General features: G+C 36.0%; 2 protein-coding genes and 2 long non-coding RNA genes across 9 annotated transcripts in view; 2 read left to right on the top strand and 2 right to left on the bottom strand.

Annotated features, from left to right (window-relative positions):
• The first annotated feature begins 5,359 nt into the window (after positions 1-5,359).
• On the top strand, positions 5,360-16,920 carry TDO2 (tryptophan 2,3-dioxygenase). Its single transcript, XM_023924868.2, has 12 exons — positions 5,360-5,460; positions 5,826-5,931; positions 7,064-7,154; positions 8,088-8,158; positions 9,842-9,969; positions 11,640-11,826; positions 12,571-12,678; positions 13,634-13,745; positions 13,872-13,929; positions 14,426-14,505; positions 15,064-15,154; positions 15,985-16,920. The coding sequence occupies exons 1-12, from the start codon at positions 5,426-5,428 to the stop codon at positions 16,136-16,138; spliced, it is 1,221 nt and encodes a 406-aa protein (XP_023780636.1). The 5' UTR covers positions 5,360-5,425; the 3' UTR covers positions 16,139-16,920.
• On the bottom strand, positions 16,826-26,013 carry CTSO (cathepsin O). 3 transcript variants are annotated; one of them, XR_015287472.1, is made up of 9 exons: positions 25,647-26,012; positions 24,981-25,086; positions 23,852-23,985; positions 22,880-23,047; positions 21,361-21,482; positions 20,017-20,180; positions 19,483-19,575; positions 18,242-18,342; positions 16,826-18,092 (listed from the first exon to the last, which is right to left on the bottom strand). XR_015287472.1 is itself a non-coding variant. In XM_023924869.2 (8 exons), exons 1-8 carry the CDS (start codon positions 25,947-25,949, stop codon positions 18,058-18,060), a joined length of 1,125 nt encoding a protein of 374 aa, XP_023780637.2. In that variant the 5' UTR covers positions 25,950-26,013; the 3' UTR covers positions 16,826-18,057. The 3 variants fall into 3 exon arrangements, 1 of the variants encoding a protein (XP_023780637.2); XR_015287471.1 differs by having other exon boundaries at positions 18,242-18,363; positions 25,647-25,992; XM_023924869.2 differs by lacking the exon at positions 18,242-18,342 and having other exon boundaries at positions 25,647-26,013.
• LOC111927854 (uncharacterized) lies at positions 25,975-85,212 on the top strand. Of its 2 annotated transcripts, none has more exons than XR_015287476.1 (4): positions 25,975-26,456; positions 71,722-71,831; positions 83,180-83,390; positions 83,885-85,212. It is a non-coding gene; the product is annotated as an uncharacterized LOC111927854 (long non-coding RNA). The 2 variants fall into 2 exon arrangements; XR_015287477.1 differs by having other exon boundaries at positions 83,490-85,212.
• A 28,250-nt stretch (positions 85,213-113,462) lies between these two features.
• The window catches only part of LOC147653062 (uncharacterized), a 13,629-nt gene continuing 1,926 nt past the window's right edge, over positions 113,463-125,165 (bottom strand). Inside the window, exons 2-6 of one of the 3 annotated variants that reach the window (XR_015287474.1) lie at positions 123,785-123,867; positions 121,862-121,984; positions 119,963-120,031; positions 116,335-116,441; positions 113,463-113,632 (exon numbers count right to left, since the gene is read on the bottom strand). This is a non-coding gene — a long non-coding RNA (uncharacterized LOC147653062). Of the gene's footprint in view, positions 113,633-116,334; positions 116,442-119,962; positions 120,032-121,861; positions 121,985-123,784; positions 123,870-125,165 lie in introns of those variants that run through there. The other 2 variants (XR_015287473.1, XR_015287475.1) reach the window with 2 other exon arrangements.

Genomic DNA, 125,165 nt, shown 5'->3' with positions numbered 1-125,165 from the left:
CACAGAAGCTACACATTATTAATTTTAAAGTATTAATTAATTTGCATTAAGGCAATTTTGAATTCTAGCTCCTACCTGCTGGCATGCTATTAGACTTTCCAGGCTGCTCTCATTTGTCAGTTTAAGTGCACAACCTATTCCATCACCCCAGCTGTTAATGATAATGTTGAATAGGATGAGATGAGCTAATTTTTATCAATGTTTGTCCTAAACCAGCCCTTTGCACTTGCCAGACAGCTGTACTGTGGAGTAAACAGCAGCACGGACTGAGCCACGTGGAGGTGTGCGAGTAGCTTTTGGTTCCAGGTTTGTGCTTCACTGGACCTGACAGGTAACCAGGATTGTCATGTTCAGGAGGGGAAAAACAGCCTTTACTAAAGAATTGCACCCTGAAATGTGTGGCTGCAAGGCATTAATGGAGGATATGTTTGTCATGGGACAACACTGTGGAATGTGTTCAAGATATGTTGTTTCTCCTAAGTTTACAGTTCTGCCTGGCATTGATCCTTTTACATTGATGAAAGCAAGGGTTTTGGGCAACAGAAGTGAAAAACATTTTCTCCATACTTGGGGAATAATTATCAGTCAAAAATTGTCAGCACGTGAAAGAAATACTGCTGCATTCTGCTGAGCCACAAGTGAGAGACAGTGGGGGGAAGGTTGTGCTGGGATGTATGAAACATAAATGGAAATGAAAAGTATGCTGGGAAGTGATGACACAGTTCTTTGTGTTTAAGAATTTGAAGAAATGCAGTATTTAAAAAGAAAAAAAGTAATCTTTCCAGCACTATCTCATCTCTTTGTTTGTAGTTTGCAAGACCTTGAGCTCTGTTCCTCCCCCAGGTACAAATGTCTGATTGGATTATTAATATTGCATCAACTTTAAGCTTGTTTGTTTTAGCCTGCAGTCACCAAATTTTAGTTTTCTTAAAACCAACTGTTAATTTCAAGTTAGATAGCAAGTCCAGTTTGGAAAATCACAAAACACTCACTTCAGCAGAGGACACATTTTGGTTCCAAGTTTATCTTCTGCACTTCACCATCCTTTTATGTGTCTTTATTCAGTTATCTCTTGTTATGTTATTAAACTGGAAGTAATTTTTGTTCAGTGCTGGCAGAATAGCCAGCACAGTGAGGTTCTGGCTTAGGACACTGGGGACTTCACCTCTACAATTTGAGTTGCACTTTGTCAGCTAAAACAGTAGCTGCTGTACAGTATTTCCCTGTTATAGTTGTGTGTTTGTTATCAAAATCATTTCATCACTATAATTTTATGAGATTAAAAATGCAACATCTATAGGTAGAAAAGATATTTTCCTTTTTGGTACTTCCTCTCACAAAGGTCACAGCAGAATCTGGACAAATGCAGAACAGGGTGACTGGGACTACAAAGGTATAGTGCACCTCTTTCTCATTAGCCATGAATTAGTACCAAACAGAAGTGAAAATTACTTGATTATTTGGCAGGCAGTTTGAAACTTGCACAAGGAAATGCTCCTTCACATGATATGTATTTCAGTTATGGAACTCATTGCTTTGGGCTGTGGAATCGCAGAATCCACAAAAAGGTCATTAAATGCAAGGACACTTAGGAAGTCCTGGGCTATCAAAATGGGAAACTTACATGAATATTCTGGGGAAATTATTGCACTGTCAGCTTGCTTGTAAGCTTGCTTTTTAAAGTTTGTTGGTGTTTATTTGTTTGTTTGTTTTGGAGGGTTTTTTTCTGCTGATGGGGCTTTGTTTTGTTTTTTAATGTTTGCTTCTTTTGTTCTAATAGCTCTTCCCAAGAAATCTTTTACTTTCTCTTTGAAAGTTTTCAGCATGGCATGACCTAGTTGGATCTTTGACTCACTGCAGGCATTGTCACATAGGTAGCCATGTGTGCTGTGTAGCTCCTAGTCTGCAATTGTTGGACGAGTGTTGGGAAGCTTCAAGCGTCATTTGTTTGCAGTCAGAAGTTCTCTGAGCTCTTTCTTCAAGTTAGCAAACGTTAGACAAACAAATTGATTTGTGATGATTTTGTAATCAGAATGACAGTTTGAGCAGTAGAATGGGTGACACTGTCCAAACCACCTGTGTGTGTACTTTTTCCTCTCCATAAGTGATTTCATGTAGGAAATCTTGAGATTTGGCTTGGGTGAACTGGCCGCTTACAATTCATACATTGTTTTGATTCATGACAGTACATAGAAGGTCTTTCTTACTTACTTGTCCTCACCAGACTATAATGTTTCAGACAGAGAGCCCCACAGTGAGAACATGCAAACTCTTGTTTCTGTATCCATAGATCATGCTGCAGGCCACCTCTGCCTTACACTGAACCTCCCTTGGCCAGGCTGGAGAGAGGCTCCCTTTTTGCCCTTATCAATCACTTTTCTCAGTCCAGGTAAGTTCAGTCTGCTCTGTAACCCCATTGCTGCCAGTCCAGCCACCCTACATCCACCTGGGGAAGGGGAGGTAAATGTGGAGGAGGCAAGGGTGAATTAAGAAGGGTGCTTAACAATTCCCATGCTTGGTCATGAAGGTCATGACAGTTCATTTGAAGGCCACAAAGGGCAGTTCTAGGAAGCTGTGGGTTTTGGTTGGCTATTTTTTTTCCCCTGCTGTATGTAACTGTTTGTCTTGTATTCAGCCCAGTCACAAAACAGAACATTCTCACTGTCTGCTGAAGGTTAGGGTCCTTTGTGATGAAAAGAAGGCTTTTTATTTGACTTTCATGCATTAAAAGTAAATAAATAACTAAATAAAAGCTCAAAGGCACTCTTGGTTTTCACAGCCTTGCTCAGTCACCTGCAGCACGAACAGCAAGTTATGTGTGTGGTTAGATCTTTGTGGTTCTAAGTGTTCAACATGAAAAAGGGAAATGAAGGTACATTTTGTGAAAAAAACAATACCATCATTTAAAATTAAGGTCATGTTTTGCTTTCAGATACATTCACATTGGAGAGCTTTTTTCATCAAGATTTGTTTATGATTATGCTAGTAGGGAGAGATGACAAAGTGGCTGTAAATCTCTGTCAGGATATAAAGGACACTCAAATAAAAATCAGCCCCAAATTTGAGCAGCATGGCAGAAGTACATTTATGTCAAAGGGTGTCTGCAGCCATGCCAGAGTTCAAGGCTCTGGGCTGATCCAAACCAGAGGGCTCTTGTGAGTTGTGCTGTCTCCTACACTGCCAACAGACAGTTTCAGAATCAGGTCATACAAGGCACTCAAATTATTTTACTACCAAGTTCATTACACACTTTGAAGCCTTACTGAGATCAGATGAAGGTAGCCAGTAAGAGGAAAGAATGGTCTGTTTTATTTCAGGGGTTTTCAGGTCCTTGAGACATCTTTTTCCATTGATCTTGGAGGCTTTGAGGTCCATTGTAGTTGCAATGGTTAGAGAGCTGAATTCAGCTAGTGTGAAATTAAATTTTCATAAATGAATGCAAATATTCATCTGAAATGAATGCAAATATTACCCATAATATTACCCAGTTTTTCAGGAATTGGTCAGTTTATAGCTTTGGGACCAATCAGCTCTGAGGTCCTTAAATGAGAAGTTTGAAATGCTGAAAACACTGGAAAAAACTTTCTAAATTGCCCTTGTCTGGCTGATTTATTTGTTTGACTGAGGCCTGTCTGTTGCTGAATCAGAAGGGGAGTTTGTATAGTTGTTGCTTAGACAGTATCCCCAGCTAGATTTCAAGTGAGTTTGCTAACCCTGAGTGAATTAATGGTACTATTACTTCCCAAATAGGGAGTTAATGTTTTGTTAGGTACACAGTGTAAAAGGGCTCTGATACTTCAAAGTCCTTTGCCCACTGGGTAGGCAATGTAAAGGTTGCCAGTCTGAGATCATTGCACTGGAAGTTTATTGTTCTCTGTATTCTACAGAAGAAAATAAAACTGCACAAGAAAACACACATTAACATATTTTGTGAGGTTAAACGTTCAATATCTTTCAACTGTCCTTATTTTTACTACTTTCACATTCTTTCCTTGTGTCATGAGACAAGATAACAGCTTGATTTCATTATGCAGGCTCAGTCTGGATGTTTCAGGTGAAGATATACAGGAATGACAAGATAAACCTTCCTTTTCTTTTGAGATCTGTGGATGTGCAAGATTTCCACATTTGTAAATCAAACTGTTTGAGTGCAAATATGTGAAAAGGGGCTTTCAACATTTAATTTCAGATGTCTTCACTTTCATCTCTAGTTGCCTGCATCGCTGAGCACATGTGTAGGTGTGTGTGAGAGGAGAGGATTATTTTCTTCAGTCAGGTTTTACATCATGAAGGAAGATCTTCCTTGACCTTGCTTGGTGGTTTCCTTCAGTGAAGTCCTGCATTTCTTGTGGCTCAACTGAATTTTAAGGTGATTTGTGTAAAGCCTGACAAATGACATCTGGCTGAACAGGCTATCCATCCTATCACCCACATCCTACATCTGCATTTTTTTATGTGCAAACTACTCTTAAGTGACTGGAACAGCTGAAACCAGCACACAGACACCACTAAGCAGAAAAAGTCTTGCAGAGAGCAAATGATCCAGGGTCACAAAGGTCCTGTAGTTTTGTTTGCAGTGAAACTGAGCATTAACTTTTTTTTCAGAAAGGGCTGGCAGGCAGAAAAGAAGTGTATGCTAGTTACATGTTACTTCATTGTGTGTTAAGCTGATGACCAGATAGAATTGAGTAACATTTGTCAATAAATGAGAGTGAAACTTTTGTGCAAAGAGATAAAATTAAGAAATTATTCTGAATTAAATACTCGGAAAACCAGCATGAGAGGTTCATGATGCTTTTAGTTCTTTACTTAATCTGTGTACATTTTTTGAAATTATATATATTACTTGAAATCTCTTTGAATAAGCACTATTTAGTCTGCCATAAAAACGTGTTTTTCCACTTCCCCCCCTGCCCCCCTTCTCTCTTTCCATGTGTCTGATTTTTTAGACTTAATAGTATCCTGATAAAAAAGGCTTCAGGTTAAAAACCTACTGTAACAATTCCTGCATTTATTAATATTGCCTTTTTATCACACATGGACCTCTCATTGACTTACACCTTACACACTACACCTTACACCTCCATCCAAAGAAACAAGTGGTGGAAACCTTTTAGTGAAAACCACAAAAAGTTTGTGCCATAAGACAAAAAAAAAAAAAAAGCTTGTCATCCGTTCATTTTTTAACTGGCAGAGAAAAACACAGTCCTGGAGAGCCAGCAACACATGAACTTCCTGACCTTTGTGCTGTGATAGTTTCTGAAATTATTGAATAGTGGGGATGGGCTGAGGGCTAAGGAGGGGAATTTGGGGGCTGGCCTTGGCAGTGAGATAAGGCTACATATAAGGGAGCTGCAGCAGGTTTGGGAACACTAACAGGGTATTTTCCCCAGTGTGCAGCTCAGCGAGTTTGGATCTGGAAATCATGAGCCAGTGCCCCTTTGCGGGGAAGAATTACCTGTGAGTCTTTCTTCTCTGTGTTTTGCTTTATAAATTCAATTAAATGATAAAGTGTTAGTGCAAAATATGAAATCTCAGAGAGGATTTACTTGCTATCAACAAATAGACAGCTGTAGCTATTGCTAAATAAAAGAGATCATACAAGGGCTCATCTGAGTACTTGTTATTGGATGAACTAAATGTGATGCTACCAGCTGCTACTGTGACAAGAGGAATTTCAGTTTTTATCAAAAGCCTGCTTTACTGGTTCTGTTTATCAACATAAAACACTGTTTGAATTGTAGATGCATCTATTAGTAAAAAGGCAGGTATATTAATAATTCTTTAATTAAATACTTTATATATTTACTTTATTTTCTTCTTAGATTTAATTTTAACAAGCTGTCTTTGGAAGATGACAATGATGACAAATCTCAAGAAGGAATAAATAAAGCCAGCAAAGGTGGGCTTATCTATGGAGAATACCTACAAGTAAGTTTAAGGATTCCATGTTTGCTGTCCTGGTTGATCTTTCAGCTTGAGTGACCTGGGAGTGACACTTCTCCCTGCAGACCTACTAAGACAGGTCTCCAGGTGATACAGGCACAGGTGCCCGTCTCACCTGGCACCTCAGGGTGGACTGTGGAAAGGCTTCTCAAACTGCAAGGAAGACAGATATTTTAGGGGGGTTGGTAGGGAATTATCCATGTTGGTAAGCCTAAACTGTAAAGTGACTCACCACAAAAAGCTTTCTTTGGCCAATTATTTGATAATAATCACTCAGCAATTTCTGCATGCCAGAAGGCTCTGTACAATGTCCTTGAAAGTCCAGAATACTTGGCTGGAAAAATATATTTCAGAAATTTAGGGGGTAGGATGATGACTGGGGGGAACATATAAAACAACTAAAACTGCAAAAAACTAGAAGTAATTAAGAAATAAGTAAAAAAAATGCCATATGTAATAAAAGAATTAGATTTTTTTTTTTTGACAGCATGAACCAAAGTGAGGTGAATTACTCTATGCTTGTGAACTGATTTGTTGATCTACTGTTAGGAATCTTGCAAGGATTTATTTGAAAACAGCTATTATTAGATTGTAAATTTGAATAGGAAAATAATTTATTCATTTCAGAACTGAAATTATTATTACTGCCTCAAATCAGAGCTCTTATGCTGATGTTGTTTGATTACTCAGAAGATTACTCGGAATTTTACTATAGGAACTCTGTTTTCATGTGACACAATGGTATAAAGAGATAGTAAAATATAAAACAAATAGAAATAGTTCCTAAAATCTGGACAACAGGCTGGATATTGTGTTTTCTCTATTTTTTTTTTTTTACTATATATAGGCATATATATAATTGAAATTACCCTTAAACTTATTTTCAAAACTTTATTACTTGAGGTAAGTAAATGTTCTATTTGAGGCAAGATTTTTTCTAATTAAAAAGTAAAAGTCATACCTGAGACAAATGAGTCAAACTTCTCATATAACCTGGGGTGTGAGGTTTGTATGTGCATTTTAAAAAAATATTCTTCTTAAAAATTAGCTGTACACAGTAAGACTGCCATTACTAATAGAATTGAGTTACAGAAGAGTTCTTACCTTTATTTTTAAGCTGAACAAAATATTGAATGCTCAAGAACTTGAGAGTGAGAAGAAAGGGAAAAAAATCCACGATGAGCATCTTTTCATTGTGACACATCAAGGTAAGTGGAGGAGTGCAGTGGTGGTTGACCAACATTTTTGCCACAGGGAGTTATTTGGTGCTGACACATGCAGTACACTATTTGTTTTCATTTTAGACACTAGCACAGCAATAGCTCTGTCTTTTATCTGTTTTTTATATGTGCATATATTCTTAAATATATATATATATTTATATATATATATAAAATATATATAGTTAAGAATTATTAATATTATATAAATATTTATATATTTATATAAATATGTATATAAATACAATTCTTATAAATTGTAAGCCAATAATCAACACTATGCTTGTGAAACCATAAGTATAATCTTTGGATTTGGTAAAGCAAGATAGGGATGGTTCTATTCCTAGAGAAATTAAGGTGGTGAAAATGTTGGTGTTGTCCAAGCAACAGGCTGCCATGCAGGTTATTTTGGCAAATTTTGTGTGTTGCCTTGTGCCTCCTCTGAAACTTCAGTTTAAACCATTTAGAATCCTTTTACCAATCAGCTCACCAGTTAGGCACTCCCCAATGTCCATATCTGCCTGTTTTTCAGGCCCTGGCCTGATGATATTTTATATTATTGACAGAAAACACGTAGAGTGTAAGCAGGTGTGGAGTTACATGTTATTGAAGTATCAGGTCTGGATTTTCTCTTTCCTCTTTTTGTAATGAACAATCTGTAGATCAAATATCTGATGTGCAAAACCTATTTTAAAATACTCTGTCAGTGTTCTCGATTCTAGAATATTTTGGCTAACACTTTAGGTAAAGGACAGAATACTGTAACAGGTAATAAGTGTACATGTCAGCACCTTCTTGTGCACTGGCAGCGTCAGTGTAGGCCATGCATTTCAAACAAACATGTAAGAATTTTTCTTTCTTGGTGCTAAGAAGAACAAAGTAACCTTGAAGTTGATGCTAACAGTTTCTTTCTTTTTGTAGCATATGAACTTTGGTTTAAGCAGATTTTGTGGGAAATGGACTCTGTGCGAGTGATCTTTCAAAATGGTCACGTAAGTTAAGGACAACTACTAATTTTGGGAAAATTCAGCCCTGATTTTATCTTGCTTCCTGCCTCTTAGTCTGATATACTTGGGTTTACTAAAGCAACATGTGCTCTTTTTAGAAACAGCATCAAAAACCAAATAAAATTTGGCTGAGTGGCTCTTATGTCCTGATAGTACAGATTTTTGATCAGCCAAATCTTATTTCCTCCTGAAGTATGCTTTTTGTGTAGATCACCTTCCAAGGCCAATTCTGTTGGCCAAAAGGTGCTAATACTCTCCTGCTAGTGCTGGGTAACTACAGAAACTTAGGCTGGAAATATTCTACTGCAGAAAAGCAGGCTCAGAGACAAAACTGAAAAGCAGAGGTATTTTTATGTTGAAAAGTAATTTCTGCCTTTGTTCAGCTTCTGAAGTTGATATACTATCTTCTTCCATCCAATTTCTGCTGTGAGAACTCACTTTTGTGATTGTGTAATAGTAAATCCAACAGAGAAGCAAGAATCCAAAGCAGTGAAATACTGTGTGAGAATTTCTGAAAATTACAAATATAAGCAACTCTTCACATTCATTATGTTATAACAGTAGGTAAGAATGGAAAACTCTTGAATTGTTACTAAAATCTGACTGCATGCAGTTTGAGAAATACCTTGAGTACATCATTAGCATATGTCTATTAAGAAAATTTGAAATGAGACCAAATTGAAAGAAGAAACCTTCTTCTCATAAGGTCCAGTGAAAATGTTCTGTGTTGTCCACTATATTCCTAATTTCATTGGCTTTTTAGTTTAATATTTTATCAAATTATAACTGACCACAATAAGTTCTTAAGAAGAATATTTTAATTTTTTTTACATTTTTTTGGTAAAAAATTAAGTCTTACCTGTAATCAGAATTTGAAATGTCAATATTAAGGTCAAGTACAGAGCCAAGAATTTAGGGAAATGATTATCATCTGCCATTTTTTGTAGTTTGATATTTCCTGGTTGCTTGCCCAGATTTTAGAGAGAAGTTTAATCCCATTGAGACTGAAAGGAATTTTAGCAGACTCTTCTGCAGGCAAAGAGTTTAATTTAGCAAAAAAAACCCAACCAACTTTTCTATTCTCCATTTAATATTTTCTATTTCCCACCAGATGTACTCTTTTCTTCTCTGCTTGCTAATGCACATTTCTGATGAACATGTTTTAGATTTGCTCTCCTGATGTAGCTGTTAGATTATTTACCTTCTCAGCTTTTAAGTAATTTCCATAACTTTGGCTTGTAGAATAGCACAATAATAGAAATTATTCTAGAAATAATCAGTATGGAAAATATATAATTTTCATATTATATAATATTAAGTTATAATTATATTGTAATTATTGGAAATTATAAATTATTTTGCTGTAGAATTTAATTTATTTGACTTCTATTTTAGTCAAAAAAATAGAAAAGAAAAAAACCCTGTATGATAGACCTACCTGTAATGTAACATTGGTCAGAAAAAAACAGATTTCTATCTTTGAAAATTAGAGTTTCAGGTTTAAGTTAAAATCAGAGTGCTCTATTGCATATGAGATTCTACCTCTATGGATTTCACATGGGAAGGACTTGGGAACTAAAGTGATATACAGCAGTGAAAAGGCATGATATAACTAGGTAAGATCTAGAGAAAACACCATTCTGGTTATGATCTTTACTTTTTCTACAGGTAAGAGATGAGAGGAACATGCTGAAGGTTATTACTCGAATGAACAGAATTTCACTGATTCTGAAATTACTTGTGGAACAGTTCTCAGTTTTGGAAACTATGACTGCATTGGACTTCTTTGATTTCAGGTAAAGACTTTGTATTCCTCTTCAGCAATCCATGAGCTGGTAATTCCCATCCTTAGAACTGACTGAATTTTGCATGTGTGCTGGTGTCTGTCAGCAAGCTGAGAGCTCACCTTGGAGAGGCAAACATGACATTAAAGTGCAAGGGTCAGTTATGAAATTGACCCTGACTGTGAGTCCAGCATGTTCTGTGAAGAAGGACAAGTGAATTGTTGACACTTTTGTGTAGGGTGCTGCTGACTGGTCTCAGGGTCAAAAGTTAAAACAGCTGAAACAGCAGAAATAGCTCATGGTTCTCTTAGCAATTTAGCTGAAACCTGGCCCTGCAGATTGAAGCCCTGTTCTATGGCAAATCATAGAAGTGGTTAGGGGAGAGACAATGCACTCTCTCTAGATTATCAAATGGGTATTTCAGCTGTCCTGGTTTGCAGGGTGTTGCCTTGGGTGTGCAGTGCTGGAGGCTTTAAGGGGCTGAAGTAAGCATTGCTGTCCCTTGCCCTTTTCCCCCAATAACTTCTGCTGTCCAGTAGCAGCTCAATGTATTGCTGGGCTGGATGGTGAGTACCTCTTCTGCTTTCTGCACAGGTTTTCTCTGGGGTCCTTTGGTTTGTCTCACCTCTCCCATGGCATTTCTTTCTCTTCCTTCACTACATCTATGTCCTTCCACCACACCACCATGTGTTACACTTTCATCCACTGGCTGCCTTCCCTGCTCTTCTCCTGCTTGTGTCACTTGTGCATATCTGTCTGCTTTGTGACCTCAGTGCCATCCAGAATCCCATCCACCTCTGTATTTTGGTACCCTTTCCCTTCTATCTTTTAATGTTCCCTATTAAAAAGAGTGGGAAACCACAATTTTTCTTCACTTGTTTGAATCTAGCATTACACTACGGCAGGGGAAATCCATGGGCTAATTTTGATCCATACTTGCTTCATCTTTTCTGTCATTTGATAAGGAAACATAAGATTAAATCAGTGATGTGTCTCTGTCAAATCTGGTACTTGAAATTCAAAACACATTACAATTATCTAGCAATGCGGGATTTCAGGTTACTTTTATTGCTAATAGTTTTTTGGCATGGTCAGATGAATTAACTCTTAAGATTCCTATTAATGATTCCCCCAAAAAAACCCACTGGAATTTTTTCTGAGCATTATTCTACTCTATAAAATAAGGCAATATGCAATATTGCACATGTATATATTGCATGTATGGACTATTATATGTAATAATATATAGGAATTATGCTGTATATCAAGACTATTTAAAATGCATTCATTGGCACGTTATTGCTGTGAACAGCTTTTTGGGGTGCAGCTCCTTAGTCTGTTTGGAAAGGAAATGATATTTACTAGCATTGCCTCCTGTACATCAAATGCACAAAGCTGCTGTTTTAAAGCACAAATTCATACACTTAGGTTTGTACTACCTGTGTATGCACAAACAATATAGAAGGAGAAAATGAGATTATGTTATAGGTACAATACAGTTGCATTAAAATTGCTTGGTATTTTTCCTTTTCTGAAATGCAGTCATATAAAAAGGTCCTCAGATAGCTATTTGATATTCTTCAGATGTGAAATATGGGGGATTTTTTTGAGAACAAGAGAAATCCACCATTGTAAAATAACATCCTGCATTTTTTGTATCTTCTTTTCTTCTGTTCCCAAAGATACCACCTAAGCCCAGCCTCAGGTTTTCAGAGCCTGCAGTTTCGCTTGCTAGAGAACAAGATTGGTGTTCCCCAAAGTCTGAGAGTCCCTTATAACAGAAGGCATTACCGTGATAACTTCAAGGGACAGGATCATGAACTACTGCTTCAATCAGAGCAAGAACCAACACTACTGCAACTTGTGGAGGTAACAATGTCTGTCTTGGATCTTGCTTCATTTCCCCCATCTCCCAGGAATGTCCTTCATTAGTGTCAGTGGCAAATTCTCCTACCTTAAGAGAAACAAGCATGTTGGCAAATTCTCTCTCAATTGTGTTTTGGAGTCTTGACAAGTTTGGCATGAAAGGGAGTTAGTTGTTGGTAAACCAAGGGATTTTTCACAGCATCTCCCTTTTGTCTGAAAATGCTAAATTGCATTGTGGAAGTGTGAGCTAATAATGTAAATGCACTGTCTCATGTGCATTGTTTCTCATGACTATAAGCCCTTTTGGGAGGAAAACTTTAAAAATAGTCCCACTTTAGTGATGGCTATCAGAGGTTAAAAACTATGGATGGCTCTATGTCTTCCTTCTGAGATTGATCATTACTATTATCCTGTTTATATATATGTGTAATAAGATTTCTTTTTCTGTAGTTTGTTTTAAAGATATCCTTAGAATGAGACAGCTTCTGTCTTCCAACACTGGCCATGCAATCTGGAACCTGAGAGGGCTGGTGTGGCACCATTATGGAGGTGTAAATCATCCACATGGTCATGCTGAATTTAGCAATGAGCACTTCTACAGGATACTAAACCAGAAATGTAACTTGCAATTCTAGGATAACGCAGTTGCATTGTTATTGTTTGAAATTATTATTATTATTATTATTATTATTATTATTATTATTACTGCTACTACTACTACTACTACTACTATTACTATTATTAAAGGCATGGCTGGAAAGAACTCCAGGACTTGATGCAGAAGAATTTGATTTCTGGGGACAATTTGAAGAGAATGTTTTAAAAGGCCTAGAAGAGGAATTTGCCTTGATACAGGTATATAGTGTACTTTTGAACTACCTATAAGCAAAGACATCTGGCAAAATTATATTCTGACATAAATTTAAGTTTTGGCTTACTCAAAGTTTCTCACTCCCTTCACTTAATCTTTATCAGTCTTTGTCTGCACGAAACAGAAAAAATTGCAAATCCTTCAGGAAATAGGAATATTTTTTTAAAATTTGACATCTAAGACAATTTGAAGCATGAGATACATGGGTTATTTGGATTGCAAAAAGGATGGATTAGTATCAATGGAAGAGCTGAAGTTGATTTTACTGAAACTACAACTTCAGCTTTAGTTAGTACTTGCATCTACAGTCTAGAGTAAATATGAGGTTTGGGCCCCTGAGCTGTGGATATGGAACATTACTATTAACAGCCCATTTCTGTTTAACAGTATATGGCAATTTGCTGCTATGTGATCATTTGAATTGCACTGGCAGATAAACACCAGAAAATCCCTGACTACTGTAAGACCTGCAGCTTTAAATAATATTTCATTTTTTATTTTTAAAGAAAAAAATAAGAATTTATCAACTTCCTGAGAATATCTGTTTATGACTTATCTAAACTCTTTTATTTATAGTTTTCTTGCCCACAGTTCAGCAAGGATGTAATCTTTTTTGTCTTGAAAACAAATAAATCAGACTTCAAAAAAATTACTATTAAATTGTTTAAGACCTCTAGACAAAAAAAATATGATAAATTGCCAGTTTGTTTAAATATTCATTTATCTGAGTTGTGTTGGAATCTATTTAATTGTACCTATTCTTGGTAATTGTACTTTTCAAAGGACAGTGACTCATATATTGTATTTGAAAATACAGTTCTTACATCTAAGATGCAAATTTCAGAGTGTTTATTTAAATAAAAGTTGCATGATGAATCATACAAGTGCTTAATTTTCCCTGTTGAATTCTAAAATTTGTCTTTGTTTTAAATACCAAAGGCCAAAGCAGAATCAGAGGAGAAAGATGATTTATTGTCTGAATTTCAAAAACAGAGAGATGTACTACTTTCATTATTTGATGAAAAACGCCATGAACATCTGCTCAGTAAAGGTAGATTATATTACTGTATGTCAATATGCACTTTGTATGTTTTATACATGTTACTTATTAATGTTTGTTATAGCATTAAAGTTGCAGGAGAATGAGCAACAAACTAAGGACACCTCTGTTTTGCAGGAGAGAGACGGCTGTCCTACAAAGCACTGAAGGGGGCCTTGATGATCTACTTCTACAGGTAATGTTGTAAGATGTGTCTTTGGGGCAGGAGGAGAGGTGAAGGTTGAGAAGAGCAGCAGGTTCAGGCTGGAATGGGCTGTGGGAAGCAATTTATTTCAGCCCTCCACAGGAACCCTGATTACTCAGATACAGCTCGAAGGTCAGACCAGGCTCCTCAGCGTCACGTCCAGCTGAGTTCTGGGTATCTTCAAGGATCGAGGTTCCGCATCCCCTCTGGGTAGCTGATCCTTGCTTGACCAGATGCTGCTTCTCAGATTGTAACTAGTAAATGCCTTGTTCTGCCTGTCCTAGAAAGATCTGGAGTCCTTTTCCAAGTTCAGAAATAAAGCGGCAGATCGAGACTTACACAACAGAAGCATTTGTTAAAATAACTACTGATATTTCAGTACCAGTTTAGGAAAAGTATACTTTAAGTCACTAAGCACTGGTGAAATGCAATATTTGAAAAATACAGTTTATGAGAGGTCTCACTGTCACCTCTTTCATTTTCCAAGGGAGGAGCCTCGTTTCCAGGTTCCCTTTCAGCTTCTTACCTCCCTTATGGATCTTGATGTGCTCATGACTAAGTGGAGATGTAAGTTTGACGTTTTGGACTGTAACACTCCCTCTTACAGATGCAAATAAATTGTTCTGAGTTCCACCCAGTCTTAGAACTGAGCTTTGGAGTTCCTGCTTTAGGAATGACATTTTTGTTTGTACTTCAGCCAAGAGGAAAGATAAAGAGCTGCTTCTATGATCATTAGAGACATAGACATAGCTACCACTTCTATGACCTGCTTTAAGTGCACTATCTTATTTAAGGGACAGGTATCTATTATTCATTTTATCCCCAAAAGTCCTAATGTCATGTCTTTATATGCACAAACTTTCTGCCTTCTTCCCTATCTAGACATACATGAGTGAATGTATAATTCTGTATTTACAGAGCATAGTAATGTGTGATCATTAATGTGTTCATTCTGAATTAACAATAAGTTTGTATTAATTGACTGAAGAATGGCAGAATTAACTCCTGCATTGCTGGAGACCTAGTAGCTCTGTATCCCTAAAGATAAAGACCTTTAGTAAGTGTGACTCGTTAGTTATATCTAAATACTGAATATGTGCCATTTTCTCCCGTTGTATCATTTAGATAACCATGTCTGTTTGGTGCACAGAATGATTGGCAGCAAGGCTGGCACTGGAGGCTCATCAGGCTACCACTACTTGCGCTCAACAGTGAGGTAGAAATGATGTGTTTCCCCTGTTACCTTCTATAATGCAGTTCATAAATACTCTAATGCTGGGAGATGTATTTCAGATGGCTCAAAGGGATGCTGACTTCTGGGACTCTAGCATCTCCCCTTGGTTGTTGCACATTTATTTATGACATATAAATTCCAAGCCTTCTAGGGCAAAAAGAACTCCTTTTGATCACTCACAGAAAGTGCCATCTGTAATTCTCACTCGAGGGGTCCAGGCGTTAATAGCAATAATATTAACCCTGCATTGTTCAGTTTGCCTGCCAGCTAACCCAAGCACAGGCTGGAAGTGAGCCCCAGCTACTGTGTTTGTAACTGAGCTTCTTTATTCCCTGGCATGACCTCTAATTGCACAACCTCCTTAAAAGAGGATCTTCTGGGAGGTCAGTTCTCAAAGAGCTGTGAACCACCCTGTAGTGCTGTGATCAACTGCTATCACAACCAATGAACAGAGGGTAGAGTAGAAAGCAGATGCTTAGGCTGATGTTGAGGATTTGAGATGTTCATGTCTTTTTTTAGAAAGCTCTCCCACTCTTCCTTAGTGTTGGGTTAGCATTATTGTTCCTAGACAAATTGTATTAGAAATCACACCCTATGGACTCAGCATTTTCAGAAGAAAGATGTTACTACAGATCCCTATCAAGCCTGATCTGCTGTACCCTAGAAAGTTAGGACAGGATTCTTGCTCTGCAAAATGCAGGAGGGTTTGTGCAAGGAGTCTTATTATTTGCACAAGACAGAATGATTACTGAGGATTTAGGAATTATGGCCTTCTATGCTGATGGAATTATTGTTCCAATTGTCTTTTTCAGTGACAGGTACAAAGTGTTTGTGGATTTGTTCAATCTTTCAACATTTCTAGTGCCAAGACACTGGATACCAAAGATGAACCCAAGCATTCATAAATTCCTTTACACAGCAGAATACTGTGACAGCTCCTACTTCAGCAGTGATGACTCTGACTAGCCTGCCTTTCTAGGCTGGTTGCTGTAAAGAACTTCCTGACTCTTTCACCTTGAGTGGTGCTCCCAGACATTCCCACAAGGAGTGTGGGTGTGTAAATATGTATTTATGTATGTCAGCTTTGTGAATAGTACAAATACCTTGTGGAAGAAATTAATTGCTTGTAGAAAAAATAAATCTGTATTGAGTTAGCCAATGTTAAGAGTAAAATGATACCCCCAATTCAACCCATGACCAATTTAACTCTTAGTTGGTTTCTTAAAGCCTACACCTAGAGGAGAAAACTACAGTTATTATGATCATGACTTATTTGTACATATTTTTGTATTTTCTTGTTTGCCTAATGGCTGTTACTAATTTATGTCTAGTTGAGGATATAATCAGTCTCATCACCTTCAGAAGATTATTTGTTTCTGAGCTCTAGTGCAATTTCAAAAGGAATTTTGGGTTAAAAATTTCAAAAAATAGATTCAAAAAGTAAGTTCTGAATCTATAGCAACCAAACCATCCTGAATTTGTAATGCATCAAGAATCGTGTTGCTTTCTCTTTATATGTGAATGTAAATCCCTGATGTAGAAATACTGTTAAAAATAGCAGATATAAGTACTTACTCATTTAAAATAAAGCAGTATTAAAGCTCATCTTTTGTTAAGTCTTCCAAAACAAACTATAAATTCCAAACAAGAGTATGACAGGCATTTAAAGTGATTTTTATTCAGATTGGTATACAATATAAGGCAACTTTGGCTATAGAATATCAATAAAAGAGTGTCATCTCATTAAATTGACTTTTGTTTTTTTAAGTGCTTCCTTTGGAAAGACACAAGCACTGTAGGCTGGAATTTCTGGTAAGTTCTCTACCACAGGCAGTAGCACCTCAAAAATACTTGAGGCACATCTGTGTTTCATATTTCTATGACTACATTACTCTTATCCATGCCCACTAGGGACTTTGTTTTCCAGTTATGGAAGTGTGCTGTTTGATTTGTAAGCCACTCAGGGAAGGCCAGACTACACAACACTCAGAGTACAGAAGACTTGACATTTTTTAGAACTGAAGTTTTCAGCCAAATAAATTAAGTAGCAAAAACCTGAAGTAAAGAAACATCATACTTGATCTTCCTTTAATTTAAAATGCTAACAATTAAAAGGACTAAAATAGCAACACTTAACAATAAACAATTATAAATACTCATTGCATTGGTCATAGAAAGGTTATAAAAAGCTAATCTAAAAACATGGTACAGTAATTAAATGCAAAAATTACAGAATTGGTTCAGTACTTTTCTTAGTAGGCCTTCTTAGAAGATACAGGTAAAGCATTCCAGGTGAAAAATTCAGAACATTTTAGAATTTCATGTTTTATTGTGAGTTATAATAACATTGGGCCACAGCTGCAGTTTCACAGCTCAGCAAAGCTGGAACCCCTTTTTATTACCAGCAAGTCCCACCTCTGAACTCAATTAAGGAGGAAAATTTAACACTCACTCTATTGGATATATTCTGTAATTCTTTCTAAACTGTTACTCATGATTCTTATATTCAAATAATTTCAAATATACTCTTATACTATTGATTTTTTGATCCAAATTTCTTCTAATTTGTCATAATTTCTTTCCTTTTAAGATTTTTCTGTGGAGTAGTATTCAATACCTGGATAAAGCTTACATAGTTTCAGTCCATCTTTGTAACTTCTATTTGTGGACTCTGCAGTTGAGTCTTCTTGCTCCATGAGAAATCTGGCATTCAACACAAATTCCAAATAAAACCATTTTAAAAAACTTCAGCCAGGAGTTGCAGGAATTGCCCTTACAGCCATTTCTTATATTTGAAATTGGTGTCTTGAATTTCATCTTCATGTACAGTGTCTGTCCTCAAGATACTTGTGGTCTTTGACCAGTTGTAGAGGCCCAGAGAAATGTCAAACAAATACTGCTGAAACTGTATCTGCTATACCTAGAAAGGAAAAATTTGTCAAGTAAAATTTGCTTTTAATAAATACTGGAGACTTCCCAGACTTCATATTCATGTAATGCCCTCTCCCCTCCATGCCATGACTGTAGGAAATCAGGGAATCATCTGCAACCCTTTTATTTCTTCCTCACCTGGCACTGTGTATAGTTGAAACCTAATCTCCTCCTTCCTCTCTCCTCCTTCCTCTGCTTTTATGTTCAAAATTTTATTTCCTGGTGGTCTCAGAGCACCTCTAAATCAGAAGACAACATCTCTGTGGGAAAATGAACAACTACTGTCCTTTGCTGGATTGTTCTTGCGTGGTACACTACTGAAAATGTGAAAGATCCTGCTTTTTGAAAGAATAGGTTTTGAAAATAATACTTCTGTTCTCCCTGCCATCTCTATAATTGACTTGCTTTATCACTACTTCTAAATTTCTCTTTCCAAACTGTTTATATAACAACAACAACAGTAAGAACAAAGATTCAGTAACATGAGAAACCTATGATTGGACACATTGCTTGGATCTTTACTAAGTGCAGGCAAACTGAATATTGTCTGTTCTTAATGTGAAGAAGACTTAGGTAATCTAACACCTCGTGCAATGACTGAGAGCTGCTGTGAAACACATGGAAGGGAAACCCAGGGGGTTACTCTAACACACAAAATTACAGCAGATATGCAACTCTTCCTATCTAGTGGAAATACCCCACCAATTTGGTTCAGCAATCTGATGATAAATGGGTGTCTGACTTGCCTTATCTCCATATCCAGCAGAAACTGGGTATTTAATTCTACAGAAATCCCTCAAACACAAAGAAAAAAAATACTGCAAACAACAATGGGGCAGGAGGTTGAACTAGCACTAAAAGGATGTATCTCTGTCCTTCAAGAAAAGCCACAAGAGCAGGGAACACAATTCCCAGGTAGATTTGCTTTCTGTATTTGTTTGCTAAACTGAGCCCAGAGATAATGGCACCCCATCTGATAAGGACAGCAGCTGTTTTGCCTACAGGGAGTACAGCGATGGCACCCACCTAGAACCATCACACATGGCTGGGTATTCTACAATGCCATTACTTCTGCATGGTAAGGGACAACAATACTTAGATTATTTGTTTTGTGTTATACAGATTTGCCTTTACATGGTGCTTTTCAATCATTCAACGACATGGCTCAGTTGAACTAGCAACCACTTTATTCATTTTCCATCTGGACTCATTTAACCTCCTTTAACACATAGCATTGATTTCACTGCCTCTTTGAGGATCTCATTATATCTTTATAATGTTATTATATATATTATATTATCATTATATTAATTTGTTATAGCCATTGAGAAACATATCCCAGCCCATGGCCTTTACCACATACTTTCTGCCAGACTTACCACAGACATTGCTGCCTATCTTTACACGAACGTAGCCATCTATTCCCCACGTCGGTCCCCAAGAGTTCTGTACAATCCAGTAAGGGATGCTACCTGGAAGAGACATTTCATGAACAAGAGACAACATGAGACTTGGGAAGCTTTAGCCTCCTAACATTCCACAGATTTAATTAGCATTTCAGTACCCACAGTTTCTGATGGATTGATGATAAAGGCCAGTGAAACCTACTGTTGTTCACATAAATAACAGAGCTAATATTCTGGTATGGGAAGACTGGATTTGGGCTCTTCTAGAATAAAGACAAACAGAGCCATGGTCTTGACTTCACAAGGATGAAGTCCCACAGAACTGAAGAAGCAATGACAAAAAGAGTTTTTCTTCTGGCTGATGTGAAGATGACGTGATCTTCACAGAACTTCCAGAACTGATGTGACGCCAAACCTGAGTTCTGGGTTTTAATCACTTGTCCCCCAAAAGTCAAGTTTCAAGTAAAAGAAACCTACTGTGCTGAAGTTCAGCTGGTGGAAACGCACCTGTTCTGTCAAAACCAGTGATAAGAACAGCATGGTTTGCTCTTCCACTGGAGCAGTGATATTGTATGATTCCACCGAGATAATCCTGCCAGCTCACGGCATCAACTGTCACTGCCAAAGGGCCCCAACTGACAAGCATCCTCATCATTTCCTCTTCTTGACCACTGCAAAAGAAGTGAGTAAAAATACCAAGTTAAGTTAGCACACTGAAGTGATTAGAGTGATTATCATCTACTTGTTAGGAACAGTTTAAAAATCAAATAATTAAACTCTGTCCTCCAAGTTCTACATATCCCGTAACACACATCAGCAATTATGTACTTAATATACAACACAGTGATACAAATATAGGACACACAAACTATGGTACAAGTGTAGATCCAAACACATAATGCTATTAAAAAGCAGCAGGTTTCTAGATCAAGCCAGCAGGCAATGGAGAGCTCCACATACTTTTTGTACATCACTCTTCTCAATCAAATCCAGCTTTGAACAAACCATTAGTCTATATTAGAACTTCCTACTGTTTTTTAAACCTACAGAAGTACCTCTTAACATAATAACACACTGAAGTATGTGTCTCAAACATATCAAAACACAGGACATTTCCATTATCAGACATTTATCATTAGCACCCTCATACAGCTTTATTTATCTAATATACTGGAGCAAGAAATTTTCATCACTGCATATGTTCATTAACTAAATTTGGCAAATAAGGACTGGCAAAGATATGATTTATTTTAGTTACTTATATCTAGAAGTAACACAGTTCCTAGTCAGAATAATACTTGTATTTATTCAGTAGCTGTACTGTACTGATAAAAATTAGAAATGAAGTTTCTTCATGGACAAACCTAAAAAGCTGAAGTTTTTAGAGTTCAGTTGACAATGCTGTTTCTAAAGTAATGGAGGGGAGAGGATGTGGATAGGTATGTAATGCGTGAATAGTGAAGTAACTGAATGCTTCCTAATTTTTTCAATAAATTCCAGTTACTTTTGGTAGGATTTACTGTTTCTGACAAATGCAGTGTAATGTTCATATATTAAAAACTGTAACTGACTCTATGTTCCAGTTTACAGGCAATTTAGAAGACCTAGTTTCAAGACACAAGCTTTTTCATTTGAACAGGCTTAGTGATGGCAGTTGAGTGGATTCATTGTGGCAACCCTTAACTCCCAAAGATTTTTCTGCATTAATCCTTCTCCAGCACACAGCTACAGAATTATGCTATCAGCTTCACAACCTTTGCCTGGTCAATGCACAATTCACTCCACCTTACTCCATGACTGCTGAACACAGAAGGAAAAGTACAGCAAAAGGAAAGAATGAATAATAGCTACCTGAAGTCATATGCAGCAAATCCTGTTATTGAAACTCCAAAATCTGAGCGCTCAAAATAATGGCACAGTCCTGTCTGAGCTTTAAAAGTGTATTCTGAATCTCTCACGAGTTTTACTTTTGTCTGTAAGAAGGTAATTGAATAAGAATTTAATGCATTTGACTTTACTACTATTCAGCTCAAAACATACAGGGAATGACCATATAACCCAATCAAAATTCAATGTGCACTGGGCAAGATTAGAAGTAATAATGTCACATTGTGAAGTATTTACTATCTCTAGTTTCCTTGTTCACTGAGCTTAAGAAGGGAATCAGAAATCTTTAAATAAGAAACATTTAAAAGGCAACTCGGGTTTAAAGGATCCTCATAAGGAATCCTGTCAATTTCAAGACACAGATATTTGGTTCACTGATGAACTAGTAATTCTCTTTGAATGACTTCCACACACAATATTATACTCTCCTTGGGACAGTTCAAGAAGCACAAGTATCCCAAAAAGTTATATAAAATACAGTAAAGTCCAATTCTGTTTTTAGCATGTAATTCTCATGCTAGTACTTCATGTATGCATCAGCCTTTTATATTTTAATGTCTTCTGCAGTACAGTATGTTTACGACAGTGACAGCTTCAGCCTAATTCATTTGTGGTTCCTCTGTTGCCAAGCAAGAGAGAATTTTACTTCAGAGGAATAAAGGTGAGTATCCTCTGTTGTTCTTGATATTCAAACTTAAACAAGTTATTTAGACTGTTATTAGCCATGGGTAATAATACCTCTTCAGGGGTAGAATTACACTTTTTAAAATTCTGTTTGGTTTTTTTTTTAATTCAAAAAACTAAAGAATTCTTTAATATTTTTGTAATGCAATTTGAGAGAGTACTTTTTATTTCAAAGATATTAAAATGCTTCTGTTTATCTAAGTTATTAACACACATTTTGAATTGAATTGAATGAAATGTGTTAGGAACAACTAGAAGTAGAAACTTTGAATGCATTTTCAATGTTTTGGGCTGCAAGGGAAACAAAGGTAAATGCAGTTCATTTTATTCTGAGGTTTTCCACACACACTTGTACATAGGTGCTTGCAACAGAAACTACTGAAACTTGAAAAAAGAGAATGTCAAGATCCTTCCTTTTCCCTGGATGTGGGATGTGGGCTTTAAATCCACAAAATGCCATATGCATAGGTGACTGTCTACCCTGGTACTGTATGCCTGCAAATGAATCCAGGAACATTATTTTCAGCCCCCAGTGGACTGATTTGTTACACTCACAAGAAAATCTATGGACCATAAAGTTCCAATCAAATTTCAATTCTGCTTTAACTAATTCACTCTTGGTTCCAAACTAAATGAATAAGCATACATACATATACACAGACACATATGTGCATGCATAGATGCACACACACATCATTAAAAAAACATTTCAGCTTCCCCATCACTTTTTTCCAATAAATAAGAATGCTAATAGAGAAGCTGATGGAGTCTTTTTGGAGTTTTAGAAAGAGTTTCAAACCTGGTTCAGCCAGCTCAAAGCGCTAACGATGGATCCCCCATTGCAGCCGTAGTTGTTGTATGAGCAGTCAATAACTTGCTGCACACTGAGCTCTTCCAGGATGTTTCTTTTAATTGCATAGGCAGACTCTATGCCACCTACAACGCTGAAAGCCCAGCAGCCTCCACACTGATAGAGAGAAAAGGGAAATGGCAGAGAAAGCTAAGTCAGTTTTTGAAGCCTGAGGTGAAAAAAGAGGCAAAAGAGTCTTCCAATGTTCTTCATTTAATACATCATCCTTGAACTCTGTTTTTAAGGCAATAATGAAGAAATGTTATGATCCATTTAAAATGCTGAACTATTTTTCCCCCTATATTTCTCTCTGAATGCTAGAAATGTGTTACAAGTGTCTTATTTTAAGGATTCCTTCCTGATGAATTTTTGCTCTTGACAGTAGGTCTGAGGATGCTTTTTACTGTGAGATATGTATTTTCCAAAAAAAAGAAAAAAAAAAAAAAAAAGTGGCCTCAGGGTGAAATTAGTTTTTAATCACATTAGTAAGTTTTCCTAGAATTTCTAGAACCTGAAGAATTCACTGGTAAAGATGTGGGTGTTGACCAGCCAAGGGGATTCAGTCATGGGAGAAAAACAACAGGCAAGAACCTACACCTCTCCAGGTGGGATAAGGTCAAGTTGAACTTACCTTGGTTCCTTCAGAAAAATACAAAACACACATGGTGCAAAATGTTTAGAGATTCAGTTAAATAGATCAAAAAATACATTACAGTTTCTCAATGCACAACTTCTACACCTCACTCTTTTAAGTCTAATACCGCTTTGCATAAAACGCTACATGACTTTGTGCATGTTCAACTGGCCACTCTTGTGCCAGTGCTCCAAGGAGCCTTCAGGCAGAGCTGCTCCCTAAAAAACCTTCCCTGTGCTCTACAGCCTACCTGCTGAGAACCAGGAAAGGAAAACACCAGGACTTACTGTTTCCTGATTTCTCACTTCTGCAATGACTTTCTTGTCCCTCCAGTCAAACTTCTTTGGCAGGGGTTTTTCCTTCCCCTTTGGCACTTTTCTGTATCTTGGGAGTTTGTGAGGTATGCTTCTCAAGTAAATAGCTAAACACAGAATACAAACATCTATAAATCTATGAATGAAACAAATCCCATGAACAACTTTACTAGAATTCAGAGGTAACTTTGATCTACAATTACAACCATGAGATTGTATCTCATTTTAAAATCCATAGAAAATTCATGTATTTTAAAATAATCATTATGCTCCAGAATGAATATTAGTCTTTCTACTGTTTCAAAAGGAACAGAAATACTCTATGTAGAGCATGTGGGTACAAAATGTGATTTTCTGAAGTTGAACAATAACCATAGATATTTCATAAAGCAAATTTTACTTGAAAATTTTAAAAACATTTCATTTACTTAAAAAAATAATTTGTTTTAGCCATATACAAGTGGCTACAGATAATAGAATAAAGTAAAGATTCAGAAACATCTTCAAGTTTCACTAAAAAATGTTGTCTAATTATTTAAAATTAAAACAAGATGTTAAATTCTCTGATGAATAGAATATGTAACAGCAGACATGAACAGCAAGAAGGGAAGGTATCAGACAAACTTTCTAGGAAAAAAAGATTAAGTATGCTATATTGCTCCAGAAAGCCATAGCTGTCGTTGTGCAGCCATGGACCTCCAAGCATTATTAGGAGTGTAGTCAATTTCGTGCTGGGATAGGGAATATGCACTTACAGGAGAAGTTTGTGTATCTTCCTTTTTCAAAAAGGAAGAACCTTGTCTATCTTCCTTTCTTCTGTTGCAACTGAAGAAAGCTTTAAAGCACAGTGAGAAGAAAGAAGAAAAACCAGAACTGCCTGAATAAGAAAACATATTCAGGCTGTGGGCAATTCAACCTTGTGAGACTATAGAACATGAAGCGGTTTGTTGTATGCTCTGGACGTACTTACAGTGTGGTACCAGCCATTGTAAATTAGCTGACTATCAGCACGGGAAGAATCTGTAAATGTGAAAGACACGAGGTTCTGGGAAAGAATAAAAAAAATAACAGAAAAGGCATTAGAAGAAACCAGAAAATGTACCTTTGAACTCTTCAGGAAACAGGTGAGAAAACTGATTTATTCCATATACAGCAGTCATATTATCTTTTGATAATGAATTCAATAATCTAATTCTTTTAGCGCTTTCCTGAAGGAATAATAAAAAAAAATAATAATTGTGGGCGTTATTAAGTTAGCAGCAGGGACAAAACCTGCAGAAAAAGGAGCAGAAAAAGAAAAGGTTAGCAACATTAAACATTAGATAAAAAGAGCTGTTCACTTCAAATTCATCCAGTATCTGAAGTAATAGGAAAGCCATCACACTAATTTCAACTCTAACAGATACCAAAAAAGCATTTAAATGCAAAACATTGACACGAAACAGACAAAACAGGCACGCTGAGAACAAGTTATGTGAAACTCATCCGATGTCCTTCTTTGACAGCACAACAAACCTTGTGGTTGAGAGATATGCAAAAATGTCTTCAGATGGGAGTTAACCCCATCACTTTATGTCTTTAGGAAGCGAAAGAACAGCGTGCTGACCTAGAGGCCTCCCCGCCTCTCCACGTCTCTGGGCAGCCGCTGTGGCCGACCCGCGGGGCTGGCCCCGGGCTGAGGGAGGGCAGCTCCGCCTGCCCCCGCCTCCTTCTCCCGCAGCAGCCCCGCAGCGCGGATGGCGAGGGAAGCGCGGTTCGGGACACCTACCCGCACAGCCGCCGCTTCTTCTTGCTCCCGGCCGCCGCCGCCCCGCTCCCGCGGCCGGGTGTCTGTGGGCTCCGGGAGGGCCGCACTGCCCGGCCGCGGCAGGCACAGCAGCAGCGCCAGCACCGCCATGGGCCAGCGCCTCATGGCGGGGCGGGCACGCAGCCCCCGCCGCAGAGCTGAGGCCCCTCGGATTCCGAGCGGGAAAGGGGCCGAGCCTTCGGTCCTCCGCGGCCGAGGCTGCTCCCGCTGCCGCTTCCCTCGGGGCAGGCGGGCGGGCGGGCGGGGCCGGGCCGGGAGGGGCATCAAGGAGCGCCCGCCCGGCCCCGCCGCTCCCGCGGCGCCGCACGGGGCTGGGAGAGCTCCTGCGGCTCCTTCTCCTAGGGCATGTCGCCTCGTCCGAGCTGTGTTTGAGAGTGCCCGGCGGCGCCTGGGCAAAGCCGTGTTTCCAGCGGTGTTTTTCCGAACGGGAGACTCGCACCAGGCGCGCGGGGCTGCAAAGGAGGGGCGAAGGGGTGCTGAGAATTCAGGGGTCTGCCAGGTTACAAAATCCTGCAAGCCCTTCTCCGAGAGGAAAGTCAGTTGGTAGCTGCAAGGTGGGCTGCCAGGAGGAGAGGGAAGCAGCAAGGAAGGCAGGTTACAGGCTTTAGCAAGGGGAGGCACGGGTGGGGAGAGCAGAGCTGCCCGGTGCTGCCACAGCCAGTGCCCGCTGGCCCTGCGAACCAAGTGAGAGAGATTGTGCTGCAAGACCACACGGAGAGAAACGTGACTGTCCTCAGAAACCGGTCGTGATGGTCATACTTGAGTAAGCAGGTCAGCGTTCAGCGTTTAAATCTATGTTAGGCCGCTAGGAGGTGACAGAGCCCTCTTAGTTAATTTCCATCAGCAGGCATTTTTACGCAGTGCCTTTAAATAGGATATTTGTATGTTTTAAACCTGCTGTATGTTTCAGTTCTCTCTGCATCCTCTTGTTAACACAGTTTGAAGGCACTGGTGCCCTGTGCTGCTGGTAGCGCTGTGCGTGGGGAACAAACCTGTGGGGTCACGGTCCAGCTTTGCCTTTGCCCTCCTCCCATGGAATGGTTTTTGGGGGATTGGCTGAACTGCCACCGGTTTTGTTACAGGGAAGGGTATTTATGGCTTATAGCCAGTGTATGCTTGTTAGCAGGGCAGATCTTATTGGTTATTCTGATACGGTTTGTCACCGTAAGCCCAGGATGGGCGTTGGAGATGTTATTACAATTTATTACAAACTCGTATTGACAGATTGAGGTCTGGGATCAGCATAGGGACTGATTAGGATGATGTAAGAAGTGAATGGTGAAGCCTTTTAAAGTATGGTTTGAACCTCAGCAGCCAAATTCTGAGGCAAATTTCATCGGACTGTGACTGAGCACTGAGGCCCCCGTGAGAAGTGCAGGCTGTAGTGTCCGGCAGGAGTGACAAAGGACAGCTTGCTATGGTCACCACAGCTTTGGATGTACTGGTGGTGGGAGGAGCAGAAGCCTTAATGCCACAGTCATATGCTTTTATTCTCTATGGTACAGTCTAATGGAACAGGAAAGAAGTTTGCCAATTAGCATAAGCAACAGAAAGACGCGGAAATTATACTTTATTTAAAGACATACTTTTCATTAAAAATTTAAGATTTTCCATCTAACATGATCAATTTCTATTAATTGGCCTGTTGCCCTTGAAATCTGTTGCTCCAAGATTTTGATTATCTCAACCTGAATACTTCTTCTTGTTTTTAATATATAGCCGTTAAATTTTAAACCAGACAGCCTAGCTTTAATAGAACAAAGAGATAAACTTTCAGCTATTTTTCGATTATTATTTCTACAGTTTATGTGGTTTTCAGACAGAAGTAATGTCGATTGGAGAAGCCGTTTTGTTTTGTATGCAGACTTCAAGGGCTACTTTTCCCGTGAAACACATGAGGGCAGCAAAGTACTTCTGAAATGTAGTTGCAAACCACACAGCTTTCATTTTTATTTTAATTAAAATAAATAACCCCCGAACAAACAAGCAAAAAAATCCCCTCCTGTTTTGGGAAAATAGATATATCTCGGATTGATTTGCATTAGAAATTCTGTATTGTAAAGGAAGAGGAAAAGGTTTATTTCCCCTGGATTTGCCCTCTGTGTACTAAATAGATATTTCAATTCATCTTGTTCAGGAGGAGAGATTATAAGAAAAGTCAGTGTCTCCTCTGGTGACTGGCTCAGGGGGAAGAAAGTGTAACAAACAAACAGTGGTAGGCAACTGACAGCTAAAGTGTTTCAGAAGGTTTTATTTTTCCACTGAACTACCTACCGTGCCATAAAAACATTTTGTGCCTGTGCTCAGATGAACAAAATCCCACCAAAGTACACAGAGAGCTCAGTCTACAGGCATGCAGTGCCTGCTCTGCTTTGAATTACTCAAATATATTTAGCCATGCTTCATTAAGATAAAAAGAAAATGCACTTGTAAAAATATTATCAGAATAAGGCCTATAAAAAGAATAGGGTATAGAGGTGTTTGGTGGGTATGTTGTTTTGGGTTTTCTGTTTGGTTGAGTTTTTAAAGGCTTCATTGATGCAGATAAGCCATAAATTAGTTACACTAGTCAGCAGAGACAGATGATGAAAATATTTTTATGCTTTTTTCCCCCCCCCAGGAGCTCCAATTTAGAATTTTATAATTGTAAATGTTTTTTAAAAATACTTTTTAATGAAATTTTACACATCTCTATCCCTGTTCTATCTATTTAGTATTTCATAAGCTGGAACAATGCATTCTAAGGGAAAAAGCAATGAGGAATATATATTTAGGAACCTCTAAAGTCATTGTAAGATGTTTTCTTTAAATGAGGATATTTCTTTATTAAGGGAATTTGCTTCCCATCAGCTGCAAAACACCCATTGCTAAAATTTCTCATGACACAGCAGTGTTATTAGTGGGTGGTTTTTTATAGTATTACAGGTTCAGATTGAAAGTTCATGTTAATATTTACTTGTCAGACTATTTTTTTTTCCTCCAGTGATTTTTGCTTAGCTGTTTGAAATAGTTAATTAAGTCTGGTTGGACAGCCTAGCTTCAGTGCCCCCTAGCCTCTGTGTTTATAATTAGCATAGCAAACAGAGAAAAATACAAGAAATTACTTCTAAATTGGAGAGAGGTATGCCAAGGATGGGTGTTGTTGCTCCTAAGGACATTAATGAGATGTATTAGTGAACCTTCAGGTAAGAGTGATGCCATTATAACACTTTGGGAGGTATTACCTTAGCAGCAGTTTGGACTTCTGTTATAGGTGTACAAGATGTATAACAAATGGAAAATAAATCCATTTCTGTTGTGTGGTCTTCAGCCTCAGAGAGAAAATGTCTAAATCCAGCAGATGGAGCTAAGTGCCCTTTCTTAAAAAGGCTTGTGGGGAAAAATTATGTCTGAGGATTTGCTTATTTTAAGACCTTGCAGAGGTGTTGTTTGCCAATACAGTTGCACTGGTAACTATTATTAAATGTTAGCAAAGCAAGTGAGAATTGCAATCTTGGGATGAAATCTATTCCTGTGAGGGTAAGTGTGTGGTGTTGATATAGCCAATGTTCAGAAGTTGTCTTTTCAGAGCCTCAAGGTGGACTTTTTAAAATTTGTGAGAAGCAAAGAAATTTACACACGGGAGCACTTGGATTTGTTTGCAGGAATAACCAAACTGTGCCAGGGGCTGTTTTAGGTAGATCATGACAAACATCTGTGTTGACTATGAAATCTCTCCTGGTGGAATTATCTCCCTTCCCAAATAATGAACTAACTGTAGGATCTGCTTCTCAAACCTGACTTATCTGTATCTCAGAGAAATAAATCTCTAAATATCTTAAACACCAGTAAGTATCTAGCTCCTTTAAGGAGGTTTTTCTTCAATCTTGTCAGTAAGGGATGAATTATGAATGAAAAAGGCTCACAGTGGAGCTAATAATTCAAAATCAAACAGTGAATAAAAAAAAAATGCAGAAAAGAACGGCACCTGTTCTGAGTGAGAATGAAATAAACGTTTTGTCAGATTTAGGGATCTGAGAATTGTCTTTTCTCTGAGAAATCTGATTTGCTGATACTCTGATTTTCTGCCTTCATTGCCAGTCCCACTTTCTACTACAAATTCACATTTAATATTCTCAGCTGAGAAAATTTCTCATATCCAGGTCATTCAAGCCTTATTTTCTTGTTGGCTTTTTGGTTTTTTTTTTTCAGTCCTTTTAAAATTTAATTATCTACAGAAAGAGGGTTAAGTGGTCAGCTTTTCAGGAGGAATTTCAGGTGATATTTGGTGAAGCTTGGCCTATGTGCACAAGTATTGATAAACATTTTTTCACTCTAGTTGTTCTGATTTCTTCCACCAAACTGTTTGACCATGGGATGTGGACAAAGGACTTATATGTAGAAGTAATGCTGTTTTACAGAGTCTGTTTTGCAGATTTCTGTAAATGCTGCAGTTAATTTGTTTGTATATCCTTCATGAATTCCTTATCAGTGACTTTGTTGCTAGAAGAATCCAGCAAGAGATTAGGAGGGCTTTCAAAATTCACCTGAAAGAGGAAACAAAATTAAAGAAAGAAGCACCATTTAGGAATCAAGGTATTTCTATCCTACACAGATTCTTGTGCTCCTTTTTGGAGGATCTGCTTGCTGGCTTTCTCCATGGGTGATTATAACTCAAAAATGCTATTGAATCATCCCAATCTTATATTCTTTCTGTTTCATATTCAATATGTTCCTCTTTTATTTTACTGTGGAACTTAAAAGAACGGATTTTACAGTCACATTGATGTGAATCAGTTGTGACTTACTGCTGTGATTATAATACTATTGGAGTTATACTTTGTCCCTGTAGTGCTCTTTATCCATAGAGCTCCAATGCCCTTTGTGGGAAGGTCAACAATGTAAAACCAATGTCAAATTTGCACCTCAGGCATGAGGTCTGTGTCCATGACTAACCTGTGCACAGAAATAGAGGGTCTGTTTTACATCAATGGTTGAGTTTTTTATTGTATAAAGTTTTGCTAGAAGGTTGTTTTGTTCCTTTAGACTTTGGTCTAAAAGGCTTTCATGCAAGAGGAGTGACAGTCCTGCCTTCCCTGCTGCTGCTTGTGTGAAATGCACCTACACATTGCCACTATTTCCATATGTGCTGCTAATGAGAATGTGCTTTTCTAAAGTCTTACAGCTGTGACACACTAGGAGGGTATTAGGACCCAGCTGCCTGTTGAAAATGGGAGGATTAGTATGCAGGAAAATAGATTTAGAGAAAGAGGTATAGGACTATGCCCTTGTTTACCTCTTTTGTTGCCATAGGAAGCACACAACCTGCCATGGTTGTCATCTTCAGTCTGCATCTATGGCTGGTGGAGGGGTGCCATGTCATTATCCTGGTATTTTAATCACAGAATGGATGGGATTGGAAGCAGCCACTGGCATTCATCTAGTCCAGCCTCACTGCTCAAGCAGGGTCCCCTAGACCATGTTTACTGAGGATTTGAGGTTTCCAGGTGACTTTGAATATCTCCACGGAAGGAGACTCCATGACCTCTCCAGTCAATCTGTACAAGTGCTCAGTCACCTGCACAGTAAAGTTTTTTACTCATGTTCAGGTAGAACTTCCTGTGCATCAGGTTCTGCCCACTGCATCTTGTCCTGTTGCTTGGCACCACCGAGCGGAGCCTGGCTCTGTCCTTCTGTCACCCTGCCTTCAGATACAGATTGATGAGGTCCCAGATTGATTGATTGTCAGTTGTCTCTTCTCAAGGCTGAGCAGGCCCACCTCCCTCTTCCTTTTCTCATAAGAGGGGAGATCCAGACCCCTTATCATTTTTATAACCCTCCACTGGACCTACTCTAGGTGCTCCATGTCTCTCTTATCCCGAGGAGCCCAGGACTGAACACAGAAGTCCAGATGTGCCTTACCAGGGCTGAGCAGAGGAGCAGGATCAGCTCCCTCATCCTGCTGGAATGCTCTTCCTGATGCATCCAAGGACACCATCAGCCTTTCTGGCCACAAGGGTTCTGCTGGTTCATGGACAGGTTATTGTCCACCAGGTCCTTGAGTTGCTTTCTGCCGAGTTGCTTTCCAGCAGGTCACCCCCAGCCTGTCCTGGAATGTGGGGTAGTTCCATCCCAAATGCAGGACACCACATTTGCCTTTGTTAAATTTTGGACAGTTCTTCTTGTTCAGTTGCAAGAACCGATTCTTCTTTTTAGAAAGAAAAAGGTGTAGTAGGACTGTGTCATATATACTTTCATTAATAAAAGTTTGGAGACAAAGGTAAAAATGCTGTTGTTATGCAGAAAGGAAGAATGCTTCAGGATTCATAAAGCTGTCTTTTCACTCGGCTTAATGATCTTAATCATCTTATAAATTGGAACTTGAACATATTTTGAAGTTAGAGGGATATAGGATAATTTGTTATGCATATGTAAAGCAACAGTGAAGAAAATTCTTGCCTTGTAGTTGTTTATACTTCATGTGAATTTTGGACTTAAATTGTTATTTTAACGTAATTTCAAATAAATGTTAACTTTTCAAGTGAGCTGATGCTTTTTTATGACTGTAAACAGAAGTTTGGTTTCACTATTCTGTGGTCCTAGTGGTAGTTTTAGGTGGTTCAGGAGGAGTTTTGTGTGAGTGTGTCACTATGGTGATATGAAATTTATGTTATGGTGGGCACAACTGAGCCTTGTATATTTGTCTTAGTTACAGACTTTGAACTTGTCTACAGCTTTCCAGGGGGAAGGGAGAAATCCTATTAAAGCTTCTAGTTTTCTTCTTACAAACCACTACAGTCGGCCTCTTGTGTAAGACCATAAATGGCAGTGCACTTAGTTTCCCAGATGATTAAATTACATTGTTTTTAAAAAATAGATGATGTCAGGAACTGTTGCACAGAAAAAAGTTTCATTAATTACTCAGTTTTTTATTGTGTCTGGGTTGATTTAAAACATGACAGCTTACTTCACTGTTTCTCTGTTAGCAAAAGTTAATTGTGATATTAGAAGAGTAGTGCCAGGTATTGGCTCTGAAGGTCTAATTTTGGTTCATGAGGATACTGAGCTTTCTGATTCTCTGAAGTAGAAACTTTCTATGTAATATAAGGCATATTCCTAATGATGGGGTTAGCATTTTCTGTTCCTCACTCCACAGCTTCTCATGTGTAGCTGAGCACAGAAAACAGGAGAGGCAGTTTCTTTTGAAAATCCTGATCATGCCGAGTGTTACATTTTACCCTCTAAAAAGCAAAACTTTCTTATATATCAGCTTTTCCTTGGAATATTGAGAGCTCATTCAAGTTGAAGCCCTTCATACTAGAAATCACTGGAAATATCATTCTTTCAAAAGGACACAAGAAATATGTTCTGCTTTTACAAAAAGCCCTTGATGTTACCATTTTTCTCATAGGTTTTTTTTAGAGGTGTTTTGATTGCCAGGCTAGCCACATACAAAGCATCTACAGTGGTAGCTCAGCATCCAAAGGCTATGAACACACAACAAGGTAGAATTTCAGGGAAAGTAATACATATTTAATATTACATGAAAAGGATTTAATACCTAATTTAACACCTACATTTAAGTTTCACTTAAAGTTAACAGCATTACAGTAATATTTTTTTAAACAACAGTATTTAAATAAATTGAGGTAATTCTTGAGGGAACATTTTGTCTGAAGAATTAAAGATATATGTAGGATATGTATTTTATGTTCATGCTAAAACTCTGTGAAAGCATTTTATTCTTTGAGCCTGTCAGCCCCACCAAGATGTCTGTGTGGAGTTACCAGTGTGTCACTGGGTTTTAATACTGATGGAGAGACATTGTGTCAGACTATGGGTTTTTTGTCTTTGTGCGGTCATTTCTGGGGAATGTAAACATAATATTTGTGGCCAGATGTGGATGTGTGGCTGAGATTGGTACATGCTCTGGCTTCTCTAAGAGAAGCAATTATCTCTGCTAGTTGTTCAGGGTGTGTTGCCAGTTAATCTGAGTGGAGCAGTGCTCCTTATTGACAGGTTACCATGTATGTTTCTATACAGACACTTTTTTTTTTTTTTCCCATTAACTTAGTCATGCTTAAGTATTTTGAAATGACTGAGAACTTAGTGAAATTAAATAATGTATAATTTGAGCAGAGAAGAACTGCAGATGTTTGGACTATGTTTTTTAACCCAATGTACTTCATTTCAATGTTAAGAAAAGAGGATATTTTTAGTTGACACCACCATTAATTTCCAGCCAAAATGAATGCAAAGAGAGTATAAAGACCTACAAAATTACATTTCACATTTGTAGCCTGCAGAAGGAAATGAACACTAATGAGTGCTTAGGAGACTTTTATTATATACCTTTGTGGTCCAGTTTTGGGAAGAATATGCATTATCTGAGATGTCATCCATTTAAAGCACAGGCTGGCTGGCCTTAACAGTTAAATAACTGAGATGTTATTTGCCTTAACAATTTATTATAATTTGGAGCCAAGGAAATGTGTGCAATTAAAACAGACACTAAATGCTGTGGCAAGGGGTGCTTACACCTAAGCCCAGCTTCCAGAGCTTTCAGGAACTCATTTTCCCCAGCAGGCCTGCCATATTACAGTCTGCCCTTGCTAATTACATGGGCAGGCTGCCTTTAACAGTTCTGATTTTGGATTGCCACAGGACTTTTTCTTTTATATAAAGAATATATTTCTTTGGAGCCTGCAACCATCCTGCATTAGTTGCACCCTGTGAACTCATCTTTGCCGTGCAGTAGGCAGCCTATGAAGCAGAGAGAATGTGCTTATCAGGGAAGCAAGCACTGGGAGCACACTTTTCCCTAAGATTGGTCTTATAACTTTTGGAGAACTCTACTCAGAGATCCCTTGCTTTGAATCTGAATAGACTTGGGTTAATTTTGCTCCTTTGTTTGAACTTTATTAAAGGGAATTTAATATTTCTCATTCTTCTGTTCAATTGAGTGTGATTTTTCAGAGTCGAAGGTATCCTCTAGGTCATGCAGCAGATGGGGCGCAGCACAGGTAGCCAGCTGGGCAGGAGTGGGGACGCAGTACTGGAAAGCACCACCAGGGAAATGACCAGAGATTTCTAGGTGGGCCTGGCCTGGCCACTGTTTTCAGCATGTTTCAGGAAAGGAAGTAAACCCACTAGTGTGGGATGACTTTACCCTTTTATAGCATTAAAAAATACATTTTTGTTGGAGTCAAATATAATTGGAGAGAAAGTGACTTCTGCCTTCACAGTGGGGGTGTGTCCCCTTCAAGATTCCCAGTCATATCCTGCAGCAGCCAGGCTGCCTGTGGACTTGGCAGCCACCCATGTCCTTGGTGAGAAGCTGATGCAGCCATCCCATGCTCAAGAGAAACCAGGTGACATGCAGACAAAAATGGAGATATTCATTGTCTTATCTGGATGTTCGGATTTTCTTTTTGATAAAGATCCTTGACCATTTTAAGGATCACGAAGTTGAGACTTGAGACAGTGACATCTCATTTGAAAGCCAAGTTTGCATTGTCTTGTCCTTGTTAAGTAGAAGACTATCCCAACAGACTGTGTTGTTCTGATCACCCCTTTATTCCAATCATCTTGGAAAATGAAGATTGTTTTCCAGTCTCTTGTGAATCAAAATAAGAAAGAAGAAAAAGACCAGCTGTTCTGTCTGCTATAAATCCAAGTATAGTTCTCTTCCAAAGTTTAGATGCCTAACTAGAATTGCAAGAAGTGCTTCACCATAAGAACTTGATAGGTGATTGGTAAGTTGCACACTCCTCTGGCATGCCTGGTTAGCCTTCCTTAAATTTATTGAAAAGCTCTCAAGTGAATTTTAGCCTCTGACTGCTTTTTTTCTGGACTTACCCTGCAGTTATTGAGTTACCACCTCTGGGGGCTAGGAAGAGAGTGTTATAACATGATAAAAATCTAAATAATTTTCTCCATGGTTTGCCAAGTGAAATATCCCTCTAAATGCGCTTGGTTCATTGAAGTATCAAACTCCAGATTATTGAAGTAGTGTTCAGTAATTGTACAGAAAACCAACTGGTTTGAATACAGGTTTAGCTCTTAAATACTGATTAGTCATCAGAGGTGACTCCAGTTTTGACTTCACAACTTAGTCCTTTCCCACTTCACTTTGATTCTTGCAACCACTCTGAAGACTGAAAATGTCAGGGCAGCAGCTGTGTCACTAACCAAAATGCAGCCCTAAATTGTGTGCTCAGTGAGTTTTACAGACGGTTTTGAACAGTCTTATGTTGTGTGACTAGGAAATAACATCTTGAAAATAAACGGTCCCACTGCTTTGGGAAAGAATAATTGAAAAGGATGATTAATTTATGAATTATTTTCACTTTCATTTAAAATAAATTAGTCTGGAGGCAATTAAGAATTTCTTCCCATGTAATAAGTTAAATTGATGAATTGTGATGGTCTAGAAATGGCTTAGATTTATTTTGGGCAAGTACAGTCTATCAAATTAAAAGCTATTAATACATTTTCTAACAGTCTTTCAAGAAACAAAGAAGCCTCACTGGTACTACCGGTATAAATGTTGTTTGTAAGTGATTTATCTTCACCTCACTCTTTGAGGTCTTTGTTCAAGACTTAAGTTTAACTTTTACCTGCTGTTATTTCAGGAAGACAAACAATTAATGCATGTGAGTCAATGAGTTATGGACAAAAGACATTCATTTGCTGAATAGTTTTAACCTGAATAAAAGATATTTAAGGAACCATATATGGAATTTTGGTTACCACCTTTGAAAATAGTATAAACTGTTTTACTTTTCTTTGCAGCAGGTACTTAGTAATAGTCAGGAATTTAAAGTACAAATTTCCTTGTGCTAAAGAGTTATTTTTTGTTGTTTTGTTTTCAATTTGTCGTTTAATGGTGTAAAGCCTGTAGAAAACCTCTATGACCAGTTTCTAGTCCTAAGGCCTCTTGCATCTTTTCTAAACTCAAAATCCAGCTAATGGTTTACTGTGGAGTTTACTATTAATTAACTATAAACCAGAAGGATCAAAAGTAGGGTTCTGCAAAAGGACTTGAACATTTCATCAACTCAGCTAATTCTCATTAACAAGAAAAAGTGAGGTGCCCCAGTTAACAGCATAGCCTTTGGGGTATTGTGGAGACATTCAGGTGTATTCCTGCTGTGAGCAAGGAAAGAAGTCCTCCAGGAAAGCCAGAGACAGAGGAGAGGGCATGGTGGAGGTGTTGTCATACCACCTTCAGCCTGATCCATGCCAGCTTATAATGGCTCCATGGTTGTCCCTTCCCAATCTAAAATGTAAACTAATTACAGAGAACTTGATGATTATGATGATAATGATAATCTAATTTCTAGAAGAAATATATGCATGTATGTAATTAATACAGTGCAGTCTTAAAAACAAATGATAATTTTTTTTATTATAGAATATAAACCTACTGTATATATATGGATGCTAAATCTGAGCCAGAGTGCCTGTAGTTATTACAGGCCACATAACTCTCAGTCCTGCCTGAGAGCTAGCCTGAGAAATTCATGGGAGGATTTAAAAACAATCCTCAAAGACAGAAAACAGCCTTTGCAGGTGTTGTTGTCTGTCTCTTGTTTTCTTTGCAGGAGAAAGTCAGGGGGTGGTGTGCACCACTGACCAATGATGGTGATGTAGTGGTTTACTAACCAATTAGTTTCCTTTCTGTACTTTCCACGTATCAGTCTATAAAGAGACCTGAAGCAAAAAACAGGAGAGATTCTCCTGTTCTGACTCCATGAGAGTCTGTGTCGTCTCTACCCAGCCGGTCCTAATAGAGCGACATATATACATAACTATATTGTTTAAAGTTATAAGCTTGAAGTACAGTAAGTTTGAAGTGCATATTAATTATAAAAAAAGGCCTTTATGAAATGTAGCAATTGAAATGTTTTTAAACAGTATTTTACAATACTTTTTCACTGTTATTTATAAAAGGAGGTATTTTAGTTAAGTATTATTCAGAGTGCCTTTCAACAGATGACAGGTTTTTTTCCCAAGAGATTCTGGGTAGTGGCGGTAAAGACCTACATTTTCCAGGTTGCATTTACCAAGATAGAGAGGGTCATACTCAATCTTTACTGAGTACCCATTATTTTAACAGCAGAAGAACCACTTGATGTAAAAGTAGTTACAAGGGTATATGGCTTTTTGTTGCATCATATTTTTATCTGCCAAGCCCTGTCAGCCTGTGGGAAAAAGAATGAATGCTTAAAAATATCTCAGTGCAGCTTAGGCAAGCAATGTGCTAAATGTGAGCATGTTTTTTAAAAATCTGTAGCTGGAATATAAAAACACAATAAAGTTCATCAAAATTAATAGGCATAGAGGTGATCAAATGTTTTGAGATCTGATTGGTATCTTTAAGTGTATCTCACAGCAAGAGTCAAGCGACCTTTTTGTAGAGAACAGGAAGTCAGACAGAAAATGAATGCATCAATAGAAGATATTGAATAAACTGTACCACAGTGACATGTATAGGCTCTTACTGTTTCAGGGGTTAATTTAAACCTCAGTCTTATACCATATTACCATTTTAAACTTTGTTTGCTCTAATGTATGCCCTACTCAGGCAGTAGGGATGAAAATAGTATTCTGGTGTTGTAGAATACTGTGTATAGGATAGAGGTGCTGTTGAAATAGATCTCTGTGCAACTGTTGTGACAGAAATCAATTGCACTCAAATAAAACTTAATATCAGGGACTAGTGATATTGTACATAGTATCTAAATCTTATTTTCCGCTGATTTTTCTCCATCATAATCTGTGGCACTGTGTAAGAATGTAGCCATTTAAAAGGATATTACAGTGTGTTGCTGTGAAAACATCAACAAAAGGTTTTGTTATTCTTGTGCTGTGACATGCTAATTTTCCTGAAAAAACAGCTGCCTAACTAGAAAGCTGAAGCAGTCAGGGCTTCTGGCCTTATTTTTAGCCTAAACCAACCCTCTTTCAGTTTAAACACCACTCTTCCTTGTCCTATCCCTACATATCCATGTAAAAAGTCCCTCTCTATCTTTCTTGTAAGCTCCTTTTACATACTGGAAATGTCTTTGATTTGAAAGCTTTGATTGGTCAATCAGAAAAAAAAAGAAAAAGCAATAAAAAAACCCCAAACATACTAAACACCCAAGTTTTGATTTTTATTTAATTTTGATCCTGTGCAGTTACCTTTTTTTCCCTCAATGCTTCAAAAGCTGATTTTATCCAGTTCTTGTGATCAGCAAGTGAGCTTTGTGACAGTGTTTCTTCTATTATGTCTTCTATTGTGCCATGCTTCATATCTGAACTTCAGATTTAACTAAAATTGACTTCTTTTCTATCGTATGTCTATATTACACCTATTTCAAGAAGGAAAACCTTGAGAGCGGCAACACAAAATCTTCATCTACAGTTTCCTGCCTGTGAAGTAGGTATGGATTTCAGAGAGTGCTGCACCTGCAAAGATGTATAGACTAAGAATGTCCAGAAGGTATTATTTCCAGTTTCACTTCCTTGTGCAGGTAAGCATGATTACTTCAGAGATACCTCTAACTTTGTGGCTTCCTAGTATGCCATGTCCCAGGAGCTATCAGCTGTGACCTCTGCTGTTGCTATTCCCTGTGCCCCCTACTGATGCACAGAGTTCTGTGTGGGTTAGGACTCTGAAGACTTTCCTGGCTCCACATGCTGTGGTATTACATCTCACATGCTGCTCTGTTTTCCCTTTCTGTATTCCTGTTTCACTCAGTCTTGTTCAAATGAGGCTGTGAATAGCATTCCTGAGTCAACTGTCTCAGGCTGGCAGTACTCAAGTGTCTGCAAAAGAAAAAAGATGTTTTACATTGTCTTTACAGTGCTGCAGTTATTAAAATGGATTCCTTTTATTAAGTCAACACTGTAGTCATGAGTGCCTTAACCACTGCCATAACCTCATTAACTTTTCTTTCTGTTGGTATAGAAACATATATTTACATTGTTCTGAAATAGATAAGCAAGTTAACAAAATAACAAGAAAACCATGGAGGTTATTAGTATTTTACTGCTTTGAAATATGTAGAATCCTGTTAGCTAAAGCAGATATTGAAATAGGAGCAGCTGACATTAGGTAGATGTTACATAATTTATAAAACAGTGTGTCTGATCATGAAAGCTATAGGTGAGGAAATGACTTGAAGCTGTAAAAGGGTAAGCTTAGATGGGCTATTAGGAAAAAGTTCTTTACTGAGGGAGTAGTCAAGCAGTAAAAAAAAGATCTTCCAGGTAGCGATCATGGCCCCAAGTCTGTCAGTGTTAACAAGGAATTTGCTCTTAGATATCAGATTGAACTTCTAGGTTATCCTGAGTGGATTCAGGAATCAGACTTGATGATCCTTTTGGGTCCCATCCAACTCAGGATATTCTGTAGTTCTGCATGTGCCCACTGTTGAGTTTTCTTCTGGATCTCTTGTCTTCTCAAATCCTTTATTACCAGTCTTTAATACATTTCAAAGTATTCAATGCTGGAGTTTTCTGTTGTCCTATTTGTGACTCTGACATATCACAGCTAATGCATAACTTTTATTAACTCATACACTTGTATATAAGATGGCAAGAAAGAAACTTTTCCCCCCCTTTTTAAATGCATTAGTAGAAGAAGAAGGAGTCAGCACTGTGTGACCATTCCACTATTTTTTGATATCTGATGTGTCCATACTAAATTGTTGCAATTATTCCTCAGTGCTGCCTTAGCATTATTTTACTGAGTCTTCATGGAAGCCCAACTATGGTCTCAGAAATTTGTTTTTTAGCAGTAAAAATCAGTTTCAGGTGTAATGGCTGCAAGGAATAGAAATCAAGATCTTGTCAAAATCTCTTTGGGGTATTTGGCAGATTTCACTGTGCTAAAAGTGGGAAACATATCTTGCTAAAACGGTAGCATTTTACTCCCATTGTTTATAGATGTATAGGAACACAGGCTGTAAAGGAGTAAAGAATTAGGCATTCAATTTTGATACTGGGCTGGTAATATCATTCTGCTCCTGGTAAACTACAACAGGAAATGACAATATCAAATGCTTTGCGGCTTAAATTTATTTTCCCAAAGCAAAATTTTCAGTGTATGATGTTGTATATCATTCTAACTTCTGCTTACAGAAACATTGATCTTTATATTGAGGTGAAAAGTGCAAAGAAAATGAGACTGAGATTTGGTGTCTGCTCATAATGAAGTACTACTTCCAATCCCCTCCTCCACAGGATAAATTACATAATTTAGTGGTCAGACACCCAATGGCATGACAGAGATTGTTTTTCTGAGCCAAATGAAGACTAAGAAATACTACTTTCTATACATCACATCTCGAAGGACCAGGACAATGAAGAGGAAGTAAATGACTGTATGTTCATAAACAGAAGTCAATAATGCTTATTTTGTGGCTGTAAATGGATGTTGTGGGGACACTCAGATTGGTGTAACCTTATGGCATTTGAGAGATGACTCATAGCAGCCTTTTCCTAGCTCCATATCAATGTGAACAGAGTCCAGGATTTATGAGGTGATACACAGTAACTTTTGCTTTCTGCCAGCACTCTTTTGGTCATAGTTGAAAATCCAAGTTATTTCTTGGCTAATGAAAAGGTTTCATTTGCCTATTGTGCTTACATGCTATGCTAGAGTAGAGCAATAAACAGAGCTCGCCTGGTTTGCTGTCAAGAGTTATGACAGTGCAAAGTGCTCAAGTATGAGATACTGTAGCCCAGATGCTCTTAACAACGTAAGCAATGAAGATGAGTTTACTATCTACAGGAATCAATCAGTCTGGAGACTTGGAACTGCAGAAAATAATTTCAGTGTCCCTGAAGGCAAGCTGAACATGTGAAAGTGATGTATTCTCTCAATAAAGAAGGCCAACTGCATACTAGACTAAAGCAAGGGCATAGAGAACAGGTGGAGGGAAGCGATTATTTCCCTCTGTTTGGTGCTTGTGAGACTGCATCTGAAATACTGTGTTCAGCTCAGGGCTCCCCAGTACAAGAAATACATAGATACACTGGAGTAAGTCCAGAGAAAAGCCACTGGGATGCTGGAACAGATCTTATACAAGGAGAGGCTGAGAGGGCTGGGTTTATTTAGCATGAAGAAGGAAAGATGTCTGCTGTCCTAAACTGTCTGGTGGGTAGCTACAGGGAAAATGAAGCCAAACTCTCCTGGTAGGTGCACAGTGACAGACCAAGAGGCATCAGAGAGAAGTTGCAATGATGTAAATCCAGTCTAATAGTAGAAAAACTGTTTTACATTGAGGGTGGTCAGATGTTAAATCTGAGAGTGATTTAGAGTGATTACACAATCTCCATCTTCAAAGATATTCAGAACTTGAGCAGAGAACCTCAGCTAGGCAAATTTGATCTCATGAGAACTTTGCAATCTGTATTATTCTGATTCTTGTTTTGTAGTCTGCCAGAAATGGTAGAAAATTTCACTTATAGATACTATTCAACAAAAGGTTTGCCTTGAGGGGATATTTCAAAGCAACCTGAGGTACTGATTGTGGAAGATTGTTCCTGACTCAGTTGAATGTAGCCTTTATTTATCAAAGTGCACTAGACTGAAAAAATGTTCAGTCACTGTTGTTTGAGCCCACAGCTCTGCTTCTCTCCAGACAGTTGAGAGAGAAAATGACTTTCCAACAATGGATGTATTAGAGAGGTCTGCTGTAGATCTCAGTGAATGTCTTCAAACTTCTTCAAACTTCTTCAGCTTTCACCAGAAACTCAGTGGGTTCACTTGCCCTTGTGTTGAAGCTGATATTTTATGCTAGAGTATGACAGAGCAATTGAACTTTATTGCTATGTTTTGCCTAAAATTTATAATAGTGTCTTCCATTAAACAAGATGTTCTATTTTTTAATGTTTTGTTGGGTTTTTTGGGGAGGTATTCTTAGGTAAAAAGGTACTAAAAACACTTAAAAACATTGTTGAAATCTTTAAAGCTTTTTCCATTATGTGGATTTAAATATGGGGTTGGAATTGAAATATGTGGGTTATTTGTACTTTTCAGACTGCAAAGGACAGAAGAAAACCACACTTTCTGTGGATTTATTCACCAAGAGGTGCATAATACACATAGGCTGATGGTGAAAACTGTCATGTAAATTGACACTGTGCTTGAGCCCATCTGCAGCTTTTCCTCCTGATTGCTGCTGCTTCTCAAAGGAAAGGAGAGCTTTTGTGCTGGTGTCACTTTTGGTGAAGATCCCAGTCTCAATGAAAAAATACCCAGTTCCTATCTTAAAGTAATGAATTTCTTATATATATATATATTTATATAATATATATATTTATATATATTTCTTATAATATAAAGTCAATGTGATACTTTTTAATGCTCATCTGAATAATAATCCATGTAATTTTGACAATAACAGGATTATTTAAATTTTTGTTTTAGACTGTAGAGATTAAATCATCTGTATTGCTTATATTTTACGCCAGTAAAAATCAGAGAATGGGTGATTTTTACCTAATTATTTGCTTACATAATTTTCTGAGGAGAATTAAAGGTAGTGGTATTTGTGATAGAGATGAGAGTCATATTCACATCATTTGTACATGGGAGATCCAATAAAGATGAGGAAAACTAAATGTGGAAAGGGAAAAAATTCATTAACTTGCCTTAGCAAAATAATTAAACCTGTGTTAGTGAACATGTTATCCCTGTATTATCTGATGTAATGAGCAATTTGTCTTGTAACCAAGATGATACTTTATTTTGTTTGTCCTTTTTGTTTTGACAGAAAAAGAGAAGGTAATTTTGATTAAAGGGGAACTTTTCAATTTGAGCTATTTGGAGAGCTGTAGAGTTGTTATATATGAAGTGTGTGTTGTTCTAGTGACTTCACCCTCCCGTTTTATTTTTTTCTTTGCATGGAAACTCAGAGCCTGTTTTGTACTTGGGTGCTTCCTCTGTGCCAAATTATGAGTCTATGTAACTAACAGATAACCCCTGCTTTAACAAGGGATGGTAAAAAATTTGTTTATATATATTTTACTTTTATTTTAGTATTTTCTACAATATTTATCAAACACACGTAGGAAGCTTTAGATCACAGCTTCACAGTCTTAGGCCCAGTTTTATAACTATTCCCTTCTCTAAATTTATTTTTTCTCAGTTGATTGTTAATAATTCAGTTAAATTCTAAAAGCTTCATACTATATAAAGGACTATATGCCTCAGAGTTATTCATACTATCTGCACCAGATAATTTTCATCAGCTATTTTAATCAGTTGTTGGGCACGATGACTTCACAGTGTTGCCATTAAGTAGCTGAGAGTAGACGTTATCAACGTTTCATGGTTTTTAGAGATATTTATCTGTTTTTTGCAGATTCTAAATTGTATTTTCATCCATGTCCTTTAAACTGCAATGAATATGTTAGATTAAAAGTAATAGAAGTGTCACAATCTGTCTTCTTCATTCAGAATTCCCAAATGTGAGAAGAAACACAGGGAGTGTAGTGGTGGGAACAGTGTCTTTGAGTGTGCCCAGGTGTAATGGGTCGACTAGCCAGCAGCTAAGCACCCACTCAGCCACTCATCCCACACTGGGACCGAGGAGAGAGTTAGAAGAGCAGAGGCTGGCAGCCCCTAGGCTGAGATGAAGCATCAAAGCTGCTGCATGTGCAAGCAGAACAGTAAATCAGGAATATATTCACTGTTTGTTGTTGGCAGGCCAATACCCGTCCAATTCCTGAAAAGCAAGGCCTCAGCACGCTTAATGGTTGCTTGGAAAGATGGAAGCCATAACCAAAACAGCTGTCCTCCTTTCCCTGAGCTTTTATTGAAGAGCATAACAGCATATTGTAGGAAGGGTCCCTTTGGTTGGTTTGGGTCTGCTGTCCCAACTGTGTCCCTTTCCAAACTTGTCACACATCTGGCCTTTTTGCTGAGCTGGGCAGAGTAGTGAAAAGAAAACCATGATGCTGTGGAAGACAGAATATGTGTGTGTTAATAACAAGTCAAAAATACACCATGATATGGGCTGTACAGGATTAGCTCCATCCCAGCCAGACCCAGTACACCAGCAAAGGCATCATTTATTCAGAGAAATATTCTGCTTTCTCTCCCTGTAGTAAAATTATTAGTGAGAAAAAATAGGAAGGTATATAACTTATAAATAATGTCTGCCTAAAACTCCTTTTTTGCTTAAGATATGTTAGACTAGAAAGAAGGGAACTGTACAAATTTATATGCACCTTTTAAAAAAAATAAGAAATTGATTGATTGTCTTGAGCTCTGTGACTGTGCCACCATTAAGGAACTTAGACCATTTTCAGCCTTGCTGTTTTTCACTTTTTACATCAAAATCAATATTAGTTGTCAATGTTTAATTAGTGTATTTTATAAACATACATTTCACATTCTGAATTGCCTTCAGGTAATTTCCTTTGTGATTGTATCTAATATTACATTGATTTGTGTAGAATTTCTCAAAATAACAGATGGAAGTTAAAAAGAAAAAAAGAAACAATTGATTAACCAATGTTTTCCTAAAACTAACCTACTAAGGGATTTCTGGCTTTCAACACTAGCACTAGCAGCAAAGGGGAGGAGAAGGGAGAAAATAATAGCTCAAATGCTGTATTTCTGTGCATAAAGTTTTGTTTTTATTTGAACATCCACTTTCTGGTAGAATGAATTTAGCTTGGTTTGGAGAAGCAGGAAAGGTCAAGGATGTATATAGCTTTGACTGAGAATGCTTTCTGAGCTAACTGCACTTAAGTCCTGGCAGGAGGTTGCCATGCATGACTTCTGTTGATGCACAGTCACTTCTCATGCTTGTGGTTATTTTGTGCGCTCAAAAATGAGACTAAGTCAGATGTTTTTAGAAAGACCTGGAAAAAAGTTGACATCTTGGTGATGTACAGGCCATAATGCAGAGAAGAGACTTTTAGACTGTTCTTAGTCCCTCTCAGTTCCCACAAACACATTTTCCCATATCACTAAACCATTCTGTGGTTTCAGCAGTGAGTTTTTCCTGTTTTTGTAGAATCCGGTATAGAAATCAAGTAGAGGCTACAACTGGTGCCTATTGTTGACTTCAGTATTCATTTCTTTCCTGGTTTCTCTGCTGCAGTTTTCTGTCTCTGTGAAAAGGATGTAATTTAACACAATCCTGTCTCTATCCAGACTGTTGTAAGCAAGCTTATAAGAAACCTAAAACAAATAAAATGTCTTATTGTGCTAATTACAGTCGTTCTTGGGTTCCAACAAAACTAGTGCAGTGTTTGTCCAACATCAATGTGCTAACTTTGTAATAGTAGTGCAATTGATTCCCTGAGATGATGATGATGAAAACTAAAACTAGAGCTGTGCAAATTGTGGAACATAAAGGACACATTTCAGGTGGTCATGCATAACCGAGCCTTTGCTATTTGGGCAAAGAGTTGATTTACATACTTGAATATATTTTGCGCCTTATTTGATCACTAACTAATCAGTGCCTACAGATGGCAATCAGATTTCTGATCTGAATACACAAATAGTACCTTGTGAATTCAATCAAGGACCGTGAAGCTGCAGATGGGGAGCTCTACTCAGTTGGAGTGAAAAGTTATTAATATATCTCCTGTGATTATGAAAGTGGAGGAAACAAGGGTTTTTTCATTAGTACTTTGAAAGGACTTGCTAATTTATTCGTATATGGAAGACAGCTGAGAAAGTAAAAATTGGCTGTGGACTGACTCCAACTCTGCTTCCCAATTTTTATTTTTAAACTTTATCTGCAAGAGTGCTCTAAGTCTTATCACTTACTGAGGAGCAAGTGAATGCAATGAGTACTTTCAATACTTTCAGACTACTTTCAAAGATTTTCCATTTCTGTCTTTCCCCTTCCATAGGGAAAGGAAGAATTTCTGTGGAGGCTATGTGAAAGTGCCCACATGGGCTTGCATATTCCAGAGAAGATCACTGAGATTATAATTATAACCCTGTAATTGATTCTTGCTTCCAAATTGCTCTAAGTTTTTTTTAGCAGTTAAAAAATCTGTATGGATGAATCCGAAATATGAAGATTCCACTTGCTATTTTCCTTTCTCCTAGTTTTTAATTCTGTGTTAATGGTTGGACTGGTAAATTGCAACTGAAAGATGTCCCTGCCCACGGCAAAGGAGTTGGTGTTAGATGGTCTTTAAAGTCTTTCCAACTTAAGACATTTTGTGATCTATTAGAACATCAAGCCACTTTTATATTATCTTAAGATTTCCATATTCTCTGGTAAAACATTGTAATTTTGTTTTGTATTTCAGCAGCTTTTGAGAGATACATTACCCTGCTTTACTTATCGGTAAAGTGTCAGTTACCCTGCTTGCACTTACCAGTGCAAGTAGCATTTTTTAAATAGTTGGTAAATGGTGAGCTTAAATTCATTGTGACTTGTAGAGCTACTTTTTTTTCCAATCTTGTTGTTCAGTGTTCCATAGCCGTTTAGGCCTTGGAAGTTATTTTTTTTTTCCATGAATGTTGTCGGCTATAAAACTCAAGCTATTGGCTCATCAGCAGACTTCTCCCTGAAAAGAATTAAACTTCAGAACCCTGTTCTTTCAAGGAACTTGACTTCTAACTGGCTTGACCTTCGATTGACTCCCCAGCCTGCTTTGTGCTGGGGAAATTTCTTTGAAATTTCTGCAATGGTAACATCATTAAGAATGCAATTTCCCTTCCCTCTGAAAGAATAGCTACATTGGCAAAAGCCGTCCTATGAGCACATTCACGTGTGCAGAAGCTGCTGTTCCTGGGAGAGCACTGCACCTCCTTGCAATAGGGTGTTCATTAGATGTGGTGCAGAGAGAGAATGACATGGTCTCTGCATTAAGTAATCTACTGGCCTGTCTCTTATGACTAGAGAGGTTTTAATCCAGTGTTGTAATCCTGGCCAGCATTTTAGTACTTGTGTATTTTACTGAAAGATGCTATTGATATGCAAGCTGTATTTTTGTTATCTTTTGTGCTGCAAACCAAGCTGCTGCTGATTTTTAACTGGAGCTATTGTGTAGCTGTTTCATTACTGGTTTACTCAGCAGCAGCTTACAGCAAGATTATTTTTAATATAAAAGTTATAAGATAAATGGGTTTTATGTTTTGTTATTTAATTTATATTCCTATTAGATGGAGTAATCAAGTAGACTAAGGCAGCTTCTTAAAATAATGAGATTTTCTTTTATCAGAGTAGACATTTGTTTTAAATGAATCATTAATCTTGTAGTTAAAACACTGATTAAGAATATTCTTTGATTTGCATTCCTTTGTTTAAATTTGATTTAGGACAGGGGCTATTATAAAAGAAGTTGATAAACCTATTTATTGTAAAAAATAACATCTCTGATATCTTGTATATGCCTTGCTATTCATCGTCTGTGTTCTGTTTTACTTATTGGGCCTAACCAACTCTCAGGGTTTCAAACTCTGAGATAAACTGATTTAATATTTTCCTTTTCAATAACCCAAGAACTATGGGACCAGTCAAATCAATTTGAAATACTCACTTTGCATCTTCAGAGGTGTCAGTGAGTGCTTGGAACTCCAGCTTCTGGGCGTCTCCACAGGCCCTTGCTGCCCCTGTTAGCTCTGCTGTGGTGACCACATTCTACAGAGCCTAGGGAAGGGCAGACACACTCTGCAGTGCCTGTGCAGGGCACTGAATGTGCTCATTGCTGTGGCCTCTGGGTTGAGTTCTGGGTAGGAGGCAGCTGATGCATGGCAACTTGCGGCTGCCTGGCAGCACAGCCCAGCAGAGCAAGGACCTGCTTTTCCACAGCTGGGGAGCAGAAGGCTTGACATTCAGAGGTGTGAAACTTAAAGGATGTGGAATCACTGTAAAAATGAAATCTAGAAATAGAAATAGTTACAGAAAACTGTAGATGATATAAAAAAAAAGACTCAGATATTAGCTTGAATTTTTATGCTCTGCTGTTTGAAATCCTTTTTGTCATTCAAGTTTAAGCATGTAGGGAGTTATTAAAGAAGTGCAGTGAGACACAGCTGCAGCAAAACAAGCTTGATGTGAGTGTCCTGTAATGGGCTGTGACTGGTCACTGTTTTCTACTCTGTCCACTTCTCATCTTTCTTTAATTGCAGGTAGGGTACTCTTTGCCTTTTCAGGATCAAGGCTTCTATTTCTGTGCAAAAGTGCATGGAACATGTTTGCCCTTTTTCTTTTTCGCTTGTTTACATTTTATGTTGCTCTTTGTTTGAAGAGAATAAGAAGTATAATAATACTCTGTTCTCTTAATTCAGAGGACAGGAAGTCACCAGAAGTTTGCAATTTATCTCCCTTCCCTTCTCTCCACTTGCACAGACACGTTTCAGAACTGAAGCTTCTGCTTTCATAAGTTTTAGAAAAAATTGACTTCTCTTACCAAAAATTAAAGGCTCTAAATACAAAAAATATTTCCCTTATGAAATCTCACAAAGATGCTGCAGGGAAAGTAAGAAGATTTTCATGTGACTGTAAACATATCTAATTTTTCCATTGCAGAGCAGCCCACAAGTATGAAATATTTATTTTATCTCTTAAGCAGTTATCAGCTAAAAAGGAAAAAAAAATCATGTTTGTGGTAGCATTTAAGACACTAATTGTATTTCAGAAACATACCTCTTAAACCGAATTCTTGTGTAAGAGTCCTAAGTGCAACATTTTGAAATCTAAATGTAAACTAGTAGTTCATATATTTAAATTATGAATTTTTTTTGTTATTACTCTCTTCCTTTTTTGACTTTGAAAATTTGCCTCAAGGCCAGGTTAGCAAGGGGTAGTACATAGCCAGTTATAAGTTCCTGGAATTCAGTGTTTACAGGCAGAGTTACTAGCATCAATTTGTAAAAGACTCTGATAAAAAGAGTGTACCACTCTAATGCTCCAGACCAAAGGAGGATATGGAAGTGATGTCTTTCTGAAATAGAAAACATCTCCTTTGTGTAAAGCTGTGAACAGTAATGCATTATAAATCAAGAACTTTTGCAGGTGGTGGTCTCCATCTTCTCTCCTTCATGAATACAGAGGCCACTTAATGATGACTGCAGACATTCCGTGCAGGAATTTAGAGCCGTAGTTTGGATTTTCTTTCTTTGGGTATGCCTGGCATGTGTTGTCTCAATTGTCTCTTTTGCTAAGTTGCATTAATAGATTTTTCACTGACACAAGTTCCACATGTCTGTTTTAGTTCTGCAGGTGTGTGCTAGGCTAGGCTGTGCTTTGTTATGCACCCAAGTAGAGATCCCAAAAGCAGTAGAAATGTGCTTTCAAGTCAAGTGGTCAATGAGTATAAACTAATTTAATACTTCATTTTAAGACTAGGCTGTTTTGTGATAAAGGTAATGCTATTAAAATTGGAAGATAATTTTTTATTTAATTAACTTTCAGAGCTGTAAGATACCTGCAGAAGTAAGATTCACCTCCCCTAGGGATGCCTTTCCTAAGGATTCATCCCTCATGGTAGCTGTGTCTGGGCTCCTTGTTTGAAACCACACACTGAACTGGGACATTTGTGTACCTTGGCTGTAGCTGAGGCTTTGGCTTGTGTACAGACTGCTGGTTATGATTGGACTTGGTTGTTAAGTAATGTTTTTTGGTAATTGTTGTGTTACTGTGCTTTTGCTGCTTCGCCCAGAGTTACAGTCAAAGCTGAGAACTGGATAACTTTTGTTTGGTCAGTGAGATTTTTTTTAAACTCTTCACTGTTGGTTTTGTGTCAGGTAATGATCATTACTGCTGGTTGAGTATCTTGTGTGGAAAGGCTTGATCTGGCACCATTAATTTGAGATGGATGTGTGATTTATCTGTGAATCTAAGAACACCCTGGGAAGCACGAAAGTCAAGAGGAATAGGTTGGTCATTCTCTGCATCTGATTGCAGGGTGCTGCCATAGGATGTGTGATGATTAGCTATGCCAGTGACAATTCCTCAGAATTTGTGCTGTTTATCCACTGCTTATGTGACAGCTCCTGCCCTCATTGCAGAGTGTTTGCTCTCCAGCCAGAAACTTAGCCTATTAACTTAGTCTTAGATTTCAGTTTACAGCCTGCTGATCTTCAAAGGTGGCAGTAAATTCTCTTGATGGAGTGCAGAGATTGTGTTCCAGAGGCCCAAATTCCATCTAATCCCTCCCTAACTTTAAACTACCTAATCTTGTCTTACTCTGGCTCAGAGCTTCATGCCAATGCAACACACAGTCTTCAGAAATGATTGGTTTGTTATTGCTGGGCTGAAACAATTTATCTGCTTTAAAAGGGAAAAAATAAGAAAAGAAAAAGAAAAAAAACCCCACAAATGGTATCCACTGTTTTTAAATTGCAAGAAAAATGACTTAAAAATATGAGGACTTGTACTTTTTTATATTTAGTTGTTTTCTGTGCTTACTTCCATACACTCAGTGGGAATTATTTCTGCCTACAGATGTTTTGTAATATAGAAACATATCTTTCTGTAACAGTATCTTTATACTTAACTATAAAATAGTTATGAGCAGTATTTTTGTACTTTCCTACATAAGCTAGGTATGATTATGATGCATTGTGGATTTAAGGGTAAGCTTTAGCAAAATATAGTTGTGTTTCAGATTTCAGGCAAGATAAAAAAATAGTTTTAAATAGTGGTGGAAGCTTTAAAATGTTACAATGGGTGTCTCAAATCTGGAAATGCATTTGGAAGAAAAGGGAATAAAATCAGGAAAAAAAAGCAGGGAACTGAAACTGGAAGGTGTAAGTCTTCATTGGAAAGGGAGAAATGAAACCTGGGGCAGAACAGGAAGCCAAGTTGAGATCTGAGGCTTCAGCACATTTTGTGCCACTAAGCACAAAAGCACTCAGCACCTGTAAATAACATTCTGCTTTGGGGAGGAAGGGCTGGGGGATTGTTGGTTTAGAGCTAAATTCTGGCAACAGTTCTCCACAGAATAATGTGTAAGGAAGGGATCAACAGTGGGATGAAAGACTAGCCAGTTGGATCAGTGGTTTTTGATCCATAAGAAGTTCCCAGCCAAACCTGAAGAATGTAGGGTAACAAATGACTTCCTGAGGATATAGGTATAAGAACAAGAAATGTCCAGTGAGCTGCCTGCAAAGCTTCTAGGTTTGAACCATATGGGAAAGAGAAGGTCTCCTGCAGGACTTGTGGAGATAGCATTATTCTGATGAATAAACACAACTGTGGTGGTCTCAGCTGGAGTCTCAGATGTTTCTATGGTCCTATCAAAACTATATTTTCTGATTGCCTGACTTCTAAGTAAATGTAAAACATCTCCTTTGATGGAGGAAAACTTGGAAATTTATACTAAAATGTGGGAGATATTCCCATTTCTTGGGAAGTAAGATTAAAGAGACAAAAAGATTTAACTTATGTAGTTTTGTACCTTACTAAATTTCTTCAAGTGTCTACATCTTCCTTCTTACAATAAATTTAATATTACAGGAATGGTTTATTATTATGCTGGGCAATGTTTTACACAGATTAATGTGACCATACTGATTATTCTAAAAATCATCCACAGTTCCTGATTTTGATTAGTATACTTGCTGGTGGATATGATTGCAGGGAACATTTGCATTTGTTTGGAGTTTTGGAGTTCAAACATCCTAACTGCAACCTGCAAATTGGAGAGGCTTAACACATCACTTAAATGTCATGTCTGTTTTAATTACACAGACTCCCCAATTTACTCTGAATTTGTGAGATTATGGGACTATTTAGGATCTCTGTATTATCTCTGTTCTTTTAAACTCTCTTACCCAGCTGTTCATGCAGAAATGCTTGTTCCTTTCAGGCTGAATTTTTGGCTGAATTTTTTTCCTTTTGCTTAGCTTTGCTTTGTTGAACCCAGCCTCTGAGATTTTTGGATAGTTGTGAAAAGCATCTTTGTTTCAATAGTAAATTGTTGTTTTGTTCTGACCTGTCTGGGTATTAGTATATTTTCATTCTTCTCCTGGTGTGTTGAGAAGAAAAAAAGTTTTTATGGCAAAACATGCAATTAAGAGGTAAACAATTAATTTTCATTATTTATGCCTTCAAGTGAAAAATATCCTCAAGATACTTTATCATTAGGATCGTTGCATAGATCAGAACAACACAGACACCAATGAATAATTCTTGATCTAATTGTGCATTTATTCATCATGTGAACCACATAAGGCCTGTCTTTTTTTTCTAGAAAATGAGATTTTTATCCTTAGGGCGCTGTTTTCTCCTTTTTAATGGTCATCCAATATACTAGTATATAAGTATTTTATTAATCATCATTCTTTACTCTCTAGGAAAATATTCTGTGTGTGCAGTGGGCACGAAATTCCTCAATAAACGAACTAGATGTGCTGTTGCTATTTTCTCCCATAAATCCAGACCTGCTGACATTTTATCTGCTGGTGCAAACTGCAAATGAAATTTCCATTATCAAATCTGCACAGGAAAAAAACCCCAAACTTTGTCTGCCAATTGCTATTATAAACTGGCATGCTGAGAAGTCAGAAGGCTACGGTAGGAAAGTGCTGGTTTTCTATTCAGTGGCTGGACTTCTGCAGTGGGAGTCCTGGATAATCATTCCAGTGTATGATTTTCTCTTTTTGATGGAAGTTCAGAATTCTGCTTTATTATCCAGTAAAGTATATTAAGTGTAAAATAATTCTGTATGGAAATAGAACAGTTCAAGGGTATTTGATAGGACAGCCTCAGCAGTGTAGCTGAGAAATAAAATGTGGATTGAATTGAAGGGGGAGGAATTTCACCCTTTAGTTCATATTATAGCACGGCAGGTGTCAGGCCTCTAATGCATCAATATCCTTGTTTTCACGGTTTACAATTTACAGGGTCTCAAGAACACTGGTTAGCTCTTATCCCTCATTTGAACAGGATGAGTTTCAGTGTCCTGAATACTGGCATGTCATTCTCTGTTGGCCCTAAGACAAGCCTAAGCATGTGACTCTGGTTAAGTCTGTGTGTCAGTACTGGTCTATGGAATTGGTGTGGAAGTCAGTGGGGGTTTGAAAATTTGAGGATGGTGGGGATTTTGTTGTTGTTTTGTTTTCTTTATCTCACTGCAGAGAAGCCTGTTTGACTTCTGAAACAGGTGATAGAAACATTCAGAAAACACTAGTCATTCTATTATTCTTAGTAAATATGTTAATACATTATATATATACCAAATTATATTATTTTTTTTTAAGTACCCATAGGAATAATTAGATATTGTCTTAAGGGTGATAATTAAATGTGGTGCAACTATTCAGTTTGTAGTATGAGTGGTTCAGAGTTGCATAGCAGTTATATTCCTAGTCTGCTAGGAACAGGTTCACACATGCTCACTTGTTTTATGAACATAAGTATTTGATTTCTCAGGCAGTCTCTGGGGAGATTAGACTTTGCTGCATCAGTAGCCTCAGAAAGTTTTCTTGATCTCCTTGCATCTGGTCAGTGTTAATATGGATCAAAATAAAGGCTTGTTTACACAGTACATATGTATTTGTATTTTACCTTAAGAATGAAAGCAGAGGTTACAGCAGCCCAACTATATCTGGATTTTTCAAGCAAGTGCTAGCCTGATGCCTCTCTGTAATGCATTTTTTTTACTCATTCATCTTTTTTACCTGTCAGAGAAATCTAGTGGACATGGTTGTAAAGTGCAAAGATCATATGAAGGGTCAGCACAAAGCTTAGAACAAGTTTGTAAAACCATTGCAAAATATCACCTTTGCATTTTAAACTGGTAAGTATGTGACTGTAAGTCTTCTGGCAGATCTCTCAAGTCTATTATTAGTAATATGTTGTGCTCTTTGCAGTGTGTCTGTGCTCAGACATGTCTCCCATGTTCACCTTACCTGCCACTCCAGACTCTCCTAGGAGTGCTTTTATGCTCTCACAGCTCTGAGTCCACTGACAAAGGCCACAGAAAATGGTGAGTTCTGTATGTGACCTGTGTCTGTAGCCCTTTTAATAGCAGGGCTATATAGATTGAGTGAATCTCCCACGTGAGACCCACCTGCATCACTGTGTCCAGGTCTGGGGTCCTCAGCACAAGAAGCACCTGGATTTGTTAGAGAGTTTCCAGAGGAGGGCCACAGAGATGGCCAGAGGTATGGAGTACCTCTCCCTGAAGACTCTCTCAGGGTTCAGCTGCAAGAAGAATTAGCTTTGGAGACACCTTACAGCAGTCTTGCAGTGCTTTGAGTGGTCTCACAAAAAGGAGAGAGAGAGAGAGAGAGAGGAGGTCCTTTGTATGCAGGCAGATAGCAACAGGATAAGGGGGCAATGATTTTAAACTAAAAGGGAGAGGGTTTAGTCAGATGTTAGGAAAAAAAAAATTACCATGAGGGTAGTAAGATAGTGTAATAGGTTGCCCAGAGAAGTTTGGGATGCCCCATCCCTGGAAGTGTTCACGGCCCTGAATAACCTGGTCTAGCGAGTTGTATCCCTGCCCACAGCAGGGGTTTGGAACTAGATGATCATTAAGGTGTCTTCCAGCATAAACCTTTGTGACTCTGTGATTCTGTACTGATTATTTGGGACTGTAATACCAGCTACAGTCAGTCAGTTACAAAAGGGTCAGTGCCATTTGGGCATACAAGACATACTGTCTTGTTTGCAGTCCCAAAGTTCAATTTCAGACAGTTAGGCATATTTCAATGTTTTATTTGTGAGAACTCACAATCTCTGTTCAGTAAACATGAGATTATTCATGTCTAGAAAATGAGTCTCAACACTTTCAATTAGACTTGAGACATCTAGTTAAAGTAAGTGCCTCAATACTTCAATGGATTGAACATCATATAATCTTTCTAGTGTTCAGTAATGAATCTGTCAAGAGACAATATATTTTCCTGAAGCTGTGCAATTAAGGGTTACTATTTTGTTACGGTGTTTAAGCATTGGCAGATTTCACATGAGATATGTTTTTAAGGTGTGTGTTGTGATCTATTCACCTTACCTTAATATGATGTTCCATTTTGTATACATAAGGATTGAAAATCACGGAAATAAACAGTGAATGTTATTGTTGTCCAGACTACCATGGAGAAGAAACTCTTGCATCTTTAACCTCCCACTCCTTCACTGGAATGCTGAACTATTGTTTACTGCAGCCAGTAATAGTAAGGATTGATAAAGCAAAGTTCCTTTCAAGTGTCTCATAGTTCATATTCACAGTCCTTGCTACGATTACAGATGAAAGGCAAGTTTCCTCTCCTCTCAAAGATCTCTGGAACTGTGCCTTATATTACTCATAATTTTGAATAGTAATAAGTCTGATAGGTTTTGTACCTAAAAGAATGATTTAAGGGAAGTAGTGAATGGTAATGAGCTGATAGGTCCACAAGACATAAAGTGAAAACATAACCATCCAGTTCCAGTCACACAAGCTTTAATGAGATAAAGATATTGCAGGGGTAATACAATGAGTAACATGCATGGAGGTGCTGTTAACTATTCAAGATGCATCTCCTGAATATCCTCAGAAATAATTTAGTGACAAAGGATGCCTCTATTTTTGTTGATTTGTTGCGTTTTTTTTAAGCAATATTGTATAAGAACAAGTCATAAAAATGTTTGAATGAAAATCAGTTGTTTTTAATTCCACAAGTTTGCTGAGGAAATACAGTGATTGCATGTGTGTTTCCATTAAGGTTTCTGTGATAAATTTTTATTTTTTAAAACTTTCTTAATTATTAGTCAATTAGATCACTTTGAATGATGGTATTTAAATTTTGCAGCATTTATTGCCTTAATTTAGGATGTCATTCTGAGAGTACCACTCCCAGTTTTCACGTAATGAGTTTTGCTTAATTTCAAAGGCTTTAATTATGATGCAGCATCAAATATAAAACCTTGCTTTGATTTTCTTTTTACTTTTTTTAATTGCCTTCACTAAATATGGAATTCTTTCCATGCCATTATTTAGTAGGAGAAAATGGGTGTCAGTATTCACATAGTCTTACTATTTTTTAAAAAAATGTTCCATTCAAGGTTTATATGTATTATCCTGATATATTTACAGAAATATCTACATAAAAGAATAGATAAGTGTGTTTTCCTAGGGAGAACCACAGATGTATAGCTTTTACTGCAGGGAGGGAGAATCAAAAACTTCCTTGGCCATAAGGATTTCATCTGTTTCCACATTTGTTGAAATTGTAATGCACTGTATATTTCATAAGGTTTGTGAACCTTTCTGCTTTATTGCAGTAAATGTGTGCCAACCTTAATTCTTGACTGTATTTTATCATAAATAATTGTTTTTTCTTCTGTTTATCAGATTATTACTTGCACTCTACAATAATATTTTATTACTGTTTTCTAATGATTTATTACTATTTTGCACTATATTTTGTGCTAGAGATTTTTTCTTCAAAGATATATCGGCATGTTTCATGTTTTAATCCATGATTTCATTGAGACTGACTCACTGATTCATCCTTTTTGTGTTATGTCCTGTTTTACTTCTGCTAGTGTCAACAACAATAGCTTTATTTAACCTCACTTGGTAAAATTTTGCTATAATTTGGAATGATTTGCAGTGTAAGAACTATTTTATCAAAAAAGTTTTGAAGACTAATGTGTAAAAGAAAATAGTATGGGGCAATTCAGCTATCACTTGTGCAACTAGGTAGAAGTTTCCCCTGTGTACCTGGTGAAGAATGGTGAGCATGCAATAATTTATTCAAGTTTATGATGGAGTGCCAATGAGGAAAGACAAAATCTCGATGGTCTGAATCAATACCACTGAAATGGGAAAATTTCAGTTAAATTCTTAGATTAGTCTTAATGTTTTAACCATTCATTACCATAATTTGGCACAAGCTTACAAAAGCAAATACTCAAATCTGTCTGGGAATGCCTTATATAAGTTACTGAGACTATGGTTGCTTATTCTGTATATGCATTCTGTCCAGCTCAGAGCTTGCATGTGGACCAGAGAGCAAATTCCATGTGGTTGTCCAGGTCATGTGAATTTTGCTCTCTAAACTGTTGTTAAATATTTTTCTCAAATATTTAATTGGAAGAAAATTTTTAGCATTATTTTCTTTATGTGATGGACTAATATTTTGACTTAAAATGTACTTATTTTTGGACTCTTTTGTTCTAAAATTAAAAAAAGGGTTGAGTAATATGCAAAGGCTGAAACTATTACAATTATGATTTGTATGGCATTGTACTTCACAGGCAGTGGTGCAGCATGAAGAATATATAAGTGATTTTCAAAGCATCACATAAGAGCTTTGTATTAAAGGTAAAATAGTTTTCCAAGTCAGTAGTTAAAGATCATTTTCATTTGGCCATCCTTTACCTTTTCTTTTATGTTTCCAGAGAATGTAGTATGTTGTGATCTCAATCCTTGCAGAAAATAAAATCAGGGGCCTTAGATATTTTTGTTCATTTTATATAAACCTATTTAATTCTTTAAGCTTCGCTTACCCTTAATGTGCATCACAGTGGGGGTTTTTTTTGTGGTAATAATAAATTATTTGAACTGCTGAAGAACTGATTTTATTTAATTTTATTTTTTTTTGGGAACTGGAAAATGCACAGAACTTATGTGGGAATAGAGCAGTCCATAAAAATTTATCTGGAAATGCTGTTCCAACACAGGAATCATATGTTGACCTATTCAAGGTTAATTTCTCACATAAATGACCTGTAAGAAGTATCTGAAAGTCAAAATAAGGTAGCCTGTCTAGGTAACTGCAAGTGAGATTGAAATGGGCAGATAGACTGACAAGGAGTCATTTCTGTCTGGCTGCTCTCTGCTGCATGAAAATCTCAAAATGTCTTGGGTCCATCATGGAATAGTGTAAGAAGTGCTTACATTTTAAAAAGGCATGATGGGTCATGAAAGCCAGTTCTCTTCAAGCTCTATGAAATGTAACCACTTTTCAGGGGTTTTGCTTTGTTTGTTTGGGTTTTTTTTGTGAGTATAGAACCTGGTTGACTTGTAACCATGAGTGGGTAAGTGTTCTGTAAATATTTGTGTCCCAGTGGTGTGATTTAGCAGAACAAGAATTGATCAGTAGGAACCTGACTGCTCCCTTAATCTACCTTCTATAAGGTGAAATCCACCTCTATGTGGAGTCTGGAGATTCTGTCAAGGTAAGAGCTTTAAAATGCAAACAGTCCATTTTAGTAATGTGCAGACAAACCTCAGTTTGGTTGAGGGTCTGTTTTTGTAATTATCAAGAAATATTTGCCTTGATCATGATATTGTTTTGGTGATTATATGATTTTTTTTGCAAAGTTGTCTTACGTTTATTGTTTTCTGGATTAATTTCTAGATTTTTTTGTTGTTGTTGTTATGGGATATGTCCTTTTAACATAATTCAAGTAAATGGCATATGTGTGTATGGTATATAAATACAGAACTTTCCAAAGCTCTATGGGTTGCTACTGCTATTTTATCAAACTATTGATAAGTAAAACAGTTGGTACAGAAGTGTCATGCTGACATGAGATCTGTAGGAACCTTTTGTATGTTTCTCTTAGGGGACATGCTGGTTATATTGTTATTTCACAAAAAATAATTTTCTCATCAAACAGCTTTGAGTTTATGGACTTTTCCTAGAGGAAGGCTCCTGTGGATAATCCTGCATTCCCTCTCTGAAGTATGACATTGCTCTCCTATGTCAGTTATTTTGCAAAAAGACCCATGAGACCTTCATGCTAGCCCTGATAGCCTTTATTTAAGAAAAAAGTTTAACTAATCTCTTGGAGAATCCTTCAGTGATGTATGGATAATGATTTGGTGGGGAAGGAGTACAGGAGGGAGGGCCAAGCTGACGTGATTGTTTCAGTCTGTTGGATAGTCTTGTACTTCCCATCAGGCATTTAGTATGTTATAGTGGTATATTGTTAGATGACAAAACTAAGTTTTATAGTAGCTATCAACCTTTATTTTCCAGTTAAAAAAAGGGAAAATTCATTTCATTAAACAGTAGAATGTAGAATGTGGAATATAAAATTTGAGCACCTTTTTAAATTTTTCATAGTGACTCTTTAAAAATTAATGGATATGGAAAGGCAGGAGTTCAAAAATTTCACCCTTTGGCAGTCGCTTTTCTAGTTTCTCTTGTTCCTCTTCGTGGTAGATTCTAAAAAATGTGAAATGATCTGAGCTGTGGTTTGTGTCTCTTATTCCTTGTAGTATTGATACCTGATTTATATTCATACAGAAAATTTATTCCTATTCACCTGTAGGTCATTTTGTATGCTGTCACATGTAAAGAAAATGCATGCAAGTGATCCACTGAGTATTGATGTAACAGAATTGTGGGGTAATTCAGTTTGGAAGGGATCTCAGGGGGTTTCTAGTCCAACACACTGTTCAAAGCAGGGCCAGTCCTCAGGTCAGCTTGGGCTGCTTAGGGCTTGATCCAGCTGGATCCTGAAAACCTCCAGGGCTGGAAACTGCACAGCCTATTTGGACAGCCTGTTACAGGGAAAAAACATCAGGCTGATCAGGCATGATTTACCCTCAGTAAATCCATGCTGGCTCTTCTCAATCACCAAGCTTGGCACGTACTAAGCAATATGAAGGCTAAGTAACTTCTCAAGTGCATGAAATGTGACAGATTTGTTAAGCCATTATCTTAGTGAGTAATTTCAGAGGAACCTTGGTGTACATTGAAAACACAAATGGAAACATTTTGAAGGTCTGGTGGGTACTATTCACCTTGTAGCCTTTATCTCAGATTCATAGTTTCTCCATGTCTTTGCATTTAATTTCTGTTTCTGCTGTATAAAGTCCTAGGCACAAGGGAAGGCGGAAACATTTTTTATAGTTTTTTTTCTTTTTTTTACTACAGAATGTGAATACTGATTTTTATTTTTTTTTGTAGTTAGTTCTAAAATTTCTGTCAGTATCTTGTCATTCTGAAATATCTCTGAGCCACTGAAAATCTTTTACTTGGTACTGCAGTAAAAATAATGGATATTTTAAGAAATTCTTGGTTATGCAACTGATAAGCCTATCTAAAAGCGTGAATCTTCTTTGCTGTTAAGCAAGAAGCAGTTGACTATAAATGTAGAATTACTTGAGTGAGGATCTCAGTTTAATCAGCTTTCAGTAAGTTTTTATCAGAGGAAATTAATATTAGAGTTGCTTAACAGTACAAAACCTTCACCATCATGTTTTTAATGTCACATTCCTTCCTATTCCTTATGGTTTTATGACACAGGCTGACATGACTAGACCCGAACTCCAAACGAAATGGCATATTCTGTTTTCTAGTCAGATTGTTAAGGCCTCATGTCTCAACTGTTGAACACACAGTTGAATACAGGTGTATTTTACACCCTGACTGACAAAGATATATGGCCCATACCTAATATTTTTTATGTGTGAGGAGAGAATTAATGAAACCACATTTAAAAACTGATTTGGCAATGGACAGAAATAAGAAAGAAGGTAAAAGAATGATCTGTAGTAAATGTTGAGGCATTCTCGAATAGAGACATTATTTGACACAAGGTCTTTAATAAGTATATTTTCCATTTGATTTGAGCATTCCATAAATGTTAAATTAATCTAAATAAAATCTGAAAAAGGTGTGGCATAGAAGCAGATCTATTGTAGCTACCAAATCAGTTCTACATAAGCAGACTTTTCTTTAAGTGTTTCTTTTACAGTCTAGCTGATAATTGTTTTTTGTATGCATTAAATAGCAGCTAACAAAAAATATGAATATTTCTAATCTAATGTAGTATAGTAGTACCTAACTGTGATAAAAAAGTGACTCCTGGAGTCAACCTTCTTTCATTAACATGGAATGAATGAGCTAAGTTTTATTACACCAATAAAAATGCTTCTGGTTTAAGATAGAATTTCTGTTTCATAAAAAATAGAATATATAAACCATATGTTGTAAATACTTAATGAGAAATGTTTATATCTTGATTTTATATTTGATTGAGAATGATTTCTCCCATCCCATTTTGGACAGAGGAGTTTGCTTATTAAATGAAATAACAAGAATACAGGAGTTACAGGCTGGTGGCAGTGCTATTCCTGTGCCTAATATATCTTACAAGACACTGAAATGCTGCCTGTGGGGGATATTCCTAAGAGCACATTTTCACAGCTGTAGCTCCACTTTGCTTTTTTTATGTGTCTTGCCAATTTTAGCTTTAACATGTTTAGCAGGGTTTTAATTTCACCTGTTCATTTCAAAATTGCAATGAATTCTATAGCTAATACAGAAGAAAACCCCAGAAAGATGCTTGTAAACACAGACAAAGCCTGATAAATTACAAGACAACAGGGGTTTTCAGCTACCAAGCTGTTTGAGCATGTAGTCAGAGGTTCATCACACAATGATTATTTTGATTAATTGTTTTTATTTGGTTCTTTCCTCTAAATTTACAGAATGAGAATGAGAGGCTTATATGGTGCTTGAAATTACTTTATTTTAGTGTAAAAAATAATTGGGGTAGAAGTTGAAAAATTGAGAGCCTCTTTTTTTTTTTGGTACAAATTGAATGTATTTGAATGGGGAAAAAGATGACTATGCTTTGTATAATCCTCTGTCACATCGATGTTACAATGCAAAATAGTATTTGAAGTTCTTTAACTTCTTTAGGACTAAACTTATGTCTTTGGAGAGCTATGTCTAATGATCCATCATTAATAATAAACATTTGAACAGCCTTAAGGGTTGATTTTAACTCATGGAGAAAAAAGGCTGTTAAAAAATAAGCTGTAAAAAGGTAATTCAAGTCATATAAAATTGTTCTCAGATCCAGATAATTATTTTATTCTGGTCTTTTTAATAATTGAGTTGTGTATTGCATCACTCTTTCCATTTCAAAGGTGCCTGAAATGAACCAGAAAGAATAGTCCTAGCTGACTGTCATCTTAGTGCCTATTTCCCCCAGCCCCATGCTGTTTCTTGTCAACTTGTGGCTCAATTCCAAGATTACTATTTCATTGTTAGAGAAATGGAAGAAAGTGTCCTGTCAGTTAGCTATTAGCATGAGATACCAGAAATCTTAAAAAATGTACATATTTGTGCATTGGACTATGGAACAGAAATAATCTGTAGCATTGAAGACTACAAATGTGACTTTTTCTCATGAAAGTAGCAACTATGTTCTCTTAAAATAAAATAAAGCCCCCCAAATGCTTAACTGATGTTACCACTGGCACTTTTTTTGATCTTGTCCCTCTGCTACGCTGCCACTGTCTTTTCTCAAGATACTGCTTTTCTCATTATGAGTCTTTTTCCAGGGAAATGGAGAAGGAAATTGAAAAGATAGCAAGACTAGTCTCTGAATTGGTTTTGCCATTGCTCTTCAGATTATTTGTTGAGATGGACCCAGAGTACCTGTTACCTTGCCAGCCATAAAGTAAATGTATTCAAGTTCTTTTATTGGTGAAATGAAGAACTGAATGGCTGTTCCATCAATGCACATCTCTAGTGCAGTGTGCAGTGTCCAGGTATGCAGGATCACTATTTCTGTGAAGATAACCTTCTCTTCCTATAACAAGAACAACTGCTCAGAGCCCATAGCAAAGTTTTTTTTTCAAAGGCAGAAAACTGCCAAACTTGAGCAGAGAAAGTCATGGGAATAGAAATGTGTGTAAAAAGGAAGGCTTCTGTCAAGATGAATGGATGAATTTCTCACCTTGAAAGTAGATAACTTTGAAAAACATGAGACATGCTGCCTGCTTATATTTTTTACAGTGAAGAAATTTAATCCAGATATGGTTTAAATGACCTAAATCCAAGCCCTTTATGCAAAATCAGACCCTTCTTTACTAAAAACCGAAATTAAACTCCTTTGAGTAAGGGCTTGTAAGAAAAATTACAGAAATGTAAGCAGGCATGATTGTAATGAAACTTGTGTTCTGATTAGTAAGAAAGTTCAGCAAGATCATGAATACAGGTTGTTTATTTGTTTGCTTGGTTTTGCTGAGGAATTAAAACTATACTAAGTTGTCTATCATTCACTTTGAATAATCAGTTTTTAAAAAAACATACCTTTTGTACTTTCTTCATAGAGTCAGTGAGTGTTGTTCTTTTAATGAGAGTTTTATTGTGTTTTTCCCTGCATGTCCCCCTTTCCATGTTATTTACTGTGAGAATGTGACCTTATTCTGGGTCATGATTCAGTTTAATCTTTTGGTATGATTTTTATCATGGAAGAGAGGACAATATATAATTGATCACAACATGAACAAGATTATTTTCATGAAGATTATTTGCTGTAATATTTCAGTAGCACACTGGTAAAGAACCTTTATGGTTGCCATTAACCCTGAGTACAGGGTTTTTTTATCCTTCCTAAGTTGCTGAAAATAATGAAAATAAAACCTTCTGCCAGGAAAAACTAGAAATGTCTGTTTATAAAAAAATGTTTAAAGGGCTGATAAACTCTCAAACTAAGACAGTGTAAACATGAATAACATGTACAGTTATTATGTTACTGTAATTTATGGAGAGGGGTTGATGGACAAAACATTTCTCATCTGTTTTTTCTATGGATTCTAAATTGCAGAATTCTACATAAACATCTCAAACACCTGTGTGCTCAGGCAGGCAGGTGTAGGAGAACTCTTGGTCTTATCAGATAGGCATACATTTCAAGAAATTTACCTTACAAGTCCAGAATCTCAAGGCCTATCTGTGCAGATGTAGAGTAAATTTTCTGCTCCACCAGAAGCAGCATTTCCTTAAGCATTTAAAATTGTCAGAAGTATTCTTAATAATTAGCAGAAGGTCTGTTAGAAAATGAGAAATGTGAACTACCTAGGCTTTTTCATGTATTGTCAGCCCAGATGTTACAGGAAATAAGAGAGATATTACTGCCTTCATTGGTCTGCTCTGATCCATCAAAATCTCTGTAGAGGAAATTTATGTTGATTACAAGTCTAATTACAATTCCTTTTTGAAATCTAATTGCTTGTAAAAGGTACAAGAATGAACAAGTAGGAGGTTGCTACCCTCTGTACATGTTGGGTAAAATTCCAGCTGGCAGAGCACTGCTTTCCTCATCTCATTTATCCTCTGTGCTTTTAGCTTTGATGTGAATATAATAGTAGCTTCTTTTATTTTTGGCCTGATTTGGATTCCACATTCTCTGGGAATTATTCCTGGTCTACAGAGATGTAAGGGAAAGAAAAATAGAACTGTAAGAATCTTTTAAAAGAATCAGGATCTTTTGGATATTTATATATATATATATATATATATATATATATATATATATATAATTGGCAGCTGATTCAGATTCACTGGCAGATTCTTTTTCATTCTGCACTTAGGACATGGCCAAATAAGATCTCTAGGAATAAAAAAATGTCTACAAGATTGCGAACAACATGAATACAAAGGGGTTCCAAGGTTATTCCTCCCTCAGGTGTGTAACTGTGAATGGACAGTATATACATGTATATACATGGAGGGGTCCTTTATCAAAGCTGAGATAGCACTGCAGAGTCAAGGAAACAGCAGAAGAATCTTGTGAATTCTGCCAGAATTGAGATTAGTGCCATAGGTTATAGAAACACTTTATGATGGTATGACCATTCTCTTTCAGAAATATCTATGACTGTACAGCTTATTGGAAAATGAGCAACAAAATTTTGGACAGAAGAAGTGGCATAAGTGTTGCTTGTAGATCTTAGGCCTTACCTGTCTCGCAGCCAGTCCCCTTAGTGGAACCTTAACCTGGGACTAACAGACATTGCCTCGAGGAAGGAACTCTCAGGAGAAGTTTTTTTTTGGCAATCCCCTTTGGCAGACTTTCCCTGGCCCTATGCATACTGAAGCTTTCCCTGTCAGTCCTAACTGGATGATCAGATAAGTCTTTACCTTGGACCAACAGCCATGACTCTCAGATAAAGGTTGTGGGGGAAATGTCTTTTCCCTTCTTTTTTGGCAGGCCTTTAGCCCTACTTACACTGCAGATCTAGGGTGTGTTGTTTTCTCAACCTTAATTCTATGCTGTCATCTGAGCCTTGACCCAAGACCTTTAAAAATAATTTTCTGCAGCCTCTTGATTTGGCAGCCTCTTTTCAGCCTTACTTGGCAGCTTTAGGCTTTGTTTACAAACTCTTAAGAAAAGTTGCAGGTCTTGGTGAAAGTTTGAGAGTGTGTTTTGCAACTTTTATTCTTTTAGGAGAATGTATCAGTCCTTCATTGTTATGCTGAATGTGCTGTAAATTCATATGTTGCATGCTGAATAGGCTGGCTGTTAGTGCTACTCTTCTCAAATACTTGTTCTCAGATAATTTAGTTTGTACTAAAATCCTTTCTGAGGGGAGATAGTTACTTTTATGGCATGGAATGAATGGAAAGGTCTAAATTCCTTTAGATGAACATATGTGGTATCTAAAAGTCTGTTTAAAGACTGTGTAAGGAAGATTGTCTTCTATCATCTAAATGCTATATTCTCTCAATCCTCTAAAGTAATTTTGTACCTGATTTTGTAGATGTTGCATTCATGATTCATATAGAACCAGAGTGCATAACAAGGATATAAGTACTTCTGTATTTTACTTTAAGGAAGGAGTGGTCTCTGGTGATTTGAGTGAATATCACTGTCACGCTTGTTTTAAAAGCAAGTGCAACTACATTTTAAACTTGAAATTTAATAACATATTTCACTAGATCACCTGTCAGAAAAAAATATATTTTCTCCTCTGGGTGGAGGGAAAAGAATCACCTTTGCTCATTAGGCACATGCAGAATGTAATTTCTTATGGTATGTCTGTTTTACAGGCAGATTTTGTAACATGGCTGGAGTGATAAAGCTCACAACATAATTCAAGTGGCAGGAGTTTAACAATTCCCCAGTTTTATTACTTAAAACATAACCTGATGGTGTTTCAGAAATTCATGACGTTTTCAAGTGCTGGGGATAAGAAAAAAAGTATGATAAAGCTACTTCATGTTGAAATAATCAGGAGAGGTGGAATACTAACCCATATGAGAGTGACTCCATTTGGGTAGGAAAAGGCCTAAAAATATATATGACCAAGGTAATATTTAAAATTATTAATTGTATTAAAATAGATTTTATATTATAGATAAGAATTATATATAATAATAGAAATTATTATATTAAAATTTAATTTTTGTAATTAAAAATTAGTAAAAGTAATAGCCTAGGAGGAATGTGATGACAAGCAGAAATGTTACAAAATTCCACAGTTCTGGAATTAAGAGGCAGTCCCTGAAACCACTAGGAAGTCAGTATGAAACAGGTACTTTTTCATGCAGAATGTAGAAATTCTGAAATTTCTCACTCCTGGAAGTTATGGAGTGGCAGAGTTTGAGACAAACTTTAGGTGTATGCAATGTAGGATGTCACAAGAGAATCTTCCACATTCTTAAATGTCAATCAGTTTCACGTTCTGGTTTGTTTGTTTTTTACTTAATTCAAGCAATACCTTTTCTGATAACACCTATCAAAAAAATTCATCAAAATAAATATATGTATTTTAAAAATATGAATAATCTATTAATATTTAAAAATTATTTTATTTAGACTATTAAAATGAAATATTCAATTTATGACCGTTTTCCTCAGAAAATATTGAAAAATCGACCTAAGTGTTTCATTCTCCTCTTCTTACACACCATTACCAGCAGTCAGATAATCTTATTGTTGTTCACCAGGGCCTTCTCTTGGGTCTCTTACAGAGGCTTCATGATGGTATGTCTTAGAAGAGACCCCTAAATATGAGGCAGCCAGCTAGAGTTCCACTGGTGGAATATGAACATCTTCAGTCTTTTGGAAATCCTTTATTTTTCAGTAAAAGAAGTCAAATTTTTAAAGAGAAGGAAGCATGTATGTTCTAGACCCAAATAATTAGCACTAAACAAAAAATTGATCAGAAATCATTTGGCTAAATTCTTTCCATGCGCGCTCTCTCTTGCAGTTTGCAAGAGTTCAAGATGGAGGCTCTTTAGAACATGAAAGGGAAAAGGGATGGTGGTTTTTCCACCCACAAAGGGATTGAGCTGCTCAGCAGAAGTTGCTCCAGAAAGCTGGCTAAAACTTCTCTGCCATTAAGGAGAAAACCAAGGATACATCACCTTTTCTTCCATACTCTGAGCTTATTAAGTAGCTCTTTTCCACCTTCATCCTGTGCAGGACATCATATGTGATCTTTTCATGAGGATTGTATTGTGCAAAATTGGTATGCATATTTTTTATGTCCACTTAGAATAGTACTGACTGTAGATTTTTTGAAAAGAAGATCTCAGAATCATTGCACACAGCAACCTGATTTAAATGATGGCACTGCAGTTTTTCACTTTTATTGGTTTTCTGTGAAAACTTGTTCTGCTAAGGGCTCTGCTGTTGACAAGATGATCTCATTTCTCTTTTTGTAAAGAGAACTTTCCAAAAGTTTGATTTAATAGGAAACAGTATTTATTCTACTTGCACTAGAGGCTTAGAGAGGATTTTATTTCATTTTACTTTTCCCAAAGTAAACATTTCCCTCAGAGTGGTGCAGTCCATTCTGAGAACAGCAGCAGAAATTGAGATAGTATTTGCAACAGAACCAATAAGGAGTTTATCTATACTTTTGTATCCAATCACTTTTTTGGATTTTGTCTAGGAGAAAATAATTTTCAACTCAAATAAATGCATAATGCCTATGCAGAGAAGGCAGTAGGCTCTAATTATCTTTTTATAGTTCCATTAAAACATGAAAGCAAGGATAACCAAAAGTATTAGAAAGAAAATATGCTTTGCAGAACACAGAACTTTATTTCTACCTACAAGAAAAGCTTAAGAAATTAGAAGAAGATTTTAAAGATAAGATTTCTTTAGTCACAAGCCACAGAGTGCAGACCTCTTCTTGACCCAGTTCCCCATTTTAATTTTTCTATTTTTTTTTTTTTTTCTTTTTCCTTTATATGCATTCTAGTTTCAGGACACTGACTTTTAACTGTCCATGTGAAGTGTTGCACAGTCTTGGGAGGAATATTAGTTAAAGTTTTGAAATTGGATTTGTCAACTGCTTTTTTAATACCCTTCTTCACAAAAAGTATTTGACAATAACCTTCTGGTTATGAGAATTAACTCATGATCTGAATTTTTTTTTGTCTGTTTCTCATTGTTATGTTTCTGTGGTGGAAATCTGTTCACTGTGAGTGACTCAGGTATAAAATGATGAGAATGATTCTAGGGTTTTTGTTCTCTCACTAATGTTTCCAGTAAATGAACATGGACATTTATGTATGATATTAAAGTAAATTTCCTGCAATTTTGTTAAAATAGATCTCTGACACTCAAAAAACCCCAAAAAACAAAAAAATACTTAAGTATAAATTATGTTCTCTATTTATTTGACATAGAGGTAGATTTCTCTGTTTCATTTTGTGTGGTTATTCCTAACCCTTTGATAGTATTGTTTTCTTAGCTTATGCTTCAGTGAAATTCTAGGAAATAGCCTGTATTTAGACTTGCAAGTATTTCTTCCCAGAAACCTGTTAGCTGCTGAGTGATGACCCTTTGTGGTGAAAACATTGATTTTCATATTTTAGCCATCTTAAATTAACAATTTGTTTCAGAAAAGGTCATACTTGTAATATAATTGTGACTTATTAGAAATAATTAAGCATTGGTTTATGTACCGGAAAACAAAATACAATGTAAATTTGTCTTCTCAAACAGTGGTACATTTTAAAGTTTCTTTTCATCATTTATGTGGTAATTGATTTCAGATTTTCTGTTTATTTTTCTCTAGGTTGCTCCTGATAAAATAAGTTTCAGATTCATTTTACACAGAATGTCCATCTTTGATGAAAATGTGTCTTTTACTTCTGATAATACTTGCCTTTCTAGGAAATGTAAAAGACGTATGCATATACCTGGCTGAGCCATAAAATGAGAATTTTAATTTATAATTATTTGTGCTTTGGCTAGTTCTCTCTGAAATGTTAGGAACAAGGGCTTAGTCCCAGAAGATTTTATTTCTCAAATTTTGATCTCAAGTAGTTTCAAAGCAGTCTTTTCTTGCAGTAAAGTCAGAGCATGTGATTTAATGTATTATTGTTGCATGCCATGGGAAGTTTAATCTTTTGTTAGTATGCAGCATAATAGCATATTTTCTTAGATCCAGAGCCTTAAAAGCCCTTGGTTCTCAGCTACAGAATGGAGTGCCCAAATGGAATTACTTCCTGACACGGTGCTGCCTAACTTGCCTTCAGTTAAAGTTTTCTGGGCATCTAGGCACCTACAGAAAGTTTGCTTCCATTTTATCACAGTTAGATGACCTGGCACGTGTTTTGTGTCTGTTCCAGACCCTCACAAAAGAGTCCATCAAGAGTTTACTGAGAGAGGCTACATTCAATAAGGCTCTTCTTTGATACTCCATAAGCATGTGCTTGAATCTCTTTATCTCAATATTGTAACTCCATTTTGTGAAGGTATGGTAGTCTGAGACCATCTGTCCTCAGAGTGTGAGGGATTTTACCCTACTTTTTCCATATATGTGGATGTCAGAGCTGGAGGCTTTTGCTAATTTGTTTGGAGACACTTGCCATTCTTATACTGAAATTGTTCCATTATGCTGTGAACAACCAAATTATTGTTGGAGCAGAAAAAAGCAAGTAAAACTGTTTGAAGGGATTTGGAAATTCTGAAGAGGCCTCTTCAACTCATCCTTCAAGACAAAGTCAATTTAGAATAGACAGATATTTTATTGAATGTACAAATCCAATCTTCATAACGGGTGTCCTTTCAGTTTGTTTTTTTATCATCTTCCAGAAGCTCTTCCCCTGCCCATGTTTCCTCTCCACAAGGTTGAGACATTTTGGGCTGCTGCAGTGACTAATGCTCTTCCTGCCTGCCAAAATCTCTTATGAAAATCCAGTAGACAGTTGTTATTCTAGATTAGTTATTTTCAACTTGCTGTGTGAACCTCTTTAGAAAATTCACATTAATCGTGTTATACAGAATAAAAACTTGCTTTTCTTTATGTACTCTGGATTTTATTAGAGACAGTTGGGACATACCTTGTATTATCTACAGAACAGATGTAGTATTACCTGTAGAAGAAGCAGAATTGTTCCATCTTCATGGTTCCCCTCTGAGAATACCAATTCCTTTTAGATAGAAAACTGAATTTAGTTTTTGTTCGCTACTTTGCATGGTCTGGATCTAGGTTAATGATCTCTAAAGAAGAGACTTCATCAATTACAAGTAATTTGGTTTAAACTCCACAGTTTTTTTTCAGCAGAGAATGTTCAGGTCTAATGATTACTTCAGAGTAAATTATTTACTGTAAGTGTATAATGCATACATTGTAATATATTTAGTTCTTGAGATACGCTGACTGTTAGCCTGAAATACTCAGTAAAAGCAGTAAGTCTATATTTAAAAGAGCTTTAGTTCTTTTCATAAAGACAAGGCATCTGCAAAGTCTATGTGTGTACATACATTGTAGGAGTGGGGCATTTAGAGGTTGCATTTCTAGCAGTCTGGTTCACTTAAAGTTAATTTATTTTCTTATGTAACTTGATTCCTTTTTACTGAGGCTGAAAAAAAATCAATTTCTATGATATGTCACCTCTTCAAAGTCATAACCAACACTGCTGATTCATGACATGATTACCATGCCTTCAAAAGTTCAATTAGCTCAATCTGAAATAGAGTTTCCAAAGGCAGTGTTGTCCTTTGAGGTAATATAAATGTCAGAAAAAATGTACTAGCTGAATAAATACCATCCACTTACAGTTAAATACTAAGACTGCAGATGGATTATGGCACTTAAGCAAATAGAGCCATATTGTAGAAAAGGTTGCAAATATGCCTTTCAACCCTGTGAGTTCTGTCCAAGAAGAATCAATATAAAAAATAGACTTGCAGTGTTCTAAAGTAAGGTGCTTCTCTAAGCTGTGTATTTTTGTGAAAATCTTTCTGCTTTAAAATCAAATGCGCTTGAATTCGTTTATTTGCTGTTGCTTTTTTTTTGTGTGTGTGTACTGCTGATACCCTTAGTTCTCAAGTTACACTAAACTTCAAATTGAACTTCACATAAATTGAGAAAATAGCATTACTTCCATTTTGAAAGAGTTTTGCTTTTTTGTTTACAGGAGCTTTGTCACCCACTGCAACATCTATGGATGTGAGCTGGGCTCCTCAACTTTGTGCATCATGGATACCCCTCTGGCTTTTCTCTGGAGAGGTGATAATTGCATGCTTTGTACAGTCTTCTATTAATCTGGTAATATGAAAAATGGATTTAGGATGATAGTAGTCACTGGAAAGGGAGATTGATAGACAAAGTGGTTTGAACCTAGCCCCAAGGTTACTGTATGTGTTTTTGCTAAGGGAACAGAAGAATATCCCCCAAAAAACTGTGAGCTATAGTGACAACTGTGATGAATGAGGGGGGTATGCTTGACTGGCAGGTTTATATGAAGGGTTTGAATGGTCTTGGATTGTGCAGCCTGCAATACGTAACAAAGCTGGCTTTAATCGTTTGCCTACTGAGCTTCAAAGACTTTCAGAAGTTGTCACAACAAGTTTCTTTTCAGAATGCCTGTTCTCTCCTTCTCTTTGTGTTGCTGAGTAACTAATGTGGTATGTGGGGTATACAACTTACTGTAAAAGATCCAAGGCTTAAGAATAAAAATGTTTGAGGCTTTCATATAAGAACATGAGGCAGTGGAAGTCTTCAGGAAAAAAAAAAAAAATCAGAAGCAATATGGTGATTGGTACTTGGATTTTTTTGGGATATGTGATTCGGTGACAGTGGGTACTTTGGAGCCAGTATACCTCATAGAATATTCTAAGAGCTGCCTAGGCATGCAATGGTGTACTCTGCCCAGACATTGTCAACATCTTGGTGTTTTTTCTATATCAGACACTAACTGAAGACAATATAAGAGCATTTAAGGAGACAGTAAGTGGAGGAAAAGCAACATGTTTGGTTTCAGCTTGTTTCAGCTGTGTTCTGCAAACCCATGTGTTGTGAAAAACATGCAAAAAATAACTAAAGTTGTATTTTTCTGCAGCCAAATTATGATGTGAGGGAATAGGTTGGGATTCCAGTGTACAGCTGAAAGTTATGGGACAAGGAGGAATAATTTAGTAGGGATGCTCCTCTTTCCAGCATTAAATCAATCAAAACAATGGTTTAGGTTCAACATTCTCAGCAGCAAAAATCCCTCCATGAGCCAAAATGGAGAACAGGACAAACTGTTCATTTTCAGTTCCTGTGCAATGAAAATGGTGGTGGTATTATAAATCAGTTTCTGAAAGCTGCTGGAACTATCAGGCATTATCCAAGATCTGCAATCTATATTGAAACATTATTCTCTAAATGACAGATTTTAATACTACTCACCATCATTTTTTCAACTTCTGATTCCTGTATCTGAGATGCAGAACTGTGATAATGACCTTTATTATACAGAATCTGGTGTAACAACTCAAGCATTTTTTCCAGGATATAATGGGTGGATTTGATATGAACAGCTTGCTTTTAGGTTTAGTGTTGGAAAAAGTAATTACTGCAAGTTAATTGCAATGCTGCTGGTTTTGTTTTGAACATAAGGTGACTATTCCAGCACAATTTAGGGTGAAATCTGGTTAGATTTTGATAAAATCCTGTGTAAATATGCACCTGCAAAAATCATGCTCTGTCTGATAAATATCCTGTATCCATAAACAAGAGCTGTAGTGGAAACCAAGCAAGCTTCATGTTTCTTACATTGGTCAGATGACCCTGGTACTGTACAAGATGGGTGTTGAAAGGAAAAAGACACTTAATTCTGGCTGAATGTTTTGGTTTGTTTGTTTGTTTTTTTTCCATGATAAATCAGCTTTTAATTTTGCCATATTCTATATTTTACTTTTTCTTTCTTAAAAAGTAAAGTATTAACTTTTTGTGGTTTAGGAATGGTACTCTCCAATTTAATAGTCTTGCCAAAATCATGCCACTGCTCACTTCTGCCCTCCCCCTCCAACTGGAAGCCCAAAAGTCCAAGATCATGGGTGGAGCTGACTCATAACATAGGAATTGGCTTTCTGATGATTTATTCTTGTAATTATCAGAAACATTAACGTGAGCGTCGAACTACAGGAGCTCAAATAAACTCCTGTATTGTTCACTAAATGGCTACACCTTTGTGCTGTCATAACTGGCTACTGTAGCAAGGATTGCAGGGTGCCAAAAAGAATTCTGACTTTAAGGGTTGAGGAAGAGATGAAACCAATTAATACTTGTAGGAAATATTTGTCATTTTTTGAACTAACTCAGCAAAAGAGACATAACTATCTTGATTTCTTCTTAAAGTAATATTCTCCAGGTTTTTGAAAACTGTCAGAGTAAGCGCGTTGATCTTGCTGAGAGATACCCGTTGATGTTTGTCATATGATGTTATGCAGAATATATGGTGTAGAACTACAGACATTTGGAAGAGCCTGTGGGACAGCTGAATGGAAAGTGTTTGTAAATCTCATTTATCAAGTATTAAAAGTATTACCATAGAGAAGATAGTGCTCTGACTGTATAAAGCAATGGGAAGCAGATACTTTTAGTTCTTTCCAAAATCTGATCTTAAGCTGTATTGGCCTCTTTGAAATGTTTCCTTTTGATTAACTCTGCCTAACTTGCACAGTGTCTACTTCATGAAGTTCTGAATTTTTTTTTAATTTTTTTTTTCAATACCAAGTGATACCACTGAACAATTTTAAAGCAAATCTATTATACCCCTTTTGATGAGGAAAACAAGAAGTTGGCTTTACTGAAAAGAAGTCAAACAATACTGAAAGAATAGCACCTCAATTACCTTATTGGACATAAATTAGATAAGTATGGAACTTGAAAAATAGTAATTTGTAAAGCGCCAAATAACTTGAATATAATGAACTTAGTGTAATCCAATCAAAAATATTTCTAACTTTGCTTTACATTTAGAGGTATTCTTTTATTTCAGCTAAGAATATTTTTAATTGAAGTGTGAGTCAGACTGGCCCCACGGTTATCTCTGTAAGACACAAGGAAATTGGAGAAAGTTGTAAAACTGATTGAAGTTCAAAACTGTTCTAAAGAATAGGTTTATCCAGAAACAACTACTTTGTTTTATAAGGACAAAGAGCTGGGATTTTTTTATGTTGACAAATCAGAAGCACTGCTGCCACTGAGACTGAGACACTTTGTTGATAGGTCAGTGCTATTTCAAGATCACACGAAAAGCTATCAGAGGAAATACACAAAGAAAGGGCATACTTTTGACTCTTTACTGGAGGTGACCAATAGCAAATACATTTTATGTGGAACTTGTAAGGAATGTGATTAATTTAGGAGGTTGGGCATGGAAAGAAAAATAGGAGCACCTGAATGTGGTAACACTTTGCATTTAATAAACAACTTGTGTGTAATAAGTGGTGTTACTTGTAATTGTAAAAGTCATATTCTGAAGCCTTTAACTTAAGATATTTTAGTGTGGCTTTCAGAGAGTCAGAGCTAAGGAAATGGAAATGATAATGTACTCCACAGCAGAAGTTATTCCTAGGCTTTTGGTTATGCAAGCTCTGAAATGGGGTTTATCAGTATTATAAAATACAAAAATTGTTAGAACGACCAATTTGGTATTAGATTAATAGCAAAACTAAAGATGCATGAGTAGAAAACATGCAGCATGAAATAAGTAAGAGAAAGTTGAATGACTTTCAATTAATCAAGTAATATTTTCCAAAATTAATGTTTACTAGATTTTTCTTTAAACCAAAACCAAACTATTAAAAATTTTATAATTTGCCAGTTGATTACAACTTATATAAACACAACAATATAAACAATATAAAAACAATATAAAGGTGCTATATGTTTCATGGTTTGCTAAAATTATTTTAAAACTTCTTGAAAATATTAGGGAACATGTAATTGAGCAAGTGATACTGTGCTCCCCTTGTTTTATGCTGTGGTAACAAAAGCTTTACATTTTCTTTTTTAAATGCTGTTTATCATTCTACATACTCTTAGCCATATTCTTTCAGCTTTTAACACTTTAATTTTTATTAAATAATTTCATGAATTATTGCTTTTTAATGCTGCAGTCTTGGATTTCTTAGGTCTTGTCAGTACCAGAGGTATCTGTATCCTTCACTGGTTAAGTTAATGTAGCAGCAGACTTAAGGGTGGATTTCTGATTATTTCATGCATTTTCTGAGATTGAGACATATCAGACAGGATGGCTCCTGTTGTCAGCTATTTTCTTACTCTCATCAGTTTAAACTTGAGTTTTTTGGTATCATTTGTATAGAATGACTTTAGATTTGATTTTTAATCCTCTGGCATCAATGATTGTGTGAAAATGAGCATTGGATAACACTGCAATCAGGTGAAGTCTGGATTAGTAAAGTATCAGACTGAAACACAGGGTATTCAGGCTCTCTTTACTCTTAGCCCAGTGACAGAACAGTGGTGAGACAGGTGTTTCATTGCTGTGTGCTGGACTTAGCCTGTATCTAAAGTAGGCATAATTATGCTAATGCAGGTGGAGTGTGTGCATTAGATGTTTAAAGCACTGTAGGAGAGAAGTTACTGTTAAAGGCATGATTCCTGTGTTGTCTCTTCAGTCTTGTCTGGGAAATCCCAGTCTAACTGCTGGACAACTGCAGTCTTTTGAATAATCTAAACTTTTAACTTAACATGTTTTTTGTTTTGCTTTGGTTTTTTTTGTTCTTTTTTTATTGTTTGTTTGGGTTTTTGGGAGGTAGCTGGGTGGGTTTTTTTGTTCATGAGTGTCTTGTTTTGTAGCTCTGTTCTTTCAAAGATGTGTATCTATATATGTAGTATAAAGAAAAAGCGGTGTACTTGAAAAACCTTATGAAGCAAGTCAGATCAGTAATCTAAAAGTGGTGTGGAAATAAACAGGTCTCTTCAATCTAAAAGTATAGCAAGATAAAATATACATATGTTAATTAACATGTCTAATTTTTAATCCTCAGTGAAGATGGTTCCCTTTTTCTGAAGTTCTGCCGGCACACTAAAAGTGTACTTATGGAATTAGGAGAATTGGACAACTAGAAATTTGTAAAATGCTAATGATACCAAGTTTTGAGTAAAAGCAGTATTACAAACTTTAATATGCTTCTAGTAAGTAGTAATAGTAGTATGAAATTAATTTCTTGTTAATACTCAAGTACAGCTCTTCTGTTCCAAACACTGCTAAGGTCCTCCTTGATCTTCCTAGTTTGTCATATGAAGAATTACTTCTCAAAATGTTGCTTTTGACCTTATGTTATGTTGGTGTGGCCTCCTGCAGTAGCTGCCAGCATACCAAGGTTGCAGCAAAGATTGACAGGACAGCAAAAGAGAACTAACTTCTCTAACCACAGCAAAACACAAGACTGTAGGACAGAAAATACCACTGTAAAGGGAAACTGAAAGGAATTTCTGTTCACATGTTAAAAATCTTGGATTCTGTTTTATGTCCCACCAGCCTGGGCAGGAGATGTTCCCCTGTCTCCAGTCACATTGCTGGGTGGCAGTACTGTTGAGGATGTTTGCTTTGTTTTCTTTCTTATGATGAACTTAAATAGTTTCAAGATGAGATTCTCATTAACTAGGAAAACATTAGGATGAAAGAACTTGAATACCACCTGTGTAACCTGTCAAATGAATTGATCTAAGTCACAATTACAGAAAGGTAATGCTCAAGGTGTGTCCTCAAACTTTAAATAGAGTGTTTGAAATCAAGTTCATCTGATAATGACTTGGTTGAAAATATTTACAGAGTCCAGGTAAAAAAGCTATATTCTTTGTCATCGATGAAGAGCAAATAACTGATTCAGTGGAAGAATGGTTACTCAATAGTTTAACTGGATGATTTAGTATCCTGTAGTGTAATTCTTGATATATCAAGTCTTCATTGCCTTAACAATTTTGATTTAAGTACCCTGTAATTGCCGTAAAAAAATTATTTCCCCCTTTTTATTTTGAAAAAAGGTTGGTGTTTAAGTACATTTGTTGTGGGGAAATAGAAGCAGACACCTTTCTGCATAATTTTTAGGAACTGTTACTTAAATTGCTGTTCAAAAATTCTGTCCATGTCTTGAATGGAAATTTTAATTAGGTTTTGGATGCCAGCCTTGTAATGGAAGGTGTAGTATACACAGAAGCACAGAGGCTTCTTGTACCAAAAATGTTAAATTGTTTTTTTCATAATAACTGACCTTTTTAAAGCATTTTAAAATGAGCTTCTTGGTTTCTTAATTTTATGTCAGATTATATATAAATTCTGTTGTTCTGCTTCAGAGAAAATCATGCATAATTTAGTAATAAAACAAATATGGTTTGTTATACTCTTTATAAAATCTCAGCAGTTCTAGCTCATATCTGATGTGCACGGGTACTGCAGTCACTAAGAGATGCCACAGTTAGTGTCCTGTAGTGCATTTCACATGAACCTGTGTAGTTCTAAGGGAGCTTTAAAATACATAGTACATGCCTCTATTCTTTTCTATAAAACATGTGTGTTGTAACATGAATCTCCTGAGGAATCTGAATGGTTTCTCCCTTTGTAAATTAAAGGGAAACAAAATAAAATCCTTCCTACAACTTTTATGATTCATATATGAACTAAGATGTGGACTATACTTGCTCGTCATTGCATTTCATATAATTAAAATGCATTTCTTTTCTATCTAATTGAGAATTGGGATAGCTTTATAAGTCTATTTTGCTGTCCCTGAGGACATTGCCAGTGAAAATGTAAAACCCACATGGTCTCCACAACTCTCTCCTAAGACAGTGTTTTTGTCTTGGAAGTAACACAGTGTAATATGAGATACAGCAGTTGCCAAGGTAACTGTTCTTTTCTCATTTGATAGCAGCAGGTGAATGGTTGCCTGGATATCCACAGTAATTTGCTGGGGCTCTAGTAATTCACGAAGGATGTACACATTCTTTTCCAGGCTTGTTTTTCTCTCACAGAAGCTTTGACTAAAAACCCAAGGTACATGATAAATATTAAAATATTATTCAGTATTATTAAATAATTATTCTTCCTTTTGTGCTGTGTGTTTAATATTAATATTTTAATGCTGTTTTAAATGCAGAATATTAGACCAAGATCTTTTTATATTATGATGGTTCTTTTCAAAAGAACTTTTCTGCTTTTTTTTTATAATCTTGCTTTGCTATTCCAAAACCCTTCAGAAATTTAACTAATTAACACTGTATTTAAGTCTGGAGGAAATGAGACAAATTTTCAAATGCAATTTCTTGGTTTGTTTTTATTTCACTTCAGTGAAATCAGTAAGATGTTTGAAAATAAGACTGGTCTCTCATTCTATTTCTGCTGCAGCATTCTCCTGAATTTCAAAAGAAATACACCCAGCAAAGAGGTGTTCAGATTTTATGGACTTTGAGAATAGATGAGAAAGTTCTCATGAAATGTGACATAATAATTATTTTCAGTGATTAGCATGTAAGTCTTCAGTGTGTCATAATCAAGTTTTAGGTTTACTGTATAAGACTTACAGTTTTATTCAGTCTGTTGGCAGGTCCAGAAAGAATCTGTTGCATTGTTTATAACTCAGCTTATTGGCTGATTACATACACAGAATGGGAAGAAAATCTTAACTTTGGGACAAACAGAATATGTTTTAGAGGTTTCACTTGTGCATAAAGTTGGCCATCCAAGCCCCTGAACATGTCATTTTTATGTGGCCTGAATTTCAACTGTTAAATACCTCAGAACTAAGCAATTTCCTCATGTAATCTCTAAATTTAGCACTTTATGTGAAGTAGCATTTCTTAAAGAAAAATACATCTCTTCACAATTCTGTTGCTGTTATGAATAATACCAATGTCACCAAATAATAACATTACAAACAAGCTGGCGGTAAATAAGGAATTAGCCAAATAAATCTGTCAGCATATTTATGAAGAGATGGACAAGACAGAGCCAAAATTGTTCTACCTTTAAGAATTAAATACATACTCTTAGTGGAACTATTCTGTATACTGGCAATCATGACATTCTGAGAGATTTGACTGAAATCTTGTGTTTATTTAATATCTATAGTTTTTTCTTTATGAGCACATGCTTTCTGGAAAGCAGAATTAGTGCTGGAAATGATATTTGAAAGCAGACAGTGAAACTGCTTGATAACAGGAGTTTAGTTTGCTTTCTTTCAGTTACTGAAATAAAATGGAGGGTGTGTCATTGTGTGGGATAGGCAGTTCTTGGCTCACAAGTAAATTGCTTTGCCTCCCTAAAAAGGGCTTGGAGAACAAGTAGGTTTGTTTTAGGCATCCATCTTAGCCAAGACTAACATCTGACAGGTAGACTCAACATCTTGACACCACTGTAAATGTTAATGTTAGCTCTGCTTTGTTTTGATAGCCTTGTCAGACACTTATTCACCAATAGTACTTATTTAAGTAATCAGACTCTTAGAATTAAGAAAACTACTGTAATTCTCAGTCTGGGGACACATTTTTACTGAGGTGTGTAACTTCAAACAGGTGTGATAGTTGTTTTCTTCTCCCTTCTTGACTTGACACTAAATCCTGTACCTCAAATGAATGACAGCAGTGACCAAAGCACAGATTTAAGATTCTGGACTGATTTGTAAGTTACCTGAAGTGCAGCAGTTTGTAACAAATAAACCTTTGCAAGACTTCTGGAGAAGCTTTCATTAAAATAATTTTAAAACATTTAATTATTAAAATAAATTTTTCTCTCTTCCTATAAAGATTTCCAAATTCAAGTCTGCTATTAAACAAAGGTGAACCAAAAGAATGTTAATAGAACTGCTAATAATTTCTGAACAATAGAAAGAAAATGCCTTATTGTTACACATTTATTCCCTTTGGTTCTACATATCATGTTTTTGATTTATGAAGTCTCTCAATAGTGAAGCAGGTTGGAAAACACTGTCCTTTTAAGCTGACAAACTTGTACTCTTATTTATTTCAGTAGGGTGAAAATTACCCTTTCTTCAACAATACCCTTGAAGTTTGCAGCTTCAGTACAGTTAAATGTTAAAACCAAATTTAACCCAACCACACATAGAGAAACAAACAGAACTGAGGGTACTTAGATCCTCCTAAAGTTGCTTTTCTCTGTAGTAAGTATATTATTTTCTCCCATAGGTGAAATAGAGCTTCTGGAAGCGGTAAGTACCAGGCATGTGTTTTCTTCTAAGTGACTATTGTTGCTGAGATGAATCATCAAATCATCCATGTCTTGTATTTTCAAAATTCTTCTTAGTTTATAGAAATAAAGGTTGGCACTCGCTGGGAATTTTAACCACTCTGGTGAACTAAACCTATGAGATACAGACCTGGGAGTCCAGAAAATAGCTTGAAAAGAATTCAGCATTACATTTTAATAGAAAAAGTGAATTTAATTTTTTTTCCTTGATTATTATGTTAAAAATTTGTTGCTTTTTCTGTGTGCAGAAGCTGCAGAACAGATGTAATATTTACAAAAAGATTAGCAACATAGTCATGTTTGAAAACATGGTAATATCTTGTGACATGAGTGATCTTTACAAGTTGCTAGAAAAACGTGTCCTGTAGCAAACTTCTCAGCATCTCACTTTATCTACTCTTCTTGTGGCTAATTTTTTGATATCTAAAAGATAGGTTGGAGGTCACTAGAGAACAACAGGTTGAGTTTGAACAACCTCTTTGCAGAAGAGTAAAATTATATATAAAAAGCTTTCTTAAGTGAGTTGTTTCTTCCTTAAAATATGAATGAAAAAGTTTTCAGGCTATGGATTGAACTTCTGTTCAATAGCAAATCAATATCAGATCAATTAAAATTATGTCTGAATGTCTTTGAAATTTTCGGTAGTGTTTCAGTATAACTGCTTTTATAAACACTTTTTTTTTTGTTATTGAAATGATACAGAAGCAATTTTACTGGCTATAATTTTTCCAAGGTAAGTTAGTTTGAGTTCAGGTAAAAGAGCTGTGAGAAAACAAATGCTTGGACTCGTGCAGTCAAGGAGCAGAAATGCATCATTTGCTCTGATTTAGTTCGAGGAACTAAAGTAGTAAACAGAAGTAAGTCCTGTGGGTGAGGAGGCAGGTTAAGATGGATTTTAGTTTGTTCTGGGTAAGTGGCTATACTGAGGTAGTTGCACATTTAACAGTGGATAGAAGTGAGCCCTGTGAAGATCAGAGCTTCTAAAACTTGTTTCTAGAAATAAGCTGTGAATGAGGTTTAGCAGGCAGTGGGAGCCTAGTGTGTGTGTTTGGGCTTCACTGCACAAACTACTGTGGCAGTAAATAATGTTATGGACAATGTGTGAATTACTGACTCTTATAAATGGCATTTATCAATGTAACTGGCTTTGAAAAGAATGGTTTTAAAGAATGGGTTTGAAATGAGTAATGTTTTTCCTATTGCTTATGATGTACACTTTAAAAAACAAGCTACATTGACTAGGGAAAAAAAAAAAAAAAGGTTAAATCACAGTTGGAACTTGTGTTGGTCCAAATGGCCACCACAGAACAAAAGCTGGTAAAATCCTTCTTTGACTTATTTTGACAACATAAACAGTACTTAGGGACTTCAAAATGGAATGTGTGCAAATGCCATCCAGTATAATGTAAAACTTCATCTCCAGCTTTCAGTAGGCATTCTCAAATTCTGTGTGTTGTGGCTAAATACAATCCAGGCATTTATGAGTGCAGATGGTGTTTTTAACCAGCTGTACCACTGTGATGTAAAAGGAATTCCTTGTAACATAGAAGGGCACCTCATCAGCTGAGGGGAATGCAAGGAGAAGTGATCTAAATGAGCCCATAGAAACATCTGTTGCAGTCATAAATATATATGAGTCTGTTCAGCTGTATAGAATTAAAATTATGCTTCAATAACACTTATTTTAATAAGCCATAAAAGAGATTGCATTGCAAATTATAGATGCTGACTGAATTTTAAAATGAAACTAATGCTTATTTTTGTGCTGCATTTTCACATCAAGATAACATTGTGTTTCCCTTAATACAGTTAGGAATAAAGCAATTTGGCAAAGGAAGTATCAGGTTTGCCCTGTTTTTTTTGTGAAGAGTCATAGTTTGGGCTAAAATGGTTAATAAATTTGAAATGTATTTTGTATATTACTCTTCACTTGAGAAAAAAAAAAAATTAGGAAACTATCTCCTCTTTTATCCAAGTGTAAAGTCTCTTTAACATTCCCATCATCTTGGAACTAGCAAAAATGTCTTTTTAAATGAAGCTCCTCATTGTCTTCAATGGTTAATGAATTTAATTAATTTATAAATTAGGTCAATTTTTTTGCAATACTTACAGTTTTAGAGAGCTCTTGTCAGTGCTGGTAAGGTCATGATGAGTTTCCATACACTTGAGATTAAAAAAGAGAATGTGTCATACCCATATTCTAGGGATGGGATTGTTTTCTTAATGGAAGAATTCCCATTCACCTAAATACGACAAATTTTCAGCCTCTTTTCATCTATTTCTTACCTGCAAAATAACTTTCTTAACATGTTTTTAAAGCTGTGCTTCTGTCAGTCCCCAGTAATTTGTCTTTCTGTTAATTTTGTTTTTCCAGAATGATCTTATGGTTTAACCCTGGCCAGCAACTAAGCACCACACAGCCACTTCCACTTCTCCCCTCTCCCTGCCACTGCCATGAAGGGAAGAGAACTGGAAGGGTGAAAGTATGAAAACTCTTGGGTTGAAATAAAGACAGATTAATAGGGAAAGCTAAAGCTGTGCACACACAGAGCACAAGGAATTTGTTTCCTACTTCCCAAGAGCAGGTAGGTGTTCAGCCATCTCCAGGCTCCATTATGTGTGGTGATTACCTGGGAAAACAGGTGCCATCACTCCAGAAGTCATCCTGTTCCTTCTTTCCTCAGCTTCATATGCTGACCATGATGCCAGACGATATGAAATATCCCTTCGGTCAGTTGAGGTCAGCTGTCCCAAATGTGTCACCTGCCAGCCTCTTGTGCACCACAGCCTCCCTGCTGGTGGGGTGGTGTGAGTAGTAGAAAAGGCTTTGACTGAGTGCAAGCACTGCTCAGCAATTACTGGAACATCTCGGTATTTCCCACAGTGTTTTCAGTGTGTATCCAAAACACAGCCACATACTAGCTACTGTGAGGAAAATCCACTCTATCAGAGCTAAAACCAGCACAAATTGCTAACTCCAGTCTTTTCTCAAGGTGGTTACTTGTGGACCCTCTTTAGAGCAGTGAACTTAATTAATGATGATTTTTTTTCATTATTCTGTTATCATTTTGTTCTACAGGTATAGCTTACTCTGATTTCCTGCTGCAAATCCTGTTTCCACTTACTGATCATCTTCAAGCAAACATGTAATACATGCCACAACCAATCTATCTCAGTCTAATCAACATCCATTTAAATGCGACACAGGTTTTATGTCTGTCTGGACTTGCCAATCTAACTGACATAATTTGGATTTATTAGAAACATTCTAAATACTGTTACACTGTCAATTAAAAATAAAACTCCTGAAGTAGTCTGGAGAACATGCAAGTTGATATTTAGCACTTATATTTTTAAAATAACCCATTTAACTATAAATACTGTCATTAATACTCGAAGAGAACTTACTTGCAATGCTTAGCAGTGTGTTAAAATTGTTTTCTCAGAATATTTGAATAGTGATTTAAATGAAACGTTGAAAAGTATTAATCTTTTTTATTTCTCAGTTAGGAAGACTACGATAATGAAAAAATTAATGGTCTGAAATTTGTTTGCTTGCACTACTCAGAGAGCAGCTTGGATAATTCCTGCTCCTTAAGGACTATTTCTGTCAGGCCTTGTTACGCTTGACTTGTATCATCCTTGGGAGCTGTTCTGTCAAACTGATGCTTATTTGATATATATTTAATTTCTCTTCAGTAAATTTGTCCAAACACATGCATCATGTGCACACGTGCCTGCTTGAATGCTAAGAAGATGAGCAGAAAGGGACACTGGGAGATGTCAATCCGTGTTTTAGGTAGTTGTGGCTGACTGACTGTATGCTGATAGGCATCTCCAGTTTGACTGCACCTTCTACTAACATTCACTGGGTCCTGCCTCAAGGTGGAGCTGTTATATTTGCAATGGAGATGAAGGCTTGAAAAGCGTTTTCTTCCCCCAAATGCTGTTTCTGATTTGAATAGAAGTATGACTTATATTGGTAAAGAAAAACGGCAAGCAATTTTCCTCCCCCTCAGCAAAAGCTGGAGTCATCAATGTGTCATGCAGGTGGATGGCCTACAACACTGACTTTTATTCAATCTGACATCACCTCTTGTAGCTTCAGGAAGATGCATACCTTTCACTTACAGTAGGTATCCAGCAGGATTATGACAATGTGCGCATTCCAGCTGTCAAAAGCAGCGCTGTTCTTCTTGTGGCCCTATGTAATTGGGAATGTTTTCCCAGAAGACAGTATGTGTGTGTGTATTGTGTTCTAATTAAGAATATATGAGACAGTTATGGCAGGCTGTCAAATCAATGGGACGCTGAGTATATTTTAGTCTCCATGCTATAGTCTAAATAACCTTTTAAGGACTCTGTTCCCTCGATGTGGTAAATAAATGCTGAATGTTTTATACTTAATAGGCCTTTGAGTAATGTGTTCCACATGGCTTTATTGCTGGAATGAGACCACCTTATCACTAAATACACAATAGTGACATGAGGTCATTTCGGCATGAAGAAATGCATAAATCTCATAGATGAATAAAGTCAGTTTATTATGAAGTTTAGTTACAGAGGAATACCCTAAAGTAAACCTTGGTGGCAAATTTAAGGAAAACGAGAGAAATCCATAAATACTTAATCTAGTTGTCTTTGACCTCTCAGTTTAATACTATGAATGTCTCAGCTGGATTTGTGAAAGTGATGCTTATTTCCTGCCTATTTTTATTTCTTTGAGTGAGAATACCTTTATTCTGATAACTTAAAATATTGGCTATATAATGCATTTCTAAAACTTCTTTTTTCATAGTATATGAAAGAAATTAGGCCAAGCCTCTCTCTTAACAGGTGTAACAAATGACCTGCTTTTAGTTCATTTTGTGTGAAGATTACCAGAAGTTAAGAAGAAATTAAATTTGGCCCTGAATAGCTTGTGCAACCTGAATTTGGAGCAGGTTGAATTGAATCCGGGGGACTCTCTGACAGGCTGGGTACAAAGCGCCCCTTGGTGAGAGGGTTCACACTTTGAAGCCAGTATTCTGTACAGAGCTGGATGACATCTTTTTTTAAGACACTTATTCACCAAAAAATGTGGCTTCTAATTGCTAACAGTATTGGTAAAATGAGATACAATTAACTTTTACAGGCACAAAAATGGAAAATAAATAAACATTCTTGAATGGTGCAACATTTTAATGTTTGAAAACCCAATATTTTGATCATTTGGGCCTAGAGTAGGAGCAGAGACCCTTGAAGATAATGCACAAAACTAAAGAAAAATCTTATATTCAATCTTGGTTTCAATGGATGTTTTATTTGCATTTTAATGATGAATGGTTTTGTCCATTTTGTCCAATTGCCTCCGAGTATTTTATTTTTCACTTGTTACTTAGAAGTTTTTCTGTGCTTCGAATACATGTATTGATTCATGAAGGGAGAGAATTCACTTCAGGTAAGTACCCTTCATCACTGGGATAAACTGGTAAAAAGAAGAGCAACACTGATCCATATCGTAGTGATGTAAATTGTAATTCTGCTTTAATTCTAAATCTAGTTCTATTAAAATTTACTGGGATGGAAGTAATTTCAACCACCTGGTTGAAATAATTCAGTTTTCCCTAAACCATACTGAGCCTGAAATATGAATACGAAGGACTGAAAGTTGTGATAATTTGAGCTTTTTTTCTTTGTTTGTTCTTTTGGTTTTTTTGATTGTTTGGGGAGCTCTTACTCAGGAGGCATTAAACTTTGCATTGTGGAATTAGGCTGTTTACCTTAGTCTGTGTTGGTTGTCTTGCCTAGGGTTTTTCAGAGTATTTAGGGACATGTTTAATACTCTTGATGAAAACAGATGTTGAAATTCTCTGCTAACAGGAGTCCAAGGTATTTGGCTGTGCAGTCAGTTCTGCAAATTTACTTCTGTGTTTTCTATGTGTTTTAGGTGCCCTGGGCCCAGTTTTTGAGTAATTTTGGCTCCCACCTCACATGCTATTTATGGTTCTTGGATGGTTCATGTCTGTTCTGAGAAAGAGAAAGATAATTCCTTACAGCAATATTTAAAGTTATTTGAAACTAATTGGAGGTTGTCAGAAACTCAGAGCAGTTTTGTCAGTTTATCCTAAGCTGGTGTGAATTAACTTGGACTCACTTTCAGGCTAAGAGGCAACTGAACACAACCTTGGAAGTTGTCAGGACTGTATTGCAGCATAATGATGATGATGATGATTTATTATTGTTGTTGTTGTAGGATGCATGGGTGCTTCCCCTTTTTTTTATAAGTTTCTTAATTTTAGAGCTTGAATCCACAGGAATTAAAATTAATGTAGAATCTTCTATCCCTGTCCCATCTTTCTTCTCAGCTTATTCTGAGAGCTGTACATTCTGTCTTTCTGCTCAGCTTTTCGGAAGTGCTGCAGATAGCAGCGTTTAAAAATCAAACTGCCAGTTTCAGACCCTGCTCTTGTTTATCTATGCTGGTTCTAGCTGGCAGCTTCAGCTCAGCTCAGCTTGGAGGGGCTGGCGTTGTCAGAAGCAACTTTTGCAATCCTCTCAGCAGAAGTGATCTGAGAAACATGGCAGAAGGAAGATGATGAGCTGAATAAGCTTCTAGCCAGCTAATAATGGTATGCTCACAAATCCAGCAGGGCTTGAATGTCTGAGAAGTGTACTAATGCTCACATTTCCTGAGAAAGCCTTGCTGTACTGTTTGGCCTTAGCAGAATTATGTAGGTGGATAACTCATTTCACAAAGATACTGCTCCCCTTCTGTCAGACAAAGGTATGTCATCAGGAAAGAATCTAAAATTTATGAACTGCCGATTCACTTTTATTTTTCAGCCTTTACTGAAAGGTAAAGGTATTACCAGTATTTTATATACACAGATAAAGTATATGGACTATAGTATAGACTATTCAAAATATATCCCCATTTTCTTTAAACTTTCTGACACGTTTTAGTTTATTAAAACTAAAAAGAAATCTTAAAGAGAATAATTTAATGATGTTAAGAGACTGACTTGATTTTAAAAATTAAATATAGATGGCAGCCAAGTTTTCCTGGAATTGTTCTATCGCTCCTCTCTCAATTCAGTGGTCTCAATCCTCATCCTTCTCCAAATCATTTTCAGAGAGAATGAACTTGGAATATTTCCTTGTGATTTCAGCAAGTTGTGCCACTCTACAAATATCAAGTATACTTATTTAAGATGAATCTGTACTGAATATTATGATGCTTTCAGAATGTATTTGAATATCTGAAAGTAATGTATTTTGTGCCCATAAGAGGGTGTCCAGTTGATCAGACATAAGCTGAACAAATACCACCTGTACAGAAGAATAGATCTTATACAGAGCACTGTTGTGTGGATCAAATTTCCTAAATGAATGTCTTTGGAACATCAGCCTGAAAGAAGAAGAATATATGGGGGGAAATAAAACCCTCAAGCAAACATGTTAAGTGAATTCTCTAGGAAATGTGTCTAAGTATATCTTAGTATATTATACTTATATAAGTATATTACTTATATACTTATATATAAGTAATTTTTTATTTGTGCATCACACATATAATGAATTTTGTTAAGTAATTCTGAAAAAAAATAAAGTGTTAACCTCATAGGTTATTTTTTCTATCAGTCAAGCTGTTAGAATATCTTCACCCTATTTAGAAGTTCTGGGAACCTTTCTCTTTCAACCAAGATAACATTTCTTGAGCATTGAGTTACCCGGTTCTGTTCGTGCTCTTCTGCTGTGTCCATCACCAAGTTATTTGTTTTCCTGATCTGTTCCTATGGGAACCATGTGGTTTTAATTACATGTTATGATGTGGGATTATCTTTTTTGCTTTGGCAAGATTGTTTAATGTCATTCCATCTCTGTAGTGAAAAAACATGTATTTTTCAGTTGGCATAAAAATATTGTCAGACAATAAACTAGTGGTGATACTTTCCCTAAATTCCATTAGGCTGATATTTTGGGACTCTTTATTTCTTCTTTGGGGTTTATTGCTGTTGTTTTTAAAGTATTCTCATTAAAAATCTTGCCATACTGTGCTGATGTGGTGGATGAAGGCAGTAAATAGAGTCATTGTGGAAGATGTAAGCAGAAGTAGAACTCCATTTACTTGCAGAGGAGGAGTCAGATGAGGTAGTGTAGGGTTTGAAGGGGAATTACAACAGCCTTCATATTCAGAAGTTTTTGCTTTCTTAAAAAAATACCACATTTGCTCAACATAGTATTCTCTCAAGTTGTAGAAACAATGCTGCTCACAGCTTTTTATGTATCAAAACTAATGTATTCAGCAGTAATAACTTTAAAGAAAAATGACTGCCTGGCACCCTCTTTTTTCCAGTAGGCATTTGTTTGACAGGTAGACCTATTGAGAAGTCAGCAGAAGTGCTGGAGGTAATGCATGGTCAGAAGGAGGCCTTAGAGGCAGTGCCTGTGTCTACTGACTCTTCTTTTGACTTCTTCTCTTTAATTTTGTGATTTAGTGACCTTTCATAGTTCAGCAGACAAGGGAGATAACTGTAAAAAAACATCAGTGGGGCTTCAGAGATAATTTTATTTCAAGATATACAGAATACAGTTGTACAGTACTGGTGTTGTGGTGAGTATGAAAGTCAGAACACTTTTGCCCAGGTATTTATTGTATGGATTTAGTCACATATGTTGCCGTGGGTAGTGTCAAAGCATCTTGCGAGTGCAGTGCTTGAAAAAGTAGTTATGACCAGCATTATTCTGGAATGTGCTGAGAAATACATTAAAGCCTAAAGAAACTGAAACCCTTAATGGAACTTGTCTGTGCCTTTTAGTAATGAGTCATTTTCAAGGTTATTTTGTAGTATTTCATACTAGGGTGAAAGTTGATATAATTTCAGTACTATTTCTCTTTATGCTGAGAGAAATGTACTAAAGGTAATCTGCTGAGTAAATTCTGCAAATTATGAAGTTTTTAAAATAAATTGTAGTCCTTTTTTCCCCCCTCTTTCAAACCTTTGAAAGGTTTTATGGGACTCCAGCATAATCTTTGTACAATAAAAAGCAGGGAATTATATTTAGTTTAAGTTTAACCTGTTGAATTAAGAAAGATGTCATGGCCTTGAGTTTGTATTAAGAAATGACTATAGTTTTGGTAATAAAGTAGCAAGCTTACATTTTTCTGGCCATCTTAACCAGACCTTCCAGGAAAAGTAACCTTACTTTTACAATACTCTGAGGATAGTAAAGGGTGTGTGTGTAGGGTGACACAGTGTGGGGTTAGTATTTTCTTTCATGTAAAGTGTTTTTCTAAGCTGACATAAACAGAAAATAATGTTTTCTACAGAGTATCAATACATGGTTGTCTGCTTAGGGAGAATAGAATGACCCCTTGATTTCTATTTTATGCCAGAAAAATGTCAACTACAATGACAAATTGACAAATGTCAAATTTTGTATTTAGGTATTTCTGAGTATTTTTTAAACTTGCAGAATAAAAAAGGGTGACATTATATCAAGGTTTTACTCAATAGCATCATGATTCCATGTCAGTCTTTAGTGTTTTCATGAAAATATAGATTGAAAAATCAGCATTTTCTTGCATGTTATTCACAAGAGGATAAAACATTTAATCTATTTTCTTTTGTATTTCCATTAATTAAGTTGGAACTGATTGCACAAAATCGTGGATTATGACCTAAAATGACTTGTGTATACTTGCATAAAATGACTTGTGTATAGTTTCTTTCTAGAACAAGAAATATTTCTGTTGAGCCTCGATATGCGTGTTCAGATAGAACAATCAGTACGAGGACTCCTGTACTATTGGTCATGCTTGATTTCTTAACATTACTGGCCTATTAAGTGTTAAACTGTTTTTTATAAATCATGTACTTCTTATGGAGATGAAAGTTATATATGAATGAAGTGGGATTGTTTTATAATCACAGTGCCTTAGCCTGATGATCTAAACCTGTGATGTTCATATACACATTCCGCAAACTTAGTTTAACTTCTCTTTTATTGATAGGGACTTACTGAGTACTTGCAAATGCATTTGCAGGAATTAATTGTTGTTTTCTTGTTTTGTATAATCTCAGACCTCACAGACTTTAGTTGTAATCCATGATGTTCACAGTTTCTAAAATCAGATACATCATAAACTGTATTCCAGTACTTTTTGTTGACTTTAACAGTAGAAAATGGTGAAATGTAACTTAACAGTTTAAGGACAACAGTTGACACATCATCATCCTTTTGGTAATCTTACTGTAGAAATTGGTTTTGCCCATGCCAGTGTTACAAGAGAATGAATTTCTCTCTTGAGCCCTTCTGTGCTGCTCAGTATGTGCAGAAAACCATGCCTTTGATGATAATGTGTATTTTTAATCATATTCAACAAGAGAATGTTTAAAGGAAATTAACTCCATTATTACAAGCTCTTGTCACTTGTCTTTCATAGTAAGACAAATGGAGATTCTATTACATGGCCAGGAAAATTGGGCTGCTTTTATTAATTTTCTGATCTAGTTAATTGTAGTATTGCAACATGAACTAGAGAACAACTTTAGTTAAATACTTGTGTATTGATGGGAATAGCATTCTATTACCTTTTTCATTGTATTTGAATATGTTTTGCTAGTGGAGGAAACTATCTTCCAACAGCTTGAATATCAGGTTTGCATTCTCTTCAATGAGGCAGAGTTAATGTCATCGCAAAGTTCACCTGAAACAGTCTTCTAAGAGAGACATTCTTTGTGTGTGCTATTTAGGGGTTTGCTTTTCTTTTGCTGTTTGGGTTTTGATTGGTTTATAATACTTTGAATATTTTTCAAGACTTCACAAATGTGTTGTAGCAACCTGTAACAATGAAGCTATTGTGTGTTTAATATTGTATTTAAATTTTCTTTTCTTTTTTCATTTTTTTTTTATCAGCTCGAAGTGTAGTGTTGTACATACAGTAAAATACTTCAGGATCGCATCGTTTCAGTGTGTTACTGTCTCACTTTGCCTAAAGCATTTGAACAGCTGTCTTTATTAGTTTAATGACCTCATTGCTCAAGTATTTGCTGGATTTAATTCCGAATTTCCACTTAGAAGATAACCTTCCTTTGGAATAATGCTTAAGACTTTATATGTATTTTAATTGCATCAGTATTTTAAATCTATTCTAATTTTCTCTATGGAATATACCAACATATGAGAACAATTTTTGATGACTCAGTGTAGGAAAACATTTACACAGCATTAACTGAACAAACTTCTGAATCTGTAAAGGGAGTGATGTAAACTATGCTATTTCTATCACAAATTTTACTAAAATTTATCAAGTAAAAAATTATTAACTTGTTAACAGCAACCTTATTTACCTGTGAGTAGCCTTTTCCTTTCTTCATTTTTCCCAGAATTCAATTATTGCATACCCCAAAATGAAGATTTTTACTACATTATTACTAGATATATTGATTTTTATTAGTTTTGGTTTGAATTGTTTTATTGAGTGATTTGGCTGGGGGTTTTTTGTTTGTTTTTCAGTGAATGAGTTGTGATGGTGGTTTGCTTTGCTTTTATTTTTCAGGAGCAGTCTAACTGCTTATTTTATATAAAGTCACATTAGTGTCATTCTCTGTACATAAATTATTTAGTTATGCATGGATGCTTTTGTCATGGATGCTCAGCATTGTCTCTTATCTGTGTGTAGAAATAAGAAGTTTGAAAGCTGTTGAGGTTGACTATTCTCATTTCAGTTTTCACTTATATTTTTAATGGGATATGACTTTTGCTTTTTTCTCTAGATTTTTTTGCTAATCTTTTATTTCTCCAAAATATTCATACTCATAAGTGTATGAATTTCTGGATATCAGTATGTCTCACAGCATACACCTTTGTTGAAATCAAATTGTAGTGAGTGGCAGTGGCTTTTCTTAGGTGTGGCTTTTGATTTGGCCAGTTTTTTAGCTGGGTATAGGAAAAACCACAGAGTCAGTGCCTGAAACTGAAGTTCTAATAAGAATCACAAGGAAAATGCCTTTGTGTCTATGGGCACAACCAATGTGGTACACTTTGAACAAATTTATTTGCCAAAAACACCAGGGAGAAAGTTGTTGTTTCTGGAGATGATTGTTCATGTATTGGCAATAACTGGAAAAGCTGATAGTCTTAAGATAAAGTATCTAGCTACAAAGTAAGACTGAAATATCCTGAAAATTGTTTTTTCAGGACCTCATATACTGTGAATATGGTGATAAATCAGCAGCATAGGAGATGTAGAATTTTATTTCTTGGCCTAAGAAACTGATGTGTTCCACTCTACATTCTCAAAGGACAGAGTATCAGTGGTTTGGAGTGTGATGCACTTTGGGTCTCATCTGGAAACATTTTCTCTCTTCGTTTGTGCAAATGGACTTCATAATTAAAATGGTTAAGATCTTCCTCTAATGTGTTTGAAAAGGCTTAATAAAAAGCTGGTAGTTTTTTTATTAACATTTTCACCAAAGTAAACAGTTGAGAGCTCTTGATGCTAGATGATAATGTGAAGTAGTTTTGAATTTAAGGCTTGTACTTGTTGGCCACATTATTAGAGACTGATCACTACCTCATTTTCCAGTGCATTCTGATTTTAACTTTATATGCTAGGTAAAGGCAGAGTGTGGAGAAAAGATTTGTCCAATCAGGAGATGCTGGTAAGGTTTGACAAATGTCTGTATGCAGGGGGTGTATATATGTATATGTGTATATATGTGGGGAGGGGAATCTAGTCCTTATGCACACGTGTAAGACTTTGAAATTCCAAGGTGTTTTCACTGATGCTCTGGACTTATCTGCAATTTTCTGCTAATTTTGTTATAGCTGCAGGTCTTCAAGTGCATATGTGAGGATAAAAAAAAGTAAAAGGAGGGAGGAGTCCCAATAAAACCAAATCAAAAATCTGGTCTGTAAAACAGTTGGAGACTGATTACTCTTCCCCGAGGTGTGGTTGGGTATAACTAAGTGACGTTCCCTGCAGTTGTCCCTCAGTAACATTATATTGTTTCCATGGATTTGCTGGCTGGCACCTGCTCCTTTCTCGCCCTAGGTGTGATCCAGCCTTCTGACATGGACAGCTGCTGGACTGGCTCAAGCAGGGCTGTGGGTGGTCTAGCATGGCTTCTAGCTAAGCCAGCCATCCAGTTCTGTAATTTGTCACCTTTTGCTGGCAGTTGTAGCGAGGAGGTGAAGAAAGGCTGGAATTAAAAGGGAGAGAAAAAAAAAAAAAAAGCTGTCCTCCTCATTCCACTGGCAGCTCTTGTCAAACAGCTGAGGTGCACAGTGGGAAGCTGGGCTGCTGGTCCTGCTCCCTGCTCTGAGGGATTCAGTACCCTTGTTTCAGCACTGATATTGAAGAATTTACTGAATTTCTAAACCTGAAGGAAACTCAGTTTGCCTATCTATCTCTGCCAATTTGTTCACATCAATTTGGTGAACGAAGTAAATTGATAATATGTCAATGTATTGCATAGAAGCCTGTTTATTTCCGATTTTTTTTTTTTTTGTCTTTTTAGCAGATCCTCGCATATTTACTGGTTTACTGGATTTTGTCATACAAGGTCTTTAAGACTTAACACAGAATTCAGCTTTACATCAGATGGTAGCAGATCTAGTTCTGTCTTGATTGGAATGTTTTTTCAAAGACTACAGCCAATATCAGCTTTCTGTTAATACAGTGCTCTTAAACAGGGGAAAAAAAATTTCTAAGTCATTAGGTATCAATGCCTTGTTGTTAACCATACAGATATGCAAACTGAATACAAAAAATCTTAATGTGTCTCAAAATGCAGATGAAGGAACTCTGCTGAAATGACTTCTGGGCAACTTTTAGTTGTCTGCTAGGTGAGGACTAGTTCTTGATGGCATAGTAGAAAATGAATTTCTACTTTTTTGGTCTATGCACCTGGTCCTCTTCATCTTGAGAACTTGGCAGATGTGAGCCTGGAAGCAGGACTTCTTTCAGATAGGAATAAAACACAAGTTTTTGTTTTGGTTTGGTTTTTTTGAAATTAATTTTATTCCTGTAATGTCTGTGAGACACTGAATATACTTTTGGCTAGATTACTTGATTGCATGGCTGTGGGTAAAAGATCTATCCCAACTGTTTCTGGTTGCCAGAGGTAAAAATGGTGCTTGATTTAGGAGAGCTGGTTATCACTTTGACTAGAAAAGTAACCTTATTATACTTTGTTCTTTGTGAACAAAATTATTTTTTCATTTTTTCCTCTCCATGTCTATCTTTGTGCAACTGTCATGTCTATAAAACCAACTGCCTAACATATGTGACTTTAATGTGTTGTGAAATGACAGTTTAATATAACAATTTAATGAAGTAAATATCAAATAGTAAATAGAAAACAGCTTCAAATGTATTCAGAAATGGTTGAGCATTATTGTGCTGAAACGCTTGCAAGAGAAATTTTGTATCTCACATGAACTAAGTAGTTTTTAAAAAAATTACTATTTCTCATTTGAAATTATTTGACTTCTTAGGAAAAAAGAGATACAGAATTTTTCTCTGGTGTCTCTTTCCCCCTCCCACCCTCACCAGTCATAAAGAAACTTAGAAATACCACCAAATATCTCATGTCAATTAGTTCAAGTGCCTTATGCCCCACATGCTTGTCCCTAAAGACCCAGTTTTCAATTTAGATTGTTTCCCATGCCATGCTGCAGAGATTCCATAAGTTTGTTTATTTTGTAGTGCTTTGACAAGAACAAAACAGTTGAAGAATATTTTTTGTAAGGGACTATGGGACTGTTTCCTGACTATTTTATTTTGTTATCTGAAACATTTTTAGGTATAATACTCTGTTCTAATGCATTGTTTTAGTATTTGAAAATTTTCAGTTTCTCATAGGGAAGAACAATACACCTTTTCAGCTGTACTTAATTCTGTAAGTAGTGCTGCAATGTTTCAATTTTGGTCTAGAATTTGTTATTATATTTCTTCCATTAGCACACAGTATTTCATCAGTCATCATTATAGCAAATGTCTCCAAAGACAGTACATTTTCTCTTAGTTTTTTTCACTAAAACCACAACCACTGGCTGCTGCTTTTCATTCCTGTGTCACAAAATAGCAAAATACAAGAAGCAATATTTCCACATACTGCTCTATAACAGTATGTAACACAATGAAATTCTGCTTTGCAAATGCCTCTCTTTCCATGCAATTAACTTTTTAAAAGTTAAATAATGGAATTAGTTATATTGAACTTATTAATAATTTGGTAGGCCATGGATTCTCAGCCGCTGAAGTTCACAGACAGGCTTTGGGGCTGTAAAAATTCCAGTGCTTTATAAATGCTGTTATAAAGAAAGGAGATTTTCAAGCAGAAAAGGCTGAAAAAGCTCAGCTTCAAAGCTTTTGATTCTCAGACTCTAGGGTTTCTGAAGGCAATACTGAGTCAAATATGTCTATTGGGACATAATCCTCTCCAGTTTAAGAAGGTCCCTACTGACCTCAATTAGAGCAGACCCAGACTGCTAGAAGATGCCATAGTAACACTGTGTACTACAAAGGCTTTTGCTCTTAGAATTTTCAGAGTATCAGTATTAAAATTGGGTACTATCTTATTATGTGCAACAAGAGATTTTATTGTGGTTAGAGAGAGCTTGTCTTCCTGATTCTTGCCTTCAGGTCAGATCTAAGGAATTTCTGTTGGGAATTGTAAGGTTGGCTCCCAGATTCACATTTTTGAGAGTGAATAATGTTACACAGTTTGGCCAAAATGTAAATTGGCAATAACCTTGTCACAGAATGGAAGCAGCTCGGATAAGAATAAAATAATTTCCATAGTTTTCTCAGTTAAAGGCAAGTACCTGATATTTCATTAGCTTTCTGGAAGTGAGGGGTTTATGGGGAAAAGAGAGAAATTTAAAAAAAGCATGCTCTTTAAATACTTATAGGTTATCGACACTTAAGGCTTGAGATGTTGATTCTGTACTTGGCTTCATGAAGGAAAAATAATTTTTGTTCATTCTCTCTATGATTCATGTCTTGGAAAACATAGCTGTCTTTGGAAGAACTCTTACCATTCTTGCCAAGGTGCCAAAATCAGTTCTCTTAGAATAAGAGTTCAAGAGAACCCTTGAATTTTTCTACTCATCCTTAAATTAGGAAAAGAAGTGGCATAACAAAAGAGAATTGTGTAACGTAGACCAATAAATCCAAATCCTAGATAAGTGACTGAAAAAGAATAGAGAGGAACAAAGTCTATTTAGTAGAAGTATAAACATGTCCTTATACTTTATTTCACTGATTTAAAATATATCACCCTTTTTAACTTTCTCATAGCATTTGTATTACTGGAATGTCACAAACCATTTATTTTAACCTTTTCTAACAGAAAAAATAAGCAGACTGAGAAAGAGGTGTTTGTCAAAGCAGATCATAATTATTTTGGTAGCTTGCATACCAGGGTCAGCTTTTTACTTTTCTGAGTTCTTCATTCATACAGTGGCTTTTAATTTTGCTCTTTTACCCTAAAAATATTTTAAAGTGAAGAGAACTGGAGAGGGGTGAGGGGAGGCAGTAACTGGCCACAGTGAGATGTTTGTGTTAATTTGCAGATCCATTGATAAATGCACACTTTATTTTATGCCACTGCCAGCATGCTTCTCAATCTGGAATTTTTTCCAGTGATTTTACTCTTGGAAATTACAGAATACCAGAAATTCTAAAACATGAAAATATGCATCTGTACTATGATACTGTAGCTGGAGTAGCTGTTTAACTAAACACACACTAAAGTCAGTTAAGACTATTTCATTCTGGAATTTTTAAAGAACAAAATCAATCACTATTTATATTTGTGCTATGTAATAATGAATAAAATTTTTATCTGAAACAAGTATCCTATTTAAAACTAATTCAGTCCCACCAAGCCACATCATCAGCATAAATTCTTAAAATAAAAAGCAATATACAGTAGAATGTGTTTGAAGCATTACGTTCCGATCTAAAAGATCTTGCTACTGTGAAGGATGCATTTTTTCAAATGTCATTCTAAGTTTCCCACAAGTGTGAAACAGACTAATGAGAAAATACAGATTGCATGAGAAGAATTTATGTTGGAAGATTTTATTCCTAGTCTATATTTTGTTATTAATAAAATAATATTTCATAGTAGGGACTTGAAATAAGAGACCATTAGCAGGGTGGTTTGGTTTTTTGTTTGGGTTTTTTTCCCCTTTCCATTTATATTTTTTTTTTGCTCAGAAGGAAGTACATCTCAGTGTGGATAACTTAGTTTTCTCTAATACTCATATAACTTCAGGTATGCTTCAAAGGAAAAAAAAAATAGAGTGGCAAGTTCCTTTACTTCTTTATTTCCTTTTAAACCAAGTTGCTAACTTAATTTCTATTGTGAAATACTTTCTTTTGATGTACAAGAAACAAAAGAAGCATTTTTCAGCCCAGGAAGTCTTACAGTTTCTTCCATGGCATGGCTACATTAAAAAAAAAAATGAAAGGAGGAAACAATGCACTCACTTTTCTGCTCAATGCTACTTCATGGAGAATTATCGATAGAGGCTTTATGGACTTCCATGGAATCTTAGTAACTGTACTGTTGCAGATATATGCTTATGTATCATCCTGTGCACATCTAAACTAGCTACCTTCACATTAACTATAGGCTTACTGATAAACCTAAAATAAATCAGTGCTTATGGAAGTGGTATTACAACACTCCAGTTACCTCTTTCCAGTAATCCATTTAATAGTGTTGGTATTTCATTGTATTTAAACACATACTCCAGTTCTGTGATAACAAAGGAAGTATAGTCACATGTTATTCATGTGAATTCCATATATAAAAACACATCTTTTCAACTGGATTCTATTTTCTGTGTTTGTCCATGTAATACAAATAGCAAGTCTGTTAATTTATAGTGGGGCTACCGAAACAATGTTCTTCTGGAACATACAGTTTCATGGTCAGCTATCTGATATTTTTCAATGTAATTATGTTGAGAACAGTCTGGTTAGCTAACCATGCTCCTGATAATGTACTTGATGTCAAGTGAGGGAAGGCTCTGGGCTGGGGATGGCAGTGGGGTCTCATTGCAAGCAATGACATGCTGTATTTACTGAAGACACATTAGTGTCTGTATGGCCTAGAATTCAGGGACACAACCTCAACTCCATCATAATTCTTGGTTTTGCTTCAGGGTTTCTCACTCCATATCTCACAGATACACCACAAATGGAAAAGAGCAAAGTGGAGGACCTGAGACTATTAATGGGAGGGCTGAGAATACACAGGTCCAAGCACATACAAAAGTGTGTGTAATGAGTTTGCCAGATTTTTCTAGGGTTGTTTATGACTTTGTTCCACTTCTGTAGATGGTATGCCATTGTGAAGGGAAGGTATTAATAAGACAGATTATATCTTAATGATTTTTCCATGGAAGACTTTTGAGAATGATTCCATCAATTCAAAGGATAGAAAAGATTATGATCTTAGTAATGAAGGTTCCTCCTCCAGAAGTTAATAAGAACTGTTATTTGCAGGCATTCTTTAAATGTCTGTATAACCATATTCCCATGTAAGCCTGTTGTAGTATTTGGGTTCTCTGGTTTTCTTTACACAATAGTCAACACCAGAAGAACAATAAATTTCATATATCTACTTGATTAAGAGCATTCACCCTGTCTTTGTTTGTTTGGGAGGGGTTGTTGATTTTTTTGGTTTTGTTTGGGTGTTTTTGTGTTTTTTGTTTGCATCTTGTTTTGGTTTTTGTTTTTGAGTGGGGTGTTGATATTATGGTAGGCTTTGGATATTTAATGGAAGAAAAGTGGATAGTGGTGAGTTAGCCTGATTAATTTGATCTACTTAACCTGTAGTAAAATTTTGTACTTTGACTTGAGTGGTATCTGGGACTGATGAAAAAAATGTGCACATATCCAAACATCGTGAAGCATCTATATTTGATTGATTTTGTTTTATATAAATTAATGAGAAGTATAGTTCAAGTCTGGTTCAGGACTCTAGATTCAGAACCTGGTTTTGCTTAGTTGCTCTGTAGTCTTCTCTGAAATTTGACTTTCACTACTTCTCTTAAAAAACCATGGTCCCTTCTTAGTTATCTGGGGTTGAATCCACATGGGATAAGTATTATGGCAAAGAGAGAACTGCCTGAAATGACAGTGGGTTTGGAAATGCTCTGTTTACAACTGTGGTGAGAGATTGAGTGAAATTTTTGAGAGGAAGCTGAAGGATATTGTTTATTAATTCATGTATATCTGCTCTATGCCCACACACAGCTGCAACAAATACTCCTGGTTAAAACAATTTGATCTATGTGTGCATTTATATCAATAGAACATAGCCAAGTATTGCATTTGCTTTGAGATATGATCCTTCTGTGCATGAAAATATTTTATTTCCAAACTAGACATACTGTAGGCTCTGAAATTAAGTTATCTTTGTCTGATGAAAAAGACCACTTGTAACTTGAATGGATTTATCATCAAGTTAAATGGATTTATCATCATCTCTGATCTTTTAAGCTGCAGTGTAGATTTAGCTTCAGTCTTTCTTTAGTCAAAATCTAAAGAAAAATGAAAACAGTTTTGTTCGGCATGGAATGTACATATATGAAATAAAAGGGAAGAAATTATTGTTAGCTGGTTTTATTTGAATTATTTTCCATATATGAATTTTTTCCCTAATGTCTTATATTATAAATACTCTTACCCTTCCTAGTCATCACAATGGTTTCTTTTACCTTATATTAATAAGGAACATCTTTTTTTGTCATAGCCATAGTAAATTTGTAAGCCAAAGTATTATTTTCTTACTTCAGCAGGTTTTTTTTATGTCTGCCTGAGGCACAGCAGCAGTGAAAGGAGGAAACATAATGCTTGTTTTCCTTTAGACACCTTCCATAGAGCACTAAATAGTTTCATATATGGGAAACAGCCTGTGAGTAATTTTTCTGATAAAAATATAATCTTTGCACCTACATTTCTGAAAGACCTTCCTTTTTTGTTTTTACAAAAAGGACAAAGAAAACCCTGCTATAGAAAGAAAAACTGTTACAAAATATCTATTAGTGCCTATGAGCTAAAAAACAGGACACTTGAATATGTATTTCCTTATTTTCCTTATGCCATTCACTGCCTAACCTTTTACTGTTTTGATTACAAGTCTTTTGATTACAAGCCAACTTAAAAAAGTCAAAATTCCCAGTCTTACCAGCTCTGTTTCATCAAGTCAGCCTGTTCGAATACTATTAGAAAAGGGTAATGATGCATAAACAGATTGAATTGGTATTGCAAGGTTTTGAATTTGGTATTGCAAGTGGTTTTTTTTAAATACAAGGCTACTACAAAATGAGGATTTTTTTTTTTTTTCTATTATTAAATGCTTCATGACTCAGTGAGTGCTTCAGAGAAAAATAGAAAACTTCAATAATCCATTTTCAATATTTGACTACACAGAAGTGCTGTAAGAGCTGCTGGAGACCACAGGTTTCAGACCACAGTTGCACCCCTGCACAGCAGCTTTCAATTAAAATGAGACATTCCCACCACCAAATCCCTCCTCAATACTGTTAGTGGAAGCATGTTCCAAAACCTGATTTTTTGATGGCTAGAAATCTTTTAGTAGGCATTTTTCATCCAGTCAACCCTGGTGTTGTTCTCTATAATAATTCTTTGATAAATAAATCTGTTACCTGTTGTATCCAGGATTACTCAAAAATCTATTTCTGGAAAGTCACTTTTTTATAATAGCAATATATAGATCTTTAATATATCCAGGCAACATATCTATGTGGAGAGAAATGGACCCCATTAAACTTCCTTTAATACCTCTGTTAATTTTTTTTTTAAATTTCCTTCCTGAAACAGACTCTTTTTTTTTTTTTTCCAGATTGTTTTGATCCCTGATGAAAGAGGGGATGCTTTGTGCCTTCATAGTGTGAAACATAGGTTTTCTCAGAGCTACTTTTTTGCTTTTATCAGGTGACAGCATCTTTTAATTTCATAGCATGTCATTATATTAAAGTGGGTAATATCACTGCCATGGATAGATATACTTCTTATGGAAAACCAGCTCCTATTAAATGGTTGAAAATTGCTTACAAAGAAAAAAATATGCGAGATAGAAAACTTGCTATCTGAATAGAATATTTAAAACATTATATGGAAAGAGAAAACTTCTTGCTCTACATTTAACAGCACCATGGACCTCCTTGTAGTCACAGAGCAGAATGATGGAATATGTTGAGCTGGAAGGGATCCACAGGGATCAAATCCAACTTTTTATGTGAATGGTCCATATGGGGATCAAATCCACAATCTTGCTGTTATCAGGACTGTGCTCATCAGGTTATCAAGCCTGTTTTTCCTAGATGGACCCGGTGAGGATAGTCTGAGAGAGCTGAAAAAGGGCATGGAACAGACAAGTAAAAAAAATTTAGAGCAGATCTTTAGGAAACAATATCAGCCAAATATGAATATTTGTTAATTGGCAATGTGAATTAGTTTAGAAGTAAATGTTGAGCACTGTATCAGAGACTAATTGAAGCAGAGGAATGACAGCTGTATTCTTGTTAAGGACTACCACATAAAAATGTGTAATATTTCTTCTTAATTAAGCTGATTAATAGCACTGTAAAAACAGAAAGACTGATGTAAAAGTGCTAAAGCAGCTGATTTAGGTTTTATCAAGGAAGAAGTCATCCTGGAGAATCACAATCATAACAAGTTTCTTCATGGACCCCAAATATGAGGCCAGTGGCGCAGAGAGAAAAGGTTTTTGATGCTTGTCTAACAGACTTTAAAATAGGAAGTTTTAATGCTATGGGAAAAATGTCATTGGTGTGCCCTCCTTTTCATTATTGCACCATAGGAGAATGTTTGATTACCGAGGAAGGTATTGATTTTGTGCCAGTTAAGATGATACAATTATGTTTTCTGTTATTGCAAATTCATTCTCTGAGCCACCAGAGGCTGTGGGTTGTGAATTGATACAGTACCTCCTCCCACACTTACTTTAATCACTTGGTTAACAACTGCACTTTCACTTCTTCTTCTTGGCTGCTGAGAAATAGATCTTAATTTCTGAGCTAAGCAAAAGTTCATAGGTAGTTTTTTTATTGTTGAGACTATACATAATTGCTTAGAAATATTTTCAGATGCTTTAAGGAGGTGACTTTTACACCCTTTTCAGAGAAAATGAAAGTAATTTTATTAAAACTTGAATATTTTTACCAGAGCTCTGTAACTTTAAACAGGAGGTCATTTAAACCTATGAAGCCAAGAAAATAAGATATAAAAAAATTTAAATGGCTATGTCAGAAGTATGCTACTTTAGCAATGAATACATGTGTTACAATAAGATAGAGATTTTTTTTTACCATTATGAATGTCTCTTTGTCATCAGAGATAAGCATTTCTTCATGACAGGGATTTTTGTTTATTTTTGTTCTGTTTATCTGTCTGTCCTAGGCCCTCATACAGGGCTGCTCATCATCTCTCTATCAGAAAACATTCAGTGAAAATCGATACAGTGGCAAAAAACCAAATGATTTTTCATGAATTTTCTTGTTGTCTTCCTTTTCAAATGTATACCTTTTTGGATTTGAAGTTTAAATTTGTCTTTTTTTTCAAGGACTAGAGAAATGTTAATGACTTGAGGATAGTATAAAATCACAGTGAAAAAAATTCCAGATTTCAAAAAAGTATATCACATGAAGAGAGTTGTAAAGGTGAAGTTACAGAAACCTGCAATATAGGGGTTTTTTTGCCAGAAAATTACTGGACTTTGGTGTTTATAAAACAAAGCAACTTAAATCTCTTAATATCTGCTCCACCAACTCACTTCAGCTTCTAAATTATTCATGTAATTTGAAATCTTTAAACATAGTTTGCAGGTGCCTTCATTTGCATCCACTTTCTATCTTTGTGCTGTACTGGATATTGCCATTGCTGTTGCTAATAACTATTGATAATGAACTCCTATAAGCATTGCTGTTTTGGCAGGGTAAAGAAAGGACTCCATGTAATTTATATCATCCTATACAGTTAAACCTTTTGATCATATGAGTAGAAAAATAATTGTAAATCAAGAAGGCAAAATGGGAAGGCACTTTGTCCCCTGTCATGTGCTCCTGTGGCCTGCAATGTTCTCTGGACAAAATCCAGGGTAAAGAGTAACCACAGGGTAGCTGAATATCTGATGTTTCATTATGTAATAGGATAATGATGAGGGAAGTTAAAAATTTAGTTAATAAATACATTTATTCGGTCTGTAACCATAGTCTACATTATAGCCACTTTCATTGGCAGCAACAATAAAGTGCCAGTTAAATGTCCACAATGAATATAAACTGTGTAGCTTTCAGATATACTGAAGCTGAAGAAACTTATGCTCTTGATCTTATTTTCTGAGTATCAGATCTCAGATAAAGACAAGCTGTGCTTTTTATATCTGAATTATGCACATGCATAGAAAGTGAATTTTGGTGTGGTTTTAATTTTTTGTTGTTTGCTTATTTTATTTTTTCATGAAGCAGCTATTCTGCATGGACGCTACTTTCCCAAGAAATAAAGGGTAAGAGCATCATGAAGCTTTATCTTGGTATTAGGGGAGTGCATCTGGGGGAACCCTCAGTACTTTCAGAAAAGATCTACTTATCCAATATGTATATGCATTGCCTAGTGCCTAGTAGGATTGTGTTCTAATCCAGATCCTTTTCAGGATCTTGCTTTGGACTCAGGCTTTTGTGGAACTTGGTAACAGATCCGGCAAAGCTGAGAATTCCGGGAGTGCAACAGTCTTTAGTTGACAGACCATCAATTGAATGCAATAAAACATTATTAGTAGTAGTATTAGTATTATTGTTATTGTAGTTCAATTAATGACTTCTGCACAAATAGAAAAATCCCATAGTCCCAGTGTAATTTTGAATATGTAGCTAATGACAAAGCTACAGTAATACGAGATAAAGAATAAAAATACAAATCCTCAGTTCGTTTGTTGAACACTGTTCTTTTACTTTACTCATGCTTCTGTTTATAACTCTTTGTGCAAGCAAGTTAAGCAGTTTGCAGTGTGACTTAGATAACGAGCTAAATGATTCAAAATGTAGTTGTCAAAGAATGACACTCTTTGCTTTCTATTCTTGTGTGAATTATCCAGAGATGCAAACAAGCTTAGGCAGATCAAAAAGCTGCAACATGCAACTTTAACATGGATTCTGTGGAAGAGTCATGCTCTAGAAACAAGGATTCTGAGTCTGATTGTCTATTTCTTTATTCAGCATGAGGATTTATTTGGTATCTTTCCTGACACAGGATATACAATCTGACAATTTGTGGCCAACAAACTGGCTGTGGCACTATGCTCTTGCTGCTGATGTGCACTGCATACAGATTGCTTCAACTAAAATGATCTCTTTTTGTGTTCTGGTGTGTGCTTTACACAGGTAAAACCAGAATATTTCCCCTTTGCCAGCTGTATAATTCGCTTTGTTAGGCACCTAACCAGAATTCATAATATGATCATTACAAATTAGGAATGGAAAAAAATATACAGTATAAATATATCTCCTAATGAATACTCAAACTGAATTGGGTTAAAACACTACTCATTAAGCATTACTGTAAATGGCACTAAGCAATCTCAGAAAGAATTATTGCTCCTTCACATTATTATTTTGACCATGTGTAGTCCCTGATGATATACATGTCTTTTTTTGTGAATATGTCTGCCTGTGGTTCCACACAGGAACTCCTGGAAAAAGATTTTTGTATTCTCTTCAGATCTTGAACTGCTTAGAGACAGAAACGTTTAATTAATTTTCTCTTGGATACATTCCCCTTTATAGAGCTGTGTTGTAAGAGAAAGAAAAGAGGTAGCAGATAGGACCTCTGGATTTTTTTGCCATAGCTATAAACATCTAGCCTATATGCAGAGGATTTTTCTGAGCAATCGCTTTCAACTGTGGTGAGATGTCAGGCAGGTGCTCTAGTGAAGACTAATAGCTGTAGAACAGACCTGTGGAACAAAATGACAGAATTCATCTTTGAGAAGCAAGTAAACAAGTGACAATCATGTAATTGGTTTCTTAAAACCCCACTTAAATATTGGTGCTTATTGTTGGGAGGTCAAAACACAGGAGAAATTCTTTTGCAATTTAAACATTTTTCAATACTACAAATGTGACACTGTGTACCAGATGAGAAAAAAACAAATCCAACAAACCACCATCATAACGGGAGGGAGAAAGAATATCCATTTGACCAATTAGACAGGTGATTCTTAAGTCCTGACTGCTATGCTGAGCTCTGAGATGAATGCCAAAACTCATCCAGCCCAGAGGCAGTTCCATTTACACCCTAGAATATGAAAAACATTTTCACTTGTTACACAGAATGTTACTTTCCGTATACTGTTCAGAAGATTAATAAATCATCATTTTTAGGTATTTCAAGATGCTAGCTGAAAAGTAAAGATTCTTATTGTTTCACATTTACAGTTTCCTACTGAGAAATAAGGAAGACTTTTCTTTTATTAAATTTTTTCAGATACTGTAGGTATGTAAATAATAAATGTTGCTGTACTGTTACTTGGCAGCCAGGGGGTATATTTTAGGAAAATGTTTAATACTGAGTGACAATATCCCTAGTTCATAAGCTTCCTAAAGCTTTCTAATTACACAGAAATCTCACCAAAGTTGATGCTTTCAGAACTGATTATTACAAGATAATTCTAATACATTGCTAGTTTATCAGTACATTTGAAAATAATCCTGAAGCATTTCCAATGTGTCTATCTCAGACTTTTCAACTCCAAGTATCCCAATTTACCTTCTTCAAGACACTTTTCATACTATTAGTGCTGCTAATGATGCCTCAAGTCTAAGACAGAAAACACCAACCTATATGAAATTTACTAAATATATTTAGCAAACAATAAAAACAATATCCCTCAGAGTATTAGGAAAATGTGACCATTCCTTCTTTTTAGCCTTGTTTATATTTGTAAAATATTCAAGAAGTCAAGAGAGACAAAACTTCCATTGATATCTTTATCTGGATTTGCTCATGAATTTTCTAGTTTAGTTCCATTAGCCTGGCATTTTGAACTGGGGGAAAGGAGGAGTAAAATTAACATGAGTTCCCTGTGCTGGATGAAACTCTTGAGCCTGTGTAGTACTATGCTATTATTGCTTGAGGAATTGTCCTGGTTGCCAGGTTAACAACAACCTCTCTTTCCAACATTTCTGAATAGTGGTTTTGGTTGGATTTTCTGTTGGTTTGTTGTTTGGGTTTGAGTTATTGTTTTTTTTTTGTTATTTCACTCTGAGGAGAAAGCCTAAGAAATTTTGGGAAGAGTTATGCTACCATGTTTTAAAGAGAATTGGAAAATTCTGTAGAAAACATGAGGGTGGATGGTTCCAAGGCTGTCATCCAATTCTTCTTAGCAGCCAAAAAATATTCAGTGTTCTGTACCTGTGTTTTAGAGACTACTTTAAAACACAGAGTATTTTATTTAATTTCAGGAAGCACTCTTTTATTCTTAATGGCAACCGCCTAAAATTTAATAGCCTATAAAATCTGCCATTACACAGAAGATTTAGAGAAGAAGGTAGTGTAGTACTTCTAAATACTGCATTGGTAATTAGATATTGGATGGCATAGCTACTGCTGATTATTGACTTCTCTGTTCTTCATATACTCTAAGTGCTTAAGGGATAACAGAAAATGTCACTGCTTTCCCTGAAGGAAATTGGAAAATCTAATTTGTCTTGTGATCTTTCATTCAAACTAAACACAATAAATTAGGAAGTATAATTTCTTCTCTTCACAGACTCTGCCATGGACTCCATGTGTTGGCAAAGCAGCTGTCAGCAAAGGCAACATTTTATACTGAATAGCACATGTGCAAAATCATGAATAGTGTTACTTAAATTTTACTTCCTGATACAGAGCTGATTTGAAAAAAAATACAGGTGATAAACATGCATGTAGTAGATGTATTTCATGGATATTTAAGTCCTTCCTCACTATTGAAATATCTTTCTCACCCTGGCCCCAATGAAAGACTAATTTCACAGCAAGCAGAAATTGAGTATTCTTCCAGTTTAACATTTCCTCAAGCATCCATACCTGATTCAAAGTAGCAGTAGTAGCAAAAGTATAGTTAGGAGTAGTAGCAAAACAGCAATTAAAAAATTTACATATGTGTGTTGCCTTTTTAATGGGGAATCCTCAAAGTTTTTCATATTATATTATATATAATATAATATGAATTTTATAATATTTTCATGTTATATTATAAAATTTAAATTAATGCCTGAAAGGCAGCCCTTCCCAAGGAGTGTGACTGTTGTCTGACAGTGAAAATTGGAATAAAACCATTACCTTTTTGCACTGAAAATATGGATAGCTGGACTGTTAATGGGAGGCAGGACAGACTGCACTGATCAGGGCATGGCTGGACAAGTGTATCAGCCAGACAAACTTATAAGCAGAAAATAACTGAAAGGAAAAAATACAAAATAAATTATAAAGTAACAAAATAATGTTTGTCAGACCTTTGGAAAAATACCAAGGCTGGAATCTGAAGGACAATGCATTAGCCCTTTGCAATATCTGTGAAGTGTGGACAGAAGAGGCTAATAATGTGTGTCTGTGTAAAATTTGTATTTACCTTTCCCTGTTTGTTTTCTTTTTCTCATATTTATAATCCTGCATTTTCACAATGCTTTGCTCTATGTGGAGAGCTTAACATTGCCATTATACCTACAACAAATAACTCTGTCCTTGAGTATCTCCTTGCTATCAAATCTCAAAGTACCAACTATGCAGATGCTATAGTTATTTGAGAAGCCACTTATATGCTAAGATTTGTTTTTCCCTTCCTCTGCTGAGTGAAAGTAGTGTCTTATAAATGCTGAAGAAACAAAAAAATTGGTTTTGTTTCTTTCTTATGAAAAATATTCTTTATTAGAATTACATTATTTATAATAATAAATTCTTAAAATGCTCAACACTTAGAAGACTACTGAGCACCAAAAAGTTTTCTGAGGATGTATTGCTTAAAGACAGATATATGATATTAAGGATAATTTTGCACTGATGCTCTCTACATTTTTTACTATGTATCTATATATTATTTTTCAATATATACTCTGGTAGCTATGACCATCCATACTGTGAAATGGCTCGTAATTTGTGACTTGTTCCTATAGTTTTAGCAGGACTACATTCCACTCCTTATTTAAGAAGAAATACAGTAATTTATCATTAGTTAATTATTTAAATGTTGACTGGCATGTAGTACATACAGAGAACAGCTGAAAGAGAAACAGACATAAGGGAATTCTAATACAATAAAATGCCTTTTAACACAGAGCTTTGGAAGATTATTAAGACTGGAATAAAAAGGGTATGAGGTTAGTTTTCTGCAATATTAATGTTTGCTGCAGAAGAGTCTTGTACGGTTTTTATGCATGCATGGAGTTGGTGATTTCAAATTAAGCAATGTGATGAGGACTGAAAGTCAGGGAACAAGGAGTGAGAAGCTGTGACAGCATTATGCTGCTTTTCCAGAGACAGAAGTTGTGGAGAGCTGAGTAAATGGGGTGAATACTAGGGTGGCAGTCCAGGGGAGCTTGCTGGAAAGGAAAGTTGACAAGTGCTGCTTCTGCTGTGTGAGCAGTGCAAAGAAGATTGCTCATGAGATTCCACAAAAGTGAGAAGCTCACTGAATTGCACCTGGCCAAAATTCAGGTTAATTATGAGCTTAATGGAAAGCAACCTCTCCATCTCTTCCCTGGACTGTATTTCTCTACTGATAAATTTATATGCCTTTAAAGCACATGGTACATAGATAATGTTGATATTTCATTGTTGAGTTCAGTTAAAGATCCCTGGTGAGTGCTGTCTGTCTCTGGTGGTGTGCTATCCTTTGCTTCACCTGTACTCTCTTCTATACGATTCCCAAGTCAGGACCTCAATGATTTTTTCCTCAGAGAATTCACTTGGCTTCTTTGTAATAACCTTGTCTTTTCCCTGAATTTTCTTTATGCCACAAATAACAATTTGCTTTATAGAAACTTTGGCAGACTTTTTTTTTTTTTTTTTTTCTGAGATGTTAGAAGAAGAATATAGAACTAATTTTGATACTTCTGCTTGTTCCTCAAACTCTTTTTTCAGCCTTACTGCATTATTAATCTGCTGGAGATTATGATCCTTTTCTCCCCCGCCTTAGTTTAAAATTTTATTATTTTAATGTTATCTTCTCATTTCTATCCCCTGCATAGTATTCTAGCTTTTGCATGGAAATATTTCCCTAAATCTTCCCCTATTAAGGGAAATTTCCAGGTTCCAAAATTTTAAAAAATACCTCTCTAAAATCACAAAACCAGCTTATTACTTTGAAAAGTATATGAATATTCCTGTCAGATTTTATGAACAAGACCTCTTACCTACAAAAAGTACTTTGGGTGTTGAAAAACTTTTCAAAGGAGAAACAAAAAAATTCTAAGAATCCATAAGCACAAAAACTAAGAGTAATGACGTAATTTAATTAAAAAAAATTCTCTCAAAAGAAAGTAACTATAAAGGAAGCAAATGATGTAAGCCATAACCTTCTAAAGTCACCATTTTATCATGGTGTCTTTTTCCCAACTTCACCCTTCCTTGAATTTTAAAATTTAAAACATTTTGAAATTTACTTGCTAAACCATCTTAAGGCTATTTTTGCTATTTAATAAATAAATAAATAAATAAATAAATGACACTGTCCTTTTGCAGCATATCTAAGTTGGTGTGGGCACTTAGATATTTTTCTCAATAAGCTTAGAACACTTTGCAGTTAGTTTCCTGTATGCTGACATTCCCATTCTTCTGGTTTCAGAATGCTGAAAATTCTCAAGTTTGTAATAGTGTATGCTTGTATTTATTATACGGTATAAATGTAATATTATGTTAATAAATCTTGTCACATTTTAATAACTGTTCCCAAGAGAAAGGTGTCCAAGCCAAAGGTGTGAGTCAAAGTATATTCCTTCCTCTCCTGCTTTATTTGTATGTGCCCAGACAGTTACCAAACCTCTTTGTAGTGCACCGGATTCATAGCCTGAGTGATGTCAATTACTGCAGGAGATGGAAAAATGCAGTGAATTGCCCTTTAAGACTGCAGAAACTGTAAGACCTTACAGCTATAGCTGTCCTATTTTTATCATCTTAGAGACTGTTTTTTGAGCAGTGAATGCATTTCAACATAATCTCAGTATGATACTCCTTATCTGTTGATCTTTGGGGCTTAAAGGTTCTGAGAGTGTTCTATTATTTCGTAAAATAATACTGAACTAGATGGTGATGTGAATAATGCATATTATGCTGGAGACAAAGCATATTTCCTGGGTTTTGTGGGACCCATAGTAATAATACTGATCCACTTGTATAACAGTAGGGAATTCTCTTTTCTGGAATTGAAAAAACTGAGTTTCTGTGCCATCAGTGCAAGGATATGCACTCATAGGCTGTGCACAGGGAGAACAATTGCACCGTTCTGTCTGAAGACTAAATTCACCTGATTTCATCAATATGCCTTGCAGTTTCTTATATCTGTTTGTCTTAGTCTCCTTAAAAGACAGAAGACAAAATCACAGTCATTAAACCTTCATACTTGGAAGAATTCCAGAAAGAATTTGAAAAATGCTTAAAGTTTATAAAAAGTCATAGGAAAGAATGGGAAAAGATGTCATGAGAAAGACCTGTTAAATGCATTGTCTTTGTTGATGTGGATTTACAAAGTCTAATACTTAGAGGACCAGTGCATTTTGTGCATTGTAGGTGAATTCAAGAAATGGAAGAAATGTTTACAATTAGTCTGAAGTCTAATCTCTGTAGTATGAAGTAAATAAAATTATTTATTTTATTAATCCAGTACCCAAAAATGTAAAACATTCTTGGTAGAGAAATCAGCAGATAAACTATTTTCTTAAAGAGACTGAGTGAGAATAGTAGTTAAATATGTGGAATGGATAAGATAGAATTATAGTACCACGAATGAAAAATTCATTATTACTCTAAGCCTTTTTCTTTTTATTTAATGTACTCGTGCATCTTTGCAGGAAAGAGAGACAGTCATTGGCAAAACTTTGGTAGCCATTCCTTGGAGATTGCAAAAGCATAAATTATTTTCAGAAGAGTTGGGGTTGGATGACTAAGAAAAAAGGTAAACAGAGAGGATAAATAAGTATGACGGTTTTCAGAGACTTAAATGAAGTAGGCTGGAGTATTTTTATATGTTTAGGCATCCTAAATTTTCATATAGTGAAGCTTTTCTGTGCCAGTAGTGCAGCCTTGTGTGAGGAAGCAAAGGCTGCCTCATGGATCCTGTGTGCCTTTCAGCTTCTAGCAGCGCAGGACCAAAGTATGTTTGTGGATCATATGCTGGAAACACCTTTAACTGTCTAGCTGAGTATTTAGGAAAATAACTTCTCATTTGGAGAGCTGAAATTAAGAGGATTGAGGACAAAAGATTAGCCAGATGGCAGAACTGGGAGAAGCTACTGTGAAGTAACTGTGATGTTTTTGGAGAAACTATCAGTGCACAAGAGAAGGTACTGAAGAAAGCAAGGAAAGGTGGGGAGGTACTATCATGAGTGTAATAGAGAAACTGATAGAGAGCACAGCAGTAATAAAAGATGAGTGTAACAAGGGAGGCTGAGTTATAGGAAAGTGAAACTTGATTTTGATTTCCTGGCCATTTGAACTAATGTTAATTTTTCTCTTCAGTGCAGTTTTGTTCCCCCTCCTTTAGTTTGGTGGTGGTTTTTATCGTTGTTTGTTTATGTTGGTTTGGAGGGTTTTTTGTTTTTGTGGGGTTTTTTTGGTGTTTTTGGTTGGCTTAGGGTTTTTTGATAGTTTGATTTTGGTGTGGCTTGGTTTTGTTTTTTTATCCTCAAGACATAAAAGCTAGGACACAGTTGAGGTGTCTCTGGAGCTTATTTGGGCTCTGGTCATCTCAAAAGGCAGTAGTATGGTACATGGCTCTCCACTGCTCCAGAAGGAATCCATGCAATTATTAACTGTTCCTGGAAGAAATTGTGACAAAATCATGATGTGGGACCACAGGGGGTTTTTTTCTGCGCTCTCATTATGGAATCTGCTTTTCTGCCTGCTGGACTGCCATGGGTATCACATTTCTTTTCACACACTTGTGTGAAAATGTGCAGGGTCCCAATTGTGCCTTAAGCCTGAATGCTCAGTGAGGCATGTATTGGTGGTGAAAACTAAATATACTGGAATGTAAGAGGGACTGAAACCCCAGCAAGGTCTAGCAGATGCCTATGCAGCATTGGATACTGAAAGCCTGACCCTGTGACAGCCTTTGGCATGGACTGCAGATTTTGGAATGCAGCTGCTGAGGAATTCAGTAAGTAAGTAAGCTAAAAAAAGCAAGGCATGATTCTGTTGACTTTTTTTTTCTGAGGCACCTCACCAGAATTAAGCATTCTCCCTAAAATACTGACCTGGAAAACACCAGTAAGAACATACCTCCATATTTTCCAAATGATTCTAAAATCCAGAATTATACTTCTATATTATACTACTATGTTGTGTTACTTGAGTTCTAAACAAATATGAAGGAAGATTAATGACCAACAGTTTATGCAAGGCTGAATTTTGGACTCTTTGTAAAGGCTCACTTTAATTTTGTTTCTTATTTTTTTTAATGCATTGTCCAAGGTAAAACTGAAATATAGGAGGAGGTGTGTTCATTTTCCTCAAAATCCAGAACTGCATTTCCTTCAGGTGGTACCAGCTTGCTTGGGATAAGTTCATTCCAGTGCCCTAGATAATGAGGATTAAAATATTTGAGTGAAATAAAAATACCAATAATCAAGACCACAGATTAAGGTTTACCTGTATTACTATTATATAAATCCTAGATATTAAGTCTAGGTGTCTGTTTAGATCTGTTAGTTATAGTTATAATTCAGATATCTATAGCATTGTGGGAACTTCCTTGATCTAAGTGAGAAAATTAAAAACTATATATTAAAATATTTTCATTCTACCTACCTATCCTTTCAATTTTATAAGGACACCATTATATTTCAGTGTGGAAAAGGCAAGAAGGAGAAACCTTTTGGATATCATTCCTTCACAGAGTTTGGGACATTAAGATAAAACTAAGTAATATTAAGACATTTATAATTTTTCAGGCTTTCCTTCATTCCAGTAGATTTCACTAATTTTAATGATGGAAGTGTCAAATAATCCTCCCAGGTGCTATGCACATAACATCCAGTTGTGAACACTTATCCCAGAACACCTGATTCATGAGTGCCACAGGGAGCACCAATTAGGCAAACTGCGTACCAGATGGTGCAGCCTCTGACTTTAGATATTTGCTTAAAATGATACTGTGTAAAAAAAATTAAAGTGGAAACCTTTCTGCTGCCTAAATACAGTATCTAAAAAGTAAAGGATCTTAGCAATTTGCCTGGGCTTTAGTTTTAGAAAGCACAGGCAATGCATTGAATGAATTCCTGATACTGAAGCACTCATGGCAAATGCACAGTAGAAACAAGTTGTTTCACAACTCAGTTTATAAGGATCAGTTCAGCAGCATTTACTCAGAACATTTGGATTGCCTGAGTGTGAAAAAAGCATTATATACCTCAGCTGTGCTTTATCATCTTAACATGATTATAAGACTATAAAGATATGCTTCTCTGTTTTAGTCCTCTAAGAGAGGTTCTTCCTCTTTCTACACTTAGACCAGAGTGGTGTAGTAATACTGTCTCCAGGTGTGGATTTGAAAAGTCCTCTACTGGAATAAGCAGAGTGCAAAGATCAATAAGCACAGTGTAAATTTTTTCCCTCATTTCTTGGTTTTCTGGCTCTCAGAGCAAGGCACATCAAGTGTGAATGTGCATTGTGGAATTTGTGGTTTGTTGCATGAAAATTCTGACATCCCTTGGTTTCTTGATGTAAAACCACAAAAATGTTTAGAACCTGTTACAGAAGCAAAGGGAAGAAATCCACTGGATAAGAAACAATCTGCTTATGTTAATGTTATGCTTTAATGGACAGAGGGAGAAACAAACTGATTTCTTTTTCCTCCTTAGGTTCTGTGTGTAGAAATGGCATTTGTAGAAGCTTTTCAGTGCTTTGAACCATCACTGAATGTCAGCTGGATCTTGTGCTCTTTCTGCTTGAAATGTGCTGAACTATGGTGAGGGGGGATTTTCTTCAGAGATATCATTGTGCCATTTTATGGAACTTCATTAAAGAAGGAAACTGATTTTTGTCTCAACAAACTTCTACAACGTTCAGTTCTTTGAGCTTCTATAAGGAAATGTATTTCTTGCTTCCCATCTCCCTAAGCAGAAGTAATCTGAGTGCTTCTCTTGTTTTCCTTGTCTGACAACTTTGAAATAAAACTGTAAAAAAAGAGCTGCACAATATAGTACAAAATTACTTTTCAGTGGAAACTTTTTCACAGTGAACCAATCTTCCTATAATATATATCAGATAATATATCTCTCACTCTACAGAGTTTAGAGAGATTTCTGATTTTTAGAATACATTTTAGAAATATAGTTCAATCTGGTGTGGTTTTGGGGTGGTATTATTGACAGATCTGTTCTGAATATTGCCTTTTATGTATTTATATTTTATCAATAGTTTAATTTATCCCAGTGTTTTTTCTGAATATTGATTTAAGCCATTTAGTTTATCTTCAATGTCTTTTTCTCATTTTTTAAAGATACCTTTCATGTTTCCCATGGCTTTTTTGAGAGAACTACTTATAATTTTGAGTTTTCATTGGCAGTTTGATATGGTATTCTAAGATGTAGCTTATCATGCCCAGTACCTCTAAAAACATCTAATTTATCTATATTTGTTTCTCTCCTTATCCAGTACTTACCCCTTAAATACAGGTGTGAAAACTAATAGCAAGTAAGCCATAGCTGACTTATTAATGTGTATTGAAGAACATGAGACAATAAATACATTTAAAGTGGGTTAGGTGTTTGGTTTTAAGGTGGATTAACAGCCCGAATTTAACCTCACTTAATCCAGGCGTTACTTTGTAGAGGTAAAAACTGAAGTTAGTAATTAACCCAAATCATATAACTTCTGTCCTCTTCATACCACAATTCCCTTGACACAGAAGCTGTGTACCATCCTCTAGCACATATTCAGATTTCACATGTAAACTCAGTTTGAGAGCTGTTGTTTTTCTGCACTCTCAGTACTAATACTGTTTTGAATTGTTGGTTTTTTTTCAATCAGTTATCAATATCAGGTATCAATAAGTCACATTTTTAAACTCGTATTCCTCTTCCTGTATTTGTGGAATGGTTTTAGAATACTTTGTTGGCACTATACCAGGATTTGAAACATAAGACTTCATCATCATGAAACAGATTTTTCCTAGACTGAATCTTGCAGTACTTCTCTTTGCAGGTAAAGTCATAAAAAAAGAAAAGGTCCTGCCCTTTTTAATTTATTACATTTGGACTGCCATTTTACTATCTTACCTTAATAGGTGTAAGTGTCTACATAAGGTTCTAGAAAGTAGTCCAAATGTGTCACTTCCTCTAAATCATATTCTATTATTTCTGTTCCCTTTGTAATAATGCCTTTCCTAGAAGAAGAAGTTACTTTGTTAACTTTAGAAACTTTTGTCATGTTTGGGGGCAGATGTGTAGTGTGTGGGTGTGTTAAATATTCTCAATTACATGTAAAAATATAGTTATATAATTCAGCTTAAATTCTTTTCCAAACAATTTAAGAAAAGTTTGTGAAAGTAACACTGCAGCTTGAGTAATGTTCTCCATGAGATGTAGTTACACCAGTTTCAACTGAACTCTTTCAGAGCTTAATGAATACAGGTTTTTTTCAAAGACCACAAGACTTCTGAACTCTCTCCTTGACATTTGATCAGTGTTGGATGATCTGAAAAAGAGGTTCCATTCATAGCTGTGCAAAACATGTTGGGTTTATAATTTTTTTATAGAAGACTTTAATCTCCTTGCTGTTATGTTCATTGAATTTTGGTGTGTGTTTGGATTCAGCTGGATCCCAGAACTCCAAGTAAAATATTGGTTTCACCCAATTTCACACAGCAACCATGCAAAACCCACAAATTTCTGACAGGTTTTGATGTGAAACCATAACTTATCTTGGCCCAAGTTCATACAAGAGCTATGTGAACCTTTCAGTTAATGTGGGCTATGTTCCCAGTTTGTAATGAAACATTAAACCAAGCAGGTTTTTTGCATGCCTTTGTATGTGTTGTACATGTTTTGTTTAGAACCCATGTCAAAACATTTCCGATACCTTAAAAGCAAGTCTGTTCTTCTGTAGCCTTCAGTGTATAATTGCTTTTTCAGCTGAAACTGGAGAAAGAAGTTGAGCTGAAGCCCTTTGAAGGGAAGCTGCTGCCAGAACGTCTCCTATTCAGTTACTGTGGATCAGAATCTCACTCTCTCTTTCCTCATTAGTCAATTTACTTCAGCATTAGTCTTTGTTCATGATTTCATAGGAAAGAGAAATAGGGCTCTGGATATTCTACTGTGGTTTTGGTTCAGATGTTAGCTGGGTCATATCCCACTCACTGTTGGTTCAAGGTTTTAGTGGGACAGTTATAAATTCCTGCTTATTTTGAGTCCTGTGTATCAGTAACTAAAATCTTCTTTTTTGTTATTTCAAATATTATGCTTGTTAAGCATGTATTCTCATGGAGAGTGGGAGAAGGTAGTTAAACAAAGGCCTTTGATTTCATCACTTGTTTTGTGATCCAAACAGTGTGAGATATTGCGTATAATATCAAGATAAAGCAAAAGCTACAGGTATTTTCACCAGAGAAAAAATATGATCCAGTTCTATGAATCATTATCTATCCTTTTTATTTTTTTCTTGTGCTGACATCTACAATGGTTTTGCTGATTGTGAAATATATTGTTTTCTTTGTTATTCTCTTTTAAATTTATGGCAGTATTACATTCCAAATAAATTAATTCTGCTACAAGTTCTATAGAAAACCGTGCCAGTCTCTACAAATCTTGTGGCATTTAAATTTGATTAAGGCTTTCCAAATTTACAATTTTATTCAGTTTATAAAAGCAGGTATTTGTTTAACCTTGCAAAACTGCTAATTTTTCTTAGACCCAGAACAAATTTCTTTTTTTTTAATTACTAGGGATTTTTTGCAAGTTCCTGTTGGACTAAAAATAAGTTAAAATGGCATGCATTTGTTCTGAAAAAAAATCTGTTCTTTTTATTTAGGAAAATCTCTTCTCAAAGCTATCACTAATGGCCATTGTGACTAAGTGAGGACTATAAGTCTTGACACTTTTATCCAGTCTATCATTTTAGGCTTAGACTGTGCTCCGCTTGGGGAGAAGGCAACTTTATTTTCTTGTTTCTGCTTTTCCAAGTACAAAGGATCTCAGCCTGTTACTTGTTCATACATGATCTGTAATCATGCAGTGACACTTGCTAAATTCAGCAGAACAAGAAGTGAGCTTGAAAGCACATAATAGGGGTTTCTGATGGTTTGAAGCAAGCAGTGGTGAAACCTGCTTATCTTTTAAGTCTCAGCTAAAATAAAGTCAGCATTGTTTATAAGAAGAGAATCATGTTACTCAGAAGTCCTGATAAAAGTCTCTTATGAAAAGCTCACAGTAAATTGCTGTTACTGGTTGTGGGGCCTTTTTATTGCATAGGAATGGAGTTCGAGTAGCATGTAATTATGAACAAAGAACATCTAGCTGATGTTTTTCCTTCTCTCTACCAGCAGGTGAGATTTCATATCCTTTCCCTTTTTTGATGAATACCAAGATTACTCTTCAGTGCCATTCATGAAGATAATTTACACAGGTTTTTCTTGCTTACAGTAATTCTTGGGATAATACTGAAGTTTTTTGCTTCTGTTTTACTGAGAATTCCAGTGGTACCAGTAAGCCTGTCTATAAGAACACTTTGTTCTAATTGATCTCTCATTCCTATATATCCCATCTACATGTATATTTAGGTCATTATTTGAATAGGTATGGTTGCTTTTCTTCCAATGCATCAGAATGCTGACCCTGCTCCAGGTTCAGTGTAAAAAGAGTTTTAATGCTGATTTTAAACATTAAGCGAGGTCTGATATCTGATCTTATAGTATTGTTCTTAGAAGGCTAAATCCCACCTAACTAATAGTCAAAGGTAAACAGATTCCACAGAAATCAAGTGTTCTCCTTTGTGACATTGTTTTGCTCCTGAAGAGAGAAAGTAAACATTATGTTCATTTGCTTTGGTTAGATACTAGATATATTGGACCAAAAATGTATTATTTTGTTTTGATGGCATTTAGATTGAATTCCGGGAATTTCCTATTCTGTTTTTGACCCAAGTCTTAGCAGGAAGACAAAGTAAGATGGAAATAAATAGAGCATTCAGCTATGCCAGCATCATCAAAATACAGATTTGCTTCAGCTAGCAAACTCCAGTAGCTCTTTCTGTGGGATTGATACTTCCTTACGTTCCCCATGTGAGTGCATCTTGTAGCCCTCCCCCTGTAGCATTTGCTGCACAGGAAGGCCCTGTTACCACCTCCATTGTTTTTTGCTGCTCAAATGATATTGTCAAGGGGAGACCCAGAGTAGTCAAGCTGGTTCCTCTACTCATGTCACCTACTTTTGATACAACCCTTCAGCATTTATGTGAGAGCTGTAGTATCTGCCCTTCTGAGGCTGAACAGAATTGTTGTGCCTACTCCATATATTCTACTCCTGTACTATAGATCATATTCCAGACATCCTTTTCTGTTGTACTTCTGTTCCCTGGATAACGTTTTTTGCAGTTGATGCAAAATTTGCATCAACAAATTTGCAGTTTGAGAGTGCTTTTGGATTGCTTTGGTTATAATTATTATTATTAGTAGTAGTAGTAATATAGATCCTATAGCTACCGTTTTAAAGGCAGCCTCACCATTCTACTGCATGTAGCATGTGAACAAACCATAAACAAATAGATGTTTAATGGTAATTATTGGATTCATCTTTAGTAGAGCTTAATAATTATCATGATTATGTTATTAAGTGGAACTCTTCAGTTAGCTCATAATAAGTAATATGATTTAGGTATTCAGTAAAGTATCAGAAAAAAATCACAGCATACCTTCAATGTGTACACAACTCTAGTTTGATGATTAGTTCCCTTGGGATTGCTACTGGCTGGAGCAATGTACTGTAATTAAATAACTAAATTATAACCAATCTGAAAAATGTAATACTGAATTATCTTAAAATAGTATAAACCCAAACCAATCAAGCTGAGAAACTAATAGGCCAAACCAAAAATGATAATCTGCTACTAATTAAGATGACATGGAGACAGGCAATTAAAAACTAATTGCTAGCTGACTTTTTCATTTTTAAAAGAGGTTTTGATGCAGTTCATTAAAACTGAGTTTGTTTTGAATGTCTACTGGTATTTTGTTAAAATCTAGTGTTAAAGAAGAGGATGTAAAAGTTTAAATCTGGCATTTCCTGATACTTTGTTTCTTTCATACTAAATTTAATTGCACATGCAGTATACAACAGTAGTGGGACAGAAGCTTTGCTAGTGTGCTGGTCTGTATGTTGAATTTACTCATTTAAAGTGATAGATTAAGTCTAGAATTCTTTTTTCCAGCGTTCCTCAGACCAGTAGCTAATTGAAATTTGGCAGTAGAACCATGGGTAAAACATTGGTGTGATATTCTTCAAAAAGCAATATAGGAGTTTAATAAAAGGGACTGTTGCTTGCTTTAGTAATTAAGTCTTAATTCTCTGCTACTTTTTATTGTTTCACTCAACCTGTTACACTTAGTGACATTAGTTAATAATTTCCTATAAATGAAAGACTTTCTAAGTTACTTTATCTCATTATAAAATATTTGAATGCATTTATTGTGACTGATGGTCAAACTTCTTGTCCAATAGATGTTTCTACCTGCCAATTAAATATCGCCAACACGGTGAATGGCATTTCATAGCTTTTATCTTTTAGAGAGGTATGGAGATTTTTCTTCCATCAGCTTCACATGAATAATTAAAACAAAATATAGGGAACTTATTTCTTCAGGGGCTTAGGCTATTTCAATTGCCATACACCTGAAATTTTCAGGGCTATCCTCAAATATTGGTAAAGACACACACTGTTGCCTTCAATTGCCTGAAATTACTGTAAGCTGGTTGTTTTCTGGCCTGCACATACAAAGAACTCAAACTTAACCCAGAAATTATAGAAGCCTTATCTTTTGTGGTGCACAGATTCTAAGGTATCTGTATTTACAGAGTTAGAACACACTCTTGGTATTTTTGAAAATCAATGAGCATTTATATTTCTTAATCATAAAAAGACAGCCAAAGTAGTCTATGTCGACTACAGCTCAAAAATCACTAAACTACCAGTCAGAAAAGAGGCGGTCTTTCAATTTTATTTAGAAAAAATAAGAAATCAGAAATTAAGAATTAAAAAAATATAATTTTCCTTTGCTCTTTTAAAACAGAGAATTTAAATATATTTTGTCAATTTCTGTTCATGTGGGAGAAATTGTATGTGTAAATATGCGTATCAAACATATGCAGAATGCATTCTTAAATTTAAAAGACATTCTTTGTGTGTTTGGAATTTTCATTCCATAAGGCTAAATATTTCAGCTTTCTGTGGCAAGATGGTAAGAGAATCTGGCTCTTCTCTTAGTCTGGCTAATAGAAATGTATTAAACCACTACAGCATACAAAATTAATTTTCTTTAAGCATAATTTTAAAGCATTTGTTTTGAAATCCATATATTCTGCCAGTGCCAGTTAAAGCAGTGAACTCTGCCCTTCAACAGTCAAGTAAATAACAGCATTGATAATGATAATGGTGTTGTAGCATCTGTTCTTAGGCACTGCATCAAAGAGTAGTAGAATCATTTAGGTTGGAAAGCACCTCTAAGATCACTGGGTCCAAACACTAACCCAGCACTGCCAAGAAAAATCACCAAACCATGTTCTGAAGCGTCACATCCACACATCTTTTAAATACCTCCAAGGATGGTGGCTCAACCCCTTCCCTGGCATCCTGTTCAACTGTTTAAACACATTTTCAGAGAAGAAAAATGTCCGTTCTTCTACAGTAAATACCTGATCTGCACAGTTGTGAGGCTGCCTGTTGGAGAAAAATAATTTGGGCAACAGAAATTGTGCAATCATACATAAGCATATAATTGAGTTTGAATGGGATCACCAAAGATCATCTAGATTTTATAGAAATTTTATATTAATTTGACTTTCAGAAGTAATGATTTTTCTTGAAATTAAATCAGTCTCAAAGGGTAGCTATTTTACATTTAGCTGTTTTTTGTTTATAGTGAGACAGTAGTAGACAATAGTATATAACATTGAAATATGCACTAAAGCAGTTGGACTGTAATGAATTCAGTATCAGTCAGTGAGAGGAAATCAGGCTTACTGTAGATATTTTACCCTTAGGTGCACTACAGACAAAAAATAGATGAAAATAATCTTAGCTTGGTCTTGACTGAAAGACTGAAAGAAGTAATGGCTATCAGAAGGTATACTATAGGCATATTTATGAAGAAGAAAAAAATTAGGTTTTTCATATTTGAGATATAACTATCAGAGCCGCAGATGCATGTTTTCAGGTAAATACAGATGCTAGAATGCATTGTTTTGTTAAAATATACTGTCTAGATGTGGTTTTTTACTTTGAAAACGGTTAGGGTAGATAATGGCCTGCTTTCTGGTCAAAGATTAGTTTATTCAACTCCTCACTGTGTTTGAACCAAAATACAAATCATGAAAAATTTTTACTAAGCAGGGCCTTTATCCTTGTGTCTTCATTTTGCCTTAATCAAATGTGTAGTCTGACTGGGAGGGAGGAAAAACCTGAAATTTTAATTATTCCTTTCTTACGTAAATGTGTCTGACAGTGGGGTGTCTAGCAGTGAAGGGGCCTTGATCCCAGCTCAGGTGGGTGCAAGAGTGACTGCCAGAGTGGATCCTGAATGTTTGGACAGGGAAGTGTGCTTAATAATTAGGAGTTTACAGAAATACTTCTACTTTCACAAAAAAAAGAGTTACATGCTATATTAGGGTCATGCTCTTTATTTTGGAGTTTGGAAAATATGGGACAGTTTTTAGGTTTCAGTGGAAAATGGTGACAGTATTGTCCCTCTACTGTGACCTCATTAGAAAGATGCTTGGGAAAAAAGTGGGGTTTGATATTTTCCCTGCTTTATTTTGGTTCCTGAAATCAGCTGATGGAAGTTTTGTATTTAATACAATGACTGTAGCTGCCTCCTTGCCCAGTATTCAAAAATTCCAATAGGATTATACATATATTAAGTATGTGTATACATATATTATTATTATATACATATATTATTATACAAAACAACTAACTAGTTAATACAGGACTTGGGATTCTGCTGCATTGCCTGTTTGAAATATTTTTTTTTTCCTTCATAAATGCCAATTGTTGGTGTAATAATGCTACTTGTGAAATTAACTGTGCCACCAACTTTGCGAAATTTAACATCATTGAAAATTCCTGTCCTATGATACTGTTGTTGTGTTGAGTAGCATTTGAAGGTAAATATATTAATACAAATATGCCACCAGTTTTCTGTTTTCAAAATATGAAAAAATATATGAAGAGAAAGGGGGAATTTGTTAGAATATGTTAACTTGTACATATGTAACCAAAACATTTTATCTTCTCTGTTTTTGAGGAATTCATTAGTGCTACTGCCACTGCAGAAGTAACCAAAATCAGTGTGCTTTGCTTCTTATTTATTGCTTCTTACTCCATTTATGCTTCTGCTTGATTGTTTTACTCCTTCCAACCTAAGAAATTATTTTGGCCATTGTCCGAAATGTCCAATATTTCAAAGGCAGTTTGAGGAAAGAAATGCACATTTTCCAAGCATAAATTATTGAAACTTACAGCTTGATTGCCAGAGTTGGGGGCATGAAATATTAAACTCTACAGTTTACTTCTTGCCAGTTTCTTAATGGATCCACACCAACCTGCTCCAGAGGAAAAGATTAGTTATTGTAGTAAATGCCATTCTCACAAGTTTTTCAGTGACTATGGAGCCAGAGTAAGCCGATTCTCAATACCTAAATTTTATTTCTCACAGTCATAAATTTGGTTTATAAGTGAAGAAACAAAGAATAATAGGTGCCCTAGCTCTTGTGTAAAAAAACCCAACCAACCAACCAACCAACCAACAGCACATTATTATATGCAGCATAGTTAGTATATGCATCCATAGTGACAATCATTTAGCTTGATCAAAAACAATAAGGCTCTGTTCCAATATTGAGAAGTTAAGATCAATAGTTAAAGCCTTGGTATCAAGTCTGGGTATTATGAATACTGTGTGGAACAAAGTTTCCTGCATGGGCTATGAAAGACTAAGTGGAATCTTGTGGTATTCAAAGCAGCCAAAGCACCAAGCAATTTTAAGTTTTCTTTCTCACATTTAGAGTTAACGAAAAGGAAACACAAAGAAAAAAATTCCAAAACATGTTAAACCCTTATTCAGAGCTGGAGAAAAACTTCTCCCTGTAGTTAAGGTAGCTAACACAAACTTTCTTTCAGAAAATTAAACATGATTTTTTACTTATTTTGGAAAAAAAAAGGAATGTGCTAATTTTGCAGGTGTTCTGACTGAAAAAAAAATTTAAACTGCTATTTTCTGTCTTACATACTTTATAAAAATGAACCAATCCCAAAATCAAATGGGTAACAGCCTTTAGAGTGAGGTACTGCATAGAAATATGCCTACCAGGATGCAGAATCTCTTTTGAGAAACAATTTTTCTTGACAGGTTCGGCTTGATGAGTGAGCAATGGTGTTTTGATGAGAATAAATACAAATTGATTGGTTTTGTATAGAAGGTAGTCTTGGAGCTGTTCATCCCAACTGATGTTGTGCCATCTTGAGATGCTCATAGAAGTATAATAATAGGCTCTAGGAAGCTTTGAAGTGAAAAACCAGATGATCTAAAAAGTTCAGACACTTCTATGGCTAAGCAGCCACTGGTGGGGAATTTACAGAGTCACAGGGAGTTTTTTTGGGAAGAATTGGCTGTCCAAGGTCAAATTTAGTATGTGACTTTCTAAACTTAGTTACCTGCCATTCTTTATTCAGATGCTCACATAATTTCTTCAGTTAAAGAAAAAAAATATTTAAGAGAAACTGACAAGTAGAGATGTGGAACAACAAAAGTCACAAGAGGTGATGGATTTTATAGTTGCTAAAGTTTGAAGAGATTGAATAAAGCATCAATGTACAGTTATGGTCTACAAAAGACATTTAC

Source organism: Cyanistes caeruleus, chromosome 5 (genome assembly GCF_971803275.1).
Source record: "Cyanistes caeruleus chromosome 5, bCyaCae1.hap1.1, whole genome shotgun sequence".
NCBI lineage: Eukaryota > Metazoa > Chordata > Aves > Passeriformes > Paridae > Cyanistes > Cyanistes caeruleus.
Note: the sequence above shows the minus strand (reverse complement) of the source record. Positions and strands in the feature narration are given on the sequence as shown.

Excerpts from the sequence above, each read along its gene's own strand:
- TDO2 (XM_023924868.2), top strand. The coding sequence starts at position 5,426 with ATGAGCCAGTGCCCCTTTGCGGGGAAGAATTACCT. Across the intron at positions 13,930-14,425 it reads TTGATGATCTACTTCTACAG|GGAGGAGCCTCGTTTCCAGG; the intron begins GTAATGTTGTAA and ends TCATTTTCCAAG. Across the intron at positions 15,155-15,984 it reads TACTTGCGCTCAACAGTGAG|TGACAGGTACAAAGTGTTTG; the intron begins GTAGAAATGATG and ends TGTCTTTTTCAG.
- CTSO (XM_023924869.2), bottom strand. The coding sequence starts at position 25,949 with ATGCCCCTCCCGGCCCGGCCCCGCCCGCCCGCCCGCCTGCCCCGAGGG. Across the intron at positions 23,986-24,980 it reads GTTTCCTGAAGAGTTCAAAG|CTATTTACTTGAGAAGCATA; the intron begins GTACATTTTCTG and ends TTCTGTGTTTAG. Across the intron at positions 23,048-23,851 it reads AAGTGAGAAATCAGGAAACA|TGTGGAGGCTGCTGGGCTTT; the intron begins GTAAGTCCTGGT and ends TCTCTCTATCAG.